Raw genomic sequence first — 144179 nt, 5'->3', positions numbered from 1 at the left:
CAGCTTTACAAGAAGAGTTGAAGGGATTTCTCTAGGCAGAAAAGAAAAAGTCACAACTGGATATATAAAAATTACGAAAGAAAAAAATCTCATTGGTAAAGGCAAATATACAGTAAAGGTAGTAGACGAGCCACTTAGAAAGCTAGCAGGCAGGTTAAAAAGCAAAAGTAGTAAATATCATCCATATCCACAATAAGTAGTTAAGGAATACACACACACACACACACACACACACACACACAGAGTATGTAAAATATGACATCAGAAACATTAAATGTGGGGATGTAGAGAGTGGAAATGCAAGGTTGTTGAAATGTATTGAGACTTAAGAGATCAGAAAGTTAACACACACACACACACCTCATGGTAACACAAACTAGAAATCTACCATAGAAACACAGATAAAAAAGAGAAAGGAATCCAAATACAACACTGCTGCTAAGTCACTTCAGTTGTGTCCGACCCTGTGCTACCCCATAGACGGCGGCCCACCAGGCTCCCCCGTCCCTAGGATTCTCCAGGCAAGAACACCGGAGTGGGTTGCCATTTCCTTCTCCAATGTGTGAAAGTGAAAAGTGAAAGTGAAGTCACTCAGTCGTGTCTGACTCTTGGCGACCCCGTGGACTGCAGCCTGCCAGGCTCCTCCATCCATGGGATTTTCCAGGCAAGAGTACTGGAGTCGGGTGCCATTGAAGACAGTAATAAAATCACAAGCGAAAAGAGCAAAAGAAGACACAGAAAAGAACTACAAAAACCATTCCAAAACAATTAACCAAATGGCAAGAATTATATACCTATCAATAATAAATTTAAATGTAAATGAACTAAATTCTATAATCAAAAGGGATAGAGTGGCTGAGTAAGACCCATCTATACCGTGTCTACAAGAAAGTCACTTCAGATCTGCTGCTGCTGCTGCTGCTAAGTCGCTTCAGTCGTGTCTGACTCTGTGCGACCCCACAGACGGCAGCCCACCAGGCTCCCCCGTCCCTGGGATTCTCCAGGCAAGAACGCTGGAGTGGGTTGCCATTTCCTTCTCCAGTGCATGAAAGGGAAAAGCGAAAGTGAAGCCACTCAGTCGCATCTGACTCTTCACGACCCCATGGACTGCAGCCTACCAGGCTCCTGCACCCATGGGATTTTCCAGGCAAGAATACTGGAGTGGGGTCCATTGCCTTCTCCCACTTCAGATCTAAAGACACAGAAAGACAGAAAGCGATGGGGTGGAAAAAGGTATTCCATGCAAATGGAAACAAAAAAAAAAAAAGAGGAGATGGCAAACTTGTATCAGACAAAATAGACTTTAAAATAAAAACTGTAACAGACAAAGAAAGACATTACATAATTATCAAGGGATCAATCCAAGAAGAAGATAAAACAATTAAAAATATATATGCACACAAGATAGAACCTTCTAAATACATGAAGCAAATATTTACAGACATAAAAGAAGAAATTGACATTAACACAATAATAATATGGGACTTTAACACCCTACTCATATCAATGGACTGAGCATCCAGACATAAAATCACTGACCTTAAACAATACATTAGACCAATGAACTTAGTAGACATAGATCATTCCATCCCCAAACAGCAGAATATACATTCTTTTCAAGTGCACATGGAACATTCCCTGTCCTTCACTATCTCCTAGACTTTGCTCAGACTCATGTCCATTGCGTCAGTGATGCCATCCAACCATCTCATCCTCTGTCTTCCCCTTCTCCTCCTGCCTTCAATCTTTCCCAGCATCAGGGTCTTTTCCAAGGAGTCAGCTCTTTGCATCAGGTAGCCAAAGTGTTGGAGCTTCAGCTTCAGTCCTTCTAATGAGTATTCAGTGTTGATTTCCTTTAGAATTGACTGATTTGATCTCCTTGCTGTCCAGGGGACTCTCAAGAGTCTTCTCCAACACCACAGTTCAAAAGCATCAATTCTTTGGCACTCTACCTTCTTTATGGTCCAACTCTCACATCCATAGATGACTACTGGAAAGACCATAGCCTTGAGTGTACAGACCTTTGTTGGCAAAGTGATGTCTTTGCTTTTTAATACACTGTCTAGGTTTGTCATAGCTTCCCTGCCAAGAGGCAATCGTCTTCTAATTTCATGACTGCAGTCACCATCCGCAGTGATTTTAGAGCCCAAGAAGAGGAAACCTGTCACTGCTTCCAACTTCCCCCTACACAACCCCCCTATTTGCCATGAAGTGATGGGACCGGATGCCATGATCTTATTTTTTTAATATTGAGTTTTAAACCGACTTTTTCACTCTCCTCTTTCACCCTCATCAAGAAGCTCTTTAGTTCCTCTCCACTTTCTGCCATTAGGGTGGTGGTATTTGCATATCTGAGGTTGTTGATATTTCTCCTGGCAATCTTGATTCCAGCTTATAACTCATCCAGCCTGGCATTTCCCACGATGTGTTCTGCATATAAGCTAAATAACAGGGTGACAGTATACCACTTTGCTATACTCCTTTCTCAATTTTGAACTGTCTGTTGTTCCATGTAAGGTTCTAACTGTTGCTTCTTGATCCACATACAGGTTTCTCAGGAGTGCTAAGTCACATGTGTTAGGCCACAAAACAACCCTCAGTAAATTTAAGAAAATTGAAACCATATCAAGCATCTTTTCTGACCACAAAACTGTGAGAGTAGAAATCAACTATAGGAAAAAAACAAACAAACCTTCAAAACAACACGTAGAAGCCAAACAAAATGCTGCTAAACAATTAAAGTATCGTTGAACAAATCAAAGAAGAAATTTATAAAAATGCCTAGAGACGAAAATAAAAACACAATGATATAAAATCTGTGGGGCACAACAAAAATTCCAAAAGGAAACTTTATAGTGATTCAAGCCTGCTTCAGGAAACAAGAAAATGTTCAAATAAAAGAAATGAGCGGAAGAACAAGTGGAAAAAATTAAGCGGGAATCAGTGATTTAAGACAAATCATGATCGCGACACATCTGAGATCCAGCTGCAGGAGGTGCTGCCAACATGTGGAGGTCAGAGAGGCTTTGTGCCAGTAGAAGTGTGACCTGGAGCAAGAGGCTGAGGAGAATAGACCAGGTAACAATTCTACCGGCTCAGAAAATGACCGACAGCCCATGCCCATCTGCAGACTTGACTGAACAACACTTGAGGCTACATGGAGAGGGTTTTGCTTTTTTTTTCTCTCTCTCTCTCTTTTTTTTTTTTCCTAAGAAAAAATAGTCTTCAGGAAAATATTCTTCTGATAGCTTTTATCACTGAGCTTAATAAATTGACCTTAAATTTTCAAATAGAAAAGTAACAAGGATTTCCAGATTTGAGAAGAGAACTGATAATGTGAACTTTTCATTATAATAAGCATAAAGAGAATAATACCCAGCAATTTCAGATTGGAGGTTACTTGGGATGGGATAGGGTGATAAAGAACCTGTCTACACTTAAGACTTCAGCTGGCTTGGTTTTTAAAGTGTTCTGTGGAAGGATAATCCTACACATTTATTTTGATGTTTGGAATATATCATAATAAATTTCCATTTGTTTAGGATTAATTTACATGCAGAAAAGCACAAAAATCTTAGCTGGCCAGATTGGTGAATTTTTATATAGGTGTACAACAGTGTAATGCACTCATGTCAAAATATAGAACATATTCAACTCCAAAAACAGAGAAAAAAATACCCCCAAATCACTCACAAAAATCAGTTTCATTTTTATACACTAAAGAAAATTCAAAAGAAAAAAAATAATTTCATTTACAATAGCATTGAAAACAATAAAATACTTAGAAATAAACTTAACCAAGGGGGCCAAAGATTTACGCACTGAAAATTATAAAATGTTACTGAAAGAAATTAAAGACACAAGTAAGTAAAAAGACAGTGTTCACAGATTAGAAGACTTAACATTGTTAAGATGTCAATACTATCCAAACTAATCTATAGACGCAATGAAATTACTCTTAAAACCCCAATGATTATTTTCCAAAAGTAGAAAAATCCATCTTAAAATTCCTATGGAATCTGGAAGGACCCTAGAGAGCTGAAACAAATTTGGAAAAGAACAATGCTAGAGGCTTCACAATTCCTGATTTCAAACTCAGTAATCAACAGTGTGGTTCAGACATATAGACAGTTGGCCAATTTAATAGAATAGAAATATGTCAAATGACTTTTGACAAGGGTACCGAGACCATATAGGGGGAGAAGAACAGTGTTTTCAATACACATTACTGGGAAAACTAGGTTTCCACATGCAAAGAATGAAGTTGCACCTTCTCTTATATCACCTATTAAAGAAAAACTCAAAATGATATATGACCTAAATATAATAAACGTAAGAGCAAACTATAAAGCTCTTAGAACAAAACATAGAAGAAAAGCTTTGTGACATTGGATTTGGCAATGATTTCTTAGATACAACACTAAAGGCATCAGACAACAAAGGAAAAAATAAATTGGACTACATCCAAATTTAAAACTTCTGTGTATCAAAGGACACCGAGTGAGACGGCGACTGCAGAATGGGAAACAATTTTTGTAAATCACATACCAGATAAGGGGTTAAGATAAAGAATATAGAAAAAATGCCTACAATTGAATAACAAACAATTCAAATAAAAGAATAGGCAGAGGACTTGAATAGATATTTCTCCAAAGAAGATACAAAAATGGCCAATAAGTACATGAAAAGATGTTCAAAATCAGTAGTATCGTTGGGCAAATGCAAACCAAAACCACAATGAGATACCACTTCACATCCACTAGGATGCTACTACAAAATTAAAACCAAATAGAAAATAACAACTGTTGGCAGGGATGTGGAGACATTGCAGCCCTGTGGATGGGAATGTAAGATGGTGCAGCCCCTCCGGAATCTGTCATGGCAGTTCCCCAAAAAGTTCAACACAGAATTACCATATGATTTAGTGATTCCACTTTTGGGTACATACCTAAAACAATTGAAAGCAGAGGCTCAAGAAGATATCTGTACCCCCATGTGCATAGCAACATTATTATCAACAGTCAAAAGGTGGAAGCACTGTGTTCATGGATGAATGAACTGGTAGTAAAAAAAGTGATATAACGTGCAATAGAATATTATTCAGTCTTACAAAGGAAGGAAATTCTGACACACGCTACCACATAGATGGATCTTGGAGACATTATGCTGAGTGAAATAAGTCAGTCACAAAAGGACAAATACTATATGAATCCATTTAAATGAGATATTTTGAGTATTCAAAATGCACAGAGACATAAAGCAGAATGATGGTTGCAAAAAGCTGGAGAAAGACAGGGGAATAGGGAGTTGTTTAATCAGTAGAGTTTGTTTTGCACAATGAAAAGCATTCTGAAGATGGATGATGGTGATGGTTGCACAATAATGAAAATGTGCTTAATATCATTGACCAGCACACTGAAAATGGTTAAAATGGTAATTTTTATGTTCTGTGTATTTTACCATCATTTGAAAAAATGTCCAAGTATACTCCACAGAAACGTAATTCAAGAGGTGATTAATTAAAAAGTCAAAATATTTATATCCATATGAAAAAAATTTTGTTTGCTTTTATTAAAAAGCATTTAATAAAGAACATCTTTGAAAACTTACCAGCATGGCACAAGAAATAGATGTTCACTGGAGAAAAATTTTTAAACTATGGGCAAAATAAGAAAATATATTTAAAAACACCCATAATTTACTATCCAAAGATAACTATGGCTAACTTTTTGGTGTATATCCTTTAAATACATATATCATATGCATATGTATATGCTTGATATATATATATGTGTGTTTATTTTCTCAGCTGGTAAAGAATCCGCCTGCAATGTGGGAGATCTGGGTTCGATCCCTGGGTTGGGAAGATCCCCTGGAGAAGGGAAAGGCTACCCATTCCAGTATTCTGGCCTGGAGAATTCCATGGACTGTATAGTCCATGGGGTCGCAAAGAGTCGGACATGACTGAGTGACTTTCACTTACACAGAGAGAACAAAAATTTTATTTATTATAAGATATTAATTTACAAAATGAAAAGATATCACAGGATCTACCAATACTGGTCCTGACACTCTACTTGTAATCATAGTAATGTAATATTGCCTACATTTATACTGACATCCACACATATTCATAAACAATATTACCAGTGAGAATTGTTGTCTGTGAATACTGATAGGACTGAACAGATGAAAGTGACCCTTTCTACCACTGTACACAAGGAGGCTGTTTTATCCCCCATTTTACTATGAACACTTTCAAACAAACAGTAAAGTAGAAATAATTTCCTGGTGAACACTGCGTATCTACCACCTAGGTTCTACCATTGACATGTTGTTATGCTTAGTTTATCCCATCCATCTATTCTTTCCATCCATCAATCTATCTTATTTTGTAAACTGCAGATGCCAAAACATTGTTGTTGTTCAGTCACCCAGTCGTGTCTGACTCTTTGTGACCCCACGGACTGCAGCACGCCAGGCTCCCTCTCCCTCACCATCTCCCAGAGTTTGCCCAAGTTCATGTTTATTGCATTGGTGATGCAATCTCATCCTCTGAAGCCCTCTTCTCCTTCTGCCCTCAATCCTTCCCAGCATCAGAGACTTTTCCAATGAGTTGTCTGTTAGCATTGGATGACCAAAATACCACAGTTTCAGTTTCAACATCAGTCCTTCCAATGAATATTCAGCGTTGATTTCCCTTAAGACTGATTGGTTTGATCTCCTTGCTGTCCAAGAGATTTTCAGGAGTCTTCTCCAACACCAGAGTCTGAAGGCACCAATTCTTTGGCATTCTGCCTTCTTTATAATCCAGCTCTCACCCTAAATATTTCATCATGCATATTTTTAACTTGTTACTTTAAGATGAAATTTATACACAATGAAACACACAAATCTAATACGGACATTCATTGAGATCTGACAAATACATACAACTGTTTAATCCAAACCTACAAGGCTGTAGTATATTAACCTCACCCCAGAAAATTTCATGCCTCCTCCCAGTCACCTCTGTCCACACTCCCTGGGGGCAACAAATCCTCTGATCTTTTTTCATGAAATTTGTAGAATTTCATGCAAGTGGGATCATGCTTCCACTCAGCATAATTAAGCCTCTTACTCATGAGCTCAGACAGAATTTGGGAACAATTTACTTCCTTCTGGTCTCCAGTGTGATGAGTCACTCATCTGCTGCTGCCGCCACCCTGCTGGCCACTTAATGTAGCGATCCCTTCTTTAATTGCCTTCCCCTTCCTCTCCTGCAGGTTATTTCCCTCCTGGCCTCAGATTTCCCCAGGTAGGGGCTCATTTGCATTTCCTTATGCAGTTCATTCTAGTGGACACACAAAGGTGAATCTGGGGGCAAATTTAACAAACTGGCAGGAGAATCTATTCCAGATTCTTATGGAGTAGCCTGGTAGAGTAGGGTATTTTATTCACTGCTAAATCCATGCAAACACTAGCAGCTAATTTTGTATGGTCTTGCCACAGTCTGTGAAATTGATGATAATGCCAAACCACCATTCACTGGGGGCAGAGGAAAATGGAAATCATAGGTTACATATTTATGAAATACATGCCCCAAACAGACACTGCCCAATCTTACTGGACAGTACACGGGGAGAAGTCAAAATAGTCTTGCACTGTGGTTTTTGTCATCACTCAGTATAAATCTATGACCATCTTATTTTGCACTTATTTTACAATAAATCTTGTAGGCAACAATGAGCCAGTTTTTTCAAAAACTAAACTGAAAGTATACATTTAGTGGGGCTTCCCTGGTGGCTCAGAGGTTAAAGCGTCTGCCCGCAATGCGGGAGACCCGGGTTCAATCCCTGGGCTGGGAAGATCCCCTGGAGAAGGAAATGGCAACCCACTCCAGTATTCTTGCCTAGAGAATCCCATGGACGGAGGAGCCTAGCGGGCTACAGTCCATGGGGTCGCAAAGAGTCGGACACGACTGAGCGACTTCACTTCACTTCACTTCATACATTTAGTGAACAATTAAATACTATGCTTCTATGTTTCAAGAGAATTGGTAAGTGTAACGTACACAAATATGTTTGACATTTACTATCAAATGCCTCATTCAGTTCAGTTCAGTCACTCAGTCATGTCCGACTCTTTGCGATCCCATGAACTGCAGCACACCAGGCCTCCCTGTCTATCACCAACTCCTGGAGTTCACCCACACTCATGTCCATTGAGTCAGTGATGCCATCCAACCACCTCATCCTCTGTCGTCTCCTTCTCCTCCTGCCTTCGATCTTTCCCAGCATCAGGGTCTTTTCAAATGAGTCAGCTCTTCACATTAGGTAGCCAAAGTATTGCAGTTTCAGCTTCAACATCAGACCTTCCAATGAACATTCAGGACTGATCTCCTTTAGGATGGACTGGTTGGATCTCCTTGCAGTCCAAGGGACTCTCAAGAGTCTTCTCTAACACCACAGTTCAAAAGCATCAATTCTTCTGTGCTCAGCTTTCTTTATAGTCCAACTCTCACATCCATACATGACTCCTGGAAAAACCATAACCTTGATTAGATGGACCTTTGTTGACAATCCTCACTACTAAGGGTAATATCCCTTTTAGTTAGGGTGTCATAGTGATATCACAATTACTTGAAAACCAGAAGGTACAAATCTGCTGCAGAAGAAGCATCGTCACCTACTTAATCATAAGTGGATATTTTTAAAATTTTTAATGGGAAGATAATTGCTTTACAATGCTGGGTTTGTTTCTGCCATACAACACTGTGATTCAGTTATAACTATATATTCCCTCCCTCTTGAGCTAAGTGGATATTTAAACAATGTGTCTGTAGATAATGACTGCAGCTCTAGCTTCTATAAATGACAGAATGTACATTTATACATCACTTTATGAAGCATGGCTTTTCCACTTAAATTGATTGAATATTTTTCTAAATTAATTTCACTTATTTTTACTTTCAGATTTCTTGTGCACATTTAAAATTAGTGTTTTGAAACCAAAAGGGGAAAAGTGGGAACTTTGCAAATAGTTAAATAATTCCAATTTTACCCACCACTGTCACTTGATACTTCATATAGAAAATCAGTTGTTTTCTGATATTAATTTGTTTTTGAAATCCAAATTTCCTGGTGGCTCAGCTGGTAAAGAATCTACCTGCAATGCTGGAGACCTGGGTTCAATCCCTGGGTTGGGAAGATCCCCTGGAGAAGGGAATGGCTACCCACTCCAGTATTCTGGCCTAGAGAATTCCACGGACTCTATAGTCGATGGGGTCGCAGAGTTGGACATGACTGAGTGACTTTCACTTTCAAGGAAAGTTTTGGAAGTTTATCCTGTTCATAGTGAAACACTTGAGGTTTTTTTGAATGTTTCTATAAATTCAAGTGAAATGTTTACCAGTGATGACAAATTTATTTGCTTTTCCATTAATATAAAAGCAAATTTTGGTGAAGCATAGTCATATAGTAAAAACAGTATTCTTATTAAATAAAAACAGCCTATAGAGTCAAATCACAACTTATGGGTAAACACATAAGCCATAATTTTATACAAACAAGTCACAGTATTTTACCAATTAAAAAAAAAGAAGCTAGAGCTATCAAACTATATGTACACAGATACAAAAACTAAACTACCAAATTTTGTGACAAGCATAATGTTGAAAATGAAAAAAACCCTAAAACATTGGCACAGTAATATGAGTTTTACTTCCTTGCTGCTCATAATGAATCAGATGTATAACAGTTTTTAGGTCTTTCGATTTTTATTTTGTTTATCAACCTGTGTATGCTGTGGGCGCTCAGTCACCAAGTCATGTCTGATTCCTTGCGACCCTATGGACTGTAGCCTGCCAGGCTCCTCTATCCACGGGATTTTCCAGGCAAGAATACTGGAGTGGAATGCCATTTCTTCCTCTGAGGGATCTTCTCCATCCATGGATTGAACCCATGTCGCCTGCCTGTCCTGTCCTGCATGACGCTGGCAGACAGATTCTTTTATCACTTGAGCCACCTGGGAAGCCCAAAACAGAGCAGTATTTAGCTCTTTTTCAAAGAGCTATTAGTATTGGAAAGCAAATGGAATGAGTCCTCCAAAATTTGGATGTTGAAACCAAACCCCCTAATATTACAGAATTAAGAAGTAGGATCTTTTGATGGTGATTAAGACTAGTGTCCAAAAATGTATCAACCTTTATTTGTTTAGAAATGAGAGCTCTAAAACTTGGTTGAATTTCATTTAAAATCAGTTGGAAATCTTTAAAGTATGCCATAAATGGAAAGCCCTCAAAGTGCAGCTTTTGGAATTTGGGGTGGGGGGAACTGCCAGGAATAAGGGAAAGCTTGCCAATGAGGAGACATCGACATATCTTCTTATTAAAAGATGGAACTAAATCAGTAAAATAATGAGCATTCAAACAGTATATGAGATTTGATTTGGAAAATTGGTAATTGAGTTTGGAGTATCTTAACATGTAGGAAGAATAATTTGATGGAGCATCTATTTTTTAGTAGATAATTGGATAATGTCTGCTGGAGTGAAGTAAAAGTAAAAACCATATGATTTTTCACCATTTAAATTTGATGAAGCATTAAAAATAATAAATACAGGCAAAGTTTTTTTTTTCAAAATATTTATTTTAATTTACTTATATATTTATGTGGCTGCACCAGGTCTTAGCTTCGGCCCTGACCAGGGATTGAACTCGGGCCCCCTGTATTGGGAGTGAGGAGTCTTAGCTACGGGACCATCAGCGAAGTCCTAATACAAGCAATCTTTATGGTAAATTTTGTCTTTAAAAATATTGGACAAAAAAAAGTTACTTCAAACTGAAGCTGAAAGGTAGTATCTAAAGTATTCAAGTTGAAATATTTAGCTATTTCAATATAGAAAAATAGTTTTGAGAATATCTTTCATCTAACATAAATCATCCTGATCTTACCAGCATCTGTAACTTAATTTTCTCAATTAAAAAAAAATTTTTTTACTACAAATGAGAGTCAATTGAATACGTCAAGAATTTTAAATTAGCCAGAAATTACAATTTGACGATCTCAGAAATTTTAAGGAAAAAACTGCACACAAAAATAGAAATACACTAAAAAAATTCTTTGGAAAAATACTAGTGACACCGTTTTAGAGTTAAAAATGGCTAATGACTAGGTGGAGCATAGACGATTTTTAGGGCAGTGGAAATACTCTGCCTGATACTATAATGATGAATACATGTCATTACACAGTTGTCCAAACACATATAATGTACGCGACCAAGAATGAACCTGAATATAAACTGTAGACTAGGTGGTAATGCTGTGTCAGTTCAATAAAGTACCACTCTGGTGGGAGGTGTTGTCAACGGGGGAATGTGTGCATGTGCGGGGGCAGGCGGGGCAAGGACAATCTCTACACTTTCTGCTCAATTTGCTGTGAATGTTACTCAGTCATGAAAAGGAATGAAAAATTTGCCATCCACTACAACATAATACCCTCCAGGTTTATCCTGAGGGTGAACCTGGAGGGTATTATGCTGAAGTCAGAGAAAGACAAATCCTCCGTGTTTTCGCTTAAGTGTGAAATCTAAAAAGTTAAAACAAACAAATAAATGAAACAAAACAGAAATACTCACAGACAGAGAACAAAGTAGTGGTTACAGAGAGGACAGGAGTGAGGAGGAGGGCCAGGATAGAGGAAGGCGGTCAAGAGGTACAAGCTATCAGGTATAAAATAAACAAAACATAAAGATATAATGTGCAGTACAGGGAATGTAACCAATAGTTTATAATAATTTTAAATGGAGTGTAATCTATAAAAGTATCAAATCACTACATTACACACTTGAGAGTAATATAATGTTATAAATCAAATAGACTTCAACAGAAAGGATGAGTACCAGGATTAACTATTCTAGTTGCTGTTTTTTAATGGTCATATAATCAACATCTAGACATTTAAGGTTTTTGCATATATATATGTTACATTCAGTTTATTAGAAATGTTTTAAAAGTGTTTTTTAATAAAACAGGAGTTTTTGTCATTCCGTCAATGTGACAAAACCTTTCTCAGCCAAATAAATACTTCAAAAATATATAACAAATTACTTTAGCACTCCTTTCTCCTCTGTACAGTGTGTTGCCACCATACTTTGGAGGGTGGTTAAAAGAATGCCTTGTGTTCTGAAAGCAGTTCAAAAAAGTGAGTCACAGCAATGTTTTCAGCAAAGGCAATGGGATAGGCACGGCACTTCTGAAGGAGGACACTTGATGAAGGACAACAGTCGTGTAGAATACCCAGCATAGAAAAAGAAAAACTCAGTTCCACTGACTCAGTTCTCCTGTCTGTCAAAGTTTGTCTTACAGTAGATCCTACAAACCAGAGTGTAGGAATCAGCTGGAATGCTTTAAACACTGACCCCAAATCTCCCTGAGTGACGAAGAAAATGCAGAAAGCTGCATTTTCAAAGGCTCCCAGGAGATGCTGAGCTGGCTGCCTATTACATCTCTGAGTGACTTTCTGTGAATCCATAAATATCTGCTCTACAGTGTCTTGGAAGAGCCAGGATGTCACCGCCATTCAACTCTGCTGAGCCCCTGCTCTGCGTGGGATGTTTTACCAGCTACACTTTGTCCTGCCCTTATGCTGCTCGAGGTAAGGTGGTCGGAAACTTGCTTGTGGACGGCTGCCCTTTCCTCCAGAAGCTTGCACTCCTCAAAGCCTCCCTTGGGGAGGAAGATTTGTCTAGACTCTTCACTGCAGAAGCTGCAGGACAGCCAGAAGTCACTCCTGGCCACCTCAGTGGCTCTTCTCACAGAGGTGCTGTGTTCCTCATTTGCTAATGGAGCAAGGAAACCTGAGACATTCCATCACTAGACATGGTCCAGCTGTCGCATGTAGGTGCATATTCATTTTTCTTCTTCTCTTGACCCTTAAAGATTGGTGTATATTCATTTTTTCTCTCTTGATCCTGAAACATTTACTGTATTTTCTTCTCCTGGCAGTCTAGGGATTAAGACGTCACCTTCTAACATAAGGCGTGTGGGTCCGATCCCTGGTCGAGGAGCAAAGATCCCACATGTCTGTAGCCAAAGAAAACAAAACCAGGGCTTCCCTTGTGGCTCAGCTGGTAAAGAATCCGCCTGCAATGCGGAAGACCTGGTTTTAATGTCTGGGCTGGGAAGATCCCAGAGGAGCCTGGTGGGCTATAGTCCATGGAGTCACAGAGTCAGACATAACTGAGCAACTTTCACTTCTCATTCTAAACTGGTTATATAGGCTTGATACAGAGAAGTGAGAAAACAGGAAAAGTAAAATCCAATAAAAATAATCTAAAATATTATCTTCAAGAGAAAATTAGTCATTATGAAGATTCTGGTTTGTAGATTCTTCTAGTGTTAATTGCATTTATACATTTTGTTTTAGATAAAAGTGGAATTATATTACAGTGCTGATTTTATAAAAATAAACATTTTGAATGTGTACAAGGAGTGTTTCTTCAACTGTCCTTTCTGTTGCCACTTCTCCTGCAGATTAAAGTCTCAAAGTAGATGTATTCATTTAGCAGGAGAGTCAGGCTGTCTCATTAAAATTTGGATGAACGCCCTCTGTCATAGCTTATTTATATAAGTAGCTTTCTTAAATGGAGAAGGAAATGGTAACCGCTCCAGTATTCTTGCCTGGAGAATCCCATGGACTGAGGAGCCTAGCAGGCCACGGTCCATGGGGTCACAAGAGTTGGACACAGCTTAAAGAATAAATGACAATGATGAGCTTTCTTAAAATCAAATCAACGGCTCTGACTAACAAGACATCCACATCAATGTCCCACAGCCATTGAAACAGCTACTCCTTCCTTATGTGTGTGTGTGTGTGTATATATATATATATATTTATATATAAATATATAATATAAAATATTTTCCCTAATATAAATATAAATATATATATATAATTTAAATTATATATATAAATATAAAATATAAAATATTTTCCCTAATACTGGTAATTTGTGTGGGTTTTTTTTCCCTTGATAAATCTTGCTAGGGGATTAAAAATGCTATTAATCTTTTAAAAAACTGATTTATTTTATTCATTTCTACTTTCTATTTTATTGGTTTCTGTTCTCAAGTATTTCCTTTCTGTTACTCCTTTTGGCTTTAATTGACTCCTTCCTCCCTTCCATATATTTTGCACATACAACAAACATTGGCTGAGATGTGTCAGCTGCTCTGAAGGGCAAGATTAAACAATTAAACTTCATTTATGATTTCCATGAACCCCCAAAAAGAAAAAAAAATCAAAGCACAACCATCCGTGTCACATTGAACTTGGAAGGAAGTATAAATAAAACATGCTTTGAACAAAAGCTGCTGGAATATGGAAAAATCTTTCCTAGCCAAGGCTCGCCTTTGAGGTTCACTCCAAAACCAGGCAACCACTAGAGATAGTTGGCCCATAATTTTGAGTGTCTGAAGTGCAGCAATTCCAGTTCATGAGCACTAATGTAATTTGTGAAAACAATGCACGCATCACTGGCATCAAACTCAAAGCTTAACAAGATCTCTCTTCTCCTGAGTGTAGCGTTGGCTGATTGCTCTGAGTCATTAAGTTGGAAGAGACACTCAAGGAGGATGCATTGGAGGAGCACACCGAACCAGGTGATTTAATTATTTCTCACATTTCTCTCTTCTTGGTAGCTAATTAGCAAACATTCCTTTCGCTCCCTTATCTCTTTTGAGGTCATATCAGCAATTATCGCCCTCCAGTTTATGCAAAAACTACCTGAATAACTCACAATGCAGAAGAACTTATCTGCTTTCTTCCATTTCCTTTTGCCTAAGAATGATTAATAAAGAAATATTTCAAACATACAGCAAAATAGAGAGGTCAATAAAACCACCCAGATTTAACAGATGGTAATGCTCCACTGCACATACTTAATAATGCTTAAAAAAGCTCTTCAGTCATCCCTGCCACTTTTACAAGAATATTTGGCCTTTTGCTATAACATATCTTAGGCACACCTCTTTGTGCATAACTCTCTACGTCTCCCTCTGAAGCAGCTGCAGAGCTGTCAGCTCCACGGTCTTTATTGTTGCAGTATGGCCAACTCCACAGGGCAGGGGTGAGACCTGTGTGCGGCGTTTGCAGCATAGTTTGGGGGCCGTACAGATCTGAGTTCCAAACTCCTGTCAACTAGCCGAGTGAATGTGGACAAATGTCTGTACGTAGTTTCTCACTTGTAAAACAGGAATAACAATACCTCCTTGTAGAGATGTTGGAAGGTGATATAAATAAAGCATTAGAAGAGTACGCAGCACATGGTTAAGTGGTTGTTATCAGCTTATCTGTTGTATACATACCGAACAATCCTTATAAAGCTTGCGTCCATATCCAACTGAGACTATATTTACCAGGAACGAGCCAACCACTATCCAGATAATTAACAATTCCTTACCTGCAGACTAATACATATCACCTTGGTATGTGAAGCCAGATATAGCCCAGTGAAATGGCACTCTTTTCCTATAATAGTTGGAGGTGGCTTTTTCCCATGGTTTTGATTTCAATAACAAAATCAAATTTTATAGTTTTATAGCACTTACTTTGATGTAAAGCCAAATTAGCCCATGAGATAAGGCAGCAGATTATAAAAGCAAGGTGCCTTATGATCATGGACATTATTTAGTTGTCTTTTTTAAAATTTATTTTCTTTTTTAATTGAAGGGCAATTGCTTTACATTTGGTTGTTTCTATAAGCATCTCCTTTTTGTATCCTTAGGTTTCTTTATTATTTGTCATTAAAACAAATTACCCTTAAAAAAAAAAAACTACATTTTTAAACTCAGTTTCTCAACCGTGGCTGAGGCTCAAAGGCACCTGTTATCCATCCCAAGGTCCCCACCCAAGACACACTGGACTCTCTGGGAGTGATGGGGTGGGGAGAATAAGATGAATGGGATTAACGTTCCATTCAAGTGAGGCTGTTGTAGACCCAGAATTGAGAATTGCACTGGGTTAACTACTTGAAATGGTACCTAGAATCTGAAAGGCAGTATTAGATTTGGAAATTAATCAGAAAAATCCTTCTATATATTTTTTTCCTTCAATAGCTTAGCAAGGATGCTTGCTATCCCAAGTTTTCTGTTGCAACTTACGTCCTCCATAGGAATGAAGGGTATGTACGGTCCATCCAGGCACAGTGTAAATCAAAACACATGTCAATCTCTGGAAGAAAAGTGTTCGGACCATCTAACTGGATTCCACTAGAATGAGTCTGTGAGACACCACACTGAAGTAATTGAAAACCAACCCCTCTTTAGGATAGCCAAAACATACAAAAAATTGGATTTAACTCAATTTTCAAAAAGAAATTGCTTCTAATTGCATAATGCATATATCATATCCTTCTGCAAACAAAAACACACCAAATGTCAGAACCTGGCCTGAGAGTACACTGGTTTCCAGCCCTGAATGTGTTGCCTATTCCTGCCAAAGCTCACCTTTCCTCTCCCCCTCTTTTATTCCCATGAGCTGCATGCTCTGAGGTAATCGGGCAGAAAAGTACATCTGAAGATGGAGACCATTAAGAAATCACGCTTCTCTTTATTTATTACAGTCTCCATGGCGAGAGCAAAATAAAAGAAAACTGTTTCAAAGCAACAACAATAAAGGAAGTAGCGTCTCTCTCGGGCAGGCAAATCTCAGAAACTATGCTGCTCAGCGTCAAATGATGCAGTGTGCCCTGCCCCACATGGAAGTGCATGACTCCCCATGGGGCTGGCCTTATGCAGACACACAAATTCCAGAGACCCAGAACCCGCTGCTAGAAGGTGCCGACTTTTATGCTGTCTCTGGGGATCGGGTTGCTAAGCTTCTCTTTCAACTGACTTCCAGATATCAGATGTGAAATCTCTGGGGCTTTCCAGGCCACCTAATTCAAAGTAATCAGGAACCTGAGTAGGGTCAGAATGCTGGCTGACCTCTTTCAACAAACAGGGACCTAGACTTTGGGCTGCTGAGACAGCCAGTTCTATAGCTCTGGACAAGAGTCAGCAGAATTTCTAATGCTTGAGGCAGGCAACTCCAAAGCTTGGCCCTCTCCCTCTAAGAAATTGGGGTCTCCAGACTTTTTAGTAACATAGTAGTATATTCCCTCATCCTTACTGTATCACTTTGGCCGTGTATTCAAGTCCTTTGACCCATATCAATTGCAGCGAGTTGCTTCCCCTTTAATAAAGGCTCTGAGTATCTAATCATAAATTTTCTGAACCATCTAACCCAATGACAGTATTCTCCCTGGTTAGCTTCCAAGAGTCCCCACCCCCTTTCCACTTTACCCCAGAAGAAAGTGGAAAAATAGGCAGAGAGAATGGTGAAACAGTAGTTTCTAATAGTTTGCTTGCTTTTTTTTTTCTAAAGGGAGGAAATTCCCTTTGTGGATTACTTAGAGCAAAAATGCTATCTCGGCTCTGGACTTGCCCCTATAGTCATTAATGTTGGTACTTTTAATTTAGTTTTGTAGGTTCCCTTTGCTTAAAAACCCAGGGGAAAAAACCCAACTCTTTAATTTACTCACATCCTGCTGGGCTTTCTCAGGCTAATCATTTTCACACCAGCATTAACTGCAACATCCTAGTTAGAAGCAAAAGGGGAGACAGGTCTACTGGAGGTGGCCAGACCGCTGAAGGAAGGAGGTCCATGCCTCTTGCCGGAAGCCAACACCAGGGCCACCCTCAGCTATTTCAAAGGTCAGCAGGCGCAGTCCTAGAAGAAAACACTACACTTACTTTCCAACCTGCAGAGCTCAGGGAGGCATAAAGATTCGATTAAGTAAATTAACTGACAACATGTGGTAACTGCCAGTTCCTGAGAACCCAAGAGATAAATAGGAAGTTATCCTCACCCTTCAGGTGACTGAAGAATTTATCTTGATGCAACAAAAATAACTACTTTACAATATTGTGATGGTTTTCGCCATACATCAGTATGATCCGGCCATAGGCATACATGTGCCCACCTCCCTCCCCACCCGATCTCTCCACATTGTCACAGAGCTCTGGCTTTGGGTGTCCTGCATCACACAGCAAACTCGCACTGGGCATCTATTTTACATACGGTAATATATATGTTTCAATGCTATTCACTCAAATCATCCCACCCTCTCCTTCTCCCACTGAGTCCAAAAGTCTGTTTTAAATAAATAAAAATTTTTAAATAGGAAGAAATAAAGCAAGCGTGTGCTTTGCAGACTTGGAGAGGAGCTCTCCTCCTCGTCCTGGGGTGACCCTGGGTCCCTGGCTCTGGGAGACCACTTGACCAGCAAGGTTGACAGCTGCCCCCCTCCCCCTCCTCCCCCTACACAGAAGTATAACCTTTGTAACCATGGCAACTTAAGCCTGTGGACTAGTGTTATCCAAAGGGTGACTTTTCTTTCTTTCCTATCATGGCAGTTCACACTGCTTCATCCTGATCTTTAGACTGAGGTTCAGTCACAATGAAATGGATGTTAAGGGTGATCAAGAAGGAGCCAATGAGGGGAGGAGGCAGAAGAGGCAGTCAAGAGGGGCCCTACTCTGTCTGGTTGATAAGGACAGTTAGGATCTTGGGGGAGGGATGGTGAGAATATTATGTTGGTACTGTGTGAGAGAGGATTATATAATAAAAGATGCCCATTTTACTGCCTGGCTGCCCAACTGAATAGGTTTATAAACCACAGGTCTCTTTTCTAAGTCCTGGCTTGCAAATCCACTTCCCCCTCCTCCTGTGCAGCCCCCCTTGGTCACCGTAAAGTCATCACCTCCCACCAGAGTCCCAGGGCCCTCTAAGTAGGGGCATTCTGGCCCCTGGCTATTTGTAATTTCATCCTCTGAAATCCTGTGTCTCCTCCTGAGTTTGCACACTGACTCGGGCATTATATTCTTAAAACTATAAAGTCATCCCCTTTATGCCCATTCAGAAAGCCTAAGCAGAAAAGACTAGTTCATCTGAGAAACAGCCAGCTTGCTATATGGAAATCTGATCCTCTCACTGTCCACAAACCATGGACCACAAAAAGATGCCTCAGTTGGCAGAGCTCAAATGCTTGACCTCCCTCTATCCCTAACAGCCATGTGACTTTGGGAAAAGTTCTGTCTTTTCTTTGGATTTAAGTTTTCTCCTTTATTAAAAAAGGGCAACAACCAGCCCTACCTCTTTCGGCTATAAATTCTATGTTTGGAATTGCAACGGTGAAGATCTGAGAATCTGCATGGCAAATGGGCCTAAAAATAACAGTACCTAACACTCAAGTACTTCACAAATATTAAGTCATTTAATCCTCTCCAGCGCCCTGTGAGGAAGGTATAATTATGACCTTGGGTTTTTCAGATGGGAACAAGTTAGAGAGGTTGAGGAGTTTGCCCTGTGTCACACAGCAGTGGTGGAGTTGGGATAGGGACTCAGGCAGTCTGGCTCTAAGGTAAGTGCTTGGAACTACCATGGATACAGGGTAACAGGCAGATCAGAGGTCTCAACCTCCTCTTCACATGCTTAGGTGAGAGAAGAAGTGTGAAGATGACGGTTTACCTGAAAGTCAACAGCATGAACAAAGAGCCAAGAGGAAAGGTAGCCAGTGCCTGCTCTCTCTACCTACCACCTGCCAGATTTTCTATTTAGTGTACACATCACCATAGACAAATAAGCACTTCATGACAATGGTATAAATTGGGATGATCCTGGCAAAATCATTAAAAAAAAAAAAATACATCGATCAGCTTGGGATCTCCTTGCCACCTGCATTGAAATAGTCAAATGATATCAGATGAGGGAACACAAGAGGCCAGACCAAAGAGAGCCACTTTCAAGACTAGTTTAGAAAAATAAGCTGCCTCTAGCGGTCTTTCAAACAAAGCCACTGAGGTTCTGACTGCCCTGTTCTGGACTCCCAGCTATAGGTTCCTCAAAAGCAAGTGCCTTTCACTGAGCCCAACACCAGTCCAGCACGATCTTTGCAGACGAAAAGGCAACATGCTTGACCATTTTTAAAAACAGGGACAGTAAGAACCCCAAACCCTACAAGACTCTCTACCAGGAAAGCTCTTGCCAATTCACTGCAGAATGATACTGATGAGAATTTATAATACTATCTTGATTCTATAAAGCACTACGGCCCGAGATCCTGAATTCAGCCTCTTTCAATGCTTAATGACTACAGAACAGTTTCATTAAAATGAATGTTGTTTGGTTCTGTGCCCTTCAGGTTTTTTCCATCATTAATCCTTTTGGAGCAGGGTGGGGCTGGGCTGGGAACGACATATAACTCTGGTTGCAGCTGTCCTTATGTAACAGCACATCCACCAGTTACACATGACCTTTTGGGGGAAACCAACACAATTATGCTGTTTTATGCAGCTTTAGGCTGTTAAGTGGTCATTGATATGTACTACCATCAACTTGGAAAGTATATTGATACTTTTTTTGACCTTATCAACCAAATGGCTGTGTGGCATACATGCTGTCAAGCTGAATGAAACACCTCTCTTCCCCCGAGCTAAAAGCACACTGTATTAAGCAGCTGTAGATTCTTTACTACCATGTCATTGATTTACCTACTGGACTTTGTTAACCCAGGAGAGCTATGAATCACCCTTCTTACCTTTCCATTTAATAAAATAGGTTTCCTTTTGATACAATCTCTTCTTTATCTAGATTTATTTGTTCTGAATCCTGAGGCATTCTTATGGCATTATTTCTTACCAAAGACAGCTCTCCCTCAGTGTTTGTTTAACGATAATTTTTATTTCAAGCTCTTCCTGACTGGTATGTTTGCCCTCTCTCAAGGCTTTATATTCCTAGGAATACTTGAGTCACATGTTGTCAGACCGCCACCCCGCATTAATCACAGGTGAGGGTCACTCACACAGGTCACAGGATGGTGTTAGAATTCTTTAAGAGTTGCGCTCAGAGACAATCTTTTTTCTTTCTTTCCTCTCTTCGTATTCATTCATTTTAATTCCCAGGCATGCAACAGGTCATTCATTCATTCAACCACTAGCTGAAGAATTACTATGTGTCAGGCATTTTTGCTGGGTGCGGGAGATAAGAGTTGGACAAACATGGTCTGCTTTTAGGAAGCTCACAATATGGCAAATAAGAAAGGTCATGATTAGATAAAGCTTGAAGTGTCGTAAGGGAAGATCCACAAGGCATTTGTAGGTGTGCAGAGGGCTGTTTGACTCTATCTAGAAGATTCCAGAATACATCCCAGAGCCAAGAAGTGATGATGCTTGATCTGAACCTTATTTTAAAAAGCAAGTAGTGGTCATTTTGGGGGAGGCTGAACAACAGACGGATTCACACGGATGCAGCAGAGGGACATGATTAAGGGAGAGGCTTAGTCATGGCCAGGCCAGGAAGGGCTCTGATTCTTAAGTCGGATTCTGTGCCGTATTAGCTCCATCTGGCATTGCTTCTTGGCCCCAGGGATACCAAACAGAGTATGCAGAGGCTAGTCATGGATTAGTGCCAGTTTAGGGCATCAGCCTACCTCTCCAAGAGACCTACAGCAGTGACCTGCAGTGACCAGCCTACCTCTCCAGACCTACAGCAGTGACTACAATAGTGGTGCTTGTTTTGTAGTCTGGTCTGCAGAGTTACAGGGTGGTGATCATCCTGGAAGCCTCTCTGGAACAGGATCTCTCTGCATAAGGTTATGATATGAGGGATCCAGGTGGCAAAGAGCAACGTAAATGGCATTTGCAGATGGGAAGATAGTGGGTGCCCAGGGGCAGAGACACTAGTCAGTAAGCCTCACATGTGACATGTCAGATAGACAGGGCTAGGGGAAGAGGTATGTGCATGCTGTGTGCTAAGTTGCTTCAGTCATGTCTGACTCCACAACCCCATGGCCTGTAGCCCACCAGGCTCCTCTGTCCATTGGATTCTCCAGACAAGAATACTGGAGCGGGTTGCCATGCCTTCCTCCAGATATCTTCCCGACCCAGGGATGGAACCTGGGTCTCTTACGTCTCCTGCATTGGTAGGTGGGCTCTCTACCACTAGCACCACCTGGGGAGCCCAGGGGAGGAGGCAGGGGACATGAAAGGGGTCAGATCTGCCGGTTCCCTTTGTGTCATGAGCGTGCTCCTGCACAGAGTATTACAGGTTTCCAAGTCAGAGCACCTAAGGTAGAAGAAAACAAGAGTAAACGGTCTCAGCACAGACGTGAAGCACTACTAGAAAATTAGTAAAACAAATCTCATGGTTTGCTTGCTTCTTTCCAACCTCTGTTCTCCACGTCCAACAGCAGCCTGCCTGTCATATCAAGTTAGACATTCTCCCTTTGAAATTATACATTCATAGTGCTTAAGGAAGCTTTTAGATAGCAATGTCATTACTTAAAAAAAATAAAAATAAAAACTCAAGTAATGCCCTAATCATCTCCTATTTTTGCTTCTATCTGTAGCATAGCTCATCTGCATTAATGTACTTAATGCTCGTCAGAAGACTTGGAAATTGCTCAGGAAAATGATCTGACTTCTAATGAACCCTGAGATCCCCCTCTCTGTACCCGGGCCCTGGCTTTTTAAATTTTCCATGACAAATTCTGGGTAAAATGATTAAATAAACAATAGACTTTTGAGTCTATGCAACTTTAGGTTTATCTGATTTCATGCATTGGCCTCTCTGCTCCACAACCCATAGATTTTTCTCCTATATATATGCTTTATGATGGATATTTCAAGAATTTAAAACTATCACTCAAGCTAAGGTTCCTTAATTCTCGTGAGTAATTTCTTTGGCCAGGATGTGTTACAGGGACAAAAGCAGTTTCAAAATTGCTGGCTCATGCCTGTTGCCTGCAAATTACTCTCAGTCTAGCAAAGAAAAAGGTTTTAGTGTTTTGACTGTTGCCAAAGACACTTAGGATAGTATGTAATTCCCCAATTCTCTCCCCAACTCTGTCCCAATCGGCCCATATTTTCTATTGCACAGTTATAAGAAGATAGGGGCTTCCCAGGTGGTGCTAGTGGTAAAAGAATCCACCTGCCAGTGTCGGGAGACATGAGAGGCAGGTTGGATCCCTGGGTTGGGAAGATCCCCTGGAGTAGGAAATGGCAACCCACTCCAGTATTCTTGTCTGGAAAATTAAATGGACAGAGGAGCCTACAGGGCTACAGCTCATGGGATTGCAAAGAGTTGTACACGACTGAACGTGCACACACACACACATACACACACACAAGAAGACAGCTTCTGGGTACTGCACAATGAATATAGGTTTAGTCTGGTTAACGCAATAGGAGTATTTCTAATACAATGTATCAATGAGGATTTTGCAAGCACCATTAGAAATTATCTGAAGGGTATTTTTTAGGTGACTTTCTGCTTTTCATAAAGCAAAAGTCCTTTTGAAAAGATGACATCATTCCCCACTTCCTGTGTTCTCATTTCAGGTTTTCAGGAATTAATTTCAAAAAAGGATGGAAGCTACTGTTCTCTTACATTTGTTGAACAGCCTACACACCAACACAACAGCCAATCGAGCTTTGCTGCTAAGGTTTACTAAACAAAGACATGAAAATGTGGGCTATAGGTGATAGAACTTATCCATGAGTCAGTAGCCAGCCAAAGATCTTAGTTCCAACTAATTAGCCCACAGCCTTTCATATCTAGTTCTGCTTTTCCAGTATTCTCTAAGAGTCTGGTTTCTAGTCAGGAACTGAGAAAGTGGGGTAGATTCTACTTCTGTATGATCCACAGGGGTGCCAGCCAAGATTCCCTGTGTTAACAGTAGTAGGAAAAGTGGCTGAGCCCCAGGATCCTAAACACAAGAACTCATTCTCCTCAGCCTCCATGCTTTCTCCTTGCTCCACCAGAAAATTCTAAAGGGACAGAATGAATGAGCAGAGAACAAGGCGAGGCAAAGGCAGACACGACTGTTAATGGGACTCCTTGCTGCAAACCCTGACGTGATGAATCCTGGTGAGCTGGCTTGAACTGTAAGCACTCTTGCCAGAGGAATGGTTCTTAAATCTGGTCACACATCACAATCACCCGGGGAGGTATGGTTTCGTTCTATAGTTTCAAGTCTCATCTCAGACTTATCTCCAGGGGTGGGGCCCTGGACTCTGTACTTTAATAAGTATGGCATACCGGCATGTCTTCTCTTGTCCCCAGCATTCTTGGTATTAGGGAACCATGGATTCGAGTTGGAAAGTGTAAGGTCAGTGGTGTGCTGAAGACAGCTTGTACCAGCTCGCCAAAGCCGACTGTTTATAATTTTCAGGCACTTTTGCAAACAATTATCAAAGTTAGATTATATAAGCATACTATTAAATGTGTGCGCGCGGCTCAGTCGTATCTGACTCTTTGCGACCCCATGAATGTCATGGGACTTCCCAGGCAAGAATACTGGACTGAGTTGCCATTTCACACACCAGGGGATCTTCCCAACCCAGAGAGTGAACCCTTGTCTCTTGGGTCTCCTGCCACTAGTAAATTATATCAAAACCATAGCTAATATGCAAAGTTCATTATGTCCTAATCACTCACTACATTTAACTGTTCCCGATGTTCCTGAGGTTTCTACATCTGTTGCCTATACACTGGTGGGAAATGCAATGAAATGGCGCAGAGCCACACGTTTCTTCCCAACCCCACTGTCAGTGACAACACACTGGTAGCTTGAGATTAGAACATTTTATCGTGGAGATCAGCAAATGCTAGAAAACTGGAAACTGATATATTGCTGTCTCTAGACTTAAGAAAGTGATAGAAAAATGCAAAGAATGCAGATGAAACTTAAAAATATGTCATGGTTGTAAGCTGGTACATTGTGAATAGCACAAAAATTTGAGGAAATGCTAGTAAGTATTTAAAAATTGTCTGATTTTAGAAAACATGTTACTCTCTTTATTGACAAATTCCAAAATATGACATCTTTGTTGTTTTAACTATCACCTTAACTCGTTCTTTTTTTGGCCATGCCATGCGGGATGTGAGGTCACACATGCCTCCCGCAGTGGAAGCATGCAGTTTTAACCACTGGACCACAAGGGAAGTCCCTCACCTTCCCCTTTCATGTTAAGAAAAACATCAACCAACATTCATGTTGGGAATCACTTACTCATCAACTGCATTCAATGAAAGCATTCGTTGAGATCAGCGAGCTATGTAAAATTCACAGTAAAGAGTACTGTATATTCTGTGTGTGAACTGTATACTTCTATTGAATTCTGACTGTATTTATACATTTACTGTATTTGAAACACAAGCTGGAATCAAGATTGCCAGGAGATATATCACTAACCTCAGATATGCAGATGACACCACCCGTACGGCAGAAAGCAAAGAGGAACTAAAGAGCCTCTTGCTGAAAGTGAAAGAGGAGAGTGAAAAAGCTGGCTTAAAGCTCAACATTCAAAAAGTGAAGATCATGGCATCTGGTCGCATCCCTTCATGGCAAATAGATGGGGAAACAATGCAAACAGTGACAGACTTCATTTTCTTGGGCTCTAAAATCACTGCAGATGGTGACTGTAGCCATGAAATTAAGATGCTTGCTCCTTGGAAAAAAAGCTATGACCCACCTAGACAGCACTTTGAAAAGCAGAGACATTACTTAGTCAACAAAGGTCCACCTAGTCAAAGCTATGGTTTTTCCAGTAGTCATGTGTGGATGTGAGAGTTAGACCATAAAGAAAGCTGAGCACTGAAGAAATGATGCTTTTGAACTGTGGTGTTGGAGAAGACTCTTGAGATTCTCTTGGGCTGCAAGGAGATCAAACCAGTCAATCCTAAAGGAAATCAGTCCTGAATGTTCACTGGAAGCACTGATGCTGAAACTCCAATACTTTGGCCACCTGATGTGAAAAACTGACTCGATAGAAAAGACCCTTATGCTGGGAAAGATTGAAGGCCGGAGAAAGGAATGACAGAGAATGAGATGGTTGGATAGCATCACTGACTCGATGGGCATGAATTTGAGCAAGCTCTGGGAGTTGGTGGTGGACAGGGGAGTTGGTGATGGACAGGGAGGCCTGACATGCTGCATTCCATGCTGCATTTGCAAAGAGTCGGACACGACTGAGCAACCGAACTGAACTGCATTTGTATTTAATGATATTGTATATTCTATTAAATTTGCAAATTGTTTATATTATCTTTTATGTATCAGTAAAATTTCTAATAGACTCACTTTTGATTATATATGTATATACATGTTTTCCAGAGAGCTGGATGTTCAAACATTTACCAGGACACTGTGGCCTAAGCCGAGAACAAAACAGGTTGAATGGCTTCTGCGCCTTCTATCCTATAGGTCCACGCCCTTATCTCAGCCCTTCAGTTTACCATTCCCCAGTCAAGAAGTACACAGTGAATTGTACCAGAACACAAGTCAAAAGCAAAAGAGATTTTCCCGAAGATGCAAACCCGATAACTGAATCTGCCTAATTCGGCCCTTCCTAAGGAGGCTGTCTTCCAAGTAGGGACAGCTTTAGGCTGACCTGACCACACCTGCCATGTGGAAAAACAAGGGAGAATTCTAACTGATGGCAGGCAGTCTGGACACCACAGCCTAACCAACGTCCTTCCCCTTGAATCCACATTAATGTCTCCTTGGGAGCACAGGACAGGTGGGTAGAGGCGTCGAAGTAGTAAACCAGGAGTTTGATCTTTTTGTCAAATTTGGAACACATCTGGTACACAAGGGTCAGTGAGCATCTCCACCTTTCATCAAGCAAAGTGTACACAAATATCATGACTTCTTACACATTTGTCACTGCTTATGGTTTAAACACATCTTTCTAAAGGTGAAACAGAATGCAATTATCAAACCAAGCTGGCGCTAGTGGTCAAGAACTTGCCTGCTAATGCAGGAGACAAGAGATGTGGGGTTCCACCCTTGGGTAGGGAAGATCCCCTGGAGTAGGGAGTGGCAGCCTACTCCAGTATTCTTGCTTGGAGAATCCCCATGAACAGAGGATTGTGACCCTCCCCATGGGCTGTGTCACAAAGAGTCGTACATGACTAAAGTGACTTAGCATGCAGCACTCATGCATCAAAAAGATGTAGAGAAATTTTAAAGATTCCGTTGCTTGGTAATCTTATTGTTTTGAAACTTCAGGCCAATGCCAATAGCTAACACTCACCACTAAGGAGTTTCCTTCAGTGCTGGGGGAAACTGCAATGAAATTTAAAGCTTTCTTTCAACAAAATGTGTCCCTAATCAAATCAGATTTCTGCTTGTCCAAGCTGCTTGTGTGTCCTAGTCCATGAATCTATTCAACACACGAGTATTTTTCCATTTGTCACAATCTTATCCACCTAATTTCTTAATTCTTCTTTAAATACAGAGAAGCAAAAGTCTACCAAATATGTTATTTTTATGAGTACCAGGTTGCAGAAATTTCTGCTAAAGAGTCATCCAATTAAAGTGTAATTTTTCAATTATGAAAAAAACACAACTGATGCAGATAAGGGGTCTTCAGGTAAACTGCTTTTGAATGTCTTATGATATTGAAAATATAAAAGCACAAAAAGATCTTTCTGACCTCTAATAAAAGATGAGTCAATGCTACCATCACAAAGGGAAACTGGCCTCAGAACATCTTAGAGAAAACACAATGTTATGGCCTAGTCCTGACAAATGGTAATACTTTTACTTAATTGGTATGTTCTTGAAACCTAGGTACAGAACTGCTCCAACAAGATTCCCCAGGTCCTTAAAACCGGAATGTGTTTGGTAGGTAAAGGTCAGACTGACACACTGAGGGATGGTGAGAGATGACGAGTGGGAGAAACTCATTCAGCCTGACACCCTACAAGATATGAGCCTTGTGTTATATTTTACAAATTAATAACTGCATTGGTGATAGTAAGGATGAAGGGTGGAGAGGAGACACACTTCAAGGAAAAACACATTCAAGATACACTTGCAAAACAAGCCAGGGAAAATCAAGCAGCTATTTCTGTGTACCAAGCTCTGGTATCTGCACAGAAAGAACATGTACTTTCAACCACAAAGACATTTATTAAGTTAAAAAAATTATTAGACATTTCTTTTTCCATAGCTTGTTATCTCATAGCAAAACTAAAGAATTTTTTTTGGTCCTCAGCTAATAAGTTGCCCTCTAATTCAGAACCCGAGGTGTTTTTCTGGTGAACCCTTAATTATTAATCCATCTAGCACCACTCATGAATCAGAAGGTTAAAGGAATATATCATTCATTACTGTTAAAATCCAGAGGACAGTAAGACTGCTGTGGCTTTAGCTACAGATTTATTTTTGTAATATTCCTTCTTCTACAGTCCTGTAGCAGATGCTACCGAGAAGTTCGTTTTCACTACGCTAACAGGCATTTCCCCAACTCATAAGTCTTTAATGAGCTAACCTCCAGGATTTACTACTAAATTGATATTTTTTGAAAGAGGAGTCTCTTACGAGGCTCTGGGACCAAGCTGCCTGTCTTGAATCCTGTCACTGAAGTTACTCAAAATGTCTTTAGTGAAATGCTGATAATATGAATATTGACTTTATGAGATTGTGATGAAACTTGAGTCAACAATATTTACATTTAAAAACTGAGACCAATGACTGAAACACAATAAGCTAGCTATTACAATAGCTCAGGGTGAGCATATGTATAGTTTGAAGAAAAGGTCTTATCTTAATGGGAATGAAATTAACTAGGTAATTGGAAAATTATATTGGAGTACCTACCTAGAAAATGGGCTTCCCCTGTGGCTCCGCTGGTAAAGAATCTGCCTGCAATGCAGGAGAGCTGGGTTCGATCCCTGAGTTGGGAAGATCCCCTGGAGAAGGGAACAGCTACGCACTCCAGTATTCTGGCCTGGAGAATACCATGGACTGTATTATCCATGGAGTCACAAAGAGTCAGACACTACTGAGAGACTTTCAGTTCATTTCACTTCGCTTAGAAAATAAGAGTCCTGTAGAGAATTTCTCAAATGATACAAGAAAATACACAAAAGACCTGTACACACTGAATACTAAGTTTTCAGTTTTGCCCCATTCATAGGCTCATATACTCTCAGCTGAAAGGAATAATGACTCCAAGTTTTCTCTAAAAAAACATGACTAAAATTGAAAAAATTTAACAGTTTGCTCTCAAGAGCAGCTACATTTATAAATCCATATAAAGAGAAAACCTTGGAACTCTTATTTTGATTAGTATTTAAGTAACAGTTGAGATAAAGTATATTCTTGCTAATTCATCAATAATAGATAATAATTTAACTTTGGTGATGAAATGAAATACTCCCAAATAGTACGTTATTTAATAAGTAATGAAACCTAGTTAACCGTGAGAGCTGTGCAACATGGGAAGAGCTACATGGTGCTGGAAGATGAAGAGAGTTGGCCTCAACTTTGCTAACATTCACTTTGAATTAATACATTGAAAGAACGAACTAACTTGATATTTAGCATTAGAAATACCAAACTGTAAAAGTAAAACTTGATTTTTACCTGCTCCTATAATTTTGCTGTCTGCTGGAAAACAACTGCTGCAAATGCAAAATGGTATCTGAATACAGAACTATCCCAGCTGAAATAACACAACCTAGAGGGTTATATACTGCAGTGTGGGGAGCTTGAATTTTGGCACTGCAAAGACCTAGGTTCAAATCCCAGTTGTGGCACTTCTGAGCTGTGTGCCACTCACGTAATCCTTGAGTTTGTTTCCCTAGTCTGCCTTGCAATGATGGCCATAAAGTAGCATATACCTACCTCATAAAACTGAGAAGATTATAGAAGATAAATAACTATAAATGTGATTAATTTCCCTCTTATTTCTTCACTTTATAGGTAAAAGAATTCTGAGGCACAGAAATGAGGTTTTTTACCAACAGCACAGTAATTTACAGATAAAGTTGAAAACTAGGCTTAAAATATTTTTGATTTAAGGATGCAAATGTGGGAGATGATGTACTAAAGACCAGTAGCTCCGCCGAGAAGGATGGTAATTTATTAAGTACCACCTTCCCTGGTATCTCCAACGGTAAAGAATCCACCTGCAATGCGGGAGACCTGGGTTGGATACCTGGGTTGCGCAGATCCCCTGGAGAAGGAAATGGCAACCCACTGCAGTATTCTTGCCTGGAGAATCCCCATGGACAGAGGAGCCTGGCGGGCTGCAGTCCATGGGGTCACAAAGAGTCCAACACGACTGAGCAACTAAGCACACACACACACCTTATAGCTATAATGCCAGTAGAACAAGTGTAATTCAGGGGATTAAAAAGTTAACATATTTGTATAATACTTTATGCTTTATAAAGTGCTATGACTAATATAACTTAATATGACCACAATCGCCTTGTCTTTTAAAGACCCATTTTTTTTAATTATAGGAGTAATAATTTCATAAACTAAGAAATCTCAGAAAAAATAAATTTCTCTAGGTGTGAATAAAGAAAAATCAGGAATAAGCAATGATTTTGCTAATAGTTTCTCAACTTTTAATAAAAGTCCGAGTTTCTCTTAACTGTATATACCATACATACGTTAAATTAGAAGTTTAAAAAGTAGCTATTAACACTTTGCTAGGAAGGAAAAGCCTGCTTGGATTTGTTGCAAAAAATATATGTAAGGAACTTCCCTGGTTGTCCACTGGCTAAAACTCCAAGCTCCCAGTTCAGGGTTCAAACCCTGGTCAGGGAACTAGATCCCACATGCCGCAATTAAAGAGTTCGAGTGCTGCGACTAGATACTGCCTGCTGCAATGAAGACCAAAGATCCCGTGAGCTGCAGCTAACACTGGCGCTGACAAATAAATTAAAAAAGACTGGTAAGTGATAAAATGTCAAAGTAAATTTTATATGATCAAAGAAGTCAAAGACTGCTACTAATAGAGGCTAATGGTTTTTCAAAATACATCTTTATACCTTAAATTTCAATTAAACAGTGTCTTCAATATTACAAGTAGCCAAACCACAAATCCTTAAAACCTAGCAGTCTCTTTCTCTTGAGATCAATACAAATGCTAGAAAACAATTTTAAAAATCCACAAAAGTATTTTAAATGATTTTAATAGAAGATTGCTGCGTTTCCCATTTATAAAGTCAAAATGTTTCCTGAAATATAGCATTTGCTGTATATAACTTATCAGAATCTTAACCATTTGTTCACTGGTGATGAGGGCCATGGAAGGTTCTGTTTTGGACTGGGAAACTGCATCACTGTTACTGCATTACCTGACAGCACACACCTACCCCACATATTCATAATACTGTTATTGTTTAGTCACTAAGTCATGTTCAACTTTGTGACCCCATGGATTGCAGCACATCAGGCTTCCCTGTCTCCTAGAGCTTGCTCAAACTCATGTCCATTGAGTCAGTGATGCCATCCAACTATCTCATCCTGTCAGCCCCTTCTCCTCTCACCCTGAATTCTTCCTAGCACGAGGGTCTTTTCCAATGAGTTGGCTCTTGTATCAGGTGGCCAAAGTATTGGAGCTTTAGCATCAGTTCTTACAATGAATATTCAGGGTTGATTTCCTTTAGGAAATATTCATAACATCCCACCGCAAATGAACACGTCAAATATTCTTGAGTTCTCCGTTCGTTAAAGCCCCTGACCTGGCAGAGAATCTAATCAACGGATCTTATATATTGCGGCCAAATTAACTTGAAAGTGATTCTACACTGTTGCTTCCTTTTCCAAAAGTGAACAAGTTTCCGGTCACATTTAAAATAATGGTTAATTCTTACCTGCAGCACACTTCATTCTTTTATCTCATCACTTCACTTGACCATGATGCAATGTGTAACGAGGATACATTTTCCTTGAAAACTAAGAATTGTTATTTTTATTTTCCTCCCATACTCTCAGTGTATTAACTCACAGCACCACCTATCTTTGAATAACAGTTAGGAAACTAGTTTTACTTTTAGCATAATGCCCAGATATCTGGCCTTTACAATTTACTGTGAAATTAAGTCCAAAATGCCAAAAGGAAAAAAAAAAAAATCTAAAAGCAGAAGTTCCATTTGATATGTACACTCAGACCAGTACATATCAATTTCTTAGCAATGTTTCAAAAGAGTCTGGCTAGCAGCATACTAAAGATTTTAATTGGCCAGAAAACAGTCAGTGAGCAAACTGTGCCTGAAAATGTTAAGTACAAGTTGCAGTCAGGGAGAAGCAGGGCCATTTTGACTTATCAGTTCTAATATTCACTGATATTTTCATGCCCAAGTGTTAACTGGAATATGTGTTGCCTTTCCCTTACCAGTCTTCTCAACATTTTGGTCATTACCCTTATTTAAATTAGAAAGGAAAACAAAACACAACACGTATAAAGTTTCATTTTCACATCCTGTCAGTACTATAAATAAATTTAAAATGTGGAAGATAGCCTGCTCATATAGCACTCAGTTCATTCTCTGTAACCATCCCAATCAAGGACACCATGCTGCTGCTGCTGCTACTAAGTCGCTTCAGTCGTGTCCAACTCTGTGCAACCCCATAGATGGCAGCCCACCAGGCTCCCCCATCCCTGGGATTCTCCAGGCAAGAACACTAGAGTGGGTTGCCATTTCCTTCTCCAATGCATGAAAGTGAAAAGTGAAAGTAAAGCCGCTCAGTCTTGTCTGACTCTTAGCAACCCCATGGACTGCAGCCTACCAGACTCCTCTGTCCATGGGATTTTCCAGGCAAGAGTACTGGAGTGGGGTGCCATCGCTTTCTCTGTAAGGACACCACACCTCTTTCTCAAATCAGTGTTATTTCTCTGACCCTTCCATAAACCTAGGCAGTATAGATATATTAGAGAAAACACCGTTAGTCAGAATGAATGAGCATCTATACCAACAGCTGAGAACTCAAGCCATGAGAAGCAACTGATTATAGGAAAAGTTTGGCTGTGATGTCCATGAAGAATTAAAATGTCTTGAATTTATGGAGCATCTCTCCTGTGGAATGCAGGACAGCTCTGAAAGGCAGGCGGGGCCAAGTATCACCCACTTTACCTACCAGGAAACAGATGTGACTACTGATCAGTGTAGTGGCTACTGATCAGGCATGACTACAGAAGAGTGTTAGTCCATTGGCAAAGCACAACTCTAGGCCAAGGGTCACTTATGGCTGCCTCATGCTCTATTCTTCAGACATAAAAATTAGAAGAAAAAAATTTTTTTCAGTTAAAATGAACTGAAAATAATGTGACTTATGAAAGTTATTTTGAAAACAGCATTTGCTTACAATTTTTAGTATAACTGTTAATATGACAAAAGTTTTGAAGACTATTTTTAAAGAATGGCTGAGTAAGTGGATTAAGCATCTTAGCAATTGATACATTGGGGCTCTAATTATTTTAGGAAGCTCTTTTGTTATAGCATAAGTAGTTCATCACGTCATAACATACAGCTTATACCACAAGTAACTGGGAGTCACTGGTAAATTAAATCCATCCAATTCCAGGTTTAGTTAGCCTGTCAAGTGTAGCAGAGTTGTTAAAAGAAGTTCTAACCTTCACAAGAAGTAGTCAAACTTTCATATTACCAATGGAATAAAAAGGATAGTTCTCACCTGCTTGACAGGCTTTCTCTTCAGAACTTTCTGAAGTTTTACATTCCACATCCATTATTTTCCTCATGTCATATTACAGGTGACCCCAGAACAACATGAGTTTGAACTGTGCACGTCCACTTAACACATGGAATTTTTTCAGTAATACCTACTATAACCCAATCCCCATTTAGTTGACTTCCCGGATGCAGAACCAGGGATATGAGGATCAACTGTAAACTTAAACACAGATTTTCAACTACACGGGCCACCATTACCTACCTGAGTTGTTCACGGGTTAACTGTAATTTTAAATTTCTTCTCTCCTTCTGTAGGATCTCACTGAAGCTGGAAATTACTAATCTATTTCAAGGTACTAAACTTCTGTGCCCTAATGTTTAAAATACAATAGAAATGTTTATATTTTCTTATAGTTTATTGCACAATATAAACTTGATTAAAATGTATTAACAACACATTGTATTCAAATAACACTAAATTAAAATGTTTGGCAGGAAATTACATGATTTATTTTAATATATTCCAACTCAGTATGAAGGTAAGCGAGCAGTTTATTTCTGAAGTTTTAGATATTTTAACTATAATTCATTATCAAAACAAATATTTTGGTCTCTTTTTTCATCATTAATTTTTTAAAAAACTCTTCTTCTTTAAGTTCACAGTGTCATGGAAGTGTAAAATAAGACTGATAAAAACCACTTTAAAACATATGGCTTTATATACATAAAAAATTCAATAATGTTGCCACAACCCCTAATGCAGTGTGATTCTTATTTATTTACTAGTATCCAGAATAAACTTCTATACATATTAAATTGTTCAAGTATATCTAGAGCAGTGCTTGTAAAAGTGAGGTCCCACTGATACAATAATGGGTATCTCTTTGAAGACCACTTCTAATTCCAACACAAGTAGAGTTCTAAAATTTTTTGATTTTACAGTTTATCATACATCCTCAAATATCCTAAAATGCTCCACTGAGCCAAACATCTAATTTAATTCACATCTAGCTTAACATCCCTTTAGTACAGCACCAGTGGTTAAACTAAGGATGCATCTGACTAACCAAATGTTCTCACTCTTCTTTTAGTTACAGTTTATTATTTACTTCCATAACATCAAACCCAAATGAAAATGAAGACAACGCAGGTCAAACTCTTTCACCTTAAATAAATACACATTTCACCCACTTCATACTTAAATACCTAATTGTTTTCCTATAGTGTATTTCTCAGTAACAGCAATACAATTAACTAAGCCAAAGACCAACTTCTTATCTTTGAGGATCAGGCAAGTCGGAGAGGATTCTCCAGGTTTGCTTTAAAACTTTCCAGAAACCTGGTGGCCAGTTCATCGTCTACCACCCGGCTGTCACTGGACATGGTGACCGTTATGAGCTGACGCTGCTGCAGCTGGGCATTCCCCTCTTCATCTTGAGTGAGCTTCAGCACAGGTCGGAATCTCCCTACCGCCAAAATGCAGGCCTGAGGAGGGTTGATCACGGCAGTAAATTCATCGATGCCAAACATCCCCAAGTTGGAAATACTAGGGGAAAACAAAAAGCTCTGAACGTGGTATGTCTTTAACCAAAGAACCCTTTCCCTGAGTCATACATTTTTACTTTACTGAAAACCTGTGCCCAGTTACTCAAAGACCAAAGAATACCATTTACTATAGTATCAAAAAGAAAGCAAGTAACAACACAGAAATACTGTATCTAATATAAACAGATATTCAGCACTGAACTGTAAGCCCCAGGCAGAGAAATATGGCAAGAAATAGAAAAAAAGAACTAGAAGAGTATAAGGGTTAGAAAAAAGAAATAAAACCTTGTTTGAAGATGAACTGACTGTGTACAAAGAAAATCTAAGCATCTACAGATAAACGAGTAAGGTAAGTGAATTTAGCTAAACCACTAGATAAGTCAATGTAAAAATCTGTATCTATATACAAGTTGCTTTCATTAGAAAAAATTAATACAATGCCATTTATAATAGTATAAAAAATCTAAATCTAATAAACATATATCTGATCCATAAACAAAAAATTACAAAATACAGCTGAAAGAAATCAAATAACTAAGTAAACACTGGTATATACCATGTTCATTCACTAGAAGACTCAATGCTATAAGGATGTCAATTCTCCTTAAACTTAAATTGATCAAACAATTCAATGCAATCCCAACAAAAATCCCAGCAAGGTCACTGCATGTGTGTATGAAAAAAGACAAGCTGATTTAAAATTTTATTTGGACATACAAAGCCAGGAAAGACAATCTTGATGGTGAACAAAACTGGAAGACTTTCACTGTCATAGATCAAAAATTACAGTTAGCTTGCATTAAGCAAGCAAAGGACAAACAGACCAACTGAAAAGGAGAGAGAATACAGAAAAGAACCAAACATGGTTACCTTCTCAATGCTATAGAGTAGTAATGGTTTCAATAACTGACATTTAGTCAATTAATTATCCACATGGGGAAAAAAAGAGAACTTTGACCTTTAAAAAAAAAAGAGTACTAACAACAAAGAAAAATACTGGTAAATAGGATTTTATTAACTCAGAACTTCTGTTCATTAAAAAACACCGTCAGGCAAGTTTCAAAGGCAAGGTACAAAGTGGGAAAAGTATTTGAAATAATATGTATCCTAAAAAGTCTGTGTATCAGGAAAAAGAAACTCCTATAACACATTTTAAAAAACAGACACAAACTTTAGCAGGTGTTTTATCTGATAAGTAACCAGATACCCAAATGGCTGACAGATAAATGAAGACAGTATTCAACATCATTAATTTTCATTTCCCTTGGGCTTCCCAGGTGGTATCAGTGGTAAAGCAGGAGATGTATGAGACACAGGTTCGATCCCTGGGTCGGGAAGATTCCCTGGAGGAGGGAATGGCAACCCACTCCAGTATTCTTGCCTGGAGAATCCCTTGGACAGAGGAGCCTGGTGGGCTACAACCCCAAGACTGACTAAAACCTAACAATACCAAGAGTTAACAAGAACATGAAGCAACAGAAATTCTCATACACTGTTGATGGAAGCAAAAAATGGTAGAACCATTTTGAAAAGCTATCTGGCAGAATCCACTAAAGACATAAACCCAGCAATTCTACTTTCAGGTTTATACAAAAAAAAATACATACATATAGTCACCATAAGACACTGACAAGAATGTTCATGGCATCAGCGTTTGTAAGAGCACGAAACTGTGAACAACACAAATGCCCAGCAACAGGGAAATGGACACTAGCATATTTATGCAGAATACTACACAATGCCACAGTGCAAGAATGAGCAAATGACTTTCACACAACACAGCTCATCTCACAGACATTAATGCTGAATGAAAGAAGTCAGACACTGAAGAATATGTATTTATACAAAGATCAACACTGGCAAAACAAAAACGTTGGTAATAACTTTCAGAATTGCGGTTACCCTCTAGGGGGTCAGAATTAGGAAAGATAAAGGGAAGCTTATGACATGGAGGTAATGTTCATAATCTTGCTTTGGTCGGTTACACAGATTTCTTCACTTTGTAAAACATTCCAGCTACATTCAGTGTACTTTACTGTATGTAAGTTATTACACTTAAACAAGAATAGACCTGATGATAACTCAAGAGTCAGAGTGTTGATATTTTACCCCAAGGGACCTAACCCCAAGGAACCTTAAAATAAATCACAAGTAGAAAAAAAAATAGTTGAGGTTTATAAACCTACTTACTATATGTCAGAACCTGAATGTCATTCTATGAACATCTGAATGGGCTAACCAGCTAACCCTAATGGCTTTCTACTAGCTTTAATACGAAAGCCTAACTAGTCTGAAGAACATTTTCACATATTCTCTTGTCTAAAGTATATTTAGCTTAAATTTTTAAAAAAAGTTTCAGAAAATAAAACAGGTTGACAAGTACTTTATAAATCTTACATCTGTTTCATGCTACCAATAATTAAGAGTTTAAATTTTACCTAAAAGATCCTCCTTGGTATTCTTCAGGTAACAATTTTCCATCTCTGGCTTTCTTTGATAGAGCCTGAGAAAAATATAAACAGAGCATGATAACCAACACTACATTATATAGCTGATTTTGTCACTTTAAATATTTTTATAGGGTACACTCTTGACTTTATAAGAGAGTATATATACATATGCATGTACATATACATTTTAAAATTATATATATATAATTTTCTCTAACACACTTAAAAATGAGTAAGTTAGAGCACAGTTAATCCAAGAAGCTATAAATCTGTGAATCAAAACTCTAGAAAAATCATTTCCCTTTAAAAACTGTTCAAATATTGGAATTATCTTGTATACTATGCAGAATGTTTGAGTATTCTTTATATATACAAGGCAATTTTCTGCTTTGCCTATAGACTTTTTTTCTTGCAAGACAAAGTATGAGAAGAGCTCTTTCTGTTAATTTAGTACCTTTTAAATAAATTATTCAGTGGCAACAGTCTCACAACCAGCACATCAACTTTCATCTTTTGGCATTTGCTTCTCTTTTACCCATAACAAACTAATTTCAAATAGTTGTTTAAAAAGACCCAGAATTTTATATTTACTTCACAATATTACAAGCAGCTTCAGTGTTGTCATTCTTTATAACTGATTTTTTAAATGTCTGTTTAACATTCTAAAGATCGCACCTGCCACAATTCAGTCATTTTCCTAGTGGTGTAATTTGGTTAATTTGTTTCTTTTGAATTATTTCACATGATTTCTCAGAAGAGGAACTACAAAGCCTTAGAAAATGGACTTTTTGTTGTTGTTTTTGATCCTATAGCTAAAGCATTTCCTGAATGACCTAGTCTACACTGCTACAAGGGATGTAAAAATGTAGTCATTTCATGTCACCCTAAAGCTGAGGTCTAAAAACGTACAGAGGGAAAGACAGATAACACTCTGAAAGTCAAAAGCAGTTGAATTTTTCTCTACTTGTACTTGCAATTAACCATACTTCTCTTAATTTTTATTTTCCAATGCTTCAAAAGCAAGGGGACAGAGACTGAATCATTACATATGAATAATAAGGAATTATTTTAGAGAGCAGGGATAAATGAAGCTATCGTCATTGGGTAGATGATACAAATCTAGGGCTTATTTAATATGACGTATTATATAGATAACAAAGATACATTTACAATTACCACTGATCGCTATTTAATTTTAAATCATAGATGATTCAATTTTTGAAAAATAAAACATTCTGTAAAAACCTAAAAATGATCTCAACACATCATTGTGACTTACTGCCAAACGCATCAATTACAGCTTTATGTTATTAGTACACAGTTCCTTACAAAACTGTATAGATTCGGAACGAAAACTTAAGAGATGAATTTAGACTTGTACTTGGAATATCGCAAATAGAACAATCGGCAAATGCATTTTTTTCCTGCCTTAAGCAATATAACTTCACATGATCTGAACAATAAGCACATATCATATGAACTTTAAAAGCTTTTCTCTAAAGGCAGATGATCACAACACATCCTGATAAGTTACCAGGCTAAAAGAAATAAAAAACATTTATTATTAAAAAAAACAAAACAAAACAGACTGCAAGCATACATAATGTACTTTTAAAAAATCTCTATAAACCCAAAACGTATCAGTAGGATATTCATGTCAATGAACTCAAGAGAGCATGGAATAAGGATAGATTCTGATGAGTATCACTGGTTCTAAAAGTAACTAATCCTCATTGGTATTTCCTGGTAATGTGAACTTAAAAATCAAATCACGTGTTCCCCGAACCATCCCGTTGACAGGACATAATACAAGCTAACTAGCAACTATTTCTAAAATTACCTCGTGCGTGCATGCTAATTCATTTCAGTCATGTCTGATTCTTTGTGACCCTATGGATCATAGCCCACCAGGCTCCTCTGTCTATGCAGATTCTCCTGGCAAGAATACTGGAGTGAGTTGCCATGCCCTCCTTCAGGGAATCTTCCCAACTCAGGGATCAAACCTGTGTCTCCTGCATTGCAGGCGGATTCTTTACTGCTAAGCAACCAGGGAAGCCCAAAATATATCACATGCCTTACTAATTCATTCAAAAAATTTATTGGCTACTAATGAGAAATGCTGGAGTGGAAGAAACACAAGCTGGAATCAAGATTGCCGGGAGAAATATCAATATCATATCATCTGTCAGATAAGCAGATGACATCACCCTTATGGCAGAAAGTGAAGAGGAACTAAAATGCCTCTTGATGAAAGTGAAAGAGGAGAGTGAAAAAGTTGGCTTAAAGCTCAACATTCAGAAAACGAAGATCATGGCATCTGGTCCCATCACTTCATGGGAAATAGATGGGGAAACAGTGTCAAACTTTATTTTTTCGGGCTCCAAAATCACTGCAGATGGTGACTGCAGCCATGAAATTAAAAGACCCTTACTCCTTGGAAGAAAAGTTATGACCAACCTAGATAGTATATTCAAAAGCAGACACATTACTTTGCCGACTAAGGTCCGTCTAGTCAAGGCTATGGTTTTTCCACTGGTCATGTATGGATGTGAGAGTTGCACTGTGAAGAAGGCTGAGCGCTGAAGAATTGATGCTTTTGAACTGTGGTGTTGGAGAAGACTCTTGAGAGTCCCTTGGACTGCAAGGAAATCCAACCAGTCCATTCTAAAGGAGATCAACCCTAGGATTTCTTTGCAAGGAATGATGCTAAAGCTGAAACTCCAGTACTTTGGCCAGCTCATGCAAAGAGTTGACTCATTGGAAAAGAGTTTGATGCTGGGAGTGATTGGGGGCAGGAGGAGAAGGGGATGACAGAGGATTAGATGGCTGGATGGCATCACTGACTCGATGGACGTGAGTCTGAGTGAACTCCGGGAGTTGGTGATGGACAGGGAGGCCTGGCGTGCTGCAATTCACGGGGTCGCAAAGAGTCGGACACGACTGAGGGACTAAACTGAACTGAATGAGGTAAACTTTGCTTTGGTCTCTTAAAACTACTGTAATTAATGAAGAATAGCATGGAGTTTAAAGCTTGTTACTATATTACTTTATTTAGGAAATATAAACCTGAACTTTGCTGAGGCATGCCTTTAGTCCCACACACTGACAACCTTGTGATTCTTAAGCATCAAGAAGTACTCAGAGCAGGCGTTCTTAACTTGGAGTCCATGGATAGATATTCACAGTCTAACAAATTCCTTGAAAAACTACTTCCAACAGAATAGTTTTTATTGAAACCTTTCTTTTAAATAAATTCAACTATTTGAATATAGTTTAATTTAAATAAATTCAACTAGTTGAATATATAAATTCAACTATTCAACTGAGCAACTATTATCTTCTAAGTACCATCCAGAATTAGATATATGGCAATGAACAAGACAGTCAACATCAGAGTGTCAGGAACATAGAGGGGTCGATAAATAAAAAAACAAGGTAAATTCAAAGACTTATAAACCATACGAAGACAATAAACAGGGTAATTGTTTATTCAGGAACCTACTTTAGCTATGGAAGCCACAGAAGGCCTAAGAAAGTGGCATTTGAACTGAGAAATGCCTGGGTTTAAACAAACAACTTCTAGTGCTTTCTAGATGCAACACTGTGGGCAAATTTCTTAAAAGTGCTAAATCTCAGTTTCTTCAATTTGAAGTTAAGGTTCCAACTATGATATAAAGCTATTAAGATTGAGTGAAGCGCTTAGCCTACTGTCTGGTACATTATAAGATAAGACAAGGAAGTGAAAGTCGCTCAGTTGTGTCCAACTCTTAGAGACCCCACGGACTATACAATCCATGGAATTCTCCAGGCCAGAATACTGGAGTGGGTAGCCTATCCCTTCTCCAGGGGATATTCCCGATCCAGGAATCAAACCGGGGTCTCCTGCACTGCAGGCAGATTCTTTACCAACTGAGCTATGAGGGAAGCCCTGCTGCTACTGCTGCTAAGTCGCTTCAGTCGTGTCCGACTCTGTGCGACCCCACAGACGGCAGCCCTAGTGGAGTGTTAATCACCGATCTTGAAGTGGGAGAGAGGCAGGCAGAATGGGAAGCTCAGACAAATAAAATTGATAAACTGGTTAGAATCAAAGAAATCTCCCCATAACAGTTAATTTTTAACTCTACAGTTAAAGGAAATTATAATTCTACTGTTCAATCTCATAGGAATGTCACAAAAACACTAAAATTACATGTATTTCACTGCTGCTGAAAACTGTTCATGAAAAAAAGGTGTGCAGCATCTAAGTAATCCAACCTTTATTACTTTAACTTTTGAATACCACCCTTCAGTTTTAAAAATGTTCCTTTTTTATATATAAAAACACTCTGCAAATCTTTCCAAAGAGGAGGGAACAAAGATCTAAGTACGCAAATTCCACTAAGGTCACCTGTAATTATATTTAACTCTAAGATCCAAGACTATGCATTTTAAATTAGATTACCTTCCATTCACTGGGGCTTCACTGGTAGCTCAGCTGGTCAAGAATCTGCCTGCAATGCAGGAGAGCATCGTTCAAGTCCTGGGTTGGGGAGATCTGCTAGAGAAGGGACAGGCTACCCACTCCAGTATTCTTGGGCTTCTCTGGTGGCTCAGCTGGTAAAGAACCTGTCTGCAGTGCAGGAGACCTGGGTTCCATCCTTGGGTTGGGAAGATCCCCTGGATAAGGGAAAGGCTACCCACTCTAGTATTCTGGCCTGGAGAATTCCATGGATGTTGCAAAGAGTTGGACATGACTGAGCAACTTACACTTTTCATTCATTTATTTATCTGGGGTAAGTAAGTCTACAAATTTATACAGCTCCATAAAGAAGTCTTATATTCTACTTTTTAATCCCCCTTATAACTTGTTTTACACACACACACACACACACACACACATATATCTCAGGTCCTTGTTAAATGGAAAAAGAATCACTTATCTAAATGAATCTGAAATTTTCAAAGGTAACACTTCAAGACCTGGGATACTTCTGCGAAAAATTATCCTTGGAAATTAATCAAGGCTGTCAAAGCTGACCTATTGTGTATGTTTCTTGCGTATTCAATGCAGTGATTTTGGTGAGAGCTGATTCTTCCATATTAGAGCCCAGGGGAAAAAAACAAAAATTTTGCTTCCAGAATACTAAGTACTTTCAGTGGTCTCAACCCTAGAGAGGAAATGAATAAACTTTTAAGAATAAACTCCTGTGAAAAGTGAACACTTTAATAAAAATATAGTTTTAGCTTTAACTTTAAAATCTATCTAAAATATTATATTTAGGGTCAAATCATGGACTTTGGGAAATAAAGCAGTCATCTGTAGCTTGAATGCAGCTGGCCCTAAATATGCATGTTATTTCTGAATGTTTGAATGCAAAATAATCTTAAAATGGGTTGTATTTGGATCAAAACTTAAAAACATGTATACATCATCGATAATCATTTCAAAATACCAAAAATCTCTCTTTCTCTCTCACACACACACACACACACACACACATCTATCTCACAGTGTGACTGGATCATTTTGCAAGTATAGTATTGCTTAAGACCTACCTTGACAGAGTCAGCAATCTCCTGTAGACCCTTAGCAGCAGCATCTTTTATGACTGGTGTAATTAGACCTCTATCTGTCGCCACAGCCACTGAAATGTCAACACAGGGCAGTTGCTTTGCACCCTCTCCATCCCAGCTTGCATTAACACTAGGCATTTGCTAGAAAGCATAAGTAGAAAAAGACATGTTATTGAAGAAGGAGCTTTAGACTAAGGTTATTAGAGAAAAATAATTAATGTAATGCATTTTTAAAAGTGAATATAGCTAGACTGAAGGAAAGAAATAAAAATTTGATTTGAAGAAAGTGGGTTGTACCTCTATATTAAATAACTTTTATGTTTGGGAAGAATAAACACACTATCTTTTTTGAAGCAAGGTTAAGGAAATTCTGATGATACATACATGTTTTGATCTCTTTATATCATGGCTAAGACAAAAGGCTTTTTTTCTTAAACCTAATTGCTGCTGCTGCTGCTAAGTCGCTTCAGTTGTGTCCAACTCTGTGCGACCCCATAGACGGCAGCCCACCAGGCTCCCCCATCCCTGGGATTCTCTAGGCAAGAATACTGGAGTGAGTTGCCATTTCCTTTTCCAATGCATGAAAGTGAAAAGTCAAAGTGAAGTCGCTCAGTCGTGTCCGACTCTTTGCAACCCCATGGACTGCAGCCTACCAGACTCCTCTGTCCACGGGATTTTCCAGGCAAGAGTACTGGAGTGGGGTGCCATTGCCTTCTCCAAACCTAACTGCTAGGGAGTATTTAATGTTTGTGAGCCTTCCTGCCTCATATGATGACTGACATGACTTTGAGAAGAAGAGAAGAGGGTAGAGGGGTAGTGACATTCAACCACATTATTCCTGTGGTATAAGGGAACCTGACTTCTTAGTGTAGCCCTGGGAGATAGTAGCACACCCTTAATAAATGACTTTCCTATTTAAGAGAGATTTCCTAGGCTTCATTAACATATGCTATATACTACATATGGGGCTTCGCTGGTGGCTCAGTGGTAAGGAATCTGCTTGCTCATGCAGGAGACCCCTGGGTCGGGAAGATCCCCTGGAGAAGGAAATGGTAATGTGGCAACCTACTCCAGTATTCTTGCCTGGGAAATCCCATGGACAGAGAAGTCTGGCAGGCTACAATCCATTGGGTCACAAACAGCCAGACATGACTTAGCAACCAAAACAGCAACATATACTACATATGAGCATGTACATATTTAATACACATACAACTACACCGAGGATGAAAAAAATGGAAGAAATTACTAAATGCCTGGAAACAGTGTGTGTTGATAATGCTGTGAACTATCATAAGAGAAAATGATGCTGAAAAATGGAAAGCAACAGCTAATTTCTTTGCAAAAAATATCGCTTTCTGCCAAGTTACATCCAAGCTTCCCAGCATGTCATATGAGCACAGCAATCCACAATCTGCTTCCACCCCATCTCTCTGATTTTACTCCTGACCACTCTCTTTAGATGAATTTCCACTTAGGTTTCCCACAGGTATGCTACACTGATTTCCATTTCATCACTGTTCAACTACTCATTTCACTTCTTCATCTTTCAAGGCTCAACTCCTTTACGCAACGATGCCACTGTGTCCAAATAACAAAACCCCAACCTCCAGAGGATTTTAAATTCTTCACAGATAATAATGAAATGAAAGAAGAAAATAAATCAAAACAAATCCTCACAAATGAAGAATGTCTGGCCCAAAAAATTAGAGACTACTTTAGAAGCCAAAATTATCTGGGCTTTACTACTTACTTTAAGTGTAACAGCTGCTGCCTTGATGATAAAATCGTTTACTGATACTTTAATGTCATCTAAAAGAAAAATAAGCATATGATGGTTAATATTCAAAATAAAACTTTAAAATGAACAATTATGATTTCAAACTTAAACTATGAACTGTACTGACAAACAATGGTAAAAAAAATATATTACAGGTCTTTGTCTGCTTAGTCATAAGACTTCTTGAGTAGAAAAATTTGCATTATATGAGGTCTTGGATAAATAATATTAACCATGAATGTAAATGTTTACTCCCAGTCCTGATTACAATTCTTTTAAATTGCTCAGATATCATATACAAGTACTTGAAAGATACATGACAACCATAATCAGAAAAAAAAGAATCAAGTCCTGTGTCTCTAAAATAACAAATGGTCTGTCCGTCCACAGCATGTCCAGGCAGGAAGTTTACAAGACGATTCATTTTCTTCCAAATCCTTTTCAAGTCCATATCCTGTGTACTCGTTATAATACACTGATTATATTAGAACAATCACCTTAAAAAAAAAGCACATATATATATATATCTATATATATATGTATACATATATACACACACACGGGGCGGGGCGGGGGGGGATTTTCAGAAATTTCTTTTTACTGACAAGGCATGCAATGAAAAACATTTAAAATTACTACATTAAATAAGAGCTGGTTTTTAACTCAGCCAAACAGGATATAGTAAATGCCAAAGATGAAGCAATGTTGGCATGGATCCTAATGTAATGAATGATACGAGGTCTCTCACTAGTTTTATGGTAAATTCAATTAAATCAATGTTCTTCCAGTATACATAACGATTTTAAGGTAAAGCTGGGGTCCCCTCCCTTTCCAAAGGGCTGATCATAACAAAAGCACTGGGTTTATACCTCTGCTTTACCAGTGCGTATGAAAGTGTTGGAAAATGGAAACTATATTTGATTCTTTATTGCATGGGCTTCTAGAAAAAAGACTTTAAGATCAATATCTAGTCATGGTATGTGGAGGATACACAAATCCAGTTACTACAGTATCATGGAATTTTACACGAACAACAGTTCATTCCAAAGGCATGCTAAGATTTCAGAAAGGGATTAAATGTATTACCATAAACCGAAGTACTGCCAAACTGTCATAGTAACTGTCAGCTGCTTTTCTAATACACAGCTCTTATAGTTCAGATTTCCAGAACTACAGACATCTTTGTTTAAAACTCCTTTAGGAGCAGAAAAACAAATGGATATAAAAGATATAAAAGTGCTGAGAGACTTTTATCAATTCACTGTGCTTATCGCTCAAGTATCTCAGCATCCTTCTCACTTTACCTACTATCCATAGGTGTCCCCAGTGAAGACTTCCCAAATCACCTACCAGCTGATGATTTCCAAATCTAGGGCCCTAGTGGGCAGTCCTCACCTGATTTCCCACCCTCATCATACTCCTATATTTGACCACTTTCTTCATCTTGAAACACATTCTCTTTCTGCTATTTGTGTTAGACTCTTCTGGTTTTATTCCACAATCTGCTCACTCTCTTTCAGTCAGATACCATTTATATGACAATGATTCCTTCAAATTTTATCTTAAATCCTTCTGTATCTCGAGTTTCATCTCAAACACACATTTTGTCACATGACATTTTCACTTATATTTCTGATAGGCATCCCTAATCTAGTATGTGGAAAGAAGATGTTTTCCCCAAATTCCTTTCAAACATATAGAAAGGATACCATTGCTAACATTTTATTAAGAACAGAGTAGGACATAACTGTGGAAAATTCTTAAAGAGATGGGAATACCACACCACCTGATCTGCCTCTTGAGAAATCTGTACGCAGGTCAAGAAACAACAGTTAGAACTGGACATGGAACAGATGGGTTCCAAATTGGGAAAGGAGTATATCAAGGCTGTATACTGTCACCCTGCTTATTTAACTTGTTTGCAGAGTATATCAAGTGAAAATCCGGACGTTTGACACAAAGTGGAAGATTGCTGGGAGAAATATCAATAACCTCAGATATGCAGATGATACCACCCTTAGGGCAGAAAGTGAAGAACTAAAGAGCCTCTCGATGAAAGTGAAAGAGGAGAGTGAAAAAGTTGGCTTAAAACTCAACATTCAGAAAACTAAGATCATGGCATCTGGTCCCATCACTTCATGGCAAATAGACGGGGAAAAAATGGAAACAGTGAGAGACTTCATTTTTTGGGGGGGGGCTCCAAAATCACTGCAGACGGTGACTGTAGCCATGAAATTAAGACATTTGCTTCTTGGAAGAAAAGCTATGACCAACCTAAACAGCATATTAAAAAGCAGAGACATTACTTTGCCAATAAACGTCCGTCTAGTCAAAGCTATGGTTTTTCCAGTAACCATATATGGATGTGAGAGTTGGACTATAAAGAAAGCTGAGTGCCAAAGAATTGATGCTTTTGAACTGTGGTGTTGGAAAAGACTCTTGAGAGTCCCTTGGACTGCAAGGAGATCGAACTGGTCCATCCTAAAGGAAATCAGTCCTGAATATTCACTGGAAGGACTGGTGCTGAAATTCCAATACTTTGGCCACCTGATGTGAAGAACTGATGCATTCGAAAAGACCCTGATGCTGCGAAAGACTCAAGGCAGGAGAAGAGGAAGACAAAGGATGAGATGGTTGGATGGCATCACCGACTCAATGAACATGAGTTTGAGTAAACTCCAGGAGCTGGTGATGGACAGGGAGACCTGATGTGCTACAGTCCACAGGGTTGCAAAGAGTCAGATACTACTGAGCAACTGAACTGAATTGAGTAGGACATACACTGTGAGGGAATATCAAACACTCTCATTTGCATATTGTTACAAAACAGTGTGAAATATGCTTACAGAATGTTATAGATTATAACCTCATATAAGAAAGAGGAGTGGAGATGCATGGATCATGTGGGCTCTTTGAAGACTCAACAGAAAATCCCTAATTGAAAGGATAAACCAAATCTGGGCAATGCAGATGCTATATGAATCCATACCTCCACTGAAATAGTACTGCTTCGGAAAATTATTGCCACAATAACCTCTACGTTATACAAAACTAAGCAAGTTTGATTTGAGACCAAGGGGAGCTTCCAGGGTTAACTTTCTGACTATTGATCAGCTGTCTAAAATAGCTTTCCATTTGGTTCCGTGGACTGTTAGAATCTGTCAGGTTTGAAAGTCTACAGCTAAACTGGTTTACCAGGCCTGCTTTCATTTAGGATATAGACAGCCGTAAGAGAAAGCTGTGCCCATCGGAATAGGGTGAGAGGAAAAGCAAGATCAACTACAAAATCGTAACTTTCTTGAGCCCCTTAAGGAACGGAGGTTATATCTAAGCTTTAGAATTATGTCTAATATTTATAATTAGAGCTCACAGGAGAAAAAAATATGAAGCAGAAGATATAGTTACAAATAACTGTATCTAGAAGTTTTCAAATTAATTAAAGACACAAATCACAAAACAGATAAGCTCAGAGAAACCCAGAGAGGATAAATGCAATAGGTGAAAAAAACAAAAAGGGAAATAAAAAGCTTTAAGCACGTAACAGTCCTGCTGCTAAAACATCATAGGAGAACAAAGAAAAAGAATGGCAGCCAATATTCTGTAAGTCAGAAGATAATGGAATGATACCTTTAAAATTACTGAAAAAACAAAATAAAAAAAAACCATACCTGTTTACTTAAAATTCCACACCCAGCAAAAATATCTTTCAAAAATGAAGGAGATACACCCATGAGAATGACTGCTATCAAAAACACAGAAAATAACATCAGTTTATACTAAAAAGTTTATGTCTCTCAGCACCTTTAGTTTTAGTTGACTGGGGAGAGGAACAATACAAATTTAATATCATGAAAGTGCATTTTAAACATGAACTAAAAATTAAAATGTATAAAGAAGAGTGATATCTTAAGATATCTTTAAAATATTCTTAAATCAGTTTTGGATATTTTTATGTTCTAAAATGTTAAGAATTGCTTCTTCAGATATCGTTCCAATAAGCATGATGTATTCAATACTATGGAATCCATTTATTTCTTATAGGAAAAGAGAATTCTTTTCTAATACTAAAATATGCCCAGATGATGAAACTGAACTAAGAAGATACACAATGTACATTTTATAAACAAAGGATATCATAACAGTTTAGCATGTGTATGACATTAAATAAACTCAGTTTTACTAACCTCTGACCAGATTTTGTCTAGCTTTTAGGACAGCTCCAAGGTCACAATCAGTAGTAGCATATGCATGAGGTATAGTACTTTTAGATTCAGTCAATCTCTTGGCAATAACCCTTCTAATATTGCTAGCTGGGATTTCAGTGAATGTGCCCTGCAAAGAATGATAACGTGTCCATTAAATCATAAACAGAACTGAAAAAAACAAGCAAATAAACTGTATAACTGAAATCCAGTCTCAATGACCTAACTTAAGAAAATAAAGTTTAATACTGGAAAGCCTGTGCACCACAACAGAGAGCCCTTGAGCTGCAATAAAGACATAACACAGCCAAAAGTGGCTGTCAGGAGCAAAGACCACATTTTCTTCAAAAAAAGAAAAGGAAACATACCAAATCATAAATAATCCCCTAATGGGTGTGCTTACTGAGATATTACCTATAAGCCTGTAAGTAGCTTTTGTTACAAACGTCACTTCTTAAAACTCAAAGCAATCAATGTATCAACAACACAACTACAGGGAATTCTTACTTATTAAAATGGCATACATGAGAAAAAGATAATCCAAAATACTAATCTCCCAAATTATTTCTATTTTGGTTTGTAGTTAAGAATAAAGCAAATCACATGATATCTTATTTTCAATAAACTCATAAAGTACGAATGAGATAAGAAGGTCTTCTTATAACTTTACCGTTGCTTTTCAATTCTGTTTCTTGAACCTCTAACAAAAACATGATGGACCTTAAATTATGGATAATTCCTTTTTTGTTCTTCATTCTGGGGCAGGATTACAATCACTTAGGATAATAAAAAGTCAAAAGTATAGCTGACTTTCTTTTACAAATGCTAAGAGAATCAAACATTTTATGCTAGCAAAACATTTGATCAAATAAAATAAATAATGTTTATACACTAAAAGAATTTTAAAGTTTATCTGCCAAATTTGAATAACTTATTTTTTAAAGAAATAAGATCTGATTCCTCATAAACTGTTGTATATGTAGACATGAATCATTAACATACATTTCAAAAATCTGTTTCTCATGAAACTTGTACTGTTTTTAATTCTTTCCCAATAGTACATTTGAATATATTTCTCCATCAGAAAAGGCACTGTAGCTTTATTTTTTTCAGTGCCCATTCAACGTTAAATAAGCATGATTATTCTGCATTTCTTCTGATGGCAAGCAAATGACATAAAAAGTACTAAGAAAGGGAGACAGAGAAGTAAAACAGAGTAATTCGAAAACAAAAAAGGGCATGTATCCAAGAGGGAGAGAATGATGAGCTATACAATCTCTACACGTTTTTCACTAAAACAAGGTTTTTTTAACATTGTTAGTCAAAAATAAAACATATCCACAAAAGGGAGCTGATGTCAGCTATTAATAACTAGTAGCACACCCAAGGAAAAAAGACACGGAAAGTATCATTATTATAGGGCAGATACATGGCACGCACACTCTGGAACTTGTGGCAAATTTAAATTGAAGCATAATTCTATTTGGAAGTGAGCACTGTATAAACAAATTTTGTTTACTGAAATGTGCGAAACAGAGTATTTGTGTCTTTATCACTTTGAGCTGCTACTAGTAGCTCATAATGCACTAGTAAAAGAACCCATAAGAGTAATGGTTCTTATTTTTTCTCAGTTAAATCTGAAAAATAAAAATCTGTTCAGATGACATTACCTCTACATTAGGTTGTCCGGGAGTGGATACAGGAGGGATCATTGGCCGGGGATAAGATGGTGTGGCTGCAGCCTGTGGGGGCAAAGGCGCTGTGGGAGCGGCTGGCAGGGCGGGGGTGGGTCTGGGTTCAGTGATCTTGCCCGTCTGTTTCAACTGGACCAGTTTGAGAGCATCCCTGGAGATAAGGGAGTTAGATAACCATGATTAGCAACCAGGAATACAAGAAAGTTCAGAAAATGAAGGCTATGTGTAAAGGGAAGATAAAGGAAATGAGTATTTTTTTGGGGAGAGAGGTGTCTTTTGGCAGATAAGCAATTCATAAAGTATACCCTCATTCTTAGTACTTGTGAAATAATTTTCACATAGCATTCACAGAGTGTTAAGCTTACTGTACATATGACTTTCATTAGGATATTTACTAAAGCACTGGAGCAAATTTGACTGTTTATGGCCAGGAAATCATACGACTTAAAATTATGCCCAAATGTTATCAGCACAATCTAATGTAATAAACCTAACCCATAAAAGCATTTAGAATGAAAAATAACTAAACAAGTAACAGACTTGCTTTTGTATTATTCTGCAAAACAAAGGTGTCTTTGTTTATTAAAAGGATATATAGTTAGACTACCATGTCAAGCTCTCAGTGCATTCTAAGTTATCGAGGCATAAAGTCATGTATTTCCTTACACAAAACAGCTTTTTTGAAAATTTTAATCTGACAATTCAATAGTACTTAAAAATATCCTACATTAAAAATGTTTTAAACTTAATTTTTTTAAACAAAGAAGATTTTACATAATCTAAAAATGGCTTCAGGGTGACATAAATCCAAAGGCAATTTATATTTCTGAAATGTCTTAAATGCAGTTAGTGATCTGGTATTATCACATGGTAGGAAGAATGTTAACTCTGAGACTGCCCAATATTGCTGTTCCTGGTGTATACCCCCCACATCATCTCTCCTGAGTGTAGCTGGGCCTGTGAACATGATGGATGTCACTCCCATGATTAGGCTGCCTTTGAGGACAAAGTGATGGATTTTGTAGACATATCCATTAAGGCCCTAAATCAGTGACATTGAGTTAATCAAAAAGCAACCTATCCACGGTTCAGTCTTTAAAAGGAAGAGAAAATTCCTAAAAGAAGAAATCTGAATGGAGAAAAATTCTTTTACTTGCCTTGGAGAAACAAACAGGCATTTAGGAACTGTCTATGGAGATGACCACATGGAAAAGATCTGAAGGAGGCCTCCAGGAGGTGAGAGGAATCTCTGGATGAGAGCTAGCAAATAAACAAGGGTAAGAATTCTACTACCCAAGGACCTGAATCCTGCTAACAACCATGTGAGCCTGGAAGAGAGCTCCAACCTGCAGATGAGACCCTACTCCTGGCTGACACCTTGATTTCAGTCTTGTGAGACCATGGGTCAGAACCCCAGCCATGCTGGGCCAGGATTTCTGATCCACAGCACCATCAGACAGTAAGTGGGTGTTGTTTTAAACAGCTACTAAGTTTGTTGCAGTCTGTTATGCAGCAATAGAAAAGTGACACAGGAATGCTCCTGCCTGGGGGACATCAAGGGAGGGATCTCCCAAAGTGTACACGCACATTTTTAAGGAAGGAGAAACCATGCTTTGTATATCAGGTCCAGAAAGGGATCCATGAACTTAATATCAAGTGCAAGTAACTTACTTGCTTCAAAGTTAAAGAACTGACATTTAAGATAAGATGTCAGACTGATAAAGAAGTTTCAAATCATCCTCGACCTTTAGGTTAGGAAAGAGGGAATAAAAGTGGAAAAATGAGCCTCCTGTGTACCTATTGTGGTTATGTTAATTACATAATCTTACACCACCCATGTGAGAGGATACTACTTCCTCCCTTATTTATAAATAAGTAAGTAGGTTCAAAGAGGTTAGAACACAGGAAACTCTACTGTAACGGACTATGTGGGAGAGGAGTATAAAACAGACTAGATACGTGTATATGTCTAACTGATTCACCTCGCTGTACACCTGAAACTAACACAACGTTGTAGATCCACTATACTCCAGTAAAAGCTAAAACAAACAAACAAAAACAAACAGGTTCCATTCCAAGTTAGTACTTGTCAAGCACCTACTATTATCCTAGGTGTTGAAAACACATGGACACGTCCCATCAAGGAGTGTTATTCTATAGGAGAGTCAACACATTAATCAAGTAAACAAATGAACAGATAGCAAGTGAAGAAAATAAAGCAGGGTAATGAGGTTGAAAGTCATGGGTGAGAGGAGGTGTTATTTTAAAACAGGATGGTCAGGGAAGGCCTGAAGACATATTATTTCTGTGAAGGACATGAAAGAACAAGTCTCAAGAACAGCTGGGAAAAGCATGTTACGAGGCAGAGAACAGCCAAGTGCAAAGGCAGGGAAATTAGGGCTTCTAAGAACAAAGCCCAGTGTAGGAGTGCAACGGACACAGCAGAGAGGCTTTACAGATGACGCTGAAGAGGCAGGCAGCCAGGAGCTGCCAGGGCTGGGAACAAACCTTGGTGTGACCAACTCCAAAGCCTCTGTATTTTCTACTACTCTTCTAATACCTATGCAGAGGATGTCAACTAAACTAAGGCAGAGTCAGAACAAACTGTTCTCATAAGAAAAGACTAGAATAGAATGAAATAAGCCTACCTCAGACTGACAGCAATTCTGGAACTGAGGAGCCTGTGGGCTACAGACCACAGGGTTGTAAACAGTCAGACACGACCGAGTGACTGAGCATGCATGTGTGCTGTGACTGAATGAAGAAATGCTTTATCTACCTCGTCTATATATGGAGCTAAAAGTAGGACCTTCTGACAAAGGCCCTTCATCCGACACACAAAATTAACAGGAACATAACTGGAGGCAATGCTGGTGCTCCGAGGTTGAGCCACACCATGGTGGTGATGACAGAAAGACTGAGTGTCCCAGGGAATGAGCTTATGTACTCCTAAGGCTTTTGACCACAGCTTACTCCTGTTTAGAAGTTAACTTTTAATTTACACTGATAGTTCAGTTTGTAAAGAATCCGCCTGCAATGCAGGAGACCCCGGTTCAATTTCTGGGTCAGGAAGATCCACTGGAGAAGGGGTAGGCTACCCACTCCAGTATTCTTGGGCTGCCCTCGTGGCTCAGCTGGTAAAGAATCTGCCTGCAGTGTGAGAGACCTGGGATCCATCCCTGGGTTGGGAAGATCCCCTGGAGAAGGAAATGGCTACCCACTCCAGTATTCTGGCCTGGAAAATTCCACAGACTGTATAGTCCATGGGGTCGCAAAGAGTCAGACACGACTAAATGACTTTCACTCACTTTAACTTACTTATGATATTTATAACCAGAAGTGCCATTTTTCCAGTTGATTGTGACAATTTATAGATGAAATAAATGACTGCCCTATATTCGCTAGGGATATATGTCATGAGTCAAAACTCTGGCCACATAGATAAAAGTGTGAGCACTGATATAAAACAGACTTTTTATTGATTTTAAAAAATGCCTTTAACAAAAGATATTTTGCTTTTAAGAGTTCTTACAAGTCACAGTCTAACATTACTAGTCCCCTTTCATCACCTAAGGTAATTAAATATGTCTCTCTAACAAAATCTATTATTAATCTGGGTATTAAACTAAAGTTCAGCATCACAATGGCATATACAAACACATTGATTTTCTCATTCAGGGATCACTAGTGCACCCTCAGTAATCGGTTAAAAACAAACAAAGCAACAACAACAACTCGAGGAAACTAAAAAAAATCTAAAATAATGCCTAAATATATCTACTTAAAAAAAGAGGTTGGTCAGACTAAATATACTTTTATTTCACAATCAGCATAACTATTACTTACTATTTTCATCAAGAAAAGGCAGTTTAGGTTCATCTCTAAGAGTCATTAATCATAAACAAGTAGCAGAAAATAAATTCTGGCCACAGGCTCATAGTAAACTTTTGTTGCTAAGTTTATACTTATATACCTCATAAAGGATGAATGTTAATCACTGGTTAATAACAGCCAATAATTCAGTTTCTGCCATGCAGAGAATTACTTTAATGCTTTCTGTCCATTAAATAATCAATCTAAGCTTGAAGAATTAGGTGGACATTAAAAAAATTAAGAGAAAAACTGATACATCACCCACTTCTGCAGAAAGGCAGAGGAAGCTTTGGGCATTCACTTAGGGTAGAACCTTCTCTACCAGATCCCTTAATTCATCTCGGTGTGCTAAGAATTAGTTATAAAAAGAAATACTACTGAAAACATATGACACGACTATCATGCCGACTATACTGCATCTGTGACACTGTGACATGAATACAAGCATTAGCTACAGCTATGATTTAAGACACAGATACACCAAAGAAGCTAGGCTGCAGGCCAAGAATGTAAGTGTGTTCTGCCTCCAACAGCGTCCTTGGCACTTCTTTTCTTAAAATTATGTTACATGTATAGGCCAAGTCAAGTCTATGTGCTTTTGCACATATATATTCTGGGCAATATGTCTGCTTAATGCAACATTAAAACAGCAACCAGGACACTTTGATTTTCTTCATAAACACAATGGATCAGAAGTAACTCCCTCTTTTCTCTTCTACTTGAATTTTCAGTTGACAACGTAAGGAGAAAGGATGCACCTCAACAATGTGTACTAAGGCATTTGGGGGCAGCTTATGCCAAAGCCTGCAATTTCTCAGTCTTACCACAAGTAAACCTTTCTGTAGATGACATGGAGACAAATTTTTTCCAAAGCTCACCTCAGTGTTTAACTCAAAACATAGGCATCTTTAGTGGTATACAAGCATGCTTTAAGGATCCATTTTTCCCATAAAATCTTTTGTAATATGTCACAGTTTGAAGACTGAAGGTTTTGACTCTCTTATGGTAGAGGTTTAAAGAATAAGGGCAGGGAAAGGATCAGGTAACAAGAAGACAAAGACGGCAAAGATATCAAAAACATAACTCTGCAACAGTGCTTCCTTTAGGGTACCCAATAAGATAACACCATTCTCTCCTCCTTAGGAAATGTTAGACCTACTATGATGACTTTCAACTTGGGTTTAAAAAAGATCTTTATTCATCATTTATGTATTAAGCACATACGGAGAGAAGGGAAAGAAGAAGAAAATTCTACTTCTTTATCTCACTGCTCTCACACCACTGCTCTGCCCTCTAAGCTTCAAGAGCCTTTTCTCAGATCCCTTCCTCCTTGACTCACATACATCTCCTAGATACCTTCCAACACAGAAATGTGTGCCTTTTAAAATGTTTTCCTATTTATTATCTCAGTCATAACTTTATCAGTTTATTATCAAACTTACATCTCTTGTTCTGAACTGTCTCCAGAAACGCATCTCTGCCTCAGTGACCCTGATATCTGCAATCTGGCTTGTTGGCACTGACAATAAGCTTCAAACCAAACACATTATTCATCAGTTACTCCATCAAGACAAGTGGTTCCACCAATCCCTTGTTTCATGGGACCAAGACATCACCTGGCCTAGGATCCTAAGTACATACCTTGAGTTGCTGCTCTCCTGCTCCATTCTCAACAGATTTCTGGATTTTCTCCTTATAATGCTGTCTCCATCATTTACATTCTCACCTGTGTTCAGGTACTCATTCTCTCCTACCTGGACTACTTTATGAGCCTCTTAACTTATCTCCTTACCTCAAGTCTTTTTCTGCTCCAATGCATCTTTTACAAATTTGCAAAATTGATTTTTCTATGGTATACCTATTATTATTTGGCATTTCATCAAGTCTTCAACAATTAATTAATTACATATAGACTCTTTATCTTCTTCAGATATATAGGTAAGTGTATCATGTTATAAAGAAAGCTGTTTTGACCCATTTTTACAGAGACTTTTTATTATTAAGGTATAGGTTGGCAGAAGATTAACAAAATTAACATACAAGTAGAAGGCACCCCACTCCAGTACTCTTGCCTGGAAAATCCCATGGATGGAGGAGCCTGGTAGGCTGCAGTCCACGGGGTCGCTAACAGTCGGAAACGACTGAGCGACTTCACTTTCACTTTTCACTTCCATGCACTAGAGAAGGAAATGGCAACCCACTCCAGTGTTCTTGCCTGGAGAATCCCAGGGACGGGGGAGCCTGGTGGGCTGCTGTCTATGGGGTTGCACAGAGTTGGACACGACTGAAGCGACTTAGCAGTAGCAGTAGATATTAAATAAGGATTGATGTGGGCAAAAACCTAGGCTTAACTACCTATCAGGATTCTTTATTTTAATTTTTAATGGTTAAGTGAAACTTGTAAGTTGTTTAACTAATGATTGACTGCTGCCTTTCAGCCAGGGGTCAGAATAGCTGATTTCCAACTCATGTGAGTATGGCACAAACTTCACATTATGTGCTTTAAAAACAAATCAGTAAGGCTGAAGTACAGATAAAAGGATATCTGAAAATTAAAGCTATACTACTTTCATTAAAAGAAATATTCATCAATAAACCAGCGCTTTAATGAGAAGTAAAATAATCCAATGAAAAGAAAGGAAAGTCACCTGGTCAGGCATTGCCACTTAATAATTTAATAACTTTGCTCTATCTCAACTTGTAAAAATTTTAGCCAACATTACTGATCACTTTTTATCAACATTAGATAAACTGGGAAGAGTTTATTGCTTCAAAATGCTAACTCAATTTGAAAATTTAATATTACTCTAATAGGAATGTGGCATACACTACTACAGCAATTTCACATTAGTTCATATGCCTATTTGATTAATCTTTGTCTCACTAGACTAATTTTTGATAGAGCAGGTGCCATCTATTTCAATATGTTCTTGAAACTCACAAAACTTAAAATTAATTTAATATGATATAGTCCCAATAAAAATATCATAGTCTTCCTGCCTAACCCCACCAGTGGGGCTAGATAAATTATTTAAAAACCATTTGGAAGAAAAAAACAAAAAACAAGAAAACTGGTTTATTGAAAAATAAGAGAAAAGAGAGTGCTATCAGATTTTATTTAACTTATATGCAGAGTACATCATGTGAAATGCTGGGCTGGATGAAGCACAAGCTGGAATCAAGACTGCCGAGAGAAATATTAATAATCTCAGATATGCAGATAACACCATCCTTATGGCAGAAAGCAAAGAAGAACTAAAGAGCCTCTTGATGAAAGTGAAAGAGAGTGAAAAAGTTAGCTTAAAACTCAACATTCAGAAAACGAAGATCATGGCATCTGGTCCCATCACTTCATGGCAAATAGAATGGGGAAACAATGGAAACAGTGAGAGACTTTATTTTGGGGGGCTCCAAAATCACTGCATATGGTGACTGCAGCCATGAAGTTAAAAGACACTTGCTCCTTGGGAAAAAAGCTATGACCAACCTAAATTGCATACTAAAAAGCAGAGACATTACTTTACCAACAAAGGCCTGTCTAGTCAAAGCTATGGTTTTTCTAGTAGTCATGTATGGATCTGAGAGTTGGACTATAAAGAAAGCTGGATGCCAAAGAATTGATGCTTTTGAACCATGGTGCTGGAGAAGACTCTTGAGAGTCCCTTGGACAGCAAGGAGATCCAACCAGTCCATCCGAAAGGAAATCTGTCCTGAATATTCATTGGAAGGACTGATGCTGAAGCTGAAACTCTAATACTTTGGCCACCTGATGCAAAGAACTGACTCATTGGAAAAGACCCTGAAGCTGGGAAAGATTGAAGGCAGGAGGAGAAGGGGATGACAGAGGATGAGATGGTTGGATGGCATCATCGACTCAATGCACATGAGTTTGAGCAAGCTCCGAGAGTTGGTGATGTGACGTCAGGGAAGCCTGGTGTGCTGCTGTCCTTGGGGTCACAAAGAGTCAGAGACAATTGAACTGAACTGATCAGATTTTAAAACTTACTGTAAAATATTTCTAATGAGGAGTGCGGTTCCAAAAAAAAAAAAAAAAGAGGTACTAATTCATGGATAGACTGATGAATGGAATAGAAAAGAAAATCTAAAATGAGATGGAAATTGCTTTGATCATACACATGTGATTACATCATTAGCTCATACGAACTTAAAACAATGCAAAGATTCACCACTCTGCACACTAATTTTCTCCATTTATCATCATTTCTACGGTTCTGGCTTAGTTATCAAATTAGAACTCTTCTTCAGTAACGCTGCAATTATTAAAAAAAAACAACCCTTGCATAAAATACAATTTTAGGCTGACAAAAGCAATTAAAAGTACAAAATCGCAGTGAATTTCCTTTTAAATCTTACACTGAATAAGTCCTTCTTTAAACACGTTCAGCCATGATCATGATAAATACTGGACCTGGCTATTACAAAAAGCACACACATACTCTTTAGTGAATATCCCCCGAGGGCCAGTGGCTGTGCCCTGGTTAGCATCCAGCGCGTGCTTTTCCAGAATATTGCGGGCAGCTGGACTTAAACGGAACCTAAGAAGAAAATATAAAATTAAAGGAACCAATTAACACATTTGATTCTAAATGTCAACAGCTTTGCTGATAATTAGGAAACTAAAAACGCATAATGAACCTGAAACAACTTCCATAGACAGTGACAGTCAAATAAGTTAATCCATAATAATCTGGTTTATTTTACTAATAAGACACTTTCATACAGATTTAATTACTATTCTGAAATATTATCAGAAACTATATTGCTCCTTCATGTAGTTTTTATTATAGTAAGATATGTGTAAAATTTACCATTTGAAGCCTTTGTAGGCGTTTTTATTGAGTGGATTTAAGTACAGTAACAACACTCTGCAGCCATCACCACCATCCATCTCCAGAACTTTATCATCCTCCCAAAATGAAACTCCACACCAATTAATAACTCTCCATTCCTTCCTCCCACCAGCCCCTGGCAACCATCACGTTGCTCTCTGTCTTTACTAATTTGACTACTCTAGGTAACTTGGTTAAGTGAAATCATTCATTATTTGTCTTTTTGCGACTGGTTTATTTTACCTACATATCTTCAAGATTCATCCATATTGGGTCAGCATTTCTTCCCTTGTTAAGACTAACATTCCATTATATATTGTATATTATATACAATATATATTCCACATATATATTGTATATCGAGCTCTAATACTTGTCAGAAACTCAAATGCAGAGTAGTTAGAAATGTGTTAAAATTTGAATTCCATTTTATATAAGTTATACATTTGAAACTGGAATTCACATTACAGTAATTAGGATTCCATAAATAGGAACACAATGAAGTTTGGTACACTGAATTCCATTCTGGAATCTTAAAACCTAACTCAGGAATTCAATGCAGACACTAAATATTTGTTTTGCTCTCCACAGGATGTATAGGACCTTCATAGTACTTGGAATATTTAAATACTCAATATTATTTGTCTGTGGAATAAATGATGATGGTAAAATAATCATTCCTAGACCTCAGTTTCCTAAGAGAAGAAAGGGAAGGTCAGCAACTTCTTACTTAATCTACAAAGATGTTTTAAATGGGATAATGACTAAAATATTCTAAAAGTTTCATAATCTTAAAAAAAAACAATCCACAAACATTATTCAAATAAGTGTCCCTTGTGGCTCAGATGGTTAAGAATCTGCTTGCAATGTAGGAGACCTGGGTTCAATCCCTGAGTCAGGAAGATTCCCTGGAGAAGGAAATGGCTACCCACTCCAGTATTCTTGCCTGGAGAATCCCGTAGACAGAGTAGCCTGGCAGGCTACAGTCCATGGTGTCAGACACGAGTCAGACACGGACACAAGAGTCAGACACAACTGAGCAACTAATACTTACCATGTTCACATTTAGATCAGAAAATAGATTTAAGAACGTACCATTCTGGAGAAGGGAATGGCAACCCACTCCAGTATTCTTGCCTGGAGAATTCCATGGACAGAGGAGCATGGCAGGCTACAGTCCATGGGGTCTCAAAGAGTTGGACACGATTGAGTGAACTTCACTGTCATTTATTCAAATAAACATACTTACTGCAGTTTTCCTGGTGGGTGTTCCTTCTTGACAGGGGTAGCAATCTGTGGTTCTGGTGAGGGGGGAGGCACTGACGGTTTTGCAGCTGGTGGTGGAGGACCTGTATCTTTAGGAATTTCAACATGTTTCCAATCTTCTCCTTCTTCAACTAGCAAACCAATCAGTGAACCCAACCGTATATTTTTAGATCCTTCCGCCACCTATATTTAAAAAAAGAAAATAATTGCAGAGAAAGATTCATGATTTCGTGAAGTAGTTTATTCTTTGGATAATTCTGTACCTGTTAGAAATCTCTCTTAAAATGAGCTAAAACCTACATCTGAGCTAGCCTACCTCCTCCCTTCCTCTCACCATGTTCCTTGCCTAAGTTCCCTCACTCGCCCCTTCCTTCACCACTCTCCTCCTTCGTTACTAACGCTAACTCCTGAAATTTAAAAAAAAAACCCAGCGGAGAATGTCTCCTCTTTCTGACAGGCTTCAAATACGTAAGAGCTACCATTACCATCTTCCTTTTGATGTCATTCGGTACAAATCTAAAATAAGAGTTGTAGTACATATCTTAACTATTTGTCTTTCCCAGATAGTTTCCACAGTGGCTTAGGAATTCCATCTCATAAGGGATTAACTCCTTCAAATAAGACATATGCACTAAAAGTAAAATCTTTTCAGTAAACTTAGTCGCTGGAAAAAAATGTCCCATTGTATGGATGGAATTGGTTAATTACTTTGGTTAACAATAAGTGTGTGTGTGCACACACACGCACGTGTGCGCCTAGTCTCAGTTGAGCACAACTCTCTGTGACTCCATGGACTATAGCCCGTCAGGCTTCTCTGCCCATGGGATTCTCCAGGCCAGAATACTGGAGTGGGTAGCCATTCCCTTCTCCAGCGGATCTTCCCAACTCAGGGATCGAACCCAGGTCTCCCATATTGCAGGCAGATTCTTTATCATCTGAGCCACCAGGGAAGTCCATAGTAAGTGTCCTTTCCACATTTCTTTTTCCCCTGTATGTATAATTACAAAATCTAAGACATGAAGTAAAACCTCATGAATTTTCTGTCAGTATATGAGACACACGGCAGTGTCTCAGCTAACCATTCTTTCACAGATAATGTCAATTAAATGCATAAATAAAGGCAAGATGATTTTTTAAATGCAAATATATATTAAGCATTTTGGCAGGGTTAATTTACAAAGAAAAGGTTGATTCTTATTTATTAAAAGAAGTCCCTGGAGAACCTTCAGATGATATTATAAGTTCAGTACTGGAAGAAAATGTCATTGCTTTAAAATTTTCTATTATTCTCTTTCAATTACTTTAAATAAGGTTCATTAGAGACATACTTTAATGAATAATATACTGTAGGATGTTCACTAATACAGTAATTATAAGTAAAAGTGTGACAGCATGGGGTTGACATTTCTAAGTATCACTAATTTTCATGCTTATTAGTATGGGCACTATTAAAATAATAAGTTTTGAGAGTTAGGAAGCTTCCTAAATTTACTCATTACTGATGGAGCAAAATACATATAAAAAACTGGTATATAAAACTAAATAAAGATGTTTAATGGATAGCAGCTGAGGAAAAATGTTAAGCAATCCAAGAACAATTTGTTTGTCACTTACTAAAAAGTTTTACTTCTTTGGACTTCTCATTTTTTTTTAACTATGTCAAAAAGATGAGTTAAGATTATTAATAGGTTAGCATTTTTTCCTCTTTTAAAAATGTCTATTTGCTTGCTTATGAACTGCTAACTCAAAATCACAAAGTAAAATGACCAATTTTCTTAAAAAATTGATAGAAAGTATTAAGTGATATGAAGTCCATTTGATGTTAATTCCTATAAAAACTGAACCAGAAACAGATCAATATCCAAGTTCAAAGAACACCACTCAAATAAAAAGCATGTTTAAAAAAAGGGAAGGTTTATCCTGGAGATATCAACAGGTTTCTGAAATCAGATATTATACTGAATCTGAAACTGACACCTCACCTTCTGTTTCATTTATTGCAATAAATCATATAAATGCTTCCGTATATACACTACCTATTGATATCTTCAGAAGTAGGCAATAATGAGCATTTAGTATCATTTTCCTTTTCACCATATCTAAGTGTTCAGTAAATTTTATTTTTAACTATTCATATTTTTCCATTAAAAAAATGACATGATGGAACATGAAACCCAAATGCAATGAACAATGGTATACTACCACACAACTTGAATATATTAATAGAAAGTAAAATAAAACAATGTCCATTATAGTTCCATTTAAAGCCACACTAAAGTCCCTGGTGGCTCAGAGGTTAAAGCGTCTGCCTGAATGCAGGAGGCCTGGGTTCGATCCCTGGGTCGGGAAGATCCCCTGGAGAAGGAAATGGCAACCCACTCCAGTATTCTTGCCCGGAGAATCCCATGGACGGAGGAGCCTGGTGGGCTACAGTCTACGTGGTCGCAAAGAGTTGGACACGACTGAGGGACTTCACTTTCACTAAAGTCCCTATACAAACTTAAAGACCACTTCTCTTTTTCTATTCCCTTAGTGCCGTAAGAGATCTTTTAGAGGTGTGCTAATTTCCTGCATATATTTGCTTAAGTTGTAGTCAGCAAATATTTAAAATCGATGAAGACTTAGTAACAAAAGAATAAATTATGCTCTTTTCAAAGCTGTGTTGAGAAACCAAATGAGCCTTTGTTACTGCTCCGAGTTAGGACTGTGGGTGGATGTGCTCTGCTCTACGACAGTATCTGGAGCTTAACGATGCCTCAGAGGCCCAGGCACTTGACTTACTTGATCAAAACTCTCTCCTACTCTTGTATCACTGATTTCTTCATACTAAAAGAAAGAGTTTTACACTTAGTTCTGATAAAACAGCTCAATAATGCTCAAATATTGGATCTAGAGTCTGTCATTTAAATTAATAGGCTCCCCTCCCAATTTTTTACAGGTTCTTTGGGTTTCAGTGCTGGCCCTGCTACTGACTAGTTATGTGACCTTGGTGAGGTTTATCTCACCCTGCCTGCTTCTTCATCTGTAAAATGGAAATAATAATAGTAACTACTTCATAGAGATATTATATGAAATAAATGAGTTATATATAAGATACTTAGAATAGTACCAGACATCTAGGAAATGCTACATAGATGGGAAAGATGCTATTATTATGATTATAGTGGTGTCTTTCTCCAAGTTATGATTTTTTTTTGTATAACATATATATATTTATTTAAATTCATACCTTATATACATATAGATGGACATATTTATTTACTTCTCTCCTTCATTTTTTTTTCAACTTTTTGCCCTCAAGTTCTATCTGTGTTGTTACAAATAGCAAGATTTCATTCTTAGTATTCCACTGTGTATTTATACTCTAGTTTCTTTATCCAATCACTCACTGATGGACACTTGGGTAGTTTCTGTATCTTGGCTGTTGTAAATAATCCTGGAGTAAACACGGGAGTGCAGGTACCTTTTTGAGTTAGTGTTTTCTTTTTCTTTGGGTAAATATCAGAAGTGGAATTGCTAGATCATGATAGTTCTATTTCTAAATTTTAGGAGCCTCCATACTGCTTCCCATTGTGGCTGCACCACCAACAGTTTACATTCCCACCAAGAGTACACAGGAGTTCTCTTTTCTCCACATCCTCACCAACACTTGTTTCTTATCTTTTTGGTAGCAGCTATTCTAACGGTTGTGAGGTAACACCTCATTGTGGTTAGGTTTGCATTTCTCTGATGATTAATGATGTTGAGCATCCTTTCATGTAACTGTTGGCCATCTGCATGTCTTCTTTGGAAAAATGTCTATTCAGATCTTCTGCTCATTTTTAAATTGGATTGCTTGTTTTTTTCTATTGAGTTGTATGACTTCTTTATGTATTTTGGATATCAGCCCCTTATCAGATATATGACTTACATATATTTTCTCCCATTCCGTAGGTTGCCTTTGCATTTTGCTATGGTTTCCTTTGCTGTATAAAGCTTTTCTGTTGGATGTATTCCCACTTGTTTATTTTTGCATCAAAAAATCATAGCTGAGACCTATGTTAAGGACCTTACCAAGTTAGGGTTAGGATTAGGGTTATTTTTAAAATAAAAAATATACTCAACATGGATCAAGCAGGAACCTCTCATTGCTAAAGGTTGAAAATTCATACAAAAAGGCCCAGCCACGAGGCTGGCAGCACTAGAGTGTAAATAGCAGCATGTGAGACACTGAGGTGGTGAGGCCTATGACGAACTATTTCTCGATATACATGTACACACAGAGTCTGAATTCTATCCATAGGCCCAGACCCCTAGTATGAGTTCTCTTTACCAGAGACATCCCCACAAGCTGAAATGTATTATCTGCAAAAGTGCTAAAAGACAGCCCTCTAATTAGCTCACCAGTCTACCCAAGGATATGAGATACTGAAGACACAAAATATCTACAGCAGTGCTTCCCAGGAGAGAAATTGTTTGAGGGGCTTCACTCCATTAAAGGTGCTCATAAATACTGTGTGTTTTGATTTGACATTAAAAAATAATCAGTAAGCTAAAAAATTATTTAAATAGTCTTTTTGAAAACAGAACAGCTTGAGAGTTGCTAAGTGAGGACTGAAGGAGCACATACAATGGTTAGTAGAAATGAGCCGAGTCACACGACTGACTTAAAAGTTGGTTTAAAACCAGTCCAGATTTTCCCAACATAGTTTGAACCATTATACAGTTTGAAATTTTTGTTCTTTAAGGTATATATATTTAACTTACATGCACAATGAACAGTGGTTTAAAAGGAAGATACGTAAGATACAACAAAGGAGAAAACAAATGAACAACAAGCTAAAATGCAAAGGGGAGAAGAAACACTTAAGTCCTTGAACACCAGTGTGCCTGCCACTCAGGTGCTGGGCACTGTTCTTGCACAGCGTTCACTCATTTAATTCTCTTAAAAACCTTTTGAAGTGCTATTATTATTCCCACACATAGATAAGGAAACTGAGGCTGCGAAGGAAAGGCTAAATAACTTGCTCTAGATCACAGGGCTGCTAAGTCAGGAGTCAAATGCAGTGTGACACTAGAGACAACAGTCAACATGATCAGTACCGTGTCCGTAAATTACATTCACATGATCAAAACGATCACCTCGCACCTCAAGACAGTGCTGTTTTTACAAGGAAGCCTAAAAAAGAAGAGCACATGATAAATTATTTAATTTTTAGTTCGTGGGAAACACAGACTCATTTATTACTTTAATGTCATTTATCCATTTCAGTATTAAAAAATTTAGAACTGAGACTGTTTCCCATTTACTAGGATTTGCTCTGGGCTTTGAGAGGGTATTTTCTCAATTAAAAATACAGTCTGTGAAGACGAATCAACTGCAAGGTCTCACAACTTCAAATTTCAACTGATAATTTTCAAACTACAAAAGGTAATTTTGAAGAAGACTGCAAGCAATTTAACAAAATATAAGGGAGGGTAAGAGGGAACCTAACAATAAAATAAAACCACAGTGAAAAGATCCATTCTTTACTGGAGTGAGATACAGCGAAGAAATTGAATCAGAGGAACAGTACCCAAAATAATTACGATGTTGTTTTTGTAATAGGTTTCTCAGGTGGTTCGAGTAAAAGAATCCACCTGCCAATGCAGGAGATGCAAGAGACACAGGTTCAATCTCTGGGTCGGGAAGATCCCCTGCAGTAGGAAATGGCAACCTGCTCCAGTACTCTTGCCTGGGAAATGCCATGGACAAGAGAAGCCTGGCAGGCCACACAGTCCATGGGGCCACAGAGAGCTGGACACCACTGAGCACTACTTTTTGCAATATTCGGATGATCAATAAAGGAATTTTAAAAACGTTTTAATATATATAGATGTCAAAATTTAGAAAAAATTCTATTTTTGAAAATTGTTTTGAAGAGTAACAGCCTACCCCAAAATAAAAATCAATGACTGTATTGCCAGTCAATAAACTAAAATTTTGGAAAATTATGTTTAAATATGTCCTAACAGCTTACATTCTCTTCACTCTCAAAAGCATCCTGACCTGTATGACAAATTATATAGTAACCCTAAATATATCTGAAGCCAATCTTAAACTCTTCAGCAAAAGTCATCTTAATATTCTATTTTATTGTTATTTAATCACTAAGTCATGTTCACCTCTTCACGACCCCACAGACTGCAGCCCTCCAGGCTCCTCTGTCCATGGGATTTCCTAGGCAAGAATACTGGAGAGGGTTGCCATTTCCTTCTCCAGGGAAACTTTCCAACCCAGGGATCGAACCTGGGTCTCCTGCATTAGCAGACAGATTCTTTACCAATGAGCCACCAGGGAATCCCCTCCATTTTATTACTTTACCACTTAAAACATCTGCTATCTAATTTGCTGAATAATAAATTAAAGACTAAACTTATGAACTGATACATGTGTAACACTTTAAGGTTTTTACATGACAATTTACTAGTGTGATTAAATGAGACTTTAACAACTCTCCCATTAACTTAATTGGAAATAAATCATAAAATTATCTATACTGGCAGCACTTATTCTTTATTAATATTAAGAATGTCTAAGCTTTTTTCTGGCTCTAAATGAGCCACCAGGACTTCCCTGGTGGCTCAGACAGTAAAGCATCCGCTTACAATGCAGGAGACCTGGGTTCAGCCTCTGGGTTGGGAAGATCTCCTGGAGAAGGAATGGCAACCCATTTCCCATCAAGAATAAGAATCCAGTATTCTTGCCTGGAAAATCCCATGGACGAAGGAGCCTAGTAGGCTACAGTCCATGGGGTCGCAAAGAGTCGGACACGACTGAGCGACTTCACTTTTCAAGCCTTTTTTCTGGCTCTAAATGAAATACAATAATTAATATTTTATATTTAAACTGGAATTCAGATGTAAAAATTATGATTACTAAGAAAGGAATAAAATTGGGGTGGGGGAGAAAATAAAAAACTCTCTAAGACTATGGAAATAAATCCCTATGAAGAGCAAAACAGATTATAATTCTTAATCTTTCAAACGTGGGCAAACTAAAAACTGGAGTTTTATATCATTACCTGCCTTTTAATAAGCTCAATTAACCAACTCCTTGATTCTGAAAGTAAGATTCTCTTACATGTATTCCTATAAAAATCATTTTATTATGGGTACTAATGTGAGAATTATTCCAGAATGAAAGACAAAGGTGTAACTTGCGAATGGAAAGGTTAAGAATGGAGGGGGGGCGGTAAAAGGCTTTAAAAATATCAGTAATACCACCTTAATCTTCCCTCCATTTTTCCCCCTATAAAATTGCACGCACTGTGATATGAATATACTCCCATTCCTATTATCCAAAATGCATGTGGAATAATAATAAAGCCACAGAGCTCTAAAGCACATACAGCCTTTGGCAAGGAAACTGCTATTTGTACCACTAAAGCTGTTATCAATCATACCACCTCACACCACCTTTTCAGAACTTTGGGGCCCAGATGAATAGGTACGCCTGACCTAAGGCATCATTATTAATTTGAAATGTATTACTAAGTACTTGAGTGAAAAATGCTATCAATCCTGGAAGACTTTCATAGCCAAACAATCCAGAACTGAGGCCAAAGACACAGCTTGCCAAAAGCACACACAGCTGGGCTTACTACATGTGCTAATTCAAACATTTTTCCTTTACAAATGCTCCATAAATTAGTGAAATAAACTATTTTTGGTAAGAACATTTACTTTCTTCTAGTTATAAAGGTACTGAACTTTTAGTCTTCCATTCATACTTCCTCCTAGGAAGTATTTTCAACAATGGCTATCAATAGGGAAGATGTCAACTGAAAGGAATTTGACAAATGAGAATGCAAAAAATATTAAGTGTGACATTCCAAAGTACAGTCTCCGGATAGAATGTACAAAAGAAGGCATTATATCCATGGTCCACGTGGAGGTGAGCTGGTGGCTCAGGAGTGAGACCACATCAAGGGACTACTAAGAGATATGCAGCGTGTCTGCACAAATCACGCTGCAGAGGCATGAATGGACACTTAATAATGTCTAGTCACAAAAACCAACACCAATTATGAGATAAATATGCAGGCTGAAATGGGAGTATGGTCACCAAGACTGAATGAATAAGCGTAATAATAATGGGAACAGTGATGGTTACCAACACTTGGTGGGTGATAGGCCTTGTAATGAGCATATATGCATTATCTCCATCCCTACTATTACCCCACAACCTAGGGTATTACAGCTACCTCCACTTTACTAGGAACACTAAAGAATTTGCCAGTCATGACATAACTAATAACTGGCAGAACTGATCATCTATATGGATCAGGTAACAGTGTGGTTCCAGAGCCTACGCTCTTAGCTGCTATAGCACACTATCCATTAACTGTCCTAGAAGGTAAGAAACAAACATGCTCTATCAGTGAGTATACCATGTAACTGCAGACAGGCTTCACGCATTTTATTTCACTTACTATTCATATAAACTCTAATATTCCATTACAAGAAAATGCTTATTATAGAAAATTAAGAATATAGAGAAAAACAGAAAAAAAAAGAGCAGGAGAATCATTTAGTTCTACTACCCAAAGACAAACCTCAAATTTTTATAACACTTTATTCTAATCTTGTCTATGTTTATATTTTTATTTAAAGTTCTGTAAGACTGTAATCACCATCTATATATAATTATAAAAGCATTTTTCCAAAATATTTTGAATTTTTGTTAACTTATAATGAAATCACATTTTTTCCTAGGAATTACTTTTTAATGGCTACCTGATATTTTCTTCTGTCAATTAAGTAACCTCTCTTGTATTGCTACACATTTTTGTTGAAGGGTTACACTAACCTCAGCATGTAATAATACAACCAAAGTTTTCCAAGTAACAGCTTCATATTTTTAATTAGTTATAAAGCAAAGACTGTTGATAGAAGTTTTCAAAACTACTACAGTATATTAAAACTTAGACCTAAAAGGAAATGTCTTTGGTTTTACTAGACCCACAGCATATTTTCTTTTGCTCATGTAACAGAAAATATGCTATCAAAAGATATGAGTGTCAACAACATGCAAGAATGTGGAATATTCCATACACATATCTTTTTAGGGATTCCCAGGTAGTGCAGTGGTAAAGAATCTACCTGCCCATGCAGGAGAGACATGGGTTTGATCCCTAGGTCAGGAAAATCCCCTTTAAGAGGAAATGCCAACCCACTCCAGTATTCTTGCCTGGGAAATCTCACTGATGGAGGAGCCTGGTGGATTATAGTCCATAGGGTCACAAAGAGTCAGACACGACTGAGCACATAATCACAGATACATTTTTATGCAATAATATTTTAATCAATTGTAAAAATATAAAGGATGAATAAAACTATAAGGATGAGACAGTATCAGGAAACTTAGTGTGGCTTTGAAACCCACATGCAAGACTCTGCACAGGACAACTTCAAACTTCCTGTCTAGTGAAAGGAGATGAGCTGACTTTATACACCTTTCAGGCCTGGGAGTCCGAGGATGGATGAAGATAAGATTTCTCGTTTTCATAAGATTACAGTAAAACATTTCTTTAAAAAAAAATTTACCAACTACAAACTTGGAAACTGCAAGCTCAAGCTTTAACTATTGTTCTCTTTGTCTTTAAATTCACCTCGAACACTTCTCTCATCCCTCAGGTCAGAACGCTTCTCATTTTCCACTAAAGAACCTTCAATACTGAGCATCTTTATCATAGCTGAAATAGTTCTATGTTGTCTGATCATCACTGATTATTATTAGACCTAACACTGAAATATTTTAAATATCTGAACTTAAACTGTATTATGTAGATATAATAAAACACACAACCACAACAACATAAACAAAGAGGTACAAATAAACACGAACTCAATTTTAAAGAACTTGACAGTTAGGAAACCTTCATCCTGTTGAAGACAATCAAAATAAAAACTTACCACTATTTTGGCCAAGATGCCATCATCACTTGCATCTAAGGTTACCACAGCTTTGTCAGTCTCTATTTCACATAAGGCATCTCCAGCACTCACAGCTTCACCTACAAAACAAGACTGGGTTTGTTTTGTTTTTTAAATATGAATATTAGTTATGTGAGTTGGTGGGTGTAAAGTGTTTAAAATATGATAGTAAGTATTAAAATACTGGCTGTGGAATGACAAATAATTCTCACACTGTGTGTATGTTTCTGTGTGTTTCTGTTTATGTATATAAGCATGCTTTCTCACATTTTCCAAAAGCCCAATAATGACATAAGCTATATCTCTTATAATAAAAAAGTGATTACAGAGATTGTTGAGCAAATATTAAATCACATTTTATAGAGAATAGTAGGGGATGCATATCCTCCTCTGAACAAATCAATTCCAGACCCCACAGTCCTTTCTTTTGAATATATTTTGACTATTATTCCAACAGTTTTACAATTAATAACACCTCTTTAACATCTTAAGCGAGTTCAGAAACCCTGCTGGCACAGAGCAAAAATGAATAAAAACATATGAAGCATGATGAGAGAAAATCAAAGACACAGCTAAGGTCAAATAAGAAATGTTTCTGTGCAACAGAAATGGTATGGATATTTAAAAATGCTGAGCAGAACCTGACCTGCTGGCTTCTGGATCTAAAAGCAGGTGGTACAGAGGAAGGGTGATGCATAGTGGTTTTCTTTGGCGCAAAGGGAACTAAAAGCAGGGAACTACTCACATCAATTCTCTCCTTAAGGCTAGGGCTGGAGCAGGGCTCAACTTATAACAGGAGACTGATAAAACAGTGAACCCAAACCTCTGACTAGAACTATGGCTTTAAATCAGAAGTGTGGGTCTAATAAGGTACTAATAAGGGAACAAAAACTACCTGAAGACCAGGGACAGAGCCAGCCGCCCTCTGGTTCCATCAGTGCATCTGCCGGTATACCAAGGATCAACAAGACCCAGCAACATCCCTGGATTGAGGGGTGGGGGAGGGGAGACTCAGGAACAGGTGGGAAGACACTGAAACTAAAACAAAAACATTCCCCTCAAAAGTAAGTGGCAAAACGAAGTTCCAGAACAGGAAGAAATGTACTGCCAAGAAGGAAAGCCACAGAAATCAGGAACTGACTCAGAAATCCATTTCAGATGCAATCTGTTTAGTGCGACCCACCAAAGATTGTAAAGTAAGTATCTTAAGGATGTTTAGAAGCAGAAACAAAGGTAAAGGATCCATCACAAGAACAAGAGATTAAAAAAGAAAAATAATGTGCAGAAACAAAACTAACAGGTTGAAAGGAAAAAAAAAACTGAACTGAAAATTTTAGAAATGAAAAATACAGTGAATGAAATTTTATATATATTTTTTTTTAAAAAACCAGTCAATGGATATGTTCTAAGGTGAGGTAGTGAAAGAATGATTTAGTAAATTAAAGACAGCTTCAATGAACTACCTGGAACTTAATATGAGCATACAAAAAGTTAAGTAGAAAAGAGCAGCTAAGGGCATAAATTGAGGCTGCAGCATTTTGTCCAAAGGAGTTCCAAGGAAAGAGATGGGAGAGAGAGTGGAGAAACAGTGACTGAAGAGATGATTGCTGAGAATTTCCTAGAGCTGAAAAGAGATACGCATCTTCAAAATGAAGGAGTACTAAATGAGTTTACAGTGTGGTGATCTATGATGTATTGGCTAGGAGGGGATAGAGGGAGTCTTGGAACTTGCTGGAAATATTCTACATTGTGACTAGGTGTTGGTAACCTGGATACATGTGCATATAAAAATTAACTGAGTTTACACTTTGTGCAGGTAATACCTTGATAAAAAGAATTACTGCATACACGTGACTCCACATTGTAGATACACACTGTATAGAAGTTGCATACAATCAACAATAGAAACACAATCTTAAATGCTATCAGAGGGAAAAAAAATAGATTACCTCAACGGAATGACAGACTGAGAGCACACTTCTCAGCAGCTGCAATAGAGGTCAGAAGACAATGGAGTAATATCTTCAAAAAGCTGGGGAAAAATAACTGTCTAGAATTTTATATGCAGCCAGACCACCATTCAAGAATGAAGGAAAAGTATTCTTTAGATACATAAAAGCTAAGAAAATTTACCACTTATTGATGAGCTACTACAAAATGCAGTTTATCAAACAGAAAAGCAGACAGAGGGGGCCGCAGGGCCTATGCAACACAAGCAGCACAGGAAACGAGCGCGCGCTAACCAGCGATCGTTCACAAGGAAGCTTCCGAGGGGCTAAAAGAGTTTACAACTCAAACACTGAAAAAACAGCAAGGTGGGTAAGGTTATTTTCGGCTTGATAAAACATACAGAACTTTGATATAGACAGAAGAAAAAAATACTGGATAATTCTACATTCCACTGGCAAAATATAATTAAATACGTATTCTAAAAACTTAATGGTATATGCCAAAAAATATTAAAATGGAAGTACAACCTATACCATCCATAAAAGCAGGAAATATAGAAAATAACAAAATGTATTATTTAATTAAAGACAGATGCATGAAAAGAAAAAAGCAAAGACTAAAACCAGAAAACACAAAAATGGCAGAAGTGCAAACATACCAGTAACTGCAATTAATATAAATGGATTAAAACCACCTACTAAAAGTAAGAGATTGTCAAGACAAAACAAAACAAATCTGCGTAAATGTTGCTTATAAGAAACAGACCTAAAACAAAAATAGAATAAAAGGAGAAAGAAAAATACAAAACACAGAAACACACCCCCTTGGCTACTCATCAAAAATAGCTGGCATAGCAACATGAATAGGCATACTCAATAAAAGAACATGAAGGAAAATCTAAAACGCAGAAATAACAAATATGCTCTAGAAGTTCACTGTACTAAAACTCCTTCACTGAATACCAAGATTTTCACATAGATGGCTATAATATACCTCAGTTAAAATAGTTCAGAACAACCAATACAAACTATTTTAATGAAATAAACTGTTAGATATTTACTGAACACCTAATAGGTGCTCTTTGTCTAACCCCAGAGAGATTTTCCTGTTTAACCAATATTTATTGAAAATATATTATGGCACTGAGGATTCAACAGTGAGGGGAAATGGTTAAGGTTTCTGACCTCATGAAGCTTCCTTACTATCCTGTGACAAATTAAGTGGAAATTACAGTGGGATTAGGTGAAATCAGGATGCTATGGCAACATTCAAGAGGGGCATCTAATGCAGTTTTTGGTAGATGAGAGAAGGCTTAAAAAAAAAAAAAATCTGAGCCTGAGAAGATGAGGAGGCAATCTAGTAAAGGGGCAAGTGATCCAGGCAAAAAGCACAGCATACCCAAAGCCCCAGAGGCAAAAGAGAACAGGGAACTTCAAAGGATCTGGCCAATAGTACCTGAGAGAAGTGATGAGAGATTAGGCTGGTGAAGTAAGCAGGAATCAGATCCAAAAAGGAATCTTGTCTGTCACTCAGAGAAAGCTACTGTGCCAGATTATACAATCTCACATTACTTCTTTATCTGACACATTTCAGGGTAGTTAGGACAGGCTACATTGCAAACGGAAAGGAATCACATCCTAATACGTTTCTGTTGTAACCGTGGAAAAAACAACTGAAAGAGGCAACCTAAGCACCTAAATCCTTCTTTTAGACACCTAGGGAAGAAATTCTGCCCAAAGGAAAACTATAAAATAGTGTTTTGTCATTTGTGCTTGCCTGTTTCAAATTCCAAACACCCTTTGAAAATCGTTCACAAATTGTATCTCAGCCATAGATCAACCCAGATCATTTTGTTCCTATTCCTGAATCCCTAGAGTAGTTGTAATTAATCACAAGTTGCACTATGAAATGTTGCTGCTGCTGCTGCTGCTAAGTCACTTCAGTCATGTCCGACTCTGTGCGACCCCATAGACGGCAGCCCACCAGGCTCCCCCACCCCTGGGATTCTCCAGGCAAGAACACTGGAGTGTGTTGCCATCTCCTTCTCCAATGCATGAAAGTGAAAAGTCAAAGTGAAGTTGCTCAGTCGTGTCCTACTCTTAGAGACCCCATGGACTGCAGCCTACCAGGCCCCTCTGCCCATGGGATTTTCCAGGCAAGAGTACTGGAGTGGGGTGCCATTGCCTTCTCCATGAAATGTTATGCTCCTGCTATCATTTTTTAAAAATGGGTTTTCCTCTATTTACCAAACTATGAACTTCACAATAGGAATAGGATGCACCTCAGGTGTTTCATACTCTGCCTCATTCCCCAGGACTCCAGGTAGTGCCTCATACATAATGAGCATGAGATTAAAACATTTCAGGAAAAAACTGAAGTAATATCACAAATTCTCATTTCCTTATAAGGTATACATCAAACTGTCCTTTAAACAAAGCTGAACTGTTTCCTTCAGTTCTACATTTGATTTGCAGCATGTTTCTGACATTTAAAAACTCATGTATCCTGTCTCCTTATTTTAATTAAATGTACACCCATTCACAAAAAACATACATACATATTAGTTACACGAAAGTCATGAAAGGGAGATAAAATGTAAAGAAACAGAGAGAAGCATCTAATTATGTGGTGAACTTTCCCCAGAAACCACAGCAAGGTTTAAAACATTGTATTATTATGTAAGGCATAGCAATTACCCCTAATATCACACAACTAAGGTTCTACATACACATCAATAATCAAAGATAAAGTGAACACCAAAGAAAAATTTTGAGCCATGAGGACTCCAAATATACTCAGTTTCAGCCTTGGTCAACAATTTAGTGCTATGGAGAGGCTGCAAGGCACAGGAGTTACAAAGAGCTCTTCCAACACAGGCACAGGTTTATTCCAAGCCCTGACACTTACTGGTTGGTAATTTTGACCAAGTTACTTATTAATCTCTCTCTGACTCTAAGGAAGATTTTGAATGTACAGCCATTAGGGAAAAAAAGTCATGAAACTGCCAGTGTTAACTCTTCACATACCTCTTCAAAAAGCACTTCACAACATCTTTAGATTAAGAAGTTAGATATGTTATGAACGACCATTGAGAACCAAGATTCATTCTAGTTCCCTACTGCGTGCATACTCTTATTTTAGACAGATAATTCAACACTCATTTAGTACATAAGGCATTCATCAGTTAGCACGGGGTGTAAACACAACGGTAAGATGTGGCTCTGACCACAAGGAGTTCAGAGTCTAGAGGAGAAGCTTGAGAGGCTGGTACAGAGCATCAGGGCTGGCGCGAGGCGAAAGACGGCGAGGAGGAGGGCTGCCTGGCTGCAGAAGGAGCCGTGGCCTCGCCGTGTTCCCGCGTGTCCCTGCGCCATCGCCTCGCGGTGCGGGTCAGCAGCCGAGGTGGAGCGGGCCCGGAGCGAGAGTGCGGGCCCCAGGAGGGGCCAGAGCAGAGGCCCGCCCGGGGGCCGCTCCCCAGCACCGAAGCCAGCATCGTCATCATGCTGAGCCTTTGTCCCGGCGGGCGGCTGAGGACTGGAGTACACCAGGCAGGCGTCCCTTTCTCTTTCAGATTATGGGCGTGTCCAGACCAGACAGTTAGTGGTGATCCGTATCAACTAAGCACATTCTATGACTTTCGCAAAATAATTCTGTTCTGCTGAATGTGAAGAATGAAAGTCTTTACTTAGAAGGTGTGTGTGGTGGTAGCAGCGGGAGACCAAGTAAGTCACATCTACATGAACATGAAAGAAAACACTTCCTCTTGGTGTTAAACTGAACCAGGATGACAACTATGATGAGAGACAAAAATAACTGTTTATCAACACAAATATTTACTGCCCTATGTGAATGATACTGCCCAAGGCCCGATGGTAAACAATAACAAGATAGACCTGCTTCAAGAAGTTTCTAGGCTGACTGAGGAAGAAGACTAACAAGCAGGCCAAGAAGTCCCATCCAGTCAGTGCCCAAGCAGCATAGGAGGATAGAGAAGGGGAGCCTAGTCAGGATTTGCCAACTCTTCCCACCACACAGGAAAAGATACCATTTGTATGCCCCACGGCCCAGGCAACTCAGCTCCTAGGCCATCTGAAGTCCTACTCTGAGGGCTGAAGGCATGAGTAGTTGTTTGAGAAGGAAACTGGTAGGCAAAGCTAACCGCCCTTACATCCCTCTGGCTCTCACATTTTTACTGCAGTGCCCACCACACACGTGGCTAGTGCCTATTACACTGGGCACTGCAGACACAGAACCCGTCCATCCCCACAGAAAGCTCTGCTGAATGACATAATCTGTAATTCCACTCACCAACTCTAGAATTCTGACATAGCAGAAATATTAACAATAAATGTGAAATGCTCTTCATAATGATGACAGGTGATTCAGCAATAAAAGGAATGGATTGCTGATACAGGCTACAACATGGATGAACTGCAAAGTCACGCTAAATCAAAGAAGCCAGTCACAAAAGGCTTCATAAAACATGAGTTTATTTACACTAAATGCCCAGAGAAGGCAAATTTTAGAGACAAAAGCAGATCAAGATAGTGATAAGAGAAAGAAGTAACTGTAATCAAGCATTAGGGATGTTTTTGGAGGTGATAGAAATGTTCTAAAACTGGATTTTGATGACAGTTTCAGAACTCTATATATTCACTAAAAATCACTGAATTCTGCATTTAAAATAGGTGAAGACTACAGTGTGTATATTATACCTCAAAAGCTGTTAAAATAGTAGTATACTGAAACAACATTGAACTTATGTGTGAAACACACATTTAAAATTTTTCCCATTTTAGCATCCAAACATGTATACAAATCCCCAGAAATAAAACAGAAACCGAAGCCATCTACAATAAAAGCCAGAGACCCATTTAACTTTCCAGTAGCAACTGGTAATAACGATTCAGTGATCAACTCGTCCAAGACAGTTTTATTTCTGAATTCTATACACTATATTAGTTAGGTACAGTCTAAGGTTTGCTCAAAAATTGTTTGACATATTCAAGATTCCCAGTCACATGACAGAAGCAAAGCCCACATAAAATGACAGTTTCTGACAGATAACAAACCCCAAGCGTGGCAGCAGTAACGTGGCTGATAATGCAAGTTCCACGTGGGTTCCAGATGTGGCCAAGTACGGCACAAAATTGTTAGTATCTCAGCCTAGTTTTGTTCCAGTGTTTCAGGATATGCTCTTAAATATCTCAAGAAAGAAAACAATGTTTTTCATACTCTTAAATATGCTCTCACAATAGGAGGGAACAAGAATATTTTCTTCCTTTTGGTTGTTTTAACAGATTTGACCTTCCAGTTTAGTTCCATTCAGTCATGTCCAGCTCTTTGCGACCCCATGATTTGACCTTTAAATTGATGAAAAAATAATCTATATACACTTTAAATAAAAGTATCTGATACACACTTCCCCCATCAAATAACAAGCTTGAAATAAAAATGTGGAATTGTAGTACAATTCACCTTTCAGCAGATTTTGAAACTGTACATGTTACCCAGCATTTTTGAACTGTTTTCTCTATGAACTTAATGGTGCATATTCAGTACTTAATCCTCAGACTGAAATTAAGTATTGTAATACTCATTGTAACACTACTTTTCTAACACTCATTAGATCAACAAAGATGGGAATAATTTATATGCGGTATTATTACATGTTTCCATGTGATGATAGTGGCTATCAGGAGGCTGTGACCACTTGGCTGTACAAGAGTGAATGGAAGTCCCTCACCCACTCCCTGTGAAATGTGCACTCTGCTTGCCTTCCCAGCCCTAGAAGCTGCCGACGGACATGGCCATGAGACAGAATTCTGGTGCTGAGATCACCTGGACAGTGTATGTGACTGAGCCCAGCGTAGGCCTCTGTATACTTTTAAGATTCTAACTGGTGGTGTGGGGTTCAACCTGGCCTGTGGCCTCTCATGAAAGTCCCCTTGCTTATTAAACTTGTCACGTTATCAAACTGGAGCCTCTTTCTTCCATTTCTCCCTACCCTCCATGTATGAGGCAGATTTCAGATGACACTCAAGAGACTCCTGAGGAGGTTATGAAACACTATGACTTCAAAAAAGAAAAGGAAACTGAATTATCACAGAATTCGGAAGTCAAGGATTTATCTTAGCTATCATCTAGTTCAACTTACACCCAGATATTTCACGGCAGAGTGGGAACCCCAAAGGACAAATCCAGGTCAGAGTATTTTCTATAGCACTCTTATTGGCTTGGCTTACCCCGCCTCCCCCCACTACACATGTTAACAGTTGTAAATTACAGTCTCCTATTTTCAAGAAATGTTAGTTTGTAAGACCCAACTGCCATCCACCAAAGGTTATCAGATCATTAGCCTCAGCTTAAAAATAAATTAGATTTAAAATTAGATACATTGTTCTTTTTCATGAAAAAAATTTCAATCCTCTTAAATGTCTGAAAGTTTAAACTCGGTGTTTTATACAGTAACCATACAATAAAGATCTCAAGATAAAAAATTTTTTAAATGTAGCTAGTGAGATAAGAAGTATATAGAAAGTTTTCTTACAGAATGTAAATGTTTTTAACACATAATGATAGAAACAAGTCATGTATCAAGCACTAAACACACTAAGCCATATATAACCCTACCCATGTGTACAATACATAAAGAACTAAATTATGCTCACACACACCAAAAAAAATTCATAAAGGTGACGACCTTAAACAAGAAGCCAGTGGATTATGGAGAACCAAGGATTTAGACTTCTCTCTATTACTTATGTATACTGGTAAACATTTCTCCTCAGTTGGTAGAACACAGAATTTTAAAAGCAACCATCAAGGAAACAGCCTCCAAGGGCTTCAAGTACATCCTAGCTTGTCCTATATGAAAACAGCACGTGTAATCAAAATTAAAAAAGAACAGAATGATGAAACCATTTGTCTCCTGGCTCTTCATCATACTCACCATATTCTAATGGCTGTGAATAACTTATCAGACTGCCCGTGAGCTGAAAGACCAAGAGATAAATGTGGTCCAAAGAACCCTCTTATCTATTAATACTTGCCTCTCAGGTCTCAAAGTGTGAAGAAATTTAATCTTTTTATAATAATCTTAAAAGGCTGGTCTGTGTATGAATCATTATTTAATGACACCAACACTCTGTCATGCTGAATATGGAAATAGCCAAAGCTCTGTAATTCATCAGGAAAAAAGAAACTTAAAAATAGATTCCAACTGACTGCATTATTAATAAAGGTGGAACTTTCTTAGATACTGATAATTATTTTAAAAGGTGGCAGCAACCCCGCAGAGCCAATGGCTCACAATGCTTCCTAATGAAGCACTGGTTCTTTCATTTATATGACATTTGTCTTTCTCAAATTCTAGAAAAGTCTCTGTCAGTTTTTGTTGTTGTTATTACCTCTTCCTCATTCTCTCTTTTTGTCCTTGTAGAATTCTTCCTATTGGGTTAGTATAGGATTCTCATTCTATTCTTCAGGTTTCAGCTTCTCTTTTATATTTTCTACTGCTTTATTTCACTGCTGCAGGCAGACTAATTTTCTCAGGTTGGACTTCACGAAAACTTTGGTCACTCGCATCTACACTTTAACCCAAATCTGAGTTTTATATTTTCTAATTTTGGAGACAATATTTTTCATTCCTAGAAGTTCTACTTGTCCTTTTCAAATCTGTCTGGATTGTGTTTGTCTTTTTACATAGTTTCAATTCCTTCTCTTAAACATTTTATCATTTCAAAAGTATGTTTCGATATATGCAGTAATTCCAATTAACTGAAGTTCTTGAAGGTCTAATTCTGCTGCTTGTTATGTCTAATAACTTTTGCTCCTAAAAGGCAGCTTCCATGTCAATTACTAAGTATGGAATTGTGAATTTGTGGCTAAAGTGGGCCTTTATCTCGGAATCTTGTGTGAACTGGCTTAGAGACTATGTTTTCCATAATAATGGCATCTGCCAAGTAACCCAGGAAGATTATCAGCCCAGGACTGCTTTACCCCTACTTGCGCGTTCCCAGAAAATGCAAATACTACAAATCTGAATCCCCAAAGCCTCACGAGAAGAGGCCTATGAGAGAACATTTTCAACAGAGTAGGCATTTTAAATTCCAAGTCAAACAAATATATTTGTCTGTAAAGCATATGGCTTTAGAGAGCTTCCCAGGTGGCTCGGTGGTAAGGAATTTGCCTGCAATGCAGGAGACCTGGGTTCTACTGCTGGGTTGGGAAGATGCCCTCGAGAAGGAACTGGCAATCCACTCCAGTAGGCTTGCACGGGAAATCTCATGGACAGTGGAGCCTAGCAGGCTACAGTCCATGGGGTCACAAAAGAGCCTCCTTGTGTCACACCTCCCATCTCCTATACTGGCCCAGTCCACAGATCCAAGCTCCTCCTGCAAGGCCCATTCTATCACTTGTCTTATTGCCTTTCTAGCCTCAAGGTCCTGCCTCTTACCCACAAGAACTGGGTGCTTTTCCCTCGTACTTCCAAGCTTGTACTTCCACTTGCAGCCTTCTTCCCAACCCCAACACTTGTCGTCACTGCCATGAATGGCTCATTTCCCAGAATCACAGCACAGCCCTGTCATACTCTGAACTCCTGCCCACTGCCTAAACTCTCTCTATACCACCTGGTAAGCACTAGGCTGGACCATTCAATACCAGCATTTGTCAGGATGACATCTGTGCCCACTGAATCACATAGAGACCCCAGAAGTCCTTTCAGGGCTACCCTCTGGGGTCAGTCCTCCCAGACCATGTCCTTCATTCTCAGCTCACTCTTTCCTCTTCTCTTTACATGTTTAATGCTTGGCTTAACATTTCTCAATCCGAGGCATAATAATGGGTATGGGGAACTCATATGGTCAATATCTCTCTACATCTGTTCAACAAACCTTAATGGAAATTCAGCTCTCCAAAAGTTTAGCATGCTGCAGGAGGGGTAAAGCGCAGGGAGATGGCTAAAGAAGCCACTCCACAGTCAGTGCCCGGTACACGGCAACAACAACAGAAACGAAAGGGAAGGAAGCCAGCGGCCAGGAGAATAAAAATCTCCTCCTCCAACTTCCTCGATAGTAACGTTTCCTCTGTTCTTCTGTACCATGAGCACTGAAGCATCCTCATCTCTTTGGCCTCCATATACTTAGTCTTATTTTTTTAAGCACCATACTAAGTATTTAAAATCTGGCAAAATAATTATTTACAAGGATTACTGTAATACTTAAGTTGTATAAAAACAACCTATGTGATCATCAACAGATAAATGGATAAAGATGTGAGATATATACATAAATACATTATTTAATGGAATACTACTCAGTCATAAAAAAAGAGGAAAAGTTTGCTATTTGCAACAGCAAGGATGATGGACCTTGAGGGTATTATGCTAAATGAAATAATGCAAAGAAAGATAAATACGATTTCACTCATGCAAAGACTATAACAAACAAAACAAAGAATCAACAAATCAAAACAAACACAGAGCCACAGACAACAGAATAGTGGTTACCCAGTAATCAGGGGAAAGGGGAGGGGAAGGCGGAGAGGACGAAATGGGTAAAGAGGATCGCCCACGTGTTGCCAGATGGAGACATAAGGTTTTGGTGGTGAGCAAAGCGCAGCACACAGAGAAGAAATCTGAGTCTGTACACATGAAATACACACTGCTATAAACCAATGTTACTTCAGTAAACACATTCTAAAAAACCTGGCAAAATGGTTTCTATATAAGTAAGACATTCATACAGCTTAGGTACTATTATAACAAATACTGTCTTACTAACAAGATTCAAAATTCACATTGAACTTATAAAAAACTGAGGAAAGAGTAGTTTCTCACTCCAAGTTATATCCCAAAGGCTACAGACTGTACAACTTTAGAAAAGATTAGCACAAAAATCTCAGAAGTGATAAAGAGAGTTAATAAACCAGCTTAGAATCTTTTACAACCGTCAGTTGACTCATGAACAACTTTGCCCATCCTCCCACCAGAGGTATTTTGAAGTTAATGCCAGACATACTGTCATTTCATACGTAAGTATTTCAACTCATATCTCTTAGAGATGAATTTTTTTAAATGATTATCACAGTATCATTAAACCTCTAAAATGATTCATGCCTTAATCTCATTAAACATGTAATTTTCAAATGTCCCCAAATGTTTTAGTTACTTGAATCATAAACAAAATAAGGTCCCTACATTGGAACTGGATTATGCTGATATATTCCTCATGGTGTCACTGAATACATCCTCTATATCTCCTGGAAGTTGGTGTTACAACTATAAGCTTGATCACATTTGGCTCAAGTTTCTGGCAAGACAATCTTATAGCTGGTGGGGTGTACTAGCTGGTTTTCTCTCTTTTTGTGATAACAGCAGAGCATTGATGGTCACTGGCAATATCCCTTAATTCATTAGAGTTTGCAAAATTGTGACACGGTGACATTCTATCATTCCTCCATCTTTTAAGAATTGGGAAATATGCCACTAATTAGAAATTTCTTGGCACATGGTTATTCTGAGCTACAGTTCGTAGAAGAAAGGCAAGGACAATACTTGAGTCTTTCCACTCATCGTCAGTTTTCAAAATGAGTTACTTTACTGGTATTCCCTAAAGGAGAATTACTGAAAGCTTTGAATTCAAATATATTTAATGTGTTTCAAAATATACCATAGATACTATTCTTACTGATTCTCAAATTGGCCCATTTTTGAGTCCTGAGTCCATTAAGATGCCCTCAGGAGTTTCGGGGGAATTTAGCTTGAAAGGTTTCCCCAGTAGCTCAGACAGTAAAGAGTCTGTCTGCAGTGTAGGAGAACCAGGTTCGATCCCTGGGTCGGGAAGATCCCCTGAAGAAGGCAACGGTAACCCACCCCAGTATTCTTCCCTGGAAAATCCCATGGACAGAGGAGCCTGGTAGGTTACAGTCCATGGGGTGGCAAAGAGTCAGAGATGACTGAGTGACTTCACTTTCAGGAGTTTTTGATAACTGCTTTGCTTTCTAAATTGACAATATGTTCAAGCAGGAAACCCCAATTCGATTCCTGGGTAGGGAAGATTCACTGGAGAAGGGATAGGCTACTCACTCCAGCATTCCTGGGCTTTCCTGGTGGCTCAGCTGGTAAAGAATCTGCCTGCTATGCGGGAGACCTGGGTTCAATCCCTGGGTTGGGAAGATCCCCTGGAGAAGAGAACTCTAGTATTCTGGCCTGGAGAATTCCATGGACTATACAGTCCATGAGGTCATAAGAGTCAGACATGACTGAGTGACTTTCACTTTCACATTCCATCTTGTACACTGTCTGCCACAGACCTGGAAGCAGCTATTTTCCAAGAAGCTCTGGTTAACTTCAGCAGGAAATGGCATTTAGAGACTATAGTCTCATTGTTAGGGGTGCTCATCACTAGCAGGTTTGTTGTTTTTCCAGGCCCTGCCACGGAAAAGAGCTATAAAATTAACCATCACAGGACCTTTCCTTAACCCTAGCTATCTTTCATATGTTTTCCTTTAAAACTCATCCAAAGGCTGGGTTCCCAATAATATCAGCTTAATCACTCATCTGCTTTATCCCATAAAACACATTTTAAAAAACCTTAGAGTAACAAAGACAACCAACATAACCACTATAATACAATTACTCTAAACAGTTTATATTTTTAGAGATGTCATTGTCTTTCAGTTACAATTTAGCAGGTATATACAGTCAAGTTTACTGACATTTGAAATAGCCCCTCTCTGCACGGGTGTTGTATCAGTTAGTCAGTATATAATTAGGCCCTTCTGCTTCATCTGGTTTCCACGGTTAGGAGTCTTTTAAAATTAAATTGTGTTAAAATTATGCAAAATATGTATGTGTTCTAAAGTTAAGGAGACAAACAAGGTACATTCAGAGAAATCTAGCTTCTACTCCCTCCACTCACTACACTGTTTCCTCAACTGCACTACAGATAACCACTTGTTTTTTGTTAATTTTTTTTGTCTGTTTTAAAATTTCCAAATATTAGTACTCCTATCTCTTTTTTTCGTGAATAATACATACTGTATCTACCAGTTTCCACCTTGCTTTTCTGCCCTGAAGATCAAGCTACAACAGTATCAGCGATACTCTTCATTCCTCTTATAGCTGTGGATATAGTCTATGTTATTCATCAAACTCTGTGTTGACCACTGCTGGACTATTTCCACCTTTTGCTATTACAAACACTGCTGTAATAAATCACCTCACATGTGAGTCTTTTCTTATTTTTGCCTTGAGATAGGATCCCTAGAAATAGAACTGCCTGGCCAAAGGGTAAATATAAATGTAATTTTTCTAGGTATTGACAAATTTTCTTCCCTAGCATCATTGACTTAATGGACATGAGTTTGAGCAAACTCCAGGAGACAGAGAAGGACAGGGAAGCCTGGCGTGCTGCAGTCCATGGGGGTTGCAAAGAGTCAGACATGACTGAGCAGCCAAACAAGGGCTTATACCATTTTGCATTTCCTCTGTCAGTGTTTGAGAGTGCCTGCCTCCTCCCATTCCCTCTAGTCTCATCAACAGGATAACTTATCAAACTTTTAAATTTCTATTAAAGTGATTGGTAAGAAATAATAAATCAGTGTAGCATTAGTTTGTGTATTTATTAGTACAAAATATTAAGTAGCTTTTCACGTGTTTAAAGGCAATTTGTAGTTCTTTTTCTGCAAATCATCTACTCCTATATCTTGCCCATTTTCTTACTGAGTTGACAGTTTTCTTATTCTGTACTTTTTAGAAATCTTAACCCTCTGTGGTTAAAAACTGCAACACCCTTCTCCAATTTGTCACTTTTTTACTCCATTTATTATATTTTCAGCTATACTACAGTTATTATTTTTACTATCAAATTATCTGTAGCTCCTTTATTGCATCTGGAGTTTGAGTTGTAGTTAGGGTAATTATCTATTTCCAGAGGAATTCACCAGCTTTTTTTCCCTAGTACTTGTCCGGTTTCATTTTTGTATATTAAGTGACTGAGACATTTGTAATTTATCCCTGGCACAGTGCAAGGACAAAATGTAGTATCACCTTCCTTCACTATTTAAACACTGAACAATGGTGTGCGTCTGTGTCTATTTCCTCATTTTCTATTCAGTTCTAGCAGTATGTCTTTCTATGCACCAATACCACAGTTTTACTTACAAAAGCTTAGTAACATGTTTCAAAAGCTAGCAGATCTACAACTCTGCTCTGCTGCTCTTCTATAAATTTTTTTTAGTATTTTTATTTATGTGTTCTTTCCAATGAAGTTTATAATCAGATTGCCTGGCTACAGGAAAACACACATACACAGAGTCATTATAAAGTAACAAACTAACTTTAGGGAATTGACAGTTTTATGATGCTGAAACTAAAGGAAGTGTTAAGAACTAAAACTTGCAAAAAAGCCTTAAAATAGCTGATCATTCTCTGCTTGTGAAAAGATACAGCCTAGCCCCATAAAACCTTTGCTACATTACCGCAAGAAATTTTTACTTAAACAAGAAAGGTTAACAAGCATAAGAACCAATCATTTCATGTATATCATGTACTGTGTAAACCAGCAGATTAGGAAAAAACAAAAATGATCAAATAACACCAGTATTAGTAACGCACTACTTACCCTCCTTTTTTAGCCATTTCACAATGTTCCCTTCTTCCATTGTAGGAGACAGTGATGGCATGAGTATCTTAATAGGATCAGCTGAAATTGAACAAAGGAAAGATTAAACACAATAAGTAATACACCTCATGAGGCATCAACAAAAAGTTCAAGTAAATTAATATGAAATTCAATCTGGGGAAAAAAATATTCCAGTCTGAAAGACACCCAACTGTTCAAACTAAGTGTTCAGTAATCTTTTCCAGAATATTTTCAATTCCTTTTTCATCGTTCCCCCAAGTCCTCTATGCATATTTTCAAGCCAGGTGCTTACAAGATTAAAAAAAAAAAAAAAAGTTGACTTAGTTTCATCTTTTTCTCCTTCCCCTTTTGTCACTACAAAAAAAATATTTACAGGTAAAACAACCAAAGGAAAAGGCAAATAAAAAGAAAATAAACTGGTTTCTGATAACCTACAACACAATAATTAAGATTAGATTTACAACAGAATAATCAAGATTAAACTTTAAGAAACTGGTTGTGTTTTCACTTTCATTAACATTACATACTATTCAAGAATCAAGGGTTCTTGCTGCTAAGTGTGAAAAGGAGAGGTTTGCCTTGTTGCGGATGATCTGGCAAGAGAACTTATGTAATTAAATTAATCTGAGATTGTGTTCTATACCAGAATTCGATTTAGGATCCAAAAGATAGACTCCAGCCAGGGTGACCTCTCAATAAAGCAGAGCTACTTTTCCCTCAGGTATCAAAAAAGAAGACACTTCATGTATTTGCCAGATGTGCTTCCCAAGAGTTCCACCTTCCAGGACCAGAGCACACAGTTGTTACATTACAATTTACAGGAAGTTTATACTAATAACTGTTGCCCACTCCAGTGCTTCTTTAGCAGCAGCCACAGAAACAAACTACATTCCCTGTAATCCTCCACAAAACTTATTCTCTTCTTAGATTATTTAACTCTCTGACATAAAAAAGCAAAACATGTCACATCTAGCATATTTCAAATGTGGAAAACAGCACTTTTTCTCCCCATTGATGTTTTGGGGTTGGAAATAAGGAAATTTAATACTAATATTAAATGAAGTTAAACATTTTCTTTGAGAAACAAATGATTTTAATGTAATTTCAGATGGGGAGTTCCCATGGCTTCATGGTAAAGGAGTTCCATCTCTGAAATATCTGGAAGGAGGCTTCTGTCCTCCCTGCACTTTTCCTTCACTCCCCTCTAAAGGACTGGGGAGAAGGACCCGAACACATGCAGCTGCCTCAGTCTCCTCAATGTAAGACCTGCCTGCCTATGGCGAGCCTGCGTCTTCCCTGCAGTTCTTCTGTGCACTAGGCATAAATGGACCTGCCCTTCACAGCAGAGAGCAAGTCCAACTCTCTCTGTTCCTGCGAGCAGGCCCAGTGGGTGCTGGGAAGTTACTCATGATGTGAAGTTTACACACATAAACTCTCTCTCTCAAACAAAAGGCCAAAGTCTACACAGGGGCTGTACTGAGGAGTCCAACTGTAGAAGGCCACAGACTTAAGTCACATTTTCCAATTGCACAAAATCATCAGTGTTAAAACTGTTAACTCTGATCTCCACTCGTCTGACTTTTTGCCTCTTTCTCAACTGGTACTAAACTATAAGGATACAAACGTAGAATCGTCACTCGTAATAATACCCCAACAGTGATAGAGCCCAAACCAAATTCTAAGTCAACACACCCATTTCATCAAAGAGAAAAATATAGCCCCCGATTGAGGGATCTGAATTCTGCCTAACTCTCCAGGCTGTGCTCTCCTACACTCTATTACCACTCATCAGTAATTGATGATCCTTACCAATATGGACCATCAATTAGTCAGTCATCGGTTATTTATAGCCTATTCACTCAGAAATTCTAATGTGAGTATTCTTCCTGTGTCTAATCAAATAGCCTAACAATCCCTCTCTATTAAAAGTTCAAGCCTGACATTATGAGATGGAATATTTCACAACTACGTACACAGCAAATTTATACATCATATAGTTTCAATACAAGGAGGCAAACTAAATGAGCTGCAATGATTCTATGTCCAGATTCTGATGTATGACAAACACGAACTCGATTTTCTCAGAACAAAGTCTCTCTTCCATATTTTTATACCTTGGATCTAGGTGCCATGATACAACTAGTCTTTATTTTACGATTCTCTATTATAATCTCTCACCTATGAGACTATCACATTTCCCATTACTTCTGACATTAAGTACTTTATTATGAAAATTTCACATTATTTTATGAATTCCCACATCAAGAACCACGAAATTTTTCATATTTTAAAAATAAAAACATCATTCCTCATACAGCCACCCTTCATGGGTGAATTGGAATTGCTTCTCTGAATAATGACAATAAAACATAAAAATTCTGTAATAGATTATTATCCTTCTCTGAAATGAAGGTGACAAAAAAACAAAGACATTCTGGACATCTCCATTATTCAGTACTATCTCCTGATTGATTATACTGACTTATGGAGAGTAAAATGTACAATGTGTTTTCTGATTAATCTGACCAATCTATCTATCCTCAGACCCTCACACTAGAAAATCATTTTGAAAAGGAAGTATTAATTTATTAATGAAAATGAATATTTCATTTTAGTATATCCTCATTCTCCCTGAATATTATACACATCTTTTCCAAATATATTTTTTTCAGTGGGAAGGTAATTATATAGTCATAATTCCAGTTTTGATTGAAGGGCTGCACATAACTAATATCTGATAGCTGCCATCAATTCTTTTGAAGATAGTATGGGCTTTTCTAGACTCCTTGAATTTCAACCTGTACATAACATTGCTTAATTCCATTGGAAGTTATATATCACTTCCCTTCTCATTTCAATAGCAGTACATTCTACCTTTCTCCTAGCAAACTGAGGAGGCCCTGAAATGGGCACCAACTACAGTTCTTATTCATAACTGGGCACAACTATAGTAACAATAAAGGAAATGTGGTTTTTTATTTCCCTGGTCATACAGGTTATTTCAATTAGTACTCAAAAAATACCCCATATTTTGTTAAGACTAACTCTCTTGTAGTCATTTTAGCGTTGTTTCTTTTTATCAAGCTAAAAAGTATATATATTGGCTGAAAAGTCTGCCCTGCTGTAGCAGTTAAAGACAATACTTAAAATATTTTAAGGTAACTAGAGTAACGTACATTTCCAGTTTACATTTAAATATACTGATTTTAGAGTCTCATCAATCCATCACAACTGTTTTAGTCTCATTTTCTGCCTCAACAGAATGGCACTGTCATTTTTTAGTATATATTTTTTATTTTTAGAACACGTTTTTTCTTAGTATATTGCTGCTTTACCTGCATCAGGCATTTGAGCATACGAGCAATCGATCTCTCACTGAATCTATAGCAGATTTTCTAAACAATTCCTTATTTCTTCAAATCTGATCTTCCGATCTTTCTAAAGCATAATTCAGTTTTCAACTTCAAATATAGTGCATTAATCTAATTTCTTATTCTCTAAGGCATGTCTTTAATTTTAAAATACTCATAGATCAGCAAAACCTATTAAAAAGTTTTAAAGTGAAGATCTACACATCAATTCTAAAAGGTCTCTAGATCAAAAAAAAAAAGATTAATATGAGCAAACTCTTAAAATACAAAGGCAGAACAAATAGCTTTGTGGCTAATATGAAGCAGATCTAAGCTCCATTACTCTAACAATTAAGGAAATTCCACAATTTACATAGGGTCATGCTCTGTTTCATAATGCGACTATAATCCAAACACAGAAATCACGAAGACAGACAAATCGAAGAAATAAATTACCCAGTACTTTATTAGCACAGCTCTCTGTTCTTTAATTTGCTTATTTCCTAATAGAGAGAAAGCTTTTCATTTAATCACTTCTCTTTCTAATGCAAGAACTCATTGAATAAAATTAACCTTTCAAATTTCTGCTTAGATAAAACAATTCTGCCACCTGCAGGCTGGATGAAAAAAGGCCATATGAAGTACAAGGAAGTTCAAAATCAGTACCAGGGCACAAAGTATTAACACAGCAGTTTTGAATAAAGAAAGGTAAAGATGTCACATGGATCTTTGTTCAAATACTTATTTTGATATAAGAATAGACTGAAAATGTCAATGAGCAACAACAGAAAACATAATAGTTTGTCTGAATATAGTATCAAAAGTAACAAGCATGAAAGATGTCCCTCAAACAGTACACATGGCCTAAGTAAAGGACAGGGAAGCAGTGCAGCAGGCCATGGGGTTGCAAAGAGTCAGACACGACTTAGTGACTGCACGCGTGTGCGTGCACACACACACGCACACACACACACGGCATAATCCAATTTCTACCTATTTAACTTGTATGTACACAAAGACCAAAAGGATTCACTCCAAAATGATAACAGTACCTGTCTCTAGTTGATGGTTTTATTATATACGCTTTTTTGTTTCTTTGTTTCTTGTTACTTTTAGACACAAACTCACAAAAACAGGGAGAAAAGAAAGAACAATAGAACAACACTGCTCGAAGCAGAGAACTGAATAATGTAGATAGTTAAGACAAATGATTGACCAAGAAAGTCTAAGAAAGCTGAATGCTAAACCAAAGTGGAAAAACTGAGATAATCAACCTGGTTTATATGAGAATTTCCCAAAGGTCCAAGAACTGGCTATACTGAGACCTTTGGAAACACTGGCCCTTTGAAGACTTGGGTGAATGCTATTTAAGTGCTGAGTAACATCACCATCCTTCAACAGAAGCCTGGAGGTTGTTTCCTCTGTAGAAGTAAAAGAGAAGACCTTTGGGAGACTGGTTGAACCTACACGCCTAGAGAAATACAGAAACTACGAAAGTAGATTAACTGAGACATCAGCTGATGTGACTGACAATACCAGAAACTTGTGTTAAGTAGGTATTACATGCTGTCAGACAAATAGGCAAGTTAAACAGAAAAACTAAAGAAAAAAAGTGTAAAGGGAAAGATTTTTTTAAAAAGCAGAAAAGGTCAGTTCAGTAGCTCAGTTCAGTTCAGTCGTTCAGTCGTGTCCGACTCCTTGCGACCCCATGAATCGCAGCACACCAGGCCTCCCTGTCCATCACCATCTCCCGGAGTTCACTCAGACTCACGTCCACTGAGTCAGTGATGCCATCCAGCCATCCCATCTTCAGTCGCCCCCTTCTCCTCCTGCCCCCAATCCCTCCCAGCATCAGAGTCTTTTCCAATGAGTCAACTCTTCGCATGAGGTGGCCAAAGTACTAGTGTTTCAGCTTTAGCATTCCTTCAGAATGGACTGGTTGGATCTCCTTGCAGTCCAAGTAGCTCAATAGTGTCCAACTCCTTGTGACCCCATGGAATGCAGGACGCCAGGCCTCCCTGTCCATCACCAACTCCCAGAGCTCACGCAAACTCATGTCCATCGAGTTGGTGATGCCATTTAACCATCTCATCCTGTCGTCTCCTTCTCTTCCTACCTTTAATCTTTCCCAGCATCAAGGTCTTTTCAAATGAGTCAGTTCTTCGCATCAGGTGGCCAAAGTATTGGGGTTTCAGCTTCAGCATCAATCCTTCCAATGAATATTCAGGACTGACTTCCTTTAGGATTGACTGGTTGGATCTCCTTGCAGTGAAAGAGACTCTCAAGAGTCTTCTCCAACACCACAGTTCAAAAGCATCAATTCTTTGGCACTCAGCTTTCTTTATAGTCCAACTCTTACATCCATACATGACTACTGGAAAAAGCACAGCTTTGACTAGACAGACCTTTGTTGGCAAAGTAATGTGTCTGCTTTTTAATATTCTGTCTAGGTTGGTCATAGCTTTTCTTCCAAGGAGCAAGCATCTTTTAATTTATGGGCCGTAGTCACCATCTGCAGTGATTTTGGAGTGCAAGAAAGTCAAGTCTCTCACTGTTTCCACTGTTTCCCCATCTATTTGCCATCAAGTGATGGGACTGGATGCCATGTCTTCCTGGTTCTTAGTTTTCTGAATATTGAGTTTTTCACTCTTCGCTTTCACATTCATCAAGAGGTTCTTTATTTCCTCTTCACTTTCTGCCATAAGGGTGGTATCATCTACATATCTGAGGTTATTGATATTTCTCCCAGCAATCTTGATTCCAGCTTGTGCTTTATCCCGCCCAGCATTTTGCATGATATACTCTGCATATAAGTCAAATAAGCAAGGTGACAATATACAGCCTTTATGTACTCCTTTCCCGATTTGGAACCAGTCTGTTCTTCCATGTCTAGTTCTAGCTGTTGCTTCTGGACCTGCATACAGATTTTTCAGGAGGCAGGTCAGGTGGTCTAGTATTCCCATCTCTAAGAATTTTCCAGTTTGTTGTGATCTACTCAGCCAAAGGCTTTGGCATAGTCAATAAAGCAAAAGTAGATGGTTTTCTGCTACTCTTGCTTTTTCGATAACCTGACAGATGTTGGCAATTTGATCTCTGGTTCCTCTGCCATTTCTAAATCCAGCTTGAACATCTGGAATTTCATGGTTCATGTACTTTTGAAGTTTGGCTTGGAAAATTTTGAGTATTACTTTGCTAGTGTTGAAACAGCTCAATAGCTATTGAATAGCCCTGCTGAAATAGATCAATAGCTATTGAATAGCATTGCAATAACTCCGACCAGGAATGCAAGAAGCTGAAGTTGAACAGTTCTATGAAGACCTACAAGACCTTCTAGAACTAACACCCCCCAAAAGATGTCCTTTTCATTATAGGGGACTCGAATGCAAAAGTAGGAAGTCAAGATTTTGATACCTGGAGTAACAGGCAAATTTGGCCTTAGAGTACAAAACGAAGCAGCTCAAAGGCTAACAGAGTTTTGCCAAGAGAACGCACTGGTCATAGCAACCACCTTCTTCCAACAACACAAGAGAAGACTCTACACATGGACATCACCAGATGGTCAATACTGAAATCAGATTGATTACATTCTTTGTAGCCAAAGATGGAGAAGCTCTATAGTCAGCAAAAACAAGACTGGGAGCTGACTGTGGCTCAGATCATGAACTCCTTATTGCCAAATTCAGACTCATACTGAAGAAAATAGGGAAAACCACCAGACCATTCAGGCACGACCTAAATCAAATCCCTATGATTATACAGTGGAAATGACAAATAGATTCAAGGGATTAGATCTGATAGACAGAGTGCTTGAAGAACTATGGAAGGAGTTTTGTGACACTGTACATGAGGCAGTGAGCAAGACCAGCCCCAAGGAAAAGAAATGCAAAAAGGCTAAATGATTGCCTGATGAGGCCTCACAAATAGCTAAGAAAAAAAGAGACGCTAAAGGCAAGGGAGAAAAGGAAAGATACACCCATTTGAAAGGAGAGTTCCAAAGAGTAGCATGGAGATAAGAAAGCCTTCTCCAGTGATCAATGCAAAGAAATAGAGGAAAATAATAGAATAGGAAAGACTAGAGATCTCTTCAAGAAAATCAGAGATACCAACGGAACATTTCATGTAAACAGGGGTACAAAAAAGGATAGAAATGGTATGGACCTAACAAAAGCAGAAGATATTAAGAAGAGGTACAGACCTATACAAAAAAGATCTTCACGACCCAGATAACCACGATGATGTGATCACTCACCTAGAGCCAGACATCCTGGAATGTGAAGTCAAGTGGGCCTTCGGAAGCATCACTACAAACAAAGCTAGTGGAGGTGATGGAATTCCAGTTGAGCTATCTCAAATGCTAAAAGATGATGCTGTGAAAGGGCTGTATTCAATATAGAAGCAAATTTGGAAAACTCAGGAGTGACCACAGGGCTGGAAAAGGTCAGTTTTCATTCCAATCCCAAAGAAAGGCAATGCCAACGAATGCTCAAACCACAGAATGACTGCACTCATCTCACACACCAGTCAAGTAAGACAGGTAACAGTCATAGTATGGGATGATACATGACAATTCTCAGTTAAGCGTACTTGGTTGGTGTCAACATTAAATATAGATTTAATTAAGAATTGAAAAATAACTACATTGGGAGAATGGGAGAGAGAAAACAGGGGGATGACTGATTAGAAGCCACCCATAGATAATATATAACATAGGGAGATGAGCAGATGCCAGAGGACAGTTAGGAGACAAAACTTGTTGCTTCTGAGGAAGATGACTGGAGGAGTAGGAAAAGATGGGTCAGAGATCCGTGTTGCCATAAGCCTTTTAGTACCATTTGGCTATTTAAACTATACACATGCACTACTGTATTAAAATAAGCTATTATTTAATAAGATAGGTTTAAATGAGGTTACACAGGTCAAGTCATTACAGTGGGGCCTGGCAAAAAGTTAAGTCTCAAAAAATGTTACCAGTTAATAGGCAGCACAGAGATGGTTAACAGGATGAACTCTGAAGGCATGCAGTTGGCTAGATATATGATGATGTCCTGGGCTTCATAGGTGGTCAGTGGTAAAGAATCTGCCTGCCAATGCAGAGACACAAGAGCCACGGGTTTGATCTCTGGGTTGGGAAGATCCCCTGGAGGAGGGCATGGCAACCCACTCCAGTATTCCTGCCTGGAGAGTCCCATGGACAGAGGAGCCTGGTGGTCTACAGTCCACAGGGTCGCAAAGAGTTGGACATGACTGACGCGACCCCCGCCCACATACACAAACGACAATATCTTACTTCACAATTCATTCAGGTAAGGAGAGACAGATTCACAGGTTCCTCTCACACACCTTCCCAACCTAAACTTGAAGGTTCCCTTTCTACTCTTTACCTTATCCAGCCTTGTCCTCATTGCTAAAGTGCACTAACTCTTGAACTCTTTAACTGTACTGCACATGTGAAAACCTAATTCTCGTTAATGCCACTGGCAGACGTTGTACCTCCTGCGGTGCTCTTAATGCTGCCTACTAAAGCGAAAGGGCAAACGAGGCACTCAAGAAACGCTTACAGAGCTCCTGCCGTCCCAGCCCTCAACCCACAGAAGACCAGAATCCTGACCTCAAAGGATTATAGTTTAAATGGGACATCAAGACAAACATACTAGCGGTAGACGGTAGTAGATGACCGTGCTGTCAGATGCCAAAGGGCTGACAGACGAGATTCTAGCTGATCAGGAAAGGAAATCTTGATTTGTGTGCTAGTACCGCTATCCTCATTAGAATGGCTATTATCAAAAACGCAGAAAACAATTGTTTGTGGAAAAATTAAGAGCCCTTGTGCACTACCGGAGGGAAAGTAAAACAAGTAAAACAATGCAGCTTCTGTGTAGAAACCACCCAACGGTTCCTCAAAACATTAAACGTTGAATGATCATTTATTTGATGAGGCACTCTCACTTATGGTTATATACCCAAAAGAAATGAAAGCAGGAGTAAGAACAGGTGTTTGCACAACCATGTTCATAGCAGCACTATTCACAGCGGCCAAAAACTGCAAACCCCCCAAGTGTCCATTGATACGTGAATGGATAAACAAAATGTGGTATATACAGCCAATAAAATGTGATTCGGCCTCCAACGGATGAAATTCAGATACCTGCAATAACATGGATGAAACTTGAAGACATTATACTAAGTGAAATAAGCCAGACACAAAAAGACAAATATTTTATGACTGCATCTTTAATGAGGTACCTCCGTAGAACAGGCAAATTCAGAGAGGAGGTAGAACAGTGGTTACCAAGGGCTGGGTGGAGAGGGAACGGGGAGTTACTGTTCAGTGGGTACAAAGTTTCAGTTTGGGATGATGAAAAAGTTTTGGAGACCATAGTAACGGCCATACAACAGTGTGAAAGCTCTCAGTGTCCTGGAACTATACATTTAAAAATAGTTAAAACAGTAAATTATATATATATATATATTTTACAATGAAAAAATAACATTTAATTAAAAAAAAATCTGCCAGGCAAATAAAACATGGTGAGGGGCCAACAGAGATAGTCCCGGATAGGGAAACATCATATGCAAACAAAGAGGAAGGAAACATAGCTTAGTTTGGCTAAGGAGTAGGACATAATGAAAATGAAAAGTGGGTCGAGGAAGTTCAAAAAAGTATGCTGGGACTACTACCTAACAGTACATAGCCCCAGTACCTCCCAGTACACTTTACTACATGGGTAATGGGTTTGACATTCTATAAACAGCAATGAAAAGGCATGAAAATATTTTGAGTAAAAGAAATAAACACAATAAAAATACTGAACTTGTTTGCAGTGCCATACGCATAGCTATGTCCACAAGGATATAACTGACAAAAAAGAAAAGAAAAACTGCACGTGCTTTGAGATGGTCACAACCATAAAGCTAAAATAATGGGATTTTAAATTCAAAGTGAATATATCCATGAACACATTACCTGTTCTCCTTTACTGACTTAGAATACTTGTTCTGAGACTGAAAAGTCATGTAAAGGACCAGATCCTTTCAAGAAATGTAAGGAAGGTAAGGGGACCCAGTTGCAGGGGAGGACTATTTTCCTGGTTCATCAGAGAAGCCATCCTCTGACAAAGTGAGCAGAACTGAATGGAAGAAGCCATGCACATCTCTGTCGGAAGGGCCTTCTGAACAGAGGAAAGCGCAAGCACAAGAATGAGCCGAGAGCATACTTGGTACACTCAGAATTCACCAAGGGAGCTGGTGTGCTAGAGTGGACTCAGTGTGAGAAGAGGCACAGTCAGAGCCGAAGTCATAGAGGTGGAGGGTTTGTATCATACTGGGCCTTGTAAACCACAGTCAGGGCTTCAGACTTTCTTCTGAGATTTATGACAAGCTCTTGGAGGGTTTTCAGCAGAAGAGTAACATGATCTGGTTTATAATTTAAAAGTGACACTCTGAAAGCTACAGGGAGAACAGTCTGTACTGGGCCAAGGGTGTGGCGGGGACATCTACTGGGACACTCCTGCAATAAACTGGAAGAGAGGTGGTAGAAGCCTGGCCAAGCTAGTTGGTGGAACAAGTGGTGAGGAGTGATCAGATTACATTTAAAAAGTAGAGCCAATGAGAGTTTCTGGTAGTTCAGATGTGGCATGGGAAAGTCAGGAATCAAGGATGACTTGATTTAGGAGTACCAGCTTAAAAAAAAAAAAAAAACAGAAATCCAAATTAGATGCCTCTGCTCCAAAAACAACATTCTTCTTCCTATAAAAAGTGCCCTAAAAGCCTACATAGCCCTGATTCCTACTCAGCTATTCAAATATAGACAGAAAAATCCTATTAAAAATCAGGTCAGTTATGAAGAGCCTATGCTTGCTCTTGGCAAAGCAGTGGCCGAGGGAAACAGTCCAGGGAAACCTTGTTTGGTTCTTCCAAGTGTAGATACTACACTCACTCTCTTCCCCTCTTAGCGTAAGACCTGCCACACACATACACACGAGCCAGTACTTGATGGCATCAGTGTTAAACCTGAGGCATAAAGTGTAACAACTAGTGGGTGTCAGTCAGGTGGGCCTGCAAGGTGTCTCCCATCTGCCCTTACAGATCTACTCATCAACCCTCCCCAACACTACTAAACAGGCTACACTAACAGGCTTCCTTGCTTTGGCCACCAGCTGGGTTCCACCAATAGGCAGCATAAGGAGATTGAAAAGGAGAGAGGACAGTGAGGTCAGGTTATTTCCTCAGCTCCCTCCTTGCAGGGTCGCCTGACCTGGCTGGATCCATTAACCAAAAGGCACAGCTCCATCAGAGATCACAAAGGCTCCCCACTTCCCAGTTCCGGAAGTGCTCCCTGCCCATGCCTCTTCAAGCTGAGGGTGATCACAGCACCTTATACTCAAAAAGTCCCTTAGTACCATGCCATCTCTATACCCTAAGTTCACAAAAACGGTCACTTACTAAACTCCACTCAAATTACCCATTTTTAGAGTGTTATCCATTCCCTGACAGGACCATATTAAGAAGATTTAGGAGGGTGGCATTAAGTAACAAGAAAAATTTCAAACCACAGGCAGGTCACTCCATTTGAACGAACAGTTATGAGCAGAGAGGGGCTTTCCTGGTAGCTCAGCTGGTAAAGAATCTGCCTGCAATGCAGGAGACCGCAGTTTGATTCCTGGATTGGGAAGATGCCCTGGAGAAGGGATAGGCTACCCACTCCAGTATTCCTGGGTTTCAGTGGGGGCTTAGTCAGTAAACAATCAGCCTGCAATGCAGGGGACCTGAGTTCGATCCTTGGGTCATGAAAATGCCCAGGAGGAGAGCATGGCAACCCACTCCAATATTCTTGCCTACCAGCTTTCTTGTTCTCAGGTATGGCAAATACCCTTGCAAAGTAGCACAATTATTTTCTATAGGAAATAACTAAAATGTTCGTGGTAACAGGTTGGAGACCAGGTGGCATTATAGATAAATTACAGGGAGATCTACAAGTTCCCTGGAATCACATACAAAATTTTGCTTTTTTCTGAAGAAGTTTAATAGAGTTTTTCAGTTTTCAAATAGATTTATGCCCCTCTAAAAAAATTCAATGCCAACAGATTCCCTGAATTATAAAGAAATGCTCCTGAATTATATATTCACCAACCTTAATTCTTCCCTAGAAATGTTTTGCTAATACAAGAAAGACCGTGATTGCAGGAAAATATCTGGTAGACTACCAGCTACAGTAAATGGACTGCTTACCAAGTACAAAAAATACAGAGGCACAATACAGTCCACTTTGTTTACAGAACCTGCTGATTCCTTCATACACTTAGTACCCACCCAGAGATTTGAACGTATGTCAGTGTGGCTGAAGAACCATTTCCTGAGTGAAATAAACCAAACACTTCAGAAGAGGTTTCAGCTTGCAGCACTGGTCTTTCTGGGATTAAACTAGAAAATTTAAATTCTACATGAATCCCAGTTAATTTTGCAATCTTGGAACAAAGGCAAAAAGAAATCACCACTCCAGAGTGTAGTGGAAGAATGAACATATGACCAACAGTTTGGGGATTTACACATTTTGTCAAAAAGGCAAATTGATGCTAAAGACAACAATAAGGTATATATTCAAGAGTGGACCATCTTAGAAACTTACAGAGAGGACACTGACATATACTTTTTAACTCTTGAATGGTCCTAATATCCTTTATAAGTCTAGAATGTTAGTATCTTAAGTTATTTAAAATAAAAAACTTAAGACATCACAACTGTTCCTGACAAAACATTTCACAATGTAGATATTACTCAAATGCCTCATTAAAAAAAAAAAAAAAAAGCAGGTGTTCGCTAAAACATACAGAGTGAACAGAACTTCAGCATGCTGCCACTGTTCTGCTGATGTCTACAGTCAAGTCATTACTTGGCACTGAAGAAGGCTGTGGTTAGGGAAAGAACCGGCTTTGGTGTCAGGCAGCCTGGGTTGAAACTAGATTTTTATCACCAGAGCACAGCATTAGCTGTCATAAGTTCTGAGTGAATTCACATAAAGGTCTAAGCAAGGGGAATGGTACATGGCAAGCTCTCAATAAATGCTACGTTTTATTCCCAAACCCACTTTTCCAACTTTTTTCTGGCTAGCAGAGACCCGATTCTGTTCAGCTGTAACCCTTTTTTGTGAACACGTGCCCTGAGTTGATGAGCCCACTGCCCTAGTCCATTTGGACTGCTATGAGAAAATACCTGAGGCTGGTGGCTTATAAACAACATTTATTTCTCACGATTCTGGAGGCTGGAGAGTCCAAGATCATGATGCTGGCCAATCCGGGATGGTGGCTGACGAGGGCCCACTTCCTGGTTCACAGAGAGCATCTTCCTGTGGTGTCTTCACATGGTGGGAGGGGCAAGGCAGCTCTTTGGAGTCTCTTTTATAAGGGCACTAGACCCCATTCATGAAGGCTCCTCTCACTCTGACCCAGGCCCCTGCCAAAGGCCCCCACCTCCTAATACCCTCTCATTGCCCATTAGGTTACAATGTATGAATTTGGGAAGGACACAAATATTCAGTTCCCAACTTCATGATTAGTCAAAGTCAGTCTACTCCAAGATATCCAACAAGCAAGGACCTCTTTTCTTCCTCTGTATATTATTACGTGCATAGTTCCAAAGCATTCATTCACTTACCAACCTTGGACAAACCACTAAACCTCATGGACTATCTCTTCACCCATAAAAAACAACTAACCTTTGCATGGGTCTTATGATTAGAAGTGACAGAGGTATAGAATCTTTTTTCAGGCCGCACTGTGTGGCCTGTAAGACCTTACTTCTCCAACCAGGGATTGAACCTGTGCTCCCTGTACTGGTGTGCAGAGCATTAACCACCAAACCACCAGGGAAGTTCAAAAAGAATCTAAAATGAAGCCCGGCAAATAATGAATGTTTAGTATGTAATGGCTCCTTGGAATACCCCACTTTAATATTGTGAATGAAAAGTTTTAAAGCAATGCATACTAAGTACTTCCTGATAATCCAAATCTTACCAGATTATCCTGCTGCTGCTTCTACTAAGATCTCATTCATCCCCTTTCTATTTTCCTTAGTTAGTTCACTCGCTCAGTCATGTCCGATTCTTTGCAACCCCATGAATCACAGCACGCCAGGCCTCCCTGTCCACCACTAACTCCTGGAGTTCACCTTAGATGACCACAGATCTCAACTATTGAGTAGCCTATTCTGCCTTGTTTAATTGATCATCCATTTTCTCTAGTCAATACTTAACCCCAAAACAATTAAAATGAGGGACTTCACTACTCTACTTTAATCAAGTGGTCGGAATAACAGATATCATTGATTCCCAACTCACACTTCCCTTTTAAAGGAAATGTCCAAACTGCAGTCTTTGATGGAATCAACCCTGTGTTCTGTACTACAACTGACCTACATTGGGTCATCAGCTTCTCTGCCCAGGGAATCTGGAATTAGATCACAAAAATGGTGGTGTGTGCTTGAACTAAACTGAAAGAGCAACGAATCTAAGGACCTGCATCGGCATTAAGGCACGGCAAGTTGACATGATAGAAAAAGAAAAACCATGAGTAAGTAGATTGACAAGTGTGTGGAGAAAACCAACGTAAATCAGAGAAGGAGAGCAGACAATGGGAGCCCTACAAGAAACTGATATGGCCCAGGCACTCTGGTGTTGCAACCTTCTAAGAAATCCTATAGTTCAGCAAGTTTGTATGTTTCTGTTTCCATGCTTAAAGAACTCAAAGAACAGTAAGAGTCTCATCAATATCAGTGCAGAAAGATCTACTCAGAGCCCGGCCTAAAACAGTATATATACTTTGGCAAAAATAACTGTAAAAATTAATAAACAGAAACTTCAATGAAATAGAGCTGGGAGACCAGAAGGGGGATGTCTCACACGCTGTGATAACTGCAAAGCCCAAAAGGAAGAAGACTGATTCCTCTTCTTTCCTGGCGAGGACTCAGCCAATGAAAAGCCGTGGATTCTTTGCTTACTGTAGCCTCCCACCTCCTCTGTCCCTCTGTATTAAGTGTTCTCCTTCCTGAGCTTGTGGGGATTAGAATGTGGCTCCCCATGGTTGCAGACCCCAAACTGCTCTTCTCTGCAGATCCCGAATAAACCCATCTTTGGTCAAGAAACGTCTGGTAGTCTGTTATAGGTCAACATGCCACACCACTGACTCTTAACAAAGAAGTCCTCTCCTTGTTATAGAACCACCATCGAAAACTCAGATGCTTAGAGGAAACAAGAGAAAGAAGTGGGTTATCTGTACCTTGGGCTTCCCTCATAGCTCAGTCGGTAAAGAATCTGCCTGCAATGCAGGAGATCTGGGTTCGATTCCTGGGTTGGGAAAACCCCCTGGAGAAGGAAATGGCAACCCATTCCAGTATTCATGCCTGGAGAATCCCATGGACAGAGGAGCCTGACCATGGGGTTGCAAGAGTCAGACACGACTTAGCGACTAAACTACTAACTACTACCATCAGTACCTTGTAAGTTTCTACAGCTCCAGTCATGCTTCATTTTCATATTAAATCTATGATAAATTTCCTCTTTTATACACACACACTGCCCTCTCCCATTTTTCCTAACCTATCTCTCGTTTTCTGCTTTCCATAGAGATAAGAGTGCAAGAAAACTACAACAACTAGAGGTGATGACAAATTTCAAAGGACATTCAGTCTTGCTGGCTGAGAGGTAACAGAGAAGAGAAAACGGTCAACTAGAAAGTATGTAATTTCCTACCTGAAGAGAACAGTCATTACTCAGTCTCAACCGTCTGTCACCATACAGGTCCTAACTTTAAATTTTCAAAGGAAGACAAAAATTTAGACTGTTTATCTGAGGTTTCTAGTTTTTAAATGTTGTCAATAAATTTAATTTTCTCCTAAAATGACACAGACTGGTTCACTAGCTGAAAATGTGCAATACTGTAGAACTGTTTTTTTTAAATATAACTTCTGAGATTTTTAGCTTCCCCAGATATGTTTATTTAACATCTATATACGCAAGGCCTATAGTCAGATATTGGGCGAAGCATGACAAAGACCGAAGCTCATTTATTTTCCTCCTCTCATGTTATTTTACATTCAACACATCATTCCTCAGAGACAAAACCAACAATATTAACATCTTACTAATTATTAATTAATTCCAAACTAAGCCATTTTCTCTGAAAGGGCAGCAATGGAAACTCTTCAAAGTTAAACGCCTAGGGTGTGATGAAAAATGGTTTACAAATGCTTTGCCACTTCTGTAAATATCACAGTTAGCCTCTGGGTCTCTATGTCTGCAGCTCTTTCAGCCTGGAAGGGCTGCCACCTCCAGGAAGCCTCCTTATGTTCTCCCTTATCATCCTGAACTTAGCCCCTCTGGGCTCCCTACACACACTCCTGAAACCATGCCGCTGTTGTTTACCTCCCCATACTTTAAGGATAAAGCCTACACGGAACACAGGATTCCATCTCCAGAAGCATGACTAGATGGGCCATGTGCCTGAATACACAGAACCTGTTCCTTCAGCAGGACAACTGCTTTCTTAGCAGCTACCAGGTACCTTGTAACTAGGGCTCATTTCTTCACTCAGTAATAGTATGGTGAATAAGTCTCTGCCCTCTCAGTACACACTGCAGTTCAGAGACTGAAACAGTTAAGGATTTGTTAAGCACAGAGTGAAACAATACATGGCTCCTGTTCAGGTCATTACCAGTACAGCTGGGTGGCTTTGGGAGTACCACTGAGTTCCTCTGAGCCTTAGTATCTTCTGCCCAATAAAAATGCAGATAATGCGAACTTTACTAGGTAGTTGTGAGAAGCGAATAAGGAATTCTAAGAAGGGCCAAGCACACGGCATATGCTATAGTTCATAAACATGCTACCAACAAACACCTTTTAAAGAAACCAAAACTCCAAGTGACTTCACAACCGACTGATTTTTAAATCCTTGACAGTTAAGTGAAAGAGGAAATAATTCAATAATTGTGTCAAATTCATACTCTATAGACTACCAAATAGTTGTTTAGTTTTGTGAAACTATAATTTCTACCAAGCTCAAGAAAAACCAACAAACACCTCGTAATCCATGCTCTGTAAAGCAAATAGTTCAAGGATTGTCATGTATATTTATCATGGCAAAACAAAAATACGTGAAGTCAGGAGACAAATCTTGACTTAGCATTAGGAAAAATATCTAAGATTTCCAAATAACCTACAGCTATCCAATAACATACAGTAATCAGCTTTCGTGTAGACAGACCCCAGAACCTGTGAATATGTTGTTGCATGGTAAGTGGGAATTAAGGTTGAAAAAGAGATCAGAATTGCTAAACACCTGACCTTTTTTCAAAAAAATTTAAATGACTTTGGCATTTTTTTTAATTCATTTATTTTTTTGGCCACACTGCACAGAATGTGGGATCTTAGTTCCCTGACCAGGGATCGAACCCATACCTCGTGCAGTGGAAGCATAGTCTAAACCACTGGTGAGTGTATGTGTGTAAATGCTAAGTCGCTTCAGTCGTGTCCAACTCTTTGTGACCCTATGGACTGTAGCCCACTAGGCTCCTCTCTCTATCCATAGGATTCTCCAGGCAAGAATACTAGAATGGGTTGCCGTGACCTCCTCCAGAGGATCTTCCCGACCCAGGGATCGAATCTGTCTTCTGCAGCTCCTGCACTGCAGGTGGATTCTTCACCTCTGAGCCATGGGGGAAGTCCTTTAACCACTGGCTCACCAGATAAACACCTGAGGACCACCACTGAACAACTGATCTTGAAATAGGGAAAGAATCCTAGATCACTGAGGCGGGCCCTGTATCCATCAAAGAGGGAGGCACCAGGAAGCTAACAGAGCTTTCCTAGGATTCTTTACAGATGAAGTTCAAGCAGATAGACAAGTTGTTCGCAGTGTGTTGGGGGGTAGGTAAAATTTCATGATGCCTCAGATAAGCACTGTCAAGTTGGGTCTAAGCAAAATCCCTGAAACGGCATGCACATTTTTGAGTATGCAACACTTGCCCCCTTTCTCAGTAGAGAGTTTAAAATGTTCAAAGATTCTCAAAAGGATCTGTTTAATAAGAACATTCTTTCTCAGTTATTCCTAACAGTGAGCTTTTAATGTTCCATGATTTTCTAAGAGAGCAAATCTCAAAGTGTAGCCCATCAAACACCAAACGTTGATGTTTTGTACACAAAAATTCACCAAAGGTTGTTTGTAAAATGTAGATTGCTGAGTTCTACCCCAGACAGAATCTCTGGCAGCTGTAGGAAAGTTCATTATTTAACAAACTGGGGGAAGAGAGGACAGGGAATGCTAAAACACAGTTTAAAAAAGCCACTGCTACAAGAGGGATTTTATGAAACATTAAGCTGAAGGAGTTTAATTGTTCCCTTAAATCTTAAAGTCTCAGTGCACTCACTATGCCATTAACTTCATGTAACTTTTTTTTTTCCCCCTTGGGCCTCAAGTAGCTCAGAATATGTAGGCAAATGCCTACGCCAAATTTTTTATATTACAATTCATGGTATGGAGGGACTGAATGATCGGCAGGTAATAATTATACATCAGGCTCAGTATGTACTTGCCCCTTTTGTCAAGAAAAATAATGCCTGGCACACTACACTGCAAACTATTAAATACTGGGAGAATTGTGTTTTATTTAATGACAACTTTCTATAATAAATTTAAGGAATTTCAACGACTGCCCAGTTCCACAGGGGTTAATTCATAACTCACTGCAGTTGCCCAGCAACAGTGAGACCTGAGAGGAATTCAAGATGAAGCACTATGCTTTGGATAAACAGGCTCTAGGATGGTTCAAAGCACATCTCAGGAAGAATTTAAATAACCCTAGATTCTTACATCTCCCCATCCATAGAAAAACACTAAGATAATAAATATTAAAATCATTAACATGACATATCTGTTATGATTGGCGGTAATTTTTGCTAAGGTATATGCTTGACTGCATTCATTTCCTAGCCAAAAAAATTCATATGCAATCTGGCTTACCCCCCACCCCCCCTCAACTCCCACCTCTGCAGAGCAGTTCCTCAGGGCTGAGTGGCTGTCTCCCGGGCTATAAAACTCAGTAAGACCTAGAATAAAACTTAAACTCACAACTCTTTCGTTGCGTCTTTAAGTCGACACCTTCGTAAGATTCCCCTCCTAAATTTTCACTCTTTCAAGCTCATGTTTTGCTTAAAACATTCTTCCGGACCTATGTCTGATGATGTCTAGACATTTACAAATGGGGTCCTTCATCAGTCCTGGCGTAGAGCAATCCCAGGGGCCTCGAAGGTCTCCTAACTGAGACGGGTCAGGAAAATGAATAAAAGCAGCTAACGATGACGTCTGAATGTCAGCAAACTTAGGCAATAAGCCGACTCTAAAGACACCTGAAATATGACTGGGAAGGGGCCTGAGACAGGCCTCAGAACCCAAATTCCAAGGCAAGGTCACGAAGAAACCAGGCGGCCAGAGATGGAGTTAAGTTCTCCTAGCTTCCAAAAAAGCCCTTTGCGGCATGCACTAGACCACGCCAGCAGACCCTCTCCCACAAAAAGGATTAGGGAACGGTGAGCTCCGGGCGCCTCCACACCCAGATGCAGGCCTTCGATCAAAAAGCCCCTGCCCCAGGCCCATTGCTCAGCTACAGAGAAGCTGAGCAAGCCCCGGCCACTCACCCCGCAGCCACTGCGTACTGTGAAACCATCTCCAACTAGCTCCACGGCCGACAGACCACCTAGCAGCCCCCTTAACCAGCTCTGGGCTGCTGCGACTGCCAAAGCCCAAAAGGCAACGCAGCAGGCGCGGGTCACAGCCTAGCCTCCAGGAGGCCGCCATCTTCCCGGCCTTCTCCTGGGCTGCCCTCAGCACAGCCTGATCGCCCAGTCATCAAGGCCCGCCCATGCCCCGCCTCCCAGCCGGGGACACGCCCCCTAGAGGCCAGCGCGCCTGAGTCGAGTTCTAGCCCCGCCTCCAACCTGGCTGGCCCCGCCTCCCAACAGGCGGCTGCGCGGTTGGGTCAGAGAGGCCCTCTCAGACCCGCCTTTCATCATGTCCGCCCCGCCCCCAGGCTGCCCTCAGAGCCGCCTGATTTTAGTTCGGGCCTCGTTGAGTTGGCCCAGGGGAAGCGCCAGGAACGCTCGAGCCGTGCGAAGGTTGCCAGGCGCGGGTACTGCTAGTCCCGGCCATGTCTGGCTCTCACGCTCCAGAGGGAGACTGTTGCTCACGGCAGTGCCGCGCGCAGGTAGGGGCGGGGCTGCCGGTGCCCTCTATTCCCAGGAAGCGAGGCGGCGGCCGAAGCGAGGCGCCGGCCGGGTGGGGCTTTGCGCCGGACCGGACGCTACCACCGTGCGCCGCCCCTTGCTCCCCGCGTGTGGACTTGAGGCCCCTGCCTACTCGGCGAGCTTTGCTTCCAGCGCTGGGATTTTTCGGCGGCGAGGGCTGGGCACCAAACGTTGAAAAGGGAAAAATAACTGAGGGGGAGCATTGGGCGTCTTTAATGTGTTTTTCAAAACCATTTAACATAAAAGACCTTCGGGGAAACTCGAAGCTCTGGAGTGGAACTGGAGCTAGGACTGTCCCCTGCAGCTGTTTTCCTGCGCTCTTCGTTTGCCGCTCAGTAGGCAGTGGGAAAACGTCCGCGGAGCCAGGTCTTCGGACTGTAGCCAGCACTTTTACTCTGCGCAGTTGCTCGTTGACTGCCTCGGATTAGATTGATTATGGAATGATCTTAAAAAGGGTTTTTCCTTAAACAGAAGAGGAAAATCCACCCTCGGGCTGCGCATACCTTTTATTCTGGAACACCCACGTGCTCAGGGTGATGATTAAGGGCTTGGCCTTGGGTACGGAGGAAATCTAGAGGAATAAACAATTGCAACGTGAGAAGCCTTGCTTAATTAAGAGGCAGAGAGGGAAAGCGCCCCCCCCCCCCAACTCGCTCCTTTATTTATCCTGGGGCTGAAGGGCCCAATTAAAAAGTAGTAACGTGGGTCACAGCCTAGCAGGTTTTATTGGGAAATTCTTGGCAACCACTATTCTTGTGTGAATAAGTAACATAACACAGATTAGCAAAGTGTCTTATTTGTTTTCTTCTTCCCACTTACTACAGTTTGTTTATTCCTCATTTCACTGCCATTTAAAAACTCGCCCACTGTCTGCTTCTACAAAGATTAGATCAATACCTGCTGGAGTTACTGACTTTCAACATACCCTGAAGGGAGTAGAGAGAGGAGATGAGGAATGAGATACTGTAGGAAAACCTGGCAGAGCAGGCTGTCAGACAGTTGTTTTCAAGAAAACATTTCATTTTATAAGTATTAGTTTCTTGCATTTTTCTCGTATCTAGAAAAGCACTAAAATAACTGAAACATCTGTACCGCGTGACTAGCGTCAACCTGGTGATTAACATCAACCCTTGGCCAAAATGTGGGCTTGATTTCATGTAACTCTCCTTCACTAAAATTATCTACTGACCTCCCTTCTCACCACTTTGGATCAGTTCCTCAGAACTGAGAGGCTGTCTCCCTGCCTATAGTCCTCATTTTGCCCCCAGTTAAACTTAACTTTATGCTAAGCTGAGAAGGATTGAGGGCAGGAGGAGAAGGGGACGACAGAGGATGAGATGGTTGGTGGATGGCATCACCGACTCAATGGACATGGGTTTGGGTAGACTGGCGGTTGATGATGGGGAGGTCTGGTGTGCTGCGGTTCCTGGGGTCGCAAACGCGACTGAGCCGCTGAAGTGAACTGAAACTTAACTTTGAGGTTGTGCCTTTTTTTTCTTCAGCCAACATAGCTTTTTAAAAAACTATCCCTGGAATATAAATTCCATTAATGCAATGACTCTATATCTTCCAAATCCATCTCCACCATCACACATTAAAATTTCATTTTGAAACTTTCGCACAGCCTTCTGGTCTGGTCTGGTCTTTGCGACCTTGGTCACCCTTCAACCTTTCTTCTGTACTACCCCTATAGAAATGTTTCAAAAACAAGATGTGATCCAGTCATCTTCTACTTAAAATGACTCAGCAGTTAGCAACCATCTGTAACAAAGCCCAAACCCCAGTGCATGGCATGAAAGACCCTTACAGTCTTTATCCCTACGTGCCTCCATCCTGCAGAACCTAATTCTGGTTGCTGGTGCTTAAGAGTTCTCTCTGACTGAAACACTCTTTCTCCTCTTCACATACCTGCATACTCCGCCACATCCTTTATTAAAACTTAGCTCAGCATCCTTTCCTCTCTGGTCTTTCCCAACTCCTGCTCCCTCCCAGCAGTAGCTTCTACTCACATAATGCCCTGGACCATCTTGTTTTATACGTTGTTTTGTGATTTTGCAACTTTTACTAGAGTTTGAGCCCTCAAGGGGAAGGATTTCATCTTACTCATATTTATTTCTTTGGGGCCTTCAGTAAAGGTTTGTTAAGTGAATGAATGAGAGGGCTATTCAGTAGGTACACAAAAAAGGTGCAAAGGGCAGTTGCCATGACACAGAGTTTGAGGAACGATCACTTCTGCCTGAGACAATGAAAGAAGGAATCATAGGGGAAGTGGGTATGAAGGCTGATAAGCAAGAATTTGACAGCTAGAGTTGGGATAATTGGAGATCCAGCATGGACAATAACAGTGCAAAGAGAAAAAGATGTATTCTTGGCTGTCAAGATAATGTGTCTTGAGTTATCTATTGCTGCATAACAAGTATCCCAAAACTTAGGCATAACACACGATCATTGTCTCACACAGTTTCTGACAATTAGGAATGCAAGAGAATTTAGCCCAGGGTTCTGGCTTAAAGTTTCTCATGAGATGGCAGCCAAGCTGTCAACCAGAGCTGCAGGCATTCAAACCTTGACTGCAGCCGGGATGTGCTTCCGGGCTCACAAAGTTACTGGCAGGCCTCTGTTCCTCCCATTTTATTGGCCCAAGCCTCAGTTCTTCCTTGTATGGCCTGCTGCATAGCTAATACCCTATAACATGGCAGCTGCTGATCCAAAGGAGAGCAGAGACGATGGAAGCTGTAGTCTTCAGTAACCTGATATCAGAAGTGACAGACCGTCACTTCTCAGTGGGTCTTCACACAGACCTGCCCCACACGATTTGGAATGGAACTCTACACCAGGATGTGGAAACCAGGAAACTGGGGTCATCATTAAGGGCCATCCTGGACGTTGATTACTATGTAGGTGGACTAGAACTGAGAGATTTATGTAAAAAAATGAAAATATTTGAAAGTTAAATTGGAGCAAAAAAAGCAGAAGGACTTAATTAACAGACCCAGGACATGATATCTGAGCATTAAATGATTTGGGGAAGGGAGTTTAAGTGATCAAAGTAGTGTATTAGTACTAAAAATAGAGTGAAGGGTGAGCTGGAGGGAAATGGAGAAGTTGTAGGCAAAGAAGCCAAATAAGGAAAAATGACCTTCATCCTGGCCAAATATGAGTCCATGAGAGCTTTACACTCTTACTATTACATTGGACTTCCCTGGTGGCTCAGACGGTAAAGCGTCTGTCTACAATGTGGGAGACCTGGGTTCGATCCCTGGGTCAAGAAATTCCTTGGAGAAGGAAATGGCAACCTACTCCAGTACTCTTGCCTAGAAAATCCCATGGATGGAAGAGCCTGGTGTCCATGGGGTCACAAAGAGTTGGACACAACTGAGTAACTTCACTATTATAAAGTAAGAAAAGCTAGGATGATGGAAAAGTGAATTCTACAAAATTAACTGCATTCAATTTAAAGGACTACCTTTTATCCTGACATTATCCTTCCTACTGTTTTTATGTTAAACATGCACTTTATTTTTTGAAGAATGTGATGATGATTAAATATAACTAACGTTGTAACTTGGCAATCTTCTGTCAGTCCCTAAAATTTAAGGAACAACAGCAACGAAAGCTATTGGTCTTGAAATTCAGAAGTCTAGGAATCACTCATCCAGGTTATTAATATAAGGAACTCAATACCCAGAAAGAGTCACTGACTTACATAGGGCACTCAGCTAGTGGATATCAGAGTTAAAGCCAGGCTCCTCGTGTTAATGTGTTCAAGCTCACTCTGTTTGCGGCACAATAGGCCAATGAATTGAGAGACAAAGTGTTGAGGCAAGGAAGAGACTTCAGTTTGGGAGCCGGCAGCCTGAGAAGATGGCATGCTAGCATCTCAAAATAACCATCTTATTGGGGTCTGGATGCCCCAATCTTATAGTTTGGAGAAAAAGAAGCAAGGAGGAACTAAAATTGAAAGGCAGAATGGAGAGGGAGATGCAGTGGGGAAGTAAAGTGAATGGGTCTTCAGTCTTGCAAAAATCTCCAAGGGAATGTCCAGCCTTCAGAAGGAGTGTGTTAATCTCTTCAATGAGACGCTTAAACAGTAAGTGAACCAATAACTTCCGGATGTTCAAGCTAGGTTTAGAAAAGGCAGAGGAAGGTGAGATCAAATTGCCAACATCTGTTGGGTCATGGAAAAGGCAAGAGAGTTCCAGAAAAGCATCTACTACTTCTTTATTCACTATGTCAGAGCATTTGACTGGGTGGGTCACAACAAACTGGAAAATTCTTCAAGAGATGGGAATACCAGACAGCCTTACCTGCCTCCTGAGAAATCTGTATGCAAGTTAAGAAGCAACAGTTAGAACCAGACATGAAACAGTGGACTGGCTCCAAATTGGGAAAGGAGTACATCAAGGCTGTATATTGTCACCTTGCTTGTTTAACTTATATTTAGAGTACATCATGCAAAATGCTGGGCTGGATGAAGCACAAGCTGGAATCAAGATTGCCAGGAGAAATATCAATAACCTCAGATATGCAGATGACACCACCCTTATGGCAGAAAGCAAAGAGCAACTAAAGAACCTCTTGATGAAAGTGAAGAGGAGAGTGAAAAAGCTGGCTTAAAACTCAATATTCAGAAAATGAAGATCATGGCATCCAGTCCCATCACTTTATGGAAAATAGATGGGAAAACAATGGAAACAGTGAGAGACTTTATTTTCTTGTGCTCCAAAATCACTGCAGATGGTGACTGCAGCCCATAAATTAAAAGATGTTTGCTCCTTGGAAGAAAAGCTATGACCAACCTAGACAGCATATTAAAAAGCAGACATTACTTTGCCTACAAAGTTCCATCTGGTCAGAGCTATGCTTTTTCCAGTAGTCATGTATGGATGCGAGAGTTGGACCATACAGAAGGCTGAGCACTGAAGAATTGATGTTTCTGAACTGTGGTGTTGGAGAAGACTCTTGAGAGTCTCTTGGACTGCAAGGAGATCCAACCAGTCCATGCTGAAGGAAATCAGTCCTGAATATTCACTGGAAGGACTAATGCTGAAGTTGAAACTCCAATACTTTGGCCACGATGTGAAGAACTGACTCATTTGAAAAGACCCTGATGCTGGGAAAGATTGAAGGCAGGAAAAGAAGGGGATGATAGAGGATGAGATGGTTGGATGGCATCACTAACTCAATGGACATGAGTTTGAGTAAGCTCCAGGAGTTGGTGATGGACAGGGAGGCCTGGCGTGCTGCAGTCAGTGGGGTCGCAAAGAATCAGACACGACTGAGCGACTGAACTGAACTGATAGAGATTCAGCTTAATTGCTCTAGTAGATGTTGTCCAGTTTCTCTTTATTATTTATTTGTAAATCCAGGATTCCTGATTATTCCATGTATCTGTGTTTTGAATTCTCTTTTGTACACACAGTTGTACCATCTTTTTGATTCCCTCATTAGTTGATGGGCTAAAATGAATTTGACAGGTGTTCATTTTATGATTGTAAGAGAGTCTCCCCCCGAGGAAAACCCCTGAGAAATACATGCCTCTATTATGCTTAAATTGAAAGAAAAAGTGGAGGAGATTAGAGCCATGGCTGGCTGTGAGCAGGTACCTCAGTGACATTCGAGGATGATTTCCTTAAAATAACCATCATTCTCTGGGCTTGGGTTGGAAAAGAATTTCCAGACATGAGACAGCGTGAGGGCTAAATAAAGTTTATTAGAGTGGGAGACGCTCTTAGAACAGCGGGCCAGCTCAAGGGAGAACCGATGTTGAACAGGGTCCTTAGTCCACTTTTATACCCAGGGTACAAGGAGTGGGATAGGGGACTTGCAGGTCATTTGCTGATTGGATTAGGCACTTATACTGGGTGCGGTGAAAAGTAAGGCAAATACCTTCTCCCTATGGGGTGTCGGGGAGACAGGCTATACTGCTCAGGAGGACCTGAAATCCATTAATAGTTAAAACACAGGGGAAGGAAGGATGATAAGGGTCTAGCTTTTCTGTTCCTGCATTCCAAGCCCCTTGATGGTTTTATCTGCTCTTTCGTTCTTGGGTCACAACAATAAATAGAGTGAAAAATTGGGGAAATGAAATATTGATTCAAAAACTATTTAGGCCTTAGTTTTTAATATATACAAAACAACCCAGATGGGTGGGGTTGGGAGGGAGGTGAGAGGGGGGTTTAGGACGGAGGGACACATGTACACCCATGGTTGATTCATACAATATGGCAAAAACCACCACAATATTGTAAAATAATTAGCCTCCAATTAATTTAAAATGTGTGTGTGTATATATCTATATCTATATAAAAAATACTGTTAAATGTTGCCCCCTAACTGTATGGAACCTCTACTATAAGAAGTTGATTGCAACCTACCTTTAGATATATCTTTCAAAACCCTTATTCTAAGTGAAAAATCAGACTTAATAACAAACAAGATACTAGTGACATTCAGGGGAAAGCTAAATACTAACTAAATCTTTTATTTCTTATAAATTCTTATTAAAATATGTATTCTGGTTTTTACTTTTCTTACTATTCTGGGCAACTTAAATGACTGCGTATGTAGTAAATATACCTCTCTTGGTTCCTGCTGCTGATTATTTTTTTGAAATTGTAATTTTGTGGATTTGAATGAAACCTTACTAACAACAGCGGCCTTATCATTGTTACTCCTGTAGCAGAAAGCTGGCTAATGGTTCTAATACCTCAGTACTGGAAAGACAAAAGGGAAAAGGGGTGGGGGTGGGGGGTGGGGGCGGGGAGCAGGGCTTAAGAACAGTCTCTTTTCTATAATGTTTGCAACTTGCTGTGGAAATGGATGGTTTTAAAGATTGAAAACTGCAGGAGTCTTCTCATTGGCTGCATTTTAATATGTAATTAAAACATCATTTGTATTCCTAAAAAAAGAAATAGCAAATTAGACAAGGCATCAGTAATTTTAGCTAGATTTAAAAAGGAAAAAATAAGAAAAACCAATGTAGCTTTATTAATATTTTAATTCAGAAATTTTTCATTTATTAAAGTGGAAAGGAAATGAACATTGTGACACACATTGTGCTGCCTGCTGTGTCCATTGTTCAGTTCAGTTCAGTCAATCATGTCCGACACTGTGACCCCATGGACTGCAGCACGCCAGGCCTCCCTGTCCATCACCAACTCCCGGAGTTTACTCAAACTCATGTCCATAGAGTCGGTGATGACATCCAACCATCTCATCCTCTGTCATTCCCTTCTCATCACACCTTCAATCTTACCTAGCATCAGGGTCTTTTTCCAGTGAGTCAGTTTTCCATATCAGGTGGCCAAAATATTGGAGTTTCAGCTTCAGCGTCAGTCCTTCCAATGAATATTCAGGCCTGATTTCCTTTAGGATGGACTGGTTGGATCTCGTTGCAGTCCAAGAGACTCTCAAGAGTCTTCTCCAAAATCACAGTTCAAAAGCATCAATTCTTTGGTGTTCAGCTTTCTTTATAGTCCAACTCTCACATGACCACTGGAAAAACCATAGCTTTGATAGCTTATGGTGAATGATATCGGATTTGTGATCTCTGAAGAAGATTTAGCTTCGGGACTAGGGACCAGGCTTGATCACTCAAGAGCTTTTGTGTAGCAGAGTTTTATTAAAGTAAGAAAAGGGTCCGAGAAAGCTTCTGACATAGACATCAGAAGGGGGACAGAGAGTGCCCCCCTTGTTAGTGTTAGTGAGGGAATTATATACTTTGATGAGTTGTTCATTTCAGTTCAGTCGCTCAGTTGTGTCCAGCTCTTTGCGACCCCATGAATCGCAGCACGTCAGGCCTCCCTGTCCATCACCAACTCCCGGAGTTCATTCAGATTCACGTTCATCGAGTCAGTGATGCCATCCAGCCATCTCATCCTCAGTCGTCCCCTTCTCCTCCTGGCCCCAATCCCTCCCAGCATCAAAGTCTTTTTCCAATGAGTCAACTCTTCGCATGAGGTGGCCAAAGTACTGGAGTTTCAGCTTTAGCATCATTTCTTCCAAGGAAATCCCAGGGCTGATCTTCAGAATGGACTGGTTGGATCTCCTTGCAGTCCAAGGGACTCTCAAGAGGCTTCTCCAACACCACAGTTCAAAAGCATCAATTCTTCGGTGCTCAGCCTTCTTCACAGTCCAACTCTCACATCCATACATGACTACTGGAAAAACCATAGCCTTGACTAGACGGACCTTAGTCGGCAAAGTAATGTCTCTGCTTTTGAATATGCTGTCTAGGTTGGTCATAACTTTTGTAAATCAAAAGAATGTCTCAAGGTTGTAAAGATCTTACTAGACCCACTTCCGTAATTTACATTTTAAGATAACAGGATTAGCCAGAAGGTTTTCAGGAAGGAGAAACTGTCCTCAAGCAGGATACATTGTGGTTATATAATCCCTAGTACAGGGAACTCCTAGAACTCCTTGGTGATGGACAGGGAGGCCTGGCGTGCTGCAGTTCATGGGGTCGCAAAGAGTCGGACACGACTGAGCGAATGAACTGAACTGACAACAGTTTAAACTGAGTTGTGTAGTCATCAGTTCCAGGCTTAAAGAAAAAAAAATTTTTTATGTGACTAAGGAATGTAGAGGGGGGAAAAAAACCCCACAAAGTTTGTCCTTTCCTTCTCCTTGAGAATTCCATACCCCTCTCTCCTTGAGGACCCCTGGATCTTATCAATCTGCCTAGGAATTGACTCTTTCAGTTTTGACCAGACGGACCTTTGTTGGCAAAGTAATGTCTGCTTTTTAATATGCTGTCTAGGTTGGTCATAACTTTTCTTGCAAGGACCAAGTGTCTGTTACTTTCATCGCTGCAGTCACCATCTGCAGTGATTTTGGAGCCCAAAAAAATAAAGTCTCTCACTGTTTCCACTGTTTCCCCATCTATTTGCCATGAAGTGATGGGACTGGATGCCATGATCTTCGTTTTTTGAATGTTGAGTTTTAAGCCAACTTTTTCACTCTCCTCTTTCACTTTCATCAAGAGGCTTTTAGTTCCTCTTCACTTTCTGCCATAAGGGTGGTGTCATCTGCATATCTGAGGTTATTGATATTTCTCCTGGCAATCTTAATTCCAGCTTGTGCTTCACCCAGCCCAACATTTTGCATGATATACTCTACATGTAAGTTAAATAAGCAGGATGACAGTATACAGCCTTGATGTACTCCTTTCCCTTTTTGGAACCAATCTGTTCTTCCATGTCTAGTTCTAGCTGTTGCTTCGTGACTTGCATATAGATTTCTCAAGAGGCAGGTCAGGCGGTCTGGTATTTCCATCTCTTTAAGAACTTTCCATAGTTTGTTGTGATCTATGCAGTCAAAGGCTTTGGCGTAGTCAATAAAGCAGAAGTAGATGTTTTTCTGGAACTCCCTTGCTTTTTCTATAATCCAGCAGATGTTGGCAATTTGATCTTGTGTTCCTCTGGCTTTTCTAAATCCAGCTTGAACATCTGGAAGTTCACGGTTCACGTACTGTTGAAGCCTGGTTTGGAGAATTTTGAGCATTACTTTGCTAGCATGTGAGATGAGTGCAATTATGTGGTAGTTTGAACATTGTTTGGCATTGTCTTTCTTTGGGATTGGGTATATCCATTATATGTCATTTTAATCCTCAGCATGTTCTCATTTAATGGATGAGTAAACTGAGGCCTGGGCTTCCCTGGTGGCTCAGTGGTAAAAAATCCATCTGCCAATGCAGGAGACACCAGTTTGATTTCTGCGTAGGGACGATCCCCTAGAGAAGGAAATGGCAACCTACTCCAGTACTCTTGCCTGGAGAATCCCATGGACAGAGGAGCCCAGTGGGCTACAGTGCATGGGGTCACCAAAGAGCCAGACATGACTGAGCAACTAAACAACAACAAAACTGAGGCCCCGGGTCATGTAAACAGTTAACCCCGAAGCCTGTGCTGAATCAGAACTTTAAAAAACGTCAGCTTTCCCATATCCTTAATTTTATACTTAAGTCTGCTCCATCAAATTATCACTAGCAATACTTATCTAAAATAAAATAGTATGTATAATATTAACAGTGAATATGGGAAAATTCCATAATTTCAAATACCCATATAAGTAGCTAAAAATGTAGTCTGTTCAATAATAACCCCTCTTTGGACTCAAAGATGTTCTTTCCCCTTTACCCAGTGCTGAGATTTCTATAGGCAGATATGCTAACTGTGCTTTGCTGCACAGTGCGTCTATTTCTTGTTCACTTTAATCTGGAGAGTATAGTCCCTTGGGGTCCCATGTGTATGCTGGGATTTTCTATTGGCTGCCCCATTTGTAGCATACCTGAGGTTTTATCTTGTGCTTCTAGTGACTTGCATAGCTATCAAAATTGAAGCACTAGGTCACCAGAGTTTTGCAGATGCTTTCAAGGAAGTTATAGGAGCTCACTTCCCTCCCAGGTAGATTCACTCTTTTCTTCAATGGCCCCCATGAAACCTTATTTTCCAGCCAGCTAAGCAATATATTTTGAAATGTGTTTTAAAATAATTCAGCTGTTTTAGTTGTTTTCAAGGTAAGGGTTGTAAATCATTACTGCCAAAATGGAATTCATGGTATTTCTTTATTATTGTTTTTGTTTTCATTCATTTTAGCTTTACCAAAAGAGGGAAATGCTCTATTTTCTTTTTCTAAACAAATAATCACCAGACATATATAAAAGTGGAGCTTTTATTTCAGCTAGATTTATTGTACTGATAATTTCACCAGCTGTATAAATGTGGAATCATCATGTTGTACATCTGAAACATAATGTTATATGTCAATTATATCTCATATATTACTTCTATAACATCTTAAACAGTAAGATGTTATCCCAACATATATCTTCATAGAATGGGGCCTAGAAAATATTAACTATGATTGCTTCTGGGTGCTTTTTATGCCATTTTCTTGACTTATATTCCATAATGAGTATACATTGATTTTGTAATAATAGAAAACAGTATAATTACCATGGAAAAAGGACATTTTTTATTTTTTTTTTAGAAAAAAAAAAAAAGATTGAACCAACACAGAGAAGATGAAAAAATAACTATCATAGTATATATCATGTACATCATGCCTTAATGAGGTGTTTTAAATACGATGTTTCGTTTAAAGAAATCTTCTGTGTAGACTGAAGTGTGCCTCTTTCAGCACTAGATTCTATTTTATTTCAACCATTTCAGTAAGACACTTTGCAATATAACATGGTATTTCCCCACCTCATTGTTATAACTTGTTCCATAGTATTGGACTATGTGGCCCTTAACTGAATGATTCTAGGTGGCCAAACAATATGGCAGATCCACTTTCCAAACATTAAAAACAAAGTATATTTTGTAATAATTTTCTCTCTCACAGTATCCTGTCTATGGTAGATTTTCTTAAACTTCCTTAAATTGTTTTTTTACTAGAGATATCTAGTATATATTATCGGAGACGGCGATGGCACCCCATTCCAGTACTCTTGCCTGGAAAATCCCATGGACGGAGGAGCCTGGTGGGCTGCAGTCCATGGGTTTGCTAAGAGTCAGACACGACTGAGCGACTTCACTTTCACTTTTCCCTTTAATGCATTGGAGAAGGAAATGGCATCCCACTCCTGTGTTCTTGCCTGGAGAATCCCAGGGACAGGGGAGCCTGGTGGGCTGCCGGATATGGGGTCGCACAAAGTCGGACACGACTGAAGTGACTTAGCAGTAGCAGCAGCAGTATATATTATAGTAAGTATATATTATATAGTATATACTATAGTAAGTATGTAAGTATATATTATATATATTATAGTAAGATATCAAGTAACTTACTAGATAAAATAATGTCTATTTAGAAATCATTATCTTCTTTTTAAGGACAAGGAACATCCAAGATACCTGATCCCAGAGCTTTGCAAGCAGTTCTACCATTTGGGCTGGGTCACTGGGACTGGAGGAGGAATTAGCTTGAAGCATGGGTAAGTTTCTGGCTGATTCTCCATATAAGTAGACCACCACGAGCCTAACATGTATTATGTCAAAGAACAGCTGATGATCAGTTTCTCATGGTACTCAAGGTAGTTAGTTTCTAAATAGAGAAATAGGTATTTGCATAACCAAACAGAGTAAGTGTTCTCTAGATGTTGCATATATAATAAATACCTGTGGACTTAAGAACCACAATTTGTAATCCAGATAATTTGGTCCCAGTGTTTGGAGTACCAAAGTTAACTAACATGCTGCTGGGTATGTTCGTGTCTGGAACTATAAAGGATCCCTTCTGGGTAGACAGGATTTGTTACAAAGGTTCAGATACATATTTCAGAGTCGCTTAGATGCATATTGTTAACCATCCAAAAATCCTAAAAATTACATTTTGAGTAGAAAATCGCAATATGCCTTTCCAACTACATGTATTGTTATTAATGGGCTTAATACCTGCGGGTCCATGTTGCTCACAGGACAAAACAAGAGGTATTTGACTTGAAGTAGAAGGAATAAATAGTATTTAATTGTTCATTAGATTTATTCAGTGTCATTCCTTTAAGAGGATGAAAAAATAAGTAACCTACTTACAATGAAAATAAGGTTGTAGAATCTCATTCCCTTAATTGTTTTCTGGAACAGGATTAATATTTTTCCTCCTGAAATGTTTTAGGAATATTAATTGTCTGGAGGCTGAATATTAAATTGAGTAACTTGATTTATTTCTTTATCCTAATTCACTTTCTTTAACAAAATTGGACTACTACAATATTTATGGGATATTGAATATATAGAGTAACACCTCCAAGGAGGCTGCATTGTTTAGAGAAGAATGGAATGTAAAATGTCATCAGTAAACTTTTTTTTTTTTTGGCTTCGCAACATGCGATTATCTTAGTTCCCCAACTAGGAATTGAAGTCTGGCCCCTTGTGTTGGAAGCATGGCTTCCTAATCACTGAACCACCCGGGGAGTTTCTATAATCAGAACATTTTGGACTAAAGGGACTTCGTGGCATACCGCAAGATGATGCCATTGAAACTTCATCTGCTTCAAATTACCAAGAAACTCATAAAATATAATCAAACTGTGGGAAATGGCAGGAGAGGCCTTACTCAGCAGCTGTCAGAGTTCATATGTAGGGAGGCTCTTGGTCTGCAAAGGTCCTGTTCCACGTAGTACGTGGTACCTCCCTTACATGGGTCCTCTTATCATCAACCCGGTGCTAATGTGTCAGTAGGTATTTCACAGGTTTTCAGAGTATTTTGCCAAAACTTTCACGTTGACCTGTTCACAACAAAGTCCTGCAACAACATTTGTTGTTACTATAACTGTTTCATTTTTGCATTTAGGAGTTGAGTCCTAGTAATTCTGTTTTTGAGCTGTGTTATTTATAATAAATCATATTCTAAACCTTGCCTTTAGTAACCTGCTTTTTAATTGCATTGTCAGAAATACTAGTTTGTACATGTATGAATAAGGGCTTGCCAGGTGGGCACAGTGGTGAAGAATCCACTTGCCAATGCATGAGACTCAGGTTCAATCCCTGGGTCGAGAAGATCCCCTGGAGTAGGAAATGGCAACCCACTCCAGTATTTCTTGCCTGAAGATTCCGTAGACAGAAGAGCCTGGCAGATTGCAGTCCACAAATTCCATGGACAGAGGAGCCTGGCAGCCTACAGTCTATGGGGCCACAAAGAGGTGGACGTGACTGAGTACGTACACACAAAGAGGCAGTGCAGTGGTAAAAAAAAACCCGCCTGCCAGTTCAGGAGACACAGTAGATATGGGTTAGATCCCTGGGTCAGGAAGATCCCCACTAATAGGAAATGGCAACCCATTCCAGTATTCTTTCCTGGAAAATTTCATGGACAGAGGAGCTTGGTGGGCTACAAAGAGTCGGACACAACACGTACACACACATACATATGTAAGAAACAGAGCTTCCTACCAAACTGAATTAAAATAACTTTTTCCAATTGGCTCTTTAAAAAAAAAATAGCAAAATTAAAAATAGAATGTAAGCAAGAGGCCATTGCAGATCTCAAGAAGAAATTTTTTTTATCATAAAGATATAAAAGACTGTAATTAAAATGTAGAACCGTTCTCTAAAATTGTGTATGGTTATGCTAAAGCCCTGAGGGGCACATTTTAAAATTAATTGACTTTGTGGCATTACAGTCAATTTGTGGGGACGTTGCGTTGTATTTGTAAAATGTCTGTTATTAGATTCTTAATTGGTGAGGAGCGCCGCCTGGAGGTCACAGGTGAAAACAGCCACGATTGTATGTCACTGCATTTGGGATCTTACTAAATTTGTGCTTCCATAGAGTAAAATGGGTAATTTGTAGTAAAATGTTGAATTTTCTCCCTAATATTTAAAAGACTTCGTAGACCCATATCAATAGTTTTATCAATGATATTAATATTCTCATGTTAATGAAAGTTTTTTTCTGATGCTTCAGAGCAGATATATTTGGCATGAAGGACAAACCCAATAGATTATGTTTCCATTGTAAATGTGGCAGTAAGCCTTTGGAGAGAATGAAATTATTTACATTTCCAAGGCTTGGCTGCTATCAGTCCAATTTATATGCTCCTGATGTGTGGTGCCAAACAAGAGAAGACAGCTTAAGACACAGATGAGTGTTAAATCAGAAGGAAGAAATGGAGGACCAAGAAAATAACAATAGTCACGGCTATTCCAAGATACTTAGCAGCCATTGTGTTTAGGTTGGGCTCCTGCCTTTCACATTTACCATTTCCTATTTTCACAGCATGATGTTTTTATGTGTCAGAAACACTAATCCTGTTGTATGCTACTAAAATTAAAATTAATTGTCCCATATTGTAGACAAGATAACTGAAGCATAGTAAGATTTAAAGGATTTTTTTAAGTAAATACGAGTAGAAGCAGTACATGTACATGTATTATGAACCCTTGCGGTTTGTCCCCCTGCTCACCACAGAGTGAAAGAGCAGGGAGTGTGGAGAAAATAAATTCCCAAACGTAGTACCTGGAAACTCAACATGCTTTCTGTTTGTGGCTTACAGTCCCAAGAAAGACTTTACTTTTAGTCTTTAGCACTTGTCCTTCCCAAAATAAAAGCTCTATCATCTCTGTATTTTTATCCAGATATCTCCTTCCTTGTAGGTGTAAGTATATTTTTTTCTAAAATCTATTTAGCTAATCGTTTAATCAAAATTGACCAAAATCTAAACTGTTTTCTATTTTACAAAAGTAGTAATAAAAACAGATTTAGCATACCAGGGAATTCCCTGGCGGTCCAGTGGTTAGGATTCCATGCTTTCACTGTTGCTGCTGCTGCTGCTAAGTTGCTTCAGTCGTGTCCGACTCCTAGCGACCCCATAGACAGCAGCTCACCAGGCTCCCCCGTCCCTAGGATTCTCCAGGCAAGAACACTGGAGTGGGTTGCCATTTCACTACTGAGGGCTTATTTACAGCAGACTGTTGGGAGCTTTATCTGGGTCTTTTCCCGGGGCTGCATAAATATCTTCCGGCATGAGAAGACCTACAGGTCCACTTACCAGCAGAGGTGATTGGACTGTGTACCACACATGATTCCAGAGTCTCTTTCATGTTCTTCATGTTACATGAGGACAAAAGGTTTGGATCTCTGGTATTTATAAGGGGTCCTTTTTGACAAAAGGACAAAAGGTTTGGATCTCTGGTATTTATAAGGGGTCCTTTTTGACAGTATGATCCCTATGCATTGCCACTGGTTCCAGAGGAATGCCGCTGTATGATTTTCTTAGGCAACAAAGTTCTAAAGCAGTAACTACTTTGTGAAACTGAATGCTTGAACAAAGCTTACTGTGCTTTGGATTTCACTCCCTTTATCAGGCATTTTGGGCTTCCCTGGTGACTCAGATAGTAAAGAGTTAGCCTGCAGTGCTAAAGACCTGGATTTGATCCCTGGGTTGAGAACAGTCCCCTGGAGAAGGGAATGGCTACCCACTCCAGTATTCTTGTCTGGAGAATTACATGGACAGAGGAGCCTGGTGGGCTACGGTTTCATGGGATCACAAAGAGTCGGACACAACTGATCAACTAACACTTTCACTTTCATATCCAGCATTTATTTTCTAGACCTTAATTTATGAGTAGACCTTAAAGCAACTTCCTTACATTTTGTCAGTTCTAAGTCTATAGGTTTATTTGTAACCCCTACTTCGGCAGCTTGATGCCATATAGCCAGTCATCCTCATTTTCTGTGGGAAACAGTTGATATTTTTTTAACTCTTTATTTTATATTGGAGTATAGCCAATTGACAATGTTGTAATAGTTTCAGGTGGACAGCAGATAGACTCATCCATAAGTATACATGTATCCATTCTCCTTCAAACTCCCCTCCCCTCCAGGCTGCCACATAGCATTGAGCAGAGATCCATGTGCTATACAGTAGGTTCTTGTCAGTTATCCATTTCAAATACAGTAGTGTGTACATGTCCAAACTCTCTAACTATCCTTTCCCCCATCCTTACCCCCAGCAACCATAAGTTCATTCTCTTAAGTCTGTGAGTCTCTTTTGTGTGTTCATGCTAAGTTGCTTCAGTCCTGTCCGATCCTTTGCAACCCTGTGGGCTGTAGCCCGCCAGGCTCCTCTATCCATGCGATTCTGTAGGTAAGAATACTGGAGTGGGTTGCCATGCCCTCCTCCAGGGGATCTTCCCTACCCAGGGGTTGAACCCATGTCTCATACATCTCCTGCATTGGGAGGCGGGTTGTTTACCACTAGCGTCACCTAGGAAGCCCTGGGAGTCTCCTTCAGAAACAGTTAATATTGATTTAGTGTCCCTAGTCCACGCCTCAGTGGCGGAAGCTGGAGCCTGCAGGTGCTGATATTCCCTTCATTTGCGTTATGTGGCAGCTCTTCAGCCCCCTCTGGCAGCAACTGAAACTGATACATGAGCCAGAGGATCTTTGTTGAGGGTGGAGAGAATTTAGAGAAGATTTTGAAATTAATTTCCGAATCAAATTTGAAAGCACCTTGTGGTAATGCTGTAGCATCCTCCCTGAGCACAGGTGTTGTATAACAGATCTCCAGATGTAACCATGCTTTTTACATTTTTAACTTTCTGCAATTGTTTTAGCTTGTTACCATGTATTTTCACAAGATAGAAGTGTTTTTCAACTAGGAAGCATAATGTTCCACCCAAAAAAGTAGCCCAGAGTTAAAGCTGTAATTTAACCAGCCATCCAGCAGAGGTCTCTGAACTTCATGTTTTGTAATAAGAGCATTTCAGACAACAAAATGAAACCCGATTCCTTGCAAGACTTTGAGTGAGCATATTTTCCTCTGATTGGATTTTAGAATTACTGTGTTCCATGTCTAGCAAGATCAACTCTGCTTTTTGACGCTTAAAGATGCTAAGGACTTGTGTTTTCAGATTTGTATTTATCCTAACTAGATGAAAGTCTGGTTACCATTAATTTTGCACCATAAAAAGAAATAAAGAACTTTATATGAAAATGTAGAAGACAGAAGCAACTATCAACATTTTACTGTGTCACCAGCATTATAAAGACATTAAAGTAGCTTGCTGTTCTTTCTATACAACCTATTCCATTAATTGAATAAAGCTGCTATTTGTATGACTAGATTTATAAAGATGATTAATGATTGGACTGCAAGGATACACTTTTCTTTTTTGCAAAAGCAGAACAATAGAGTTAAATAAATACCAATTTCTATATTTTGTATCACCAGCAATGAAATCTACATTGCTCCTTCAGGAGTGCAAAAGGAACGGATTCAGGTATGATAAAGGGATCCTTCTTAAACCTAAATGTCTGCTCTTCTCTACCTGATTATCGTTTTGTGAAATAGAATTAATATTAAAAGAAATGTTAGTTTTAAAGGGGAATTATATTGTGATAATTTAAATAACTAATCAACAAACATTTATTAAGTAACTACTAAATTTTTTTAAGGTGGTAATGATCCTGCATATCACCAGGTGTTCTAAACTTTCTTTCCGCCTCTACAGGGCAAAAGTGAATAGTACAGTCTTAAATCATAATAAAAGATGATTATAACTGCAGCATTATAACACCATCTTTATCAGCTAATAGGTTAATCAGATTGGACCAAATGGACCAAATTGACTCATATTTAATAATGGCAAAGGTCTTCCAAAGTTATAAAACTTTGTTTCAAAATTTTGAGAGGACCCCTTCTGTATTAACGCTAGAATAATACCCAGAATAGAGTTAAAACAAGTACGTAATACTTAATTCTCTCTAAAGCATAATGCTTCATTAATAAAGAATTTACATGGTAGTTTACAATAAACCCTGGCAAGTGAAAGTTACAAGTCAGAAATATGCATGTATTGGTAGGAAAAACCTGTAGATCTACATAATTCCTTCGAACTTAAAAAATAATGTGCCTCGTCGAGATTAGCATTTCTGAGTACCAGGTAAGATTCTCAAGGAATAAGAAAATTTTATTCTCTGTTTTTCCTCTTATATTATGAAATATGAAAAAATTATAATACCCATCCTAAAATAGTGATTATATAGTCTCTCTGAAATATAGTTGTGAAATTACATGGCAAAACTGAGAAATTAATTAAATAACCTTATACTTGCATATTAAATTTTCCATATCAATTTTTTTCTTTAAATTCTAAAGGTGGATTTTTTTTAACTCTTGAGATTATTTTGGTTAGTAGAAAACATTTTTTTATTTCTCAAAATGGTTATATATTTTTGAGTGAGAAACTATATAAATATTTAAAATGAGTTACACATATATTACAGAGAAGGCAGTGGCACCCCACTCCAGTACTCTTGCCTGGAAAATCCTGTGGACGGAGGAGCCTGGTAGGCTGCAGTCCATGGGGTCGCAAAGAGTCGGACACGACTGGGCGACTTCACTTTCACTTTTCACTTTCATGCCTTGGAGAAGGCAATGGCAACCCACTCCAGTGTTCTTTCCTGGAGAATCCCAAGGATTGGGGAGCCTGGTGGGCTGCCGTCTTTGAGGTCGCACAGAGTCAGACATGACTGAAGCGGCTTAGCAGCAGCAGCAGCAGCAGCACACATATATTAACACTGTATATATATCCTATAGACAAACAAGAAAGAAGACATTTCTCATTAATATTTATGAACCTTTTCTTTTTCCTTCTCTAAATAGCCTGAAGACATGTTTGTTTGTGACATCAATGAAAAGGACATAAGCGGACCTCCACCATCTAAAAATCTTAAGAAAAGCCAGTGTACTCCTCTTTTCATGAATGCTTACACAATGAGAGGTCGGTAGAAAATGTGCTCAACATAACGAATATTTGCAGAGTAGGCTCCCCTAAATGGGCTCTCCTGTTTGGCTCAGTGATAAAGAATCCTCCTGCTTATGCAGGAGATACAAGTTCAATCCATGGGTAGGGAAGATCCCCTGGAGAGGGAAATGGCAACCCACTCCAGTATTCTTCGCTGGAAAATCCCATGGACTATAGTCCTGGCAGGCTATACTCCATGGGACTGTAAAAGAGTCAGACATGACTCAGTGACTAAACAATAAAACTCCCCCCTAAATAATGGCAATTATTGTTGTGATTCAAATTTCTTAAATACCTGCTATGTGCAAGAATTATAAACATGTTCACTGATTTAGTCCTCACATCGTCTCTGTGGAAGGTCCATTAATACTTCATTTTATACATGAAAGGACAGAGGCTGTGGGAAGGTTTTCCCAAAATAAACAGCTAGTGAGTATTGGGGGGGCCAGAATTACAATCTAGATGAGTATGACTCCACTAGATTGTCAGATTAACCAACTAACTATTATATATACAATCCAATTCCTACTCTTGGTTTAGAGCTATACCTCTGCAAATTTATAGTAGAAATTAATCAAACTACAAAGGAGGGAAAATCATGGTCTTTTCTTCACTTCAGTGGGAGTGGTCCTCTCTTTTTTGAAAAATTTACTATATGACATTTTATTACTAATAAACATTTTATTACTAATTCCCAGAAATTGTGATAGAAAACTAACCTAGAAAGATTGAACCTAAAGGACAATGTAAAAATAAGAAAGTACAACTGAAGTACTGACTTAGCCATTGCAATGAAGTCATAAAGACCATGCTTTAGTATAGCCCCTGAATGAGATCAGTACACAGTGAATAATCATGCTAGGTTCTGTTCCCGGACATTACCAGCTACTGTTGACAGGATGAAACTTCAACAGCAGATTCTGCCAGCCTGAAGAATCTTTCCTAGTAAAAAAAAGCTAAATAAACTTCCAGTTGCAAAAATAGCCATTACTGAGTTTTAATAGTGTACAAATTCTTTTTTAGGTAAACCCATTGCATCTATATCTTAAAATCCTAATCATTCCTCATGTCACCAAGATGTGGCCTACACTATGAAGCCTATCTTGATCAAGGGTCAGACTGACCTGGGTTCAAATCCCAAGTTTTCAACTACTGTTAGAGTTGGACAGTGTAGTTAAATAACTGTGAATAAGTTATTTAACAATCTCTGAGCCTTGACCGTTAAATGGGAGAGATGGTTGTTGTGATGATATAAAGAGAAAACATCTTTAAAGGAGACATAGGAATCCCTAATTGAGTGGTCATAGTATTGTGATAATGACCTCTATTATTATAATAGCTGTACTTTAGACCATCTAAAACATGTTTTTGAGCATGTATGAAGTATTGCACACATTGTCCACTTGCTGGATAAAGTTTAATGTTTCTTCTTTTTTCTTTCTGACTCTTCTCTTTCCTACCTCCCTTCCTCCTCTCCTACCCACTGCCAACTTATTATTCGATGCCAAAAAAAACAAGTCCATAACCATATATAAATATATGTGTGTGTATGTCTGTATATGTGTGTGTGTGTATATATGTATATATAACTCTTTAAAAAGCGTAATTTACTTCTCACTGAGCATGTGACTGTATTCTTCCCCCCACCGCCCCGCAGATGCAGGCGCTGTGATCCATACCCATTCTAAAGCCGCCGTCATGGCCACCCTTGTCTTCCCAGGAAAGGAGTTTAAAGTTACACATCAAGAGATGATCAAAGGAATAAAGAAATGTACCTCGGGAGGGTATTACAGGTATTTCTGCCCCCACCTCTTTTTTTTTTGGTGCTTAAATAATTTGAACAGTATTTCTCCTTCTTGTGATAAACGGGATCCTGATATTTTTATGTATTTAATACGATGTTATTACCCTACTTAATATTATACTTCCAGATCTATTCTCAGTGACACCAATTAGGTGCCTTCCTTCCTTCTCCCCATTCCCAACCCAGCCTTGGGAAATCATTGCCAACGTGAATAACGAAATGTTTGTTGGAGTAAAAAGAAAAGGACTGGGCTGAGATTTCTGTAGAGATGGAAAGACTGTGTTCCTCTATTGAAACAACCCGAGAGTAAGCGCTCCTCACCTTGACTTTGTCTTCAGAAAGTTTCAGCTCTGACCAAAGTTTTATGCTTCGTTTGGATTTCATGTAGTATTTCTGTAAAATTTTCATTTAAAAAAATTTTATAATTATTTTAATGTAGATCTCTATATGCTTATATTTTTCAGTGTGGGAAGGGGCATAGATAATATAGAACAGAGGCCCTTTAGACAAAATCAGCTAAATCTACCAGCCCACAAAAATGTGGCCATTATTCATCAATCTAGAATATAGTGACACAAAGAAATATGTTCCTGGGACTCAGGGGCAGGCTCAGCATTTCATCTAAATGTTTGGGCATTCTTGTTCCTGAACCTTCACCCTTCTTAATTTCCTAAAGGGGCTGAATCCACTTTGGCTTGTTGAGAAGAAAAGGGTGCCAGTTTCACTAAAGTGTTCTTATGCCAGTATGTTACTGTTACTGCACGTAATAGACAGTACGTGTTTAAACTAGTGTGCTGAGAAGTTCATTTGACTTGATTTTAGTTAATATTTATTGTGTGCCTAAAGCATTCCTCAGCACTGGGAAACACCTGCTTACAGAAGTTAAATATTTAAATTATGAAAGTGTACATAGTAAAGCATAGCCGCGTACTGCCTTTTCCACGTCTGGGTCTTGAAGGAGAGGCATTTGTGTGTTACCAATTTCATCGGCATTTGATTGCTTCAGTGAAGAAATAAAAATAGGTCAGAAGAACATGTGAAACGGTAGGTTTAGGAGCAAAGCCCAGCAGAAAGTCTTTGGAATTTGTGGAGAAAAGAATGACGCGAATGCAGAGATGCCATTTGTTATGCATCACAGTGTATATACTTTTTATATGTTATGTTGAATGTTTCAGAACTTAAAGAGTACAAAGTTTTTTTGAGATGTTTTTGCAATTCTGTTTGAGCCTGGCTGGCTGGGAAATCAGTAACAAGGTCATTATCACAGCTCCTGGGCAGTGGTACTTAATCAGGTTTTGGGTAGAATCCTAAGTATCCAGTCAAAAGAAGGGGCAAAAAAAGGTGGATGAAGTCGGAAAAAGGATGGAGTTTTTACATTTTCTACTCTACTTTTAAAAAATTTTAAGTGCGTCTTAAAAATAACGATAACTTTCAAATGCCTAATTCTTATTGATGAGGTAACCATGTTAAATGTAACTGTCCTCCCTTTTGAAGGCGAATGCCTGTGGAAGGGTGAAAAGAACGCTGTTTAGTTGGAGGACTACCCCTGGCTCTGCTCCTGTAAAAGGAGGAGATCAGACTGGATTAGCTTTCAGGTCGTCTTTTACTGTGGAATTATTTTGCACCTGGAGCTATTTCTGACTGTTTGGTGTATGGTAGAGGAAAATATAAGTTTGTGGTTTTCATGGCCAATACTAGGAAAGACTTGGGACTAGCAATTTTTCCTTCCATGTTTAAGGATATTTTATAATTACCTCTGTTTTACTTAAGTGAAATAATGGGCAACCTCATTCTGTTAATGGTAATGATTGGCCAAGTTCTTTATCACATGACTGCTATTTATTCTGTACCTTCCCTAAAGTAGTAATTTCTGATAGTTTATTGATAGAACTTATTTTGGTTAACTGTAGCCATTACAAAGGAGGTGAAAAAGCAGATGAGACATTAACAAGGCAAGAGAAGTTCATGTTACAAGGAAAATATGTCTGAGTTTTGATTGGTTGTAAATGACCTCAGAAATAGTGGTGACTTTACCAGTGACAAATTATTTCTTGAGTATTATTGCAGAAACAAAAAATGAAAAATGCATATTTTGATTTCATCACATGTACTTAGTTAAAATAAGGTAAAAATAAGTTCTAACATCACAGATGTGAGAACGTTCTAAAAATGTTATCATACCCTTAATGGTTCACTCAAAAGGTTTTTGCTATCCCAGGACCATAAACCACACATGTATTTATTTGCCTATCCAAGACACTTTCAGGTCCTGCAGAGATAGAATAAAATGGTTTCGAACTGTTGGGAAATTCCTGCTTTAAGTAGTTCGGTTGTTAATCCTTCCTGTGTTCAAAACACTATGATTCTCTATGCTTCATGGAAATACTTGTATGATCTTGATTATTTCTTTGTTAGGTTTTGGTGTCCTGTACAAATTTCTGCCACTTCTACTTAGGATTAGAACAATGCCTGCCAGATTCCCAAGGCGTCTTTTGATATAGTTGTTCATGCAGGATACACAGACTGACATGCAACATCTTGTTCATAATTTGGAGTGGCTTCTCAGATACAAAGAGAATGTCTAGCTTATTATTTGAAATAGTGATCAGTTTTATATATGAATACGTTTGTTTTAAAAAGGAGCATGTTTTGTCTTACAGATATGATGATATGTTAGTAGTACCTATTATTGAGAACACACCTGAGGAGAAAGACCTCAAAGAGCGCATGGCTCGGGCAATGAATGATTACCCAGACTCCTGCGCAGTGCTAGTCAGACGGCATGGAGTCTACGTCTGGGGAGAGACGTGGGAGAAGGCGAAAACCATGTAAGTGTAAACCAAGGAATGTCAGGGCCAGTCACCCTTTAGTTGGAGGACTACCCCTGGCTCTGCTCCTGTAAAAGAGTAGACCGAACTGCATTAGCTTTCAGGTCTTCTTTTACTGGTATGATTTTTTTTGGTGTGTCACTGGTCAAATTGGTTTAATCTGAATTTAAACCAATTTCACGGTTTATCATTATTATTTCTAGACATTTTATTTGTATTATATATTCTTTGGTTAAGAAATAATTTTCAGGTCAGCTGTTCTTTGGCAAGTTACTGTGCCCTTTGATATAAAGAAGGAGCAACAGCTCTTGTTCTCTCAGTTGAGGGCTAGGATGATTTGCTACATTTATTTACAAAAATGGCACATAATAAAAAATTTAAATTTAGGTAAGTAGTACATTTTAAACTCTTTTATTTCCTGAGAAGTGTATGGTATGGTGGCATGATACGGTATGATTCCTTTTTTTAATAATTTTAGAGACAAAATAAGAAACGCTTTGCATAGAATTGAGGGGGGGAAATTACTAGGAACAGCGTTCATTTGATGCAGAGGAAAAATGTGATTATTAGAAGTGGAGAACTCTGACTAAACACTTTTAATGCTTTTTGCTTTTTATTTTTTTAAACAGGTGTGAGTGTTATGACTATTTGTTTGATGTTGCTGTATCAATGAAGCAAGTAGGGCTGGACCCAGCACAGCTTCCCACTGGAGAAAATGGAATTGTATAAGTAAATGGAAATTTACTATATAGAGAGATAAAGGATAGAGAGATAAAGGAAAAAGGAAAGTGAAGTCGCTCAGTTGTGTCCGACTCTTTGTGAACCCATGGACTGTAGCCTGTACCAAGCTCCTCTGTCCATGGGATTTTCTAGGCAATAGTACTGGAGTGGATTGCCATTTCCTTCTCCAGGGGATCTTCCCAACCCAGGGACCGAACCCAGGTCTCCCGCATGGTAGACAGACGCTTTACCATCTGAGCCATAGAGAGATAAAGCTTATCTTAATTATTACATAAATGACATGACCTTTTTGAAATGAATTGAAAATGTCCATGAAGATATTGATTTGTCACTAAACAATGCAGATCTTCTGACACTGGGTGATATTTGCTTATATTCTTAAATGACAATGCAATGGAATAAAAATTTTATAATGAATGTGTTTTGGGTTTTTTGGCTGTGCTCTCCTGCATATGGGGTCCTAGTTCAGGGATCAAATCCATGGATCGAATCCTCGCTTCCTAGAGTGGAAGCAAGGAATCTGAACCACACAAGAATCCCATGAATGTTTTTTATGTTTATTTCTAAACCCCTAATGGCAACATATTTCCCTTTGAATTAATCTTTTTTTGTATATACTCCCAGAAAATTCCTATTACTCTTCAAAGTTGTTGGTGATAATAGAACCCATTGGAAAATTTCTACTAAATTATAGAATGAGCATTTTCTTATTTTAATATTGGTAACATAAATTTGCTTGAAAAGTTAAGACCAGATGTGATACTCAATGCTAATGTCAAGTCAATTTTATAGATTTCCTCTTTATGCTGTACAGATTTCCCTATATTGTGAGGTAGAGCAGTCATGTTATAGTGGGATCAGTTGTAAAGTTAAAATCAAGTATACTCAAACTCTCCTGATGAAATAAACCATGACCAACACAGAGATGTAATCAGAAAATGCTTTTTTTAATGTAGCCAAAAGCAGCAGCATCTTGATCATAAGGTTTTATTTGGTTAATACTATTATTGAACTGGGAGAGAAAATAATACACCATCTCCAAAATCATCATCTCATCCTCCAGCCCCTCAGTTGATCATCTTCAACCATTTGAATTCATTTACCCCAGTTCTTTCTCTCCAGCAAGTCTGTAGCCTCATCTAGACTTCCAGTCCCTTTCCCCTACCATTTATCATTGTCCATGACTCCTTTCTTATCCTTGCTTCCTTCCTTATGAAGCATAGATGATGGCGTTTTGCACCACATTATTGGAAACATCCTAACCTGTGTGTCTTGTCCCCTCTGTCCTACCTGTCAGCCCTCGGTCTTTGAGACCCACTTTCTTGGCACCTGTACCCAAGCAGCAAGGCCTGATGGGAAGATGGGCACAAGTATGTTGACTGATCTCACTGCAGATTTTTGACCACACCTCTCAGGTGGGCACTTGTTGCTGCCAAACAAACCTTTAATTCCCTGGTGCTAGTTTAGTTGCTGAGTCGTATTCAACTCTTTCGCGACCCCATGGACAGTAGCCCGTCAGACTCCTCTTTCCGTGGGATTTCCCAGGCAAGACTACTGGAGCCGGTTGCCATTTCCTACTCCAGGGATCGAACCCTCCTCTCCTGTGTCTCCTGCATTGCAGGCAGATACTTTTACTGCTAAACCACCTGAGATGCCCTGTAATTCCCTAGTTAAGTTCACTTTCTCTCTCTGGTGACTATTTCTCATAGCGTTACTTATCTGACATCAAATACCCAACCTTCCCACATTACGTCTCAGATGATAACCTCCCAAGACTTTTAGAGATAAATAGATTGAAAGAGCTAACTAATCTCCCCATTTCACATTTCTGCCAGCCTTCCTACCTCCTACCTCTTTGTCACTTTACTGAATTCTAAGGTCAGTTCTTCCACTTATGCCTTGGATCCCAGCACCTGCTGACCTCAAGGGCTTTGCCGCTGTAAAGATCCCCACATTTTACTCCATTTATTTCTTGCATTGTTAAGTTTTACCTTCTTTCCTTGGTATAAAAGTACACTGTGATAGCTTTCATCTCAAACACACAAACTTTGCCTTCAATCATTTGGCTAACTCCCGCACCTTTACTGGTAGCTCAGCTGGTAAAGAATCCGCCTGCAATGCATGAGACTCCAGTTCGATTCCTGGGTTGGGAAGATACCCTGGAGAAGGGATAGGCTACCTACTGCAGTATTCTTGCCTGAAGAATCCTTAAGGACAAAGGAGCCTGGTGGGCTGCAGTCCATGGGGTCTCAAAGAGTTGGGTCATGACTGAGCAACTAAGCACACTCACAGCACCTTTCCAACAGAGCTTTTTGAAAGCATTATCCACTTTTCTGTCAACTTCTGTTTTCTCACTTGCTCCTTGACCCACCCACTCCAATCCAGTTGCACCACAGCCACTGAAACAGCTTTATTTAGCAAGAGTAAGAAATCCCCCCAATACTCATCCTTTCGAAAGCTTCGTTTGCTTGTTTTGCTCTAAGTGAAACCTGTCTCTCTCCCCTGGGGACACAATTTCCCCTGAAGCTCTCAGTGACTGTTTTCACTTCCGCTCTTACCCAAGCATTGCAGGGAGTGAATTCCTTGAACACTCAATGTCCTTCCCCTCCTGTTCCACTGTACTCTTCAATCCATCAATCACAGTCATTCCAGCTCTCTTCTGACTCCAGACCCATACTTGAGCACCTTTATGTGGCTGAAGAAAACTCTGCCGAGGTCAAGTGGGCCCTTAATACTGCCTATGAATTTTAAATTTATTACAGTGGTCTGTCTCTTCATTCCCTTCCTCCCCTTGACAACTGCTTCTCTCTTCACACTTGAAACACCTCCCTGCATATTCTTTCTTGGTTGATGACCTTGATTGTTATTTCACCGGAAGAAAAAAAAAATTAGAAACTACCAGGAGAGATCTTGCTTCCCCCTGCCCGCACGTACTTGCGATGAACTGTCTGTGCCTCCGCTAAGGCCAGCCTCTTCCTCCAAGCAGTAGATCTCCCAGTTCCAAAACCAGAATTTCCTGGTGTCTCCCCAACTCAACGGTAACTCCATCCTGCCAGTAACTCAGGCAAATAATTGCAGCATCCTGCTTGAGTTTATTTTCAGGCTTGCTAAGTCGTTTCAGTCGTGTCCGACTCTGTGCGACCCCATAGACGGCAGCCCACCAGGCTCTTCCGTCCCTGGGATTCTCCAGGCAAGAACACTGGAGTGGGTTGCCGTTTCCTTCTCCAGTGCATGAAAGTGAAAAGTGAAAGTGAAGTCAGTCATGTCTGACTCTTAGCAACCCCATGGACTGCAGCCTACCAGGCTCCTCTGTCCATGGGATTTTCAAGGCAAGAGTACTGGAGTGGGTTGCCATTGCCTTCATCCAGCTATCAGCAAATCCCATCAGCTTTACCTTGTGAACAGTCTCTACACTTCTCACTGCATTCAGTTATTCATACCTCCTGGCCCAAGCCCCACTATTCCTCACCTGTATGCTTAGTCTCTCAGTTACATCCGATTCTTTGTGACCCTATGGGCTATAACCCACTAGGCTTCTCTGTCCATGGAATCTTCCAGGCAAGAATACTGGAGTGCATTGCCATTTCCTTCTCCAGGGGATCTTCCCTACCCAGGGATCGAACCCGTGTCTCCTATGTCTCCTGCATTGCAAACAGATTCTTTACCCACTGCTAAATTACAGCAATTGCCTCCTAACTAATTTCCTTGCTTTTGACTTTGCTCCCCACCTCTTCCCGGCCCCAACAGCGTCTGCTCAATATGGAAGCAGCTGTGAAGTTGAAGTGCTCCTCAGCCCAAAACCCGGGCTTCCTGTCTCACAATGAAGGCTCCACTCCCCTCTTGCCCCATTCAGTCACCCTCTTCCTCACTTACTCTGCCGCAGCCACTCTGGCCTCCTTCTGAGTCTTTAAAGTTGCCAGGCACTTTCACACGCGTTCTTCCCTCTTTAAATGCTCTTCCTCCAGCCGCCTGCATCACTCATTCCCTCTGCTCATTCAAGGTTTCACAAGTCACCTCTGTGCTGTTATTTTACTTTATTTTTATTTCTTTCTTTAATCCCTGCCAGCTCTATTCTCAGAGCCGCTGTCCTTCCCGCATCCTCTTCCTGGGATGCCCTTCCCATGTGCAGCTCCCCAGCTGTCTTCTGAAGGTCTTCCTTGTGTGCACTCCTCGTCCGACTGCCAGCAATGGACAACTAGGAGGGCTAGTTCTCCCAACACTATAGGAAAGATTCTATTTGCTAAGGCTGAATCTTCAAGTAGGGCTTCAGCAAGGTCTTTTGTCCCAGTGTCCTTCATATCAGTTGAACAAGACCGAGTCAGGTTCAGAAGCAAAGGAAAGATTCATTATTAATGGAATAATGGACAGGCTCTGGGTCTAGAGCCTGATTACTCTTATTTAAATTGCAACCCTGCCCTCCACACCTGGAGCTCTTTCTCCTGCTATTCTTTGCTGTTGTTCAGTCACTAAGTCGTGCCCAACTCTTTGAGACTGAAAAAGCCCTGCTTGGGCATCCCTGGTAGCTCAGCTGGTAAAGAATCCACCTGCAATGCAGGAGACCCCAGTTCGATTCTTAGGTGGGGAAGTTCTGCTGGAGAAAGGATAGACTGCTCACTCCAGTATTTTTGGGCTTCTGAGGTGGCTCAGATGATAAAGAATCCACTTGCAATGTGGGAGACCTGGGTTCAATCCCTGGGTTGGAAAGATCCTCTGGAGGAGGGCATGGCAACCCACTCCAGTATTCTTGCCTTGAGAATCCCCATGGACAGAGGAGCCTGGTGGGCTACAGTCCATGGGGTCACAAAGAGTCAGACATGACTGAACGACTAAGCACAGCTTATTTAGTTTTCTTTTAAGTACTCAGAATCAGCTAGCATACTATAATTTATCTTTTCTCCCTCACAGATTGTGAATCCCATGAGGACAAGGATTTTCCCCTGTTTTGTTCACAGGTGTAGCCCTAGTCCCTTGAACAGTATCTAGTGTGGAGTTGGTACTCAATATGTATCTGCTCAATGAAAGACCACTTTTGTGCCAAAACTGGTGGTCAGTTCTCTAAATTTTATTTGAATTTACAATAACTTCACTGGTGATGACTCCCTCCTTGAAACATTTTTCTCTAGGCTTCCATGACCCCGGACTCATGTGATTTTCTACTTACCTCGTTGGTCACGTCTGCGGTTCTTGAATATTTCTCTTCTGTCAGATGTCTAAATGCTGGAGGGCCTCGGGGTTCTCTGCCCTTAACAGTCTTCTCCACCTATCCTTTTTCCTCAGGAAACCTCATTTGGCACCGTAGCTTTGAAATATTACCTATAGGCTGATGACACAGTATTTTATCTCTAGCCCAGATGTCTGCCTTACATTCCAGAAGTATCTCTTCACTTCCTCCACTGCACACCTTGGATGTCTAATAGGCCTCTTAAACCTTCCATTAGCCCAAAGCGGTGCCATAGAATTTTCTTCTATGTGAGCTGTTGCCCCACCCCCACCTCCAAACAGTTTCTGGACAGTTACACCAAAAAGCTCTTTGAGACAGACCTGTCTTGTTCACTGCAACCAAGAAAAATGCCTGACCATTGTAAGCACTCCATATATATTTGTACTCTTGGTTCTTGGTGAAGATTCTTCCACTGGGGAGAAACAGTTTTGGTCACTTCTGTTTCACCTCATTTTCCTCATTCTTATAATGGAGCGGAAGAGCGAGATGAAGTACGTGAAGGAACAAACCGCAGGGCTCGACCCATAGGAAAGGGTTGGCCAAAAAGTTCATCCAGGTTTTTCTGTAACATTGTATGGAGAATCTCAAATGAACTTTTTGGCCAATATCTATTACCCTCATTTATATATCGACTGCACTCAGTCTTAGTTGTGGGACGTGGCATCTTTAGTTGTGGCGTGTGGGATCTAGTTTCCTGACCAGTGATCAAACTCAGATCCCTGCATTGGGAGCACAGAGTTTTAGCCACTAGACCACCAGGGAAGTCCCAAATTACCCTCCTTTCTGTAAGACGCTTCATCCTTGGGAGGAAAGCTATGACAAACCTCAGTTCAGTTCAGTTCAGTTCAATCGCTTGGTCGTGTCCGACTCTTTGCGACCCCATGAATCGCAGTACGCCAGGCCTCCCTGTCCATCACCAACTCCCGGAGTTCACTCAGACTCACGTCCATCGAGTCAGTGATGCCATCCAGCCATCTCATCCTCGGTCATCCCCTTCTCCTCCTGCCCCTGATCCCTCCCAGCATCAGAGTCTTTTCCAATGAGTCAACTCTTCACATGAGGTGGCCAAAGTACTGGAGTTTCAGCTTTAGCATCATTCCTTCCAAAGAAATCCCAGGGCTGATCTCCTTCAGAATGGACTGGTTGGATCTCCTTGCAGTCCAAGGGACTCTCAAGAGTCTTCTCCAACACCACAGTTCAAAAACATCAACTCTTCAGCGCTCACCCTCAGACAGCATATGAAAAAGAGGAGACATCACTTTGTCAACAAATGTCCTGTAGATGTCCATGTGCAGATGTGAGAGTTGGACCATATAGAAGGCTGAGCGCCAAAGAATTGATGCTATTGAACTGTGGTGTTGGAGAAGACTCTGGAGAGTCCCTTGGACAGAAAGGAAATCAAACCAGTCAATCCTAAAGGAAATCAACCCTGAATATTCATTGCAAGGACTGATGCTGAAGCTGAAGCTCCAACACTTTGGCCACCTAGTTCAAAGAGCTGACTCATTGGGAAAGACTCTTGCTATGAAAGATTGAGGGCAGGAGAAAAGGGCAAGAGGATGAGGCAGTTGTATGGCATCACCAACTCAGTGGACATGAGTTTGAGCAAACTCTGGGAGATAGTGAAGGACAAGGAAGTCTGGCATGCTGCAGTCCCATGGAATTTCAAAGAGTCAGATATTAGCCACTTACAACAACTATAAGTCTTATTTAATTCTCAGGATTTTGAAGTGTTACCCCATTTTTTTTAACATGGCAAAGTTGAGCTCAGATAGGAATAATAAATATGTAGAATTTAAGAGAAAAAATATAAACTTCTTACAGCAATGCCTGTCATATACCAGGAATGCATTCAAACTGTAAAGACCTTTTTCTAAACACCCCTCACTTGGTTACCCTCAGGGCAATTGTAATGAAGTAAGTCATTCAAGCTGTACTGTAGTATGGCACATCTCTGATCGTGTTTCCCCGCCGCTCGGCCCCTCTCCAGCCCAATATGCAGAAAAGATGCATAAAACCTCATTTGGAGGTTGGGGCGTTTGGGGGGCACAGGTAGCTGGTGGAAGTCTGTATCTCCTAGTTAGTTGCTTTTAGTACTGTTTTTAAAGAAGAATATGATCCCTGCAAAGTGATTGCAGGGGCTGAGGTCCAAAGGTGATACGCATACAGTGAAGGAAGAGCTTATTCTCAGCACCTGGCATATGGGTAACTCAGTGACTATTTGTGGAGGGGAGCAACAGGCATTCTTCACATGCCCTTGTGACTGTTTTTCTCTCAATTATCCCACTTCTTTAAATAAGGAGAGGAAAATTGGGTTATGAATGAAAGATTAAACTGGTAAGAGATCTAGATCAAACACTTTTATTTCACTAAGTGCAGGACATTCCATTCACTCCCAGATTGAATAAGGGATTAACGTTTTAGTCAAGAGTACGTTATTTGTTTCTCAAATGATTTTAGAGCCTTATGGTTCCACCCAGCTCTCTTTTGTAAGAAGCAACTCAAAATACTATAGTTCCCCAGAGAATGCCCCAAACAATCATAATGGTAAAGTCATAACCTTAGGAAGAGTTTCATCTTCTATTTCAACTGGCTCAAATGTTTCCCTTTTGATGAAGAAAACTGCCATGTTTCATCAGGAATTCCAATCAGGGTAGTCAGATATGGGACTTATAACACTGACATCACTTTCAAGAAGCAGTAAGAATTCTCCCACCAAAGTTCTTCAAAACAGGACTATAAGAGAAAGAGAATTTGGTTTTCATCTCGCTGACCTGTAACCACTGAGTCATCATGCTTCTGATGATTATTGCTGAAATAAGTATCATTTTGTGGTTATAAGTTATAAACAGTGTTCATCTCTTTATCTGTCAGAGTTGTCTCTAATCATGTAATTTTATTATTTGAAAGTACATTTTCTGAAAATTACATAAACCTGACTACAGAAAAATTGGGGGGCTTCCCAGATGGTGCTAGTGGTAAAGAACTTGCCTGCTGATGTAGGGGAGAGAGACATAAGAGATATGGGTTCCATCCCTGGGTTGGGAAGATACCCCTGGAAGAGAGCATGACAACCCACTCCTGTATTCTTGCCTGGAGAATCCCATGAACAGAGGAGCCTGGAAGGCTATGTACAGTTCACAGGGTTGCAAAGAGTTGAACATGACAGAAGCTATGGCAAAGAAAAAATATAGTTTTCCTACATTTATTTTCTCCTTGTTTAAAATTCTGTAACTTTTTATTATTGAAATTTTAGAAGCCAGAGAATAAGCAAGGTGATTAAATACTGTATTAATCTCTTCTATGATTGTTCTTGAAACTTTATGATGTAGAAGTAAACGTCGTGGTGATAAAATTAATTTCTTCAAGTCATTAGAACTGCAGTCCAGGCCAGTTGTAATAATCATAGCAGTCTTTTTGGAGCTCTAAAAACTCACAGAGCTCCATTTTCTAGGAGCTCAAGCACCATGATGCGTGCATGCTCAGTTGCTCAGTCATGTCCAGCTCTTTGCAACCTGATAGACTGTAGCCTGGAGAAGGGGATGGCACCCCATTCCAGTACTTTTGCCTGGAAAATCCCACGGACGGAGGAGCCTGGTGGGCTGCAGTCCATGGGGTCGCTAAGAGTCGGACACGACTGAGGACTTCACTTTCACTTTTTACTTTCATGCATTGGAGAAGGAAATGGCAACTCACTCCAGTGTTCTTGCTTGGAGAATCCCAGGGACGCAGAGCCTGGTAGGCTGCCTTCTGTGGGGTCCCACAGAGTCGGACACGACTGAAGCGACTTAGCAGCAGCAGTAGCAGCAGCAGCAGCAGCAGACTGTAGCCTGCCAGGCTCCTCTGTTCATGAGATTCTCCCGGGAAGAATACTGGAGAGGGTTGCCATGACCTCCTCCAGGGAATCTTCCCCACCCAGGGATGGAACTCGAGTCTCCTGCGGCTCCTGCATTGCTGGCAGATTCTTTGCTGCTGAGCCACCAGGGAAGCCCCAAGCACTATGCTAAGGAACTTTAAATATACTACGCCCAATTCTTATAATAACCTTTGAAGGTATTATTACCTCCATTTAATAGATGAACAGAGTTAAATTCAGAGGTTAAATTACCCAAGTAAAAAAATTTACCAAGACCACACCACAAGCCCTTTGCACTTTCCCACATCAGATCAATTTTATTTCATCGATATGATATAATTACTTATATGGGTGTAAAGAAAGTTTTCCTGTTTAAACATAGGTGGTTTCTGAGATAGGCATTAGGGACTTAGGAAAAGAAGCATTTTTGTCTTACTGACCTAATAGTACCCAAAATTTCTTTGGGGACCATTTATTAATCATGCGTTGGGTTTCCATTTACTATACAATTTGATGATTAAGTTTTATCCTTTAAAATATCAAGTACTCTCTTCTGTTATTTTACTTATACTTTTACTAAGTATCTTTTTCTTTCATACTTGATATTATTTTTTATTTCAATGAGAGCTACATCTTTGCAAACAAAACCAAGAAATTCGTGTTTTTGGTGTTTTTTTTTTTTTTTTTTTTTTGGTTTACTGAAGAGCTGCATATTAGTTTTGAAGGTCAATGAGTAAAGTGAAACTCTCCAACAGTCAAAATTACCTTAAAAAATCCTTTAAATCATCTGTATAGTCCTATACATGTGATTTGTGCATATAACACAGTTTCTTTCATTTTTTCCAATAATAAGTGTTTATCTATGGCCCTCAATCACACTTTTTTCCTTTCTTAGGAATATTGATCAAGCCACTACCAACCATTTATCTACTACTGGAACAATGTGTCTTAAAATTACAAATGTTTCCATTGGTTTCACAAATATTCATTCTTGGTTTCAGGTTTCATTGCATCCATCACCTTTAATATGAGTAAGGAAAAGGGGGGATTGCCCTGGTATATGATCCCATTAAGTCAAGTTTAACATGCTTGAATACCAGTGGAACTCACTAGCCAGCTAAGATTAGTCCTCTTCCGTTACGCATGGTGAAACTTTCCAATTAATAAACTTTTCTTTCCCATATTCCAAATACAAAGATCTTATGCTCATTTAGGCTTGTGTTATTTTATGAAAACTGGCTGAAAACCAAAATACCCTATCCCAAGGAAATACAATATATACAATATATACAGTAGCAAGTATGCTCCTGAAGCAGGCAGTTGTGTCAGTGTCAAATATAAGTAGAAGCACTGAGGACCATCTGTAAGCTTGTCAGTTTCATGTAAATGATCTAAAAGAGGCCGCAAGAAGATACCATACCAAGAGAATGCAATAGACATGCCCAGAGCACTGAATGATCCCACCCAAATGGGAAACTGCTGCCTCTCAAATGATATTGCTGCAAACCTAGGATAGTAAGTAGATGCCAAGAGACACTGCATGAATGACACTGGGCCTCCCAGCAATATTAAAGTAGATGGGAATTAGGAGTAAGATGAAATGTCTGTCTCATCTCTTCCTCCCAGTTCTACAAGGAAAGAATTGAGCCTGGGAAGAATGAGCGTCATGTTAGTCTTTTTGTATAATTAATTAATTGATTATTTAGTATTTTTGGCTGTGCTAGGTCTTTACTGCTGCACGAGGGCTTTCTCTAGTTGCAGTGAGTAAGGTCTACTCTTTGCTGCCAGATGTGGGCATCTCATTGCAGTGGCTTCTTTTGATGTGGAGCACAGGCTCTAGGCTTGCGGGCTCAGTAGTTTTGGCTCATGGTCTTGGTTGCCCCAACACATGTAGAATCCTCTTTGACCAGTGATCGAACCCATGTCCCCTACCTTGGCAGGTGGATTCTTAACCATTGGGCCACCAGGGAAGTCCAGCCATGTTAGCTTTTACATCATGGACATTGTTGGTCATGGTGATTAATGGAGTAGGACTGGGAAAGTCTTAAATCCCTGTCTGGAACAAAATTGAAAGGGAGAGTTATAAATAAACAAATCAGTATTATATTATGTGCTGTGTGTTCTAAGTCGCTTCATTCATGTCCAGTTCTTTGCAACCCTATTGATTGTAGCCTGCCAGGCTCCTCTGTCCATGGGATTCTCTAGGCAAGAATGCTGGAGTGGGTTGTCATTTCCTTCTCCAGAGGAATCTTCCTGACCCAGGGATCGAACCCACATCTCTTATGTCTCCTACATTGGCAAGCAGGTTCTTTACCACTAGCACCACCTGAGAAAACTATTATATTACATCGCAAAAGAACAGGTTTGGAAGAATAGGATTATAAAATCTTGTGGAGGCAATAAAGCTTATCTAATATTTCATTATTAAATGTCTAATTTTTATGAGCTTTCCCATTAGCAAACTATGAATCATTTTATTCATTAATAACAATTGCATAAAATCTTATAGTTAAGCAAACACTTCCACTCTTCTTGTCATCTCAGCAATCCTGTGATTGCAGCATTTTCACCATCTGCCAAAGAATGCAAGCTTCTGGCAAACCACGGCCATGTCCTGTGGATCACTATTCCTGTGCCCACATGTACTAAGACAATCAGAAATGTTTGTTTCTTGAAGAATTCCCCCCTATTGCAAATGAAAACACAGATTCCAAAAGGTTAACTTGTCCAAGCCCTGTGAGTGGTAGAACTGGGAATTTGTCCTAGGTTTTAGCTCTGAATTCTGTGACATTTGCTCAAACTGGATGAACAAATATCTCAGCAAATGTAGATATATACATTTGATTCTTAAATGTTTTAATTGTTCAAGATAATGTACATAGGGACATTTTCAGATTGACTTCTCTGTTTTATTTTTTTTAATCTTTTTAAAAATTGGATAGCTATTTACAATGGAGGCTTCCCAGGTGGTACAGTGGTTAAAAAAAAAAAAAAAAAAAACAACAACAATCTGCCTGCCCACGCAAGAGATGTGGATTCGATTCCTGAGCTGATAAGATCCCCTGGAGAAGGAAATGGCAGCCCACTTCAGTATTCTTGGCTGGGAAATTCCATGGACAGAGGAGCCTGGTGGACTACAGCCCATGGGGTCTGAAAGAGTAGGACACGACTGAGCAATTGAGCATGCAGTTATTAATATTTACAATGTTGTGTTTGTTTCAAGTGTATAGCACTATAGTTCATTTATACACATATAGGATATCATTCAAACAGCAATTATGTCCCTGTCTTCCTCTGCAGTTCTTAAGAATGAACTTGGACTAGTTGATCAGATTGCATGTTTCTGCTCTTTTCATTTTTTTTAGTAGTTCTTCATGGACATGTTCAGTTCAGTTCAGTAGCTCAGTCATGTCTGACTCTTTGCGACCCCATGAATCGCAGTACGCCAGGCCTCCCTGCCCATCACCATCTCCCAGAGTTCACTCAGACTCACGTCCTTCGAGTCCGTGATGCCATCCAGCCATCTCATCCTCTGTCATCCC

The 144179-nt window shown here is 39.3% G+C and overlaps 2 protein-coding genes across 2 annotated transcripts; one reads left to right on the top strand and one right to left on the bottom strand.

Moving 5' to 3' along the window:
- Positions 1-33919: 33919 nt before the first annotated feature.
- On the bottom strand, positions 33920-106634 carry PDHX (pyruvate dehydrogenase complex component X). Its single transcript, XM_069554721.1, has 11 exons — positions 106323-106634; positions 86271-86351; positions 70672-70772; positions 60719-60918; positions 59077-59175; positions 50723-50897; positions 49035-49182; positions 44824-44882; positions 43053-43211; positions 37506-37570; positions 33920-35068 (listed from the first exon to the last, which is right to left on the bottom strand). Exons 1-11 carry the CDS (start codon positions 106480-106482, stop codon positions 34810-34812), a joined length of 1506 nt encoding a protein of 501 aa, XP_069410822.1. The 5' UTR covers positions 106483-106634; the 3' UTR covers positions 33920-34809.
- Positions 106614-131977, top strand: APIP (APAF1 interacting protein). Its single transcript, XM_069554722.1, has 7 exons — positions 106614-106888; positions 118772-118872; positions 124612-124660; positions 126046-126163; positions 127845-127980; positions 130652-130819; positions 131449-131977. The coding sequence occupies exons 1-7, from the start codon at positions 106832-106834 to the stop codon at positions 131546-131548; spliced, it is 729 nt and encodes a 242-aa protein (XP_069410823.1). The 5' UTR covers positions 106614-106831; the 3' UTR covers positions 131549-131977.
- The last annotated feature ends 12202 nt before the right edge of the window (positions 131978-144179 follow it).

Source organism: Ovis canadensis, chromosome 15 (assembly GCF_042477335.2).
Source record: "Ovis canadensis isolate MfBH-ARS-UI-01 breed Bighorn chromosome 15, ARS-UI_OviCan_v2, whole genome shotgun sequence".
Taxonomy (NCBI): Eukaryota; Metazoa; Chordata; class Mammalia; order Artiodactyla; family Bovidae; genus Ovis; species Ovis canadensis.
This window is presented reverse-complemented; position numbering and strand designations above follow the sequence as displayed.

Bases quoted from the DNA above. Each gene is read 5' to 3' on its own strand.
- PDHX (XM_069554721.1), bottom strand. From the start codon at position 106,482: ATGGCGGCCTCCTGGAGGCTAGGCTGTGACCCGCGCCTGCTGCGTTGC. The intron at 44,883-49,034 runs GTTAGTAAAACT...TTTTTCTTTTAG, and splicing joins TAGACAAAATCTGGTCAGAG to ATGACATTAAAGTATCAGTA. The intron at 43,212-44,823 runs GTAAGTAGTAAA...TATGCTTTCTAG, and splicing joins CAGCAGCTGTTACACTTAAA to CAAATGCCTAGTGTTAATGC.
- APIP (XM_069554722.1), top strand. From the start codon at position 106,832: ATGTCTGGCTCTCACGCTCCAGAGGGAGACTGTTGCTCACGGCAGTGC. The intron at 126,164-127,844 runs GTCGGTAGAAAA...ACCGCCCCGCAG, and splicing joins GAATGCTTACACAATGAGAG to ATGCAGGCGCTGTGATCCAT. The intron at 130,820-131,448 runs GTAAGTGTAAAC...TTTTTTAAACAG, and splicing joins TGGGAGAAGGCGAAAACCAT to GTGTGAGTGTTATGACTATT.